General features: G+C 32.7%; 3 protein-coding genes across 3 annotated transcripts; 1 reads left to right on the forward strand and 2 right to left on the reverse strand.

The window, feature by feature from the left end:
• The first annotated feature begins 48,480 nt into the window (after nucleotides 1–48,480).
• LOC127724315 (proteasome subunit alpha type-1-like) lies at nucleotides 48,481–88,023 on the forward strand. The gene is made up of 11 exons (XM_052231247.1): nucleotides 48,481–48,551; nucleotides 50,891–50,935; nucleotides 54,514–54,615; nucleotides 68,116–68,219; nucleotides 68,853–68,941; nucleotides 69,681–69,751; nucleotides 70,313–70,442; nucleotides 75,548–75,627; nucleotides 77,938–78,009; nucleotides 79,771–79,833; nucleotides 87,743–88,023. Exons 1-11 carry the CDS (start codon nucleotides 48,549–48,551, stop codon nucleotides 87,842–87,844), a joined length of 861 nt encoding a protein of 286 aa, XP_052087207.1. The 5' UTR covers nucleotides 48,481–48,548; the 3' UTR covers nucleotides 87,845–88,023.
• Nucleotides 88,024–96,680: 8,657 nt separating this feature from the next.
• LOC127724314 (uncharacterized) lies at nucleotides 96,681–99,721 on the reverse strand. Its single transcript, XM_052231246.1, has 2 exons — nucleotides 99,089–99,721; nucleotides 96,681–97,932 (listed from the first exon to the last, which is right to left on the reverse strand). The coding sequence occupies exons 1-2, from the start codon at nucleotides 99,657–99,659 to the stop codon at nucleotides 97,523–97,525; spliced, it is 981 nt and encodes a 326-aa protein (XP_052087206.1). The 5' UTR covers nucleotides 99,660–99,721; the 3' UTR covers nucleotides 96,681–97,522.
• A 20,246-nt stretch (nucleotides 99,722–119,967) lies between these two features.
• On the reverse strand, nucleotides 119,968–125,935 carry LOC127724313 (uncharacterized). Its single transcript, XM_052231244.1, has 2 exons — nucleotides 125,331–125,935; nucleotides 119,968–121,485 (listed from the first exon to the last, which is right to left on the reverse strand). Exons 1-2 carry the CDS (start codon nucleotides 125,899–125,901, stop codon nucleotides 121,076–121,078), a joined length of 981 nt encoding a protein of 326 aa, XP_052087204.1. The 5' UTR covers nucleotides 125,902–125,935; the 3' UTR covers nucleotides 119,968–121,075.
• Between the last annotated feature and the right edge of the window lie 18,244 nt (nucleotides 125,936–144,179).

The following is a 144,179-nucleotide window of genomic DNA, read 5'->3' on the forward strand; positions in this document are numbered from 1 at the left end:
TGTTTGTAAACTAAAAAAATCTTTGTTAATTGTGAATCTGTATATATCTGTGTTGAGGAGACCCACACGTAGCCTGTGGCTGTTGGGAATCCTCTTTAAATAAATAAAGAACTAAACTAAATTAATTTGGAATAATCAAAATAATAACTATAAACTACTTTCTAAAACACGTTTTACATGTGTAAGTTATGTTCGTTAACGTGTCAAAATTGTGTTGATTTCATATTATAATTATTTCTTGCATGATTTCGAAATTAGTTATTATTATTTAAGTAATCTATTTCGATCATTACAACAGAAGATTTTTTTTCTTGAAAGGATGAGAGAGAGCTGAGATTTCATATTGAGTAAGAAAAGAGCACTCTTCTCGTCTTTTTTTTTATCAACAACTTAAAATTTTTGTTTCTAGAAATGCGTCCTAAAAAAGTAAACTAAAAAAGTATTGAAAAATAAATATTCACTATTCTGTTGCCGATATAAAAAAAACACCAATGTCTTTAATCATTTAATTTAAACGACTAGAATAATTGTCATATAATTATAGTAAATTGTACTGACACTTGTGTTCTTTGAATATTTTATTAGCGTATCTTTTATTTGACCCTTTCTTAGTACTTTCAACTTTGGTAAACTTTCTCATACTTGTGTATGACGATTTTTGCGAAAAAATATATATAGCACGCCTTGTATTTACTTCACGAAAAGCGTAGCTTTGAGTGGATTACTTATGTAAATGAGTAAGGCGTGGCTATATATGATTTGTAACATTAATGGGCTTTGATTTGATTTGATTTGATTTGGTCTATGAGACATGTCAAAAGTTAATTGATGGTCAATAAAACTAAATTGTCTTTTTCAATATGTCACTCAAATAGTGGCGAGAGTGTCTCATTTACAGAAAATTAACACATACAACAGATGTCAGTAGGATTTGTATTTCAGATACTGGTACATTTAAATGTACAGTTGCCGTAAAATTCCAACCCGAGTGCCATTTGTGTGTTACCGAATAGTTTTTTCCCCCGTAAATTCTTGAGGAGGGGAGGGGGTAGATGCAAAATTTTATTCGATATGTTTATCTGCCTTCGAATCTGAATGGGACGTATATTTTCGAAGGAGCTCTAACGTTGTGATACGAAGGAAACATTTTTCAATACCAATTACGTATACGAAGGTAATAATATTCTTCCAATCTTAACAACTGGAAAAAGATCGGTTAATTGAGTGGTTGTTGATTGCGTGTAAGGTCCAGGGACTAATATTTGAGGCATGCTCAAGTCACGGAGATAGACCTTTATGAAATGGAGAAAACATTCATGTGACGAATATTTGTTTGAATTTTAATTCCGACACTATAAAAACAGGTATCCAACCAAAATGACTGTAGGAAAAGTTTTGGTCATTTTTATTACATTTTATTTCAATTCTTTCTTTATATACTACTCCAAGGAGGCGGTGCAATAACAACTTCCGAGATGGAAGTCAACGGCGGGATTGAAGAGTGCAATAACTAAAAAATCATTCAGTTAACGCACTCTTTTAAAAATAACAGAAGTTAGCTCACTCAAATATCAAAGGAAAAATTACCATCCATGTTATAATATAGGAATGGAATAGATAATGAATTCTTACTACCAAAATAACTTACAATATTAAATTCTATAAAAGAATGCGAAGAATCGATACCGATTATTTAATACAAAAATGTGTTGATCACCGTTATGGCATATATTTATATGTAAACTTGCTCAGTCGAATTTATAATTTTATACTTAAAGTGGTCGTGCTCGCGAGGTTTGAAATTCAGGTAATCATTTTCGCGAAACAGGTTTAATTTATATTTATCTTCATCATCAATACATGCGGTCAATTTTGTATGTTAAAATAGCTCTTATTCTATCATGTTTTCTAAAAGCCTACCCCCAAAAATGCCAACCTATTTATTTTTTACTGTTATTATATCAATATAACAGGCGAACATTAGATACAAGATAAATGTGCTTTATATTTAGCTTCTTTCTGTCTGTGCAATTTCAGGGGAAATAAATCTTAGTTATAAACCGTTCGTGCAACGGTTACTTGCAACGGTTGGCTGCAAGGATAATCGAGTACACACAATATCGTTCGTTTGTTGTGAATAGGGAACATATCCACATGTTTACCAAGTTGTAGCTAAAAAGCCTCCAAATACTTTTGGTAATGACTCATAAAACATACATTGACATTAAGGGAATATAATATGAATTATTTAAAAAAGTTCAATGACGACTCCCAGTTCGTACTACGGTTGGTACGGTAGCAAATCGGGAAACCTCTAATATGACTGTTTTGCCGAGTGTGAATTCGCATTGCTAGTAAACATGTCTCGGTATTTATACATCCAACATTCATGTATTTAGTTATGATGTTTTTTTTTTTGTAAGTCTGGTTGGATATTGTGTTATGTCTAATCGTTTGTGGTTTGAATTCTATTTTCATTTTCTATATGTATGTTCAAGTTAAGATTATTATTCAAATACTGCATTTATAAGAAAAAATTTACGCACCTAATTAAATGGGCATTTAAAAAGTCGGAATGCGAATACATATGTTCAAACTCTTTTAGGTCATTTTTTAGTAGCAACAAACAAAAGAACTTTGTCAATTCAACATGCTTTGATACTATATCTGCCCTTGAATTTTTACTTGATAACATTTTTGTTCGCTTTGGAGATTCCGTATATCATCAAGTTATCGGAATTCCAATGGGGACTAACTGTACACCACCTATTGCGGACCTGTTTTTTGTATTGTTATGAGTTACACTTTATGACTAAAATCAGCAAAGACCCATCGAAACAACATCTGATACAAAAATTTAACAATACTTTTAGATATTTGGATGATATATTGGCTCTCAATAATGACGACTTCCGTGTGTATACTAAAGAAATTTATCCTGTTAAACTTACTTTAAATAAAGCTAATACTAACAATGACCACTGTCCTTTCCTCGATCTTGATATCTATATCATTAACTGGAAGTTTAATACAAAAATTTATGATAAAAGAAATGATTTTTCATTTGCTATCGGCAATTATCCATTTTTAGATGGTGACGTTCCCTTGTCACCATCTTATGGTGTTTATATATCTCAACTTGTACGATTCGCTCGTGTATGTAACAACGTATTAGATTTTAGCGAGAGAAATTTATATATTACTGAAAAATTAGTACACCAGGGTTTTCGATATCATAAACTAGTCAAAACATTTACTAAATTTTATCATCGGTATAAGGACATCATTCGTAAATATAACTCAACATGCAGACATCTTATACGTTCGGGTATTTCACATCCAATCTTTTATGGTAATATTCTTTAAAAAGCACAAAAATGTCAGTATTCACCTCAAAAGCTAACAAAACCTTTAAACAGACTTATTAAGAAGGGATTGTGCCTGATATTCATATGATGAAGACATAATCTTTCAATCAGTTTAATTGAGGTCTGGAGCTGGCATGTCAGTAACTGCTAGTAGTCTGTTGTTATTTATGTATTATTGTCATTTTGTTTATTTTCTTTTGTTTCCTATTCTGACATCGGACTCGGACTTCTCTTAAACTGAGTTTTACTGTGCGTACAGTTGTGCGTTTGTTTTTCTACATTGGCTAGAGGTATAGGGGGAGGGTTGAGATCTCAAAAAACATGTTTAACCCCGCCGCATTTTTGCGCCTGTCCCAAGTCAGGAGCCTCTGGCCTTTTTAAGACTTGTATCATTTTTAATTTTAGTTTCTTGTGTATAATTTGGAGTTTAGTATGACGTCCATTATCACTGAACTAGTATATATATTTGTTAAGGGGCCAGCTGAAGGACGCCTCCGGGTGCGGGAGTTTCTCGCTGCATTGAAGACCAATTGGTGGCCTTCGGCTGTTGTCTGCTCTATGGTCGGGTTGTTGTCTCTATGACACATTCCCTATTTCCATTCTCAATTTTATCATTTATATGAGTTTTAGTTTAAAACAACTATATGCACAGGATTTATTTGTTTTTAGACAGTTTTTATTAAGGGAGGAAATCCGACATGGTTAGAAAATTCAAATAATTACACCATTACTAACAAAATTCTATACTAATATTCTTGTAATGGTTAGAAAATACATAAAATAACACCATTACAAACTTAATCCCAATTTTATATTCTATTTTAAGAAATTTATATGTGACGTCACTTTTTGTGGCATTAATACTTTCGTGTGACGCACAGTTCATAATTCTATTGGGGTGTACTGGTGTACTGTCGTAAATTAATGGAAGGTGTCTGTTGTTATTCTGTGGTTTACATGTTGTAATGTACTATTATATTATGTTATTGGGGACGATTTGAATTGTGCAGTGGAATAAACGTTCATATATCCATAACATATAACTAACTCGAATGTTTGCTTATAACACCGTTTTAATTGAATATTTACAATATTTACAATCATTTTGTATTACAATTTCACAACATTGTTTTCGATGTTAACTTATCGCATGATAAAGACGAACTGTTTACCGCTGCCACATTAGACATAAAAATTCAAACTAATTGAACCTGATTCCCAGAGATTATCAAAACAAAGTAATTAAATCACTACAGCTGCATTGCAGGCGACTATTTTTGGAACTCTAAATGACTGGACTGACCCACTGAATGTGTCATAAAATTTAGGAATCCCGTTAAGATTAACGATTAACTTTCTACACTGTAATAAACTCTTTGGAAAATACTATTATTTTTAACTAAATTTAGCAGACGAAAATGTAACTTTATTTCAACATAATTGTATTGAAAATTAACGATTAAAATAAACTTGCAAAAATATAAGTGCAACTAATAAAAACGATTTCTACTCTATTAAAAAATTATAACTACAATACAGTCATACTAAAAAACCTAAAACTATTGTCTTCAATCCATATTATTTATTTCTCTGTCCTGAGTGTTCTTGCGTTTATTTGTACTGTATTCTTGTCACGTAATGTTGTCATTTTAACGGTATTCGGCTAGCAAAAAAAAAAACAGTTTCCTATATTGTCCTATACCAAGTCAGGAATATGACAGTTGTTATCAAATAGTCCGTTTATATGTATGTTGGAGTTTGTTTTTGTAGCAGTTAAGTGTTTCTGTTGTTCCGTTGTTCTACTCTTTAAAGTTGATGCGTTTCCCTCGGTTTTGGTTTGTGATCCGGATTTTTTTTTTTCGCTTAATCGATTTATGACTATTGGAGAGCGGTATACTACTGTTGACTTTATTTATACGGTAGCATTAATTTATATGGGATAGATTAGTTGAATGAATGTTCATATGAAACAGTGTCAGTAGTGGTATGATAGAAGTCATAAATAGCTGTTTTTGGAGATATTGCTTTTGTTTTAATTGTTTCATTAACTATAAATATGGTATCAATAAGTTTGTGTGTGAAAGAGAGTTTGTGTGGTGTATGAGTGCGTGATTGGAGTAGTAATGGTGAATGAAACCTATAGTGGAAAGCTAATTTGCAATAAGAGTTAGCGGTCTCCGTTGATTTCATATTTGTACGTTATAACAATAAAGCAACGGTCATGACAAAACTTTTATTTTTACTGCCATATTTAAATCATCGAATATCGATTTAATTTCGATACTGACTGGTATTTAAGATTAAGGAAGGAGAGATAGTTTGAATATTACTAGTAATATGTTAAAATTGAAGTTGTCATATTAAGTAAGTTTATATAAAAAAAAGGTATTTGTATTGTTTCATATATATGTAAAAGTACCAAACTGAATTCAACCTGTGGAAAAAATGTTTATTTTTTGTTTCGCAGGGGTGTTTTATGTAGTAAAGTTGAATCCGGTTAGAGGTCGGGCTATTTCAGGTTATAAGGGTGTAAGGTCGGACCCCTATACTGTTTTTGATTAAGTTGATTTGAGATGATTTGAGGAAGAAGATGTGTAATTTTTGTTAGAATTGACTTGTCTTGTTAGTCCCCGTCCAAGGCAAGATCATATCACATGTACATTGTTTCATCCCCCAAAAAATTAAGATTAACAGCCTCTTTATTCTATTATTTCATGAGTTGAACATTTAGAGTACATGTATTAATACTACAGCTTGAAGCAGTTATATAATTATATCTTTAGGTAGAAAACGTCTCTGCGCTTATATAAATTGTACACTGTCATCATTCCATTTTTCATCAACTACTATTCTTTTAACACTAATTGAAAACGAGCATTAGCTGTCAAATTCATGTTCACCAATTTGACTCAATCTCTCATATAATATTTGATTTAAAACATACTAATACGTATATTCAAATTTCGAAAAGTCTAAAATAAACAATTAACAAAGCATGGACTCGATGATATGTATCAACATTTCTTGCGTATTTTTGTTCAGACGTCATCTAATTAACCATCGAAATGACCTCCGGAGCCTGCCTTCGGTCATATCAATCGATATAAACATAAATATGAAATTAAATAGATAGCGACTACGTGCAATTGGATTTTTCTAGGTCTGTTTGATAACATATTGTAGATTAAAAGTATTAATTAAAATAGATCTAAAATAATTATTAGATTTTTACGATAGTTAAACACGAATCACTACTGACGACTTGATGATTAACCTTAACATACAGTTGATCATTGGTCTGAAGCTGCACTACTGCAGATATTGGAACATCTGTATATGTAGCTGAACCTGATGCTGATCTTGAAATTTGGGCATTATTCTTATACACGTAAAAAGCCGAGCTTTGAGTGTTTGTTCTTATATATGCAGATATATAATATAAACCGGGAATCTCGCATACAAATTTTCCATTAGACTTGAACGCAGCAATGTTATTTATTCCTTCTATCGTATATACTGTTGAGAACTTGACTGCACCATGATAGTTTCCACCTGAGTTATCACAAGCTGTAATTGCCACTGAAAATGAAAAAAAATGTTAAAAACAAAATGCTTTTAAAGATTAAATCAATTTCATTTCAAGAACAAAATTATTGCGGTAGCAAATGGCAGTCTTTTTCTTATTTGGGATAAATCAACTAAATGTGATTTTAACTGAAAATCTGAAGAAATACATATTACAGTTTTTATCTTAATTATATAACGAGATATTTACTTTTAAACAACATTTTCTTATAGTGATACGATTTGCAATATCTAATAATTATCATGTAAAATTGATAATTCTATGTTATATACTTCCGTTTATACATATGTAACCATTTATATAGTACATTTGTCTTTGGTAAAGAATAATAAATCATTGATTTATTGTTATTTGAAATAACTTGAAATCATCAAATATGGACAATATAATTTTATGAAAGACTTTTGATCTAATTATATTTTTTTAATTCACATACGAATTGTCTTCGCTAAAAAATCTCATTAAACAGAATATCATGAGAACGTCTTAGCGAGAACATAATAAATATTCAGCAAAAAGACTATCAATAACTCCTTACTTCTCTTTTTACGGATGTTCTGTTTGAAAGTATTTGTTTTAAACATTAACTAAAAAATCCGTTTTACGACATCGATCTTAAAAATCATTGTATGTAAAAATATTCAAGTTTCATTTGGTAATGAATAATGCATGAACATAACCTGCAGAAATTCGAAAAACACTACGACATGTATAGATCACCCATTGGTGGCCTTCGGCTGTTGTCTGCTCTATGGTCGGGTTGTTGTCTCTTTGACACATTCCCCATTTCCATTCTCAATTTTATCATATTGACAAATAATTACACAGTTCACCAGTGACGTAAAATAGGGTGTTAAATGATATTTCAGAAATTAGCTGATAGTATTTGTCCCTATTCAATATGTTCATTTTTCAACGTATATGTGTTCCACAAAACAAGAGTTTCTCTGGAAACTTTCTTTTTTATAAACAATGCAATAATAATTGTGCAAATAAATAGTGTCTCTAAGCCATCTTTTCCACCAAAAACAAATACTATTTTTGTCTTCCAATGGAATAACTATTCAAGAATAATTATTTCATTTGGATTCATTTTTGTCAAATAACTTTTGTATTACATGAAATAATGTTACCAATTAATCTATATTACAACAACAGCTGAACATCTTGATGACTTCGACCTTTTCAATTGAAAGTTATTGTTAGACTTGGAGTACAACTGGCAATACGTACAATTGTTTAGCCACCCATGTTCTAAAGTTTTTCATATACAAATAAGTTTTTATATAAAATTATATATATAAGTGAAATATAGAGCAACAATTGGAATTACTATCCAAATATAATGACCAGGCGACATAAAAACACACATTGAGGACAATTAAGAGGTACATTGTAGACAATCAGGTGTCAACATGCCAAAATACGAAATTGTCTAGTATTCAACATTTTAAGACTTAATCGATTCAGACGCGAAAAGTTATAAAAGATTAGAAAATACGAAAGAACTGTCATTTCTTATAAAAGCAGAAGGAGAAAAGAAAATAAGTCAGCCAATCCATCACGGAGGGCTTTCGTATAACGCCAACTAGACCCAAAACGTTCCAACCTTATGACTTATCTATTTTTTTTTTTAATTGTAACAACTGAAATAAAAAAAGCAAAAACTTAAATGCTCGGAGATTTTCATGACTAAATGATCCACTGATCATAATATAACGTAGTTTAAGTGTTCAAAGATTTTGTTCTCAAGGTGACTGATAAATATTTTCACGAAACAACATTTGAACAAGGAAAACATTTCATAACACTTTCCTTAAATTGATACGTATTTCTCTCTCTTTACTTAAGTGTATGCAAAATTTACGACTGAACGAGAAGCGTAACGACAATATAATTGACCTGTCTCTGCATTGAACTCATCCTTGATATCTTAGAGTAGTTATCATGTTTCGTTTTCCGTTTTAAAACATGGTGTGTCGGTACGACATATATATATTTACACGGAACCCTCACAAATACTACTTTTAAGAAAACCTCTACAAAAAAAGGTCAATAGTTTAATAATATGTTCATTGTGAACGTTAGATAGATTGATGAAAAAAATAAACAAATGGAGATTTTCGTACATCTTTCGATTTTTTCAACACGTTAAAATGATAGTAATACAGTCGTTCGCTGTTTTGACCTGAACATTTTCTGCTACAACTTATTGAGGAGATTTTTTTCAACCACTGGGTCGATGTCCATCCTGGTGGAGGTTTTCTCCCTGAGGATTTCACCAGCCAAGTAGTCAGCACTTCTGTGTTGACATGAGATATCATTGGAATGGTCATATCAATAAATTAACTGTTTATAAAACTTTGAATGTTTCGAAATACAAAGGATTTTCTACCCCAGGAATACATTACATTAGCTTACTAGTATTACCTATGGGGTTATTAGGACATGAATGCTCTTCAACTTCATACTTTATTTGTTCTTCTTAAATTTTTAATTCGGGCGTCACTGATGAGTCTTTTGAAGACGAAACGCCCTTCTGGTGTCCAAAAGTTTAATCCAGGTATCTATGATGAGGCTATTTATTCATAGATTACAGAAAAAACACGACAATATGTATGCTTAACATAACTGTTTGATTCATCATTCATATACACTATTTAATGCATCTGTAAAGTCTAGTTCCTTATTATTTCATATTTATTCTGGCAAACAGAAAATAAACCATTCAGAACAATATGTTCTACGTCCATTACAAATGCATTACATTATGCATCGCCTATGTGAATAGTCCGTGGTTATACATAGACATGATAGAGAAACAAGTTGTCGTACTCAAATATACACTCTTTAATTTAATTGTTAATTTTAAATCTATTTTTTTTATATTTTATTAACTCAAGTGCTATACTTGTATAGTACCAACAACTTGCAATCGTTTCCCTTGGTGATTAAAAAAAATCACGTTTTAATCTATTTTAAAAATGAGAATTACCTTTTTTGCTATTGGTTGAAACTCTGCCTTCCAGCGAATTAATTTTTGATACGAATTCACCGAAAGCAGTTTTCTGCTTAGCTTCACTGTCATGGAATCGAGTAATCAGTTCACCATAATTTTTACCTATCGTTGCATTTAGTCTCTTATTAAAACTAAACTGATTGGCTAATTGTTTTCCCATTTGATTCACATTATTGTCCGTTACACGAGTCACATTATACAAAGCAAGAAAGTCCTGGCTCCGAGCGTTCTGGTTGTTCGTCAGCAAATTAGTTTTTTGTTCAAGTGATTGAATTTTACTTTGCACAACATGCAAATCTAACGTTTGGTTAACACTTTTCAACTGCTTTAGTTTGGCCAGTTCTTTTATGACTTCCGCTGTTGTGTTTTTCAATAAATCTAATTGATCTTTTTGACGGACATAGCTGGTTTGTAGCAATCGATGCCTTTCCTGAAGTATGGTTAAGTTCAATTCCAAATCCCGATTGTTCTGCTCTAATTGTGCAAGTTCTATCGTATCGTTGGCTTTGCTAGATTCTTTTAGTCTGTCATCCATTACAGATAGCTTTTGTTGTAACTGAGTTGTCAGAAGTTGCAAGGTTTGTTCATTTTCACGCTGAAACTGAAATATTTCATTTCTCAATTCTTTCTTTTCCGCTAAATACATATCCATTGATATGTATTGATTTGTTATGCCGGGCCTTGATGTCTGACCCGGATTGAGTAGAAATCCTTCAACATTCATTGCAAACATTAAGGACGACAAAATTAAAATTAATGAATTTTTGCTTATAGACATGGTATACAATGCAGACGTTTTCCGTTTTGCGTCGGTTATTGCCTGAGTGATCAAGAACTAAAAGATAAATCCCTTTAAATAGGTTAATTATTAAGAAAAGCTGTCAATCTTTCTTTAAGATAAAAAGATGACACAACTAGTTTTCTTCACAGTGTTTTCTTATCTAATACCCCCACTGCAGTCCTCATTCCTCAATTTCTGTTTGAATAACCAGCATGTGTTTAAACGAATCTTTAATAACATTGTGAGATTGTAACATTGCTAAGACATACAATATGCTAGCCTAAATGCAATTCTAAACAGAAACTGATAAATGTGAATTTCGGTACACCACAATATAATGTATCATTTCTATCACAATGCAAACACCCATTCAGTTTGGAAGAATTAAATTTATGTCACCTATAAATGTTTTAGTCGAGATAATCATGAGAAAAATTAGCTATCACTTTATTTATATCAAAACTTGTTATATTCAGGGGAGGGTTCAGGATTTGATATTTAGGTCGCAAGTCGCGAGTCGGTGGCCGCATTTAAAAAAAAATAACTTATTGCACACATTTCAATATATCATATTCAATATCATACATCATCTTAATCAGAAAAACATTTAGTCCATATACTAATATTCTATCTTATTCTAATCTACCATTCAGCAAATACATTTAAATTGATAGAAAGCTTATACAGAATACAAAGGAAACTCAAAGTATAAAGTGTTCGTACGGACTATTGTCCGACAGAGGACGAAAATTGACACAGTCGAAATTATAGTTCGCACATGGCTGGTGGTGGTCGCTCAAGATCAATAAGAAGGATCAGTACAATACCGAATTAAGTTGTTGAACTACATAACCCCTGATATGATGTTGAGAGAATATTATTCTCGTAATATTATATTTTACAAAAAAATGCTATATATAAATATTGATTTATACCTTTTCCTTTTGTCACTTTAATGAGCATTCATCAAGTTTGAACAATTTTTGAAATCACCTGCGTGTTTGGAAACTTTCTGAATTGTATTTTTTTTAAACCATGTGAAAGGTTCCCTTTCATGCACGGATATTCGTTAACAATTGTAAATAATCCCAATTAATTGACAGGATAGAAGAAATATATCAGAAAACCGTGAAAAATTGGACAAGGAAGGACAAAAGGTATATGCAAAAAAATGGTTCAGATATATGTGCGCATGAAACGTTTCTAATGTTTTATTAATCAGGTACGCTACATATCAAAAGTTGAAAATACCACAGTTACATATATATATATATATATATATATATATATATATATATATATATATATATATATAATATGTCATACCATAGAATGTAAGCACATTTACCAAATTTACAAAAAGTAGCCAAGTTCGGCTAAAACCAAATTTGCTAAGATAAGTACAAATAACAAAATTTATAAAATCTTACAGACATAATGTAACTTTTAATCACGCTATAGTGCTGGTGCATCTGCTACTGGGTTGGCGATGTTTTTGTCTAGCAATCAGCATGAAAAATGAAACAATGAACACAACGATAAGCCAAACGATATTTGTCCCTAACTGTTGATAGATCCTTGTCGTATATAATAAATGTTCACAACTTGTTTAGACTCAGAATAATGTAGAACTGAACATCGTTATGGGCACTTGTTAAATGTTGAAGACTATGTTTACATCTAGATAGCTTCTGGGTTTACTTACTGTCTTATGTCGTAAATAAAACATCTCTTTACTTCAAAACATCTAACACATGATTGACAAATGTAAAAAAAGGATGGGCTGATGATGAATAATATACTGTCAAGTAAAGCATTTGCGTTAAAATCTCCGGTAAACTCACTCATGGTATATATTAGGCCTTATTGTGTGCCACACTCCCAGCTGCATTTACTATCTTATGCAGCTACTGTGTTTTATTTGCAGTCAAAATTCATTTACTGTATACATTTTTACTTTGAATGGTCACTGACACCTGGAATGTAACTTTGGTAATTTGTTTCCGTAGAAATTGTTCTATGACACCATGAAGGTATGCAGGTTCTCGAAATTTCTACGTTATTAGCTTCAAACAAAAAAAAATGTTTTTTTTTATGGAAACAATGAACAATTGTTATTAGTAGTGCCAGCAGATAACCATACTTTGTCCTTAGATATGGATATTATTTGTACTCGGATCCAGGCAGATAAGAAACGTTCGGTGAAACTCATATTTTACCTATTTCTGAGTTTTGTACAATTAATTGTACATTTCGAAACGCTTTCCGCTGAAGTAGTATCATAAAACGATAAACTGATAGTAAGTTACACGAGAAAGAGTATGACCTAGCAAATATGAAATATTAATTCAATCATACTTTCTTCTCCACATGCAACACCGGTCTTTCTTAGAGTACATCAAACCAGTAACTTTCAATATCCGAGAACTTGTAAATCCCGTGTGAGAAATAAAAAGCAAATCTACTGGAAAAAATATGTGAATATTTATTAATTCTACAATAAGTAATTTATTGTACAAATAGTAGGTTAACAAAAAAGGTTAGCTTTGTTTAATGGTTTAAATAAAGTTTCATGCAATCTTGCTTCCTTTTTGGGCGAACAGTATTGTATATTACATATAAAAATAAGATGTGGTCGGATTGCTTAACAGACGAAATGACATATAAGTTAACAACTAAAATTCACCATACGGCCTTCAACAATAAACAAAACCAATACCTAATCTTTGGACAATTATTTTTCATAATCATATCATCGTACTGCATAATGCGTTCAATATTTAGAAAGAGAATGAAATAAGCTTTCTTATGATATATCGCATGTTAGCATTACATTTTTAGTATTACAACCGAAACATGTTTTAGAATAGGTAAAGCACGTTTTTTCGTAGAAACACCTGTATGGTGCGACGTCTCATACAAATATCAGGCTGTGAGGATTTGAATGTTGTAAGAAGCCCGAAAATTAACATCAGAACACGATTCCTAATTTAATATTTTACGTTGTCTTAAATCCAAACTTTATCTTCTTTTGCTAATTCCATAACAATTGTGTTCACTCCGATTCCGTTAAATTTTGTGCAACCTGCATACATTTTCACCCACTGTTCTCTGTTTTTTACCAGTTGGGCTTCACACATTTTGTCTGGGTAAGGGACAAGGCTTATGCTGAACATGCAACAACCTACCAATGCAGCACGGAAACGGCCAGAACTGCAATTAAAGCTGTTGCATATATTTGTCCTCACGCTATCAAATTTTAAAGAAGCGTTGTGGCCAACACATTGAGGTTTTGTCAAGATGGCGAACATTCTTACGTTGGTGTTCCTTTAAAAATCTAGTTATATCATTTGGCAATGTAATTTTCCATAATGAACAAATAAAATACAATTTATCTCAGATGGTTTAATACATAATGTTTCCCTTTATTCTTGTGAAAATTAAAAATATTGACCTTAAGAATAATTGGGTTGTGACTTTATAAAATAGGACTTTTTACTAGTCAGCACCTGTCTCTCAAAATTATTTCACAGAAAAGATTTCATTTGAATGAGTCCATTTTGACCTACATTATTGTAAATATTTGTTTGGATATAATCGAAAACTTTGTTTATCAATAATACCGGCTGTTAGTCTTATATGTTGCACTTTTCTTCAGTTGAAGAAAATATAACATAACATTGGTAAAGACGGAGAAAATAGACAAAAACATAATTTCATTCAAATTAATGGTAATGAATTCCTTTTTCATTACACAAAAAACTACAAAACTAATTGATGTTTATACTTATGAATCTTAGGTCTTACACAGCTACATTTGCATAGGTACTATTTCTGTACCAAAAATCTATAGAACTGGAAATCTACTTTTAATATTCAGTACTATTTTGTTACTTTATAATTATTGTGATATTTAGGTACCTGTATTGTACAGTACTTGATATGTTCTTTAAATTTAATACTACAAAATTTTGGTTACACCGTTACATTTTCAGCATTTTGAAAGTTTGTCTATTTCAAATCTCTTAAAGTTATGATTTTCAAACATGGAATATTGTTATCACTGTTGGTATTACTTCTGTACTAAAAATTTCAAGTACAAATCAAGTACTGTAAAATACAGGTACCTAAATATTACCAGAATTTTAAAGTAGTAATAGTAATAGTACTTAAGTGCCAGTCTTTGTAAGAATCAGGCAATTTAGAAAAATTTCAAAACATGGCAGAAAAAAACCAACCGACCAATCTATCCTGTTTTGGAGTAACCCTCATCCTGAGTTAGAAATGGTAGGTCTTTTGTTTCTGCTGTTCTGGTAATTCGAGAAATCTCTAGATAACTTTTGGTTAGAATGATAGAAAATTACAGAGTTATCTCCCTTGAATTGTTAATTTCTAGTGTATTTCAACCAAATAATATCTTGAGTTACCAGAACAGGAAGAGGAAACGAATGTTATATTCGTGCACCATGATACAATTTGAACATAAATTAATGTCAACTTGAGTGGGTTTTTTTATCATGTTTTCACCACTGCCTGATTCTTAGGCAGATTGTCACTTAATATTAAAAGTTAATTTCCAGTACTACAGATTTTTTGTACAGAAATAGTACCTATGCAAAAGTAGCAGTGTAGTATGATATACTTCACGTAAGTACAGTTTTTACTTTCAACTTACCTTAAAACGTTTCGATTAACTCAAACACACCACGCCCAGTCTGTGTTCTGATGTGTTTATGCTTTGTATCAATATGATGATTTAAGCCCTTTTCAAGAGAGTGTTTTACGACAAATTGAACATTGCAAAGGCCATATTGGTGACAAAGATATCACTTAACCACTATAAAGATACGAATATGTGGTATGAGTGCCAACGAGACAACTCCCCCCCCCCCCCCCCCCCCCGGGACAAAAAGACGTAGATGCTAAAGACAATAGGTCACCGTACGGTCTTGACGATAAACAAAACCCATAACGCATAAAAAGATATAGAGGCATAGACATAACAGATGTAAAACAATTCAAACGAGAAATATAATGGTCTGCTTTAAGTACAAAACAATAAACGAAAAACAAAAACGATAAACTTAAACAAACGACAACCAAGTCGATATGAAGTTTTGAAAACCGTCTTATCGATAAATTTTGATAACAAACACTATGTTTTAGTCTTATTTAACCATTTACTTGAATGCAGCAAACACAAGGTATAGAATATTATATTAATAAGAGATATGAACTAATGTCACATTTTCAAATTTTTATATTTATGGCAAGTTTATCAAAAAAAGCTAACAAGTTAAGCTAATACAAATACAGTAACACCATATAAATTCAGTGTGTCAGAAGTGGTTTCTGAATTTTACCCTTATTAAGAAAGCTCAAATACAAATATTTAAAAGACAGGATTGCACTAATACGACGAATAGATACCTAAACTCAAAAACAAAATTCAGCTAAGGTTAACTTTGCCTGAGGGAGATGAAACCTTAAATTTCTCAGTAATTGCTAAATTTATGAACGGGGATTGTCCTTTCAAATATATGTCTTTTAAGCTAAGTGGACTTATTGATAAGTGAAACATAGAAAGGATAACAGGTAATACCTATATATAATACAGTACAAAAGAAAAACTTCCGTCAACAGCCAAATTTGTCAAGACTTTATACGTACCAAAGGAAAGACAAACAACGTAAAACACATGGTCTTAATATAATTAATTGGTGTAAGCAAGACATAATGATTTTTATTGTTTTTTTATTCATTGAAATCTGAACTGTAAGCCTGTAATGTTTCTGATATTGCTGTTTGAAATTTATATGTTGCCTTATGGACGATGGTCTGTATGAGAGGCTATCATCGAGAAGATGATTTTATATTTGTAGTCAATAAACAAGAATCAGATTAAAAAAAAATGTTTGACTAAAACATACACTTATTTACCTTTGTTATTATTTAAACAGAGCAGTTTATTTCTATAGTTTGTTTTTATTTTTAACTGTTCCCAGGTTAGTTGAGTAACTTACCACGGAAATCATGCGGACTCAATTAGCAGCCATTACAGCATCTTGCCAGGAGTTACACAAATGCGGATGCAAGAAAACTTGTTTTGGTAGATGCAAGTGTTATAAAGCTGGTTTGACCTGTACAGTATTGTGTTCCTATAGCTGTTAAAACGAAATACATCGGAAAATATGGTAGAATGATACATTAATCGACCTTCCTGTACTATAAATCTTAAATATTTTACCCAAATATCAAACAGACATTTTTATAGCATTTTTATCTCCATTATTTCACTCGATTGCATGAACTTTTAACACCCTAACCGGAAGTGGAGATATATTTTTACAATTCCTGTTTGTCATATTCTTTTGGACATTTTGTTGTATTTCAAATTTTTGTCATCACCTATATCACAGTAAAAAAAGCATGGATCTGTTTTCAATCTCCACTATTTAGCAAAATTATGTCAATTTTAAATTCAAAAATATGTTGGCTACCTCTTTTATATGCTAAAGGACACCATAAAGAACGTATGTGCTAAATCATATCCTTGTATTACCATTTGCATGATTTTGTCAAATTTCGATACTAGGCCGCCCCACTATTATATATGCTAACATATACGTTATTTGGTATCTGTTGCAATATTGTCGTAGTGGCAATCATACCATATCGACTTTTCTATACAGGTATATTTGATGAGTTTAAAAACAACCAATTTGATTCGATAAGCCAACTTCTGAAGCAAAAAAAAAAAAGCCGTATCGGTGTTCTAATCAAATAGGCATACAACCGTTTGTATACTTAAATAAATAGATTAATTCAAATTTTACGGACTCGTATAACAGAAATAAAGAATAGGTAAACGGATCTGTTCATTACGTGTTCGTCCGTCTCGTTTAAGTGAAGGTAATAAAGTAAAGATTTGTTGTCAGGACGCACCTCTCTCATAAAAAAGAACGCAAATGGAAGGATGTATACACTTTTACAAATATTTCGCTTAAATACATAACAAAGAAGAAGTACTACAGTTTGGGAATATTGAAGCTTCATGTAAATATCGCTTGACTCAAAAATGATTCTGCAATACTCTTTGTTGATTTTTAAATCTATCGTGTACTTGCATCGATAATAATATAATTACCTTTATTTCTACAGACAAATTGGTTTTCTGAAATATACACATATAAGTTAATAAAATCATTTGAACAATGAACAATGAGTTATCAGTGGAAATCAACACTTTAAATTTTAAGTTCCGCGAAACATATACCTTAAAGTTATTATGTTTTGTTTATTTTGTTTAATATATCACCAGGAAGTACATACATAATCGGACCTCCCCGAATTCTATCGTCTTAAATACATCACCGCTTCTTAAGAAAACATATAATATATGAGTTATTGTCATTTTGTGTAGCTAAAATTAATTAAAAAAGATCTCAATGAGATTGTTAATTAACAGATTATCAACATAACTTCCGTAAATAAATATGTTTTAAGAAATATTAAGATTAAAGTATAGATTTTCCTTTAATAACAAGTGCAGAAATGTATTACTCTTTCACATAGAAGGCTTCATTTACATTTTGGAATACTACTGGCATTCCAAATATGGTTTGTAATTTCAACTCTTTACTCAAAATGAATAGAAAGAAATGATAAAGAGTAAAAAACCCAAAATTGATAAGCCAATAATGTATAAACACACGAAAGCATTAGAAACTATACAGCCAAAAAGGACCTGCAAGAAATCCCTATTTTATCAATGGTCTGAAAGAGTTGGAAGCTGAGTTTCTTAATAATCAATTATTCGAATTATTTTCTTAGACTAATTATTACGTATTTCACTTAGATACGTTGAATCAGGGAATTTAATTATTGCAAGAGTTCACTACCTTCGAAAAATGTACGTCTCGGTATACATATGTTTTAAGAATCAGATTTACTTATATTCAAATTATATGTAAAAATATGGTCGATTTTCTGTTTGCCCTGTAAATGTACTTAAATGTTTAGATTAAAACTTTATAGGGAAATATGCAAAATTCATAAATGTAAAAAAATGGCGTTTATCAATGTTGGCATAAACATTTTATTAAACCATATTGTTTTTGTCTTGCTGCTCATTTCAACGAAACCATATGTACAAAGAAAATCAAAGTGTATAAATGTGTTCATGGTAATTTTCTATTTCTATTTGAAAGGTATGCCTCCTGGCAACACATCGTTATTGTATATCTTCACGTTGATAACGTCTGTAACTTACACTAGATAGTCCAACAGATAACAGGACAAGTGTACACCTTATTTAATCTTGTTATACGAATAACTTAATTTTAATAAGTTGAATCTTTAGTCAGAAATTCACGTCCAGTGACAAATATTTTATGCATACTCAGGGAAAAAAAAGGGCAATAGTACTAGTATACCGCTGTTCAAAAGTCATTAATCGATTTAACTGAAACAGATCCGGGTCACAAACCAAAACTGAGGGAAACACATCAACTATAAGAGTAAAACAACGGAACAACAGAAACACTGAACAAAAACAAACGCCAACATACATAGAAACGGAATATTTGATAACAACTGACATATTTCTGACTTGGTACAGGACATTTTACGAAAAAAGGTGGGTTGAACCTGGTTTTATGGCTACCCAAACTTCCCGCCTATATGGCAATGTTGAGCATACCGCTTAAATGACAACATTACGTGACAGAAATACACGTTAATGATTAATATTAACTGTACTTTATGCAAAAAAGGATTGACATGTTTAAAGTGTGGGGGATTTAAACGACACTTGACTTAAGGAAAGTTGGAAAGGGAAAGAAAGTTTTTTTTACTTATGGCTATGAATGGACACTATAACAAGCTTTTGTAAGTTCTTTTTAACATATAGAGGTCATGAAATCCCTCATATAGGAGGGATCAGATTCAGCGTTTCTATTCCGAACGGATGGGACTGAAAATACAAAAAAAAAACATTCAAAATCGACGTCACGTTTCAGTGGTAATAAACTTTTTGAGCTTCAATATTGACATAATGTCATATCGAATTAAAGCACTAGCTTTTACGCACACGCTAGTCACATGCGTTGTTCAGAACATTATATGTTTATTCCATAAACAAAAATTCCCACAGTTATTGATAGCAATCTAAAACGTTATCTTAATATAAAATAATACAATTCAACACTGTAATATCACTGAATATACTACATAAAATACATCGACGTTAGAAAAGCACCGGAAGACACATTTTACGATACATAAAAAACAAAAACAAAAATACATTGAGTCGTTAAACTATTGATAAATCAATTGTAGTTTGTCTCACAAAATATCAGACAGAGCATTGAATTCTTGTTTTTCCCCACCATATGTTATGACTGTATCATTGTATTGTCTGTTGATGTAGGATTTATGCATGACACCGTGGTAGCTTCACTCCTGTTTTACGAAACCATGCGTCGTTTGTTGATGTTTTTCTTGTTTATTACTTCCTTTATCTCAGAGTAGTCGGTTGTGATGGTATTGTACCATATTGATGGTATTTCCCTTTATATGCATTGTTTATCAGTTAGTCTATTAATTATATTTCATGTCCCGCTTTGGATAGTATATACTTTTTATACTTTTTGGATTGATAACTAATTTTAAAGTAAGCTCACATAACCTCAACATCGAAAAGGGAATTTGTATATGTTTGTGTAAGCTCTTCAGTTTAAAAAAAATCGATTTTCAAGCATTTTGGCCTCGAGCATCACCGAAGAGACATTTATTGTCGAATGCGCATCTGGTGCAATAAAGTGGAAACTGTTAATGTTATTTGCATAAAAAGAAATATTTAAAGTACAATTGCTAAAATTGTTTGCTTTATTAGTATTTTTTTTAAAAGCAAAAATAACATTATTCAGTACGAGAGTATCATCAGCTCAGTAGTCAGTCGTTCGATACTGACATGATAAATCATAAATAACACCCCTTTCGAAAATTGTCCGTTTATCAATTTTGAAATTATAAAGAAACTAAGAAAATCTCTCGGGCAAAGTTGACCGTAGATGGAACTGACTATTTTTAAATTCCATTTGATCAAAAAGCTCTTTAACGGTTTCTGTTCTTATACATTGATGTTCATATATTCAGCTTTCAGTGTTTCTTGATGAGGGTAAATGCAGAAAAGCGCTTCGATCATATGTATTTTTTTAGGGTATAGTTTTTATATTTAGTCAATTAAACTCTGTAAACTCTCGTAGATTATCTTTTTCAACCAGGTGAACACCTTTGTTAAGTAACTCATCATGATCGCTTTTGTCAAGAATTTTTGATATAGAATAATATCCTACCAATTGAATATATGATAAACACATTGTCGTGGGTACCAACATAGACCATTTAAATAAAACAATCGTAAGACTGTCGCACGACTGTCGTACGACAGTCTCACGACTGTCGCAAGACACTCGTGATACAGTCGCACGATTGTCTCACGAATACCAAATTTCGTACGATGCTCGCACAACATTCATTGTCTGTCGTACGACAGTGGTACGTTCGTCGTGCAACATATTTTCGTTTTATTTAGAAGGATACAATTCGGCGGGAATGAATGTTTGGAAAAACATACCGTCTGCCGTTTAAAGAGGATGGCTATTCCACCAGAACGATTACGCTTGGCCCTGCTAAATAGGCACCTTGCGGGACTCCAACAAGAGCAAAATATGGTCCTGTTAGCGTTGATTCGAGCCCGTGAACAGTATAGGAACCAGCAAAACGCCCGACGTTGGTGGGTTAGGCCATGGATCGAACGGCGCCTGATGTTTGGGCAGTATAGGTCACTGATGCAAGAGTTGGAGCGGGAATCTGACGGTGATTTCGTTGGATTCGTACGGATGGAGCCTGACAAATTTCAAGAGCTTTTGCTGAGAGTCGCCCCTTGAATCACCAAGGGTCGACTGCGAGGTTGCCGCACCCCTCTTGAGCATGGACTGAAGCTGGCCATAGCCCTGCGCTATATGGCCACAGGGAACAGTTACCGCAGCCTAGCCTCCTTCCGGGTCTCCCACAACACCATCTCAGGGTTCGTTCCGGAGGTTTCGCAGGCCATCGTTGATGAATATCTTGGCGAGACGATGCAGACCCCAAGCACACCAGATGGATGGCGCCAAGTGGCAGACAGATTTCGAGCGCGGTGGAATTATCACTATTGCTATGGAGCCATCGATGGCAAACATGTGGCTATCCAGGCTCTTGTGTATAATTTGGAGTTTAGTATAACGTCCATTATCACTGAACTAGTATACATATTTGTTTAGGGGCCAGCTGAAGGACGCCTCCGGGTGCGGGACTTTCTCGCTGCATTGAAGACCCATTGGTGGCCTTTGGCTGTTGTCTGCTCTATGGTCGGGTTGTTGTCTCTTTGACACATTCCCCATTTCCATTCTCAATTTTACCAAAGAACACCGGAACCAAGCACTACAACTACAAGGATTACTTTTCTATAGTCCTGCTTGAAGTGGTCGACGGCAACTACATGTTTTTGTGGGCAGACGTTGGCGCAGAGGGATCCGCATCGGATGCCTGCATTTTCAACAACGGCCCACTTAGAGGTGACCTTGAAGAGAAACGACTGGGCTTCCCCGACCCTGAACCTCTTCCTGGTGATGATCACAATATCCCATACTTTCTGGTTGGGAACGACGCGTTTCCGTTGCGGCCCTGGCTGATGAAGCCGTACGGGGGAAGGGTGCTCGACCATGACGAGCGTATATCTAACTACAGAACCTCAAGGGCCCGCCGAGACGATGAAAACGCATGTGGAATCCTGGCTCACCGTTGGCGTGTTCTACTCACCACCATTCAATTGTTACCAAGACGTGCACAGAATGTCACATGTGGATGCATAGTGTTGCATAACCTTATGCGTGATCGCTATCCCGGCCTCCACGCGGCTGACCTTGACCAGGATGATGGGCATGGAAATATCATTCCGGGTGCCTGGCGTCAAAACGCCATGCACGGCACGAGGTTAACCAGGTGGTCTGGCCTTAAGTGACAAAAGAAGGGAAACAGATTCGTGTTTATTTGAAAAACTTTTATAACAGTGAGCAAGGAAGACTTCCATGGCAGGATGCTATAATCTGAACACTTAACTATGAAATGTTAACTGTACTTGTCAACTTTGAACTTATGACCGTATTTGATTGTATATTAAATATTACATGTTTGCAATACATTAAATGTTTTGATTTCTTTAGAAACAGTCTTATGTCTTTGATATGAAGAATTATGATCAACAATGCCTATTGATAATGATTCATATAGACTGTGGTGCCTACAATAACTGTCACAAAAAGGGACCATTTAATATAACTGTTTTAAACGCAAGAGTAGACAACCGAATCGCTAGTCAAACAGAAGGACAACAGAGCAACTAAAGTCAAACCCGGAAACAATAAAGAGACAAAAACACAAACAATAGACACTCAATACTGAAAACAAAAACAAAAATCATAAAAACGAACCCCTACATGACTGGATTGGCCTCAGGAGTTCCGGACGGGTGAACAGATTCTGCTACTTGTAAGACACCCGCTTTTCAAGTTCCACATCTATTGGCAATTTTTCGGAAAACTATAGCAGATAAATTTGATATCCATTGTATCAATGCGATTTCTGTGCAAATAGCAGTAACAACAGCCACTACCAGGACACCAGGCGAACTATATCTAGGCTCTTGGGAGGCTTGCTATAATATATGTTCAAAATTTTTTTTCACAATTTTAATGAAACTTTTATTATAAGAAACAATTTCATGTATTATTATTAGGGATGTCAACTCGGTGAACAATTGATAATCGAGTACTCGTTGGTTTTATCGAGCGATACTCAAGTACTCGCTCGGTAATATATTTACAACACGGAAACACAAAAATACGTATTTTACTTTCTGTGGTTTGTTGTTCAACGGACGAAAACCATCTACATAAGTATCTATTTCAAGGAATTACACACCATAATTAATAGCTCATTACCTACAAGTACTAATTAAGTAAAAAATAATAATCTAATCAATATAATTTAATGAACACCTATTTAAAAAATTATAACAAGGAACAACCATATCAAACATTAGTATTTTGTAATCGTTAAGAAAACACATTTAATGTTTAGAAAGGCGTAAGGATTAGAAGTTTAACACCACTATTATTGGGGACAGTCGGTTTTGCAACTTTGTAACTAACAGTCTTGCAGACAAAAATATTTGCTCTGACGGTACCGATGTGACGGAATGGCTAAGACATGTTTAGTTTAATGTGTTAGCCTAGGTAAAGCCTAGAAGCCAGAAGAAAAATAGCGCGTAAAACGCTCTTTCATAAATCCATCCATGAAAAGGTTGCTGTACCTATGTCAGCACACATTTTAAAACCAAGAAGAACTTCGAGACTCCATCAACCGAATACTAAAAGATACGTACAAATCAGGCCAAACAAAGATATTTACAAGTACAGCTTTTTTTCCTCGGTCCATTAGAGACTGGAATAAACTACCAGACGAACTACTAGAGATTGAGAGCAGTGAGGAATTCAAGACCAAACTCACCAAGCTTCTCTGTAGTGGCTAACCAACACGAACAAAAGATAGAAGATATTTAAACCAGCACCTGTACATAAATTTTGAGCACAATTTAGAACTATTGTTTATTAAATGTTATATATATAAATTTGTTGTCATGTTGTAAGACGTCAAACTAAATTTTATACTTAAGTGATGGGTCAAAGAACCTTTTTCGAGTGACGACATAGCTTTGCAGCTATGTCGTAGATGTAGATGTGTAGATGTAGCCCACCTATTTTCGGACGCATTTTAAATGAAAATTTAGCACATGCATTCGAAACAAAATGTATTTTATTTACTAGACTAAGTATGATTAATCAGTGATGCCTATTTAATTTTCCGCAAGAAATTCTCAAGAAGATCAATTTTATATAGAGTAGACAGCAATATTCTAACAGGAAACCGATTAGTCGAGTATCGTTTTGATATTCGATACTCTGTACTACCGATCGATACTCGAATACTCGAGTACTCGTTGACATCCCTAATTATTATTAATATACTAATATAAGGGAACTCATACTAGATTTAAGTCTTATTCACACATAGAAATGCATTCAAATTTATTATAGCTCACACTTCCAGTTCCGCCGGAGTGAAAACTATTGTCTGACTATGTACCAACACTGATATGCTATGAGACACTGTCTTCTATTCAATATCACCCTGTCTATTCATCGGGCTATCCTGTGAGTATGGAGAGTCTACCATGGTGTAAATAAGGAAACTGATGTTGAGCGAGGAATCTCTTGATGAGGTCACGCTGCTGGGGTTTGCGCCAAGACTGGATACTGTTGATGGCGTGCTGTTATGCTGATGTTGAGCTGCCTGGTCTCGCGGTATCGTATGCTCGAACACAGTGGGAATGTTTGATTCTTGTTGCGAGGTGGACGTGAAACGCGGGGTGCCCTGACTCATCTGCAACACATAACATTGTGAATTAGTATGTAATAAAATTTATACAAAAACATCCAGACCATACGAGTATTGGAACCATAAGCGCGTGGTCCGACCAAATAAGTATACCAAAATTGTCATGATCACATACTTATGGTCCAAATGTTCTTATGGTCCGGGACATTTATATATATATATAAATAGACAAGTCTAAATTGAAAACATATACATACTTACGTTATACCTGAGACTTATAAATTTGAGGCATTTAACTTAAAATAATATTTTAATTATTGAAGTAATTGAATAAAAAATATAGCTCACTATGGACGACTGCAGCAGTGGATGGCCTGGGGCCATATTTGTGTAGAACGGCCAGCTGTTGTCGTGCTGTGGGTACTGCTGCTTATACTGACGCTGAGGTTGTGCCATCTGCAGCTGATGCATGGAAGACTGTGACTGGATCTGGTCGGGGTCCTCTCCCCTTTCTGGCATTCCTAAATAGCGGTTCATGAGTGCTAACGAGTCCATTTGAAATCGCTGAAAGAGATTGAACGGAAGTCTCCGAGCACTGATTGCGAGGGACTCACCCCATATGGCTGCATGATCCCTCTGCTGTGCCAAAGCAGCGAGGGAGTCTTGCATCTGTAAAACAGAGTGTGTAATTGTATAATATTCAATACATCACAATAACATTATTAGTGTCAATAGAACGTGTTAATTTGTTCACAACCACTATAGAAATACATTCTCAGAAAAATAATCAAATTGTTTAAATTTATTTATGATTAGTGTATAATACAAACAATGACATAGACTACTTTGTGCTGATATAAATCTTTACACTACCTCTTTGTGCATGTTGGCCGTTTCTGGTGCTGTTTTCCTGAGGTACTCTGACAGCGCGGAATCCAGCGTTGACTTGGCAACCTTGCTGCTGCTAGCTCGAACCTTCGTGAAAGAACAAGGTGCCTTGCCCTTCCCACAAACCATTGTCTGGATATCCGGACTGTCTCTGTGAGAACTCTGCGGCACGGCAGAGGCAGACACTGCTGAGGACACTATTGAAGCCCCGTCGTCATCGTCATCCAGGACTTCTATCTCCTCTTCTTCGTCATCTTCTCCTTCTTGTACTGTTGACACACCCTGTAACAAAGACAAGGACCAATATATTGAATGGAGCATGGAATAGAATAAGAAATGAACAGAAAGGACATTTTTTATTTTGTTTTACATATAACGGAATCGAGAGAAAATGACGAGGTAGTAATGCACTCACTTTTAGTCATTCATTCTTGTAAATACTCACCCTGCCCATGATGACACCGATGGTCTTGTTCCTCACATAGGGATTCAGGAATGCCATGTGTTTCCAGATCCATGCAGCCCTGTACTTCAAGACTTGAGGGGCATTGCCGCTCTTCTGAAACTCTCTCTTTATACGTCCGTAGGAGGACCGCATGCTTTTGTACCACTTACCTATCCTGATCCCTGCAACAAAACGAAAACATATCAAAACGCATTTCACACACTGGAATAACATTTGATTTATTAAATGGTACTCACATTAACAGGTCAAATGATTTCACAGATAAAATATATATGAAATGTACACTTACCAATCAAACCAATTGTCGCCCCAAAATCTGCGAACATCCTGTCTTTCTTTGCCTTGTTTTTAATTTCTTTAGTTGTCTGGTTGTACAGCATCTCATTGTCCTCCACCCAGACCGCGATCTTTAACTCCTGTTCCTCAGAAATATCTTCCGGTAGGGCGATGTTGATAACGGTACCACCTTCGTTGTCAGGGGTCTTGTTCTTGGATTTCGCCTGGGTAACCACAGGTTTCTTCGCTCTTTTGGGGACAGCACCAATGTCATTGTCCGTAGACTCCTCCCCGTCCCCCGTCACAGTGACGACATTATCAGCAGGGTCGTCTCCAGCAGTTTCCGAATCGTCATATGTTTCAGCTTGTGGTAGGGGGTCCTCCGTCTAGTCAACATCATCCACGTTTACTGCTACCACCTTTCTTTTGTTAATTTTTCTTTTCGGGGGCATCCTGGTTTAATTCGCTGAACAATTATAATATAAACTAATACGAAAAACATCGTTTACTTGGACCGAACTTATAATGACACTGAACAATATTGAAAGCAAATGGCAAATGGCACGCAATAAATCGGGCCTTCTTTATATACTAGTAGTTCGGAGTCAAACGCGCGAGTGACCCATGACTGTTGTGCGACAGTCGTACGACAGTCGTATGACAGTGGCACGACAGTCGTACGACAGTGGCACGACAGTGACACGACAATAACACGCGCATCCCATGACATGAAAACCTGAAAAATAGCCCCAAACAACTCACGATTGTCGCACGACTGTCGCACGACTGTCGCACGACTGTAGCACGACCGACTTGCGACAAACCCACGACAGTACAATTACAATTCTTTTTTTTTCCTGCCGTGTACCCATCGTGGAACCATCGTGGACATGTCGTAGCTGATGTGACCACTCGAAATATTTTTTTTACATTTTGCACGACAGTGCCACGACAACTATTTTATAGATCTTCCAAGACAAAAAATCGTACGATCTGTTGTGACCGGGGCTTAAAGGTATTGCATTAAAATGTTCTTCGTTGACTTATGGTTTAAACTACGTGACTCATTATAAGACATTTGATTGATAGAACGCAATAACTCATCAAATCAAAATCAATAGATTTCTATGTTTCCTCCAAGTAACTAAGACTTCTGAAATAGTACACAGCATTAAACGACATAATTGTTATGCAATTTTGAAATTGTAGCACACAAGGAAATGTATATGTTTTATGTATTGGTTTATGGGGGTTCCAGTTGTGTTTTTTGAAGAAATACACGCATCGTGTAATTTGGTTACTGTTTAGTCCGTTTGCTTTTTTTGTTGTCCAAAATTGGAATTCAATGCGACTGTCATACAATTTTTTAAAATCAGGTTTAATCCATCATTTACTACATAAGGAAATGTCTGTACCAAGTCAGGAATATGACAGTTGCTTTCCATTCGTTAGATATGTTAAAGCTTTTGATTTTGTCATTTTACAAAGGACTTTCCGTTTGGAATTTCACTTGGAGTCCGGATTTATTCTGTTTTTTTTTACTTTGTGGTATTTTGAAACGGTTATTGAATGATTTATGACACGTCATTTTACGGATTTAAGTATATTTTAGGGTGTTTTTATTCCCGAATCCGGTTCCGATTTGATTGGAATTGAACGATCCATAGAAAATCTTTTGTGTGATATTTCTGGTATGGAAACATACACTGCACTAGAACACACCCGCGAAATCGTGGGTATTTAGAGCGTGGTTGAAAGTATGTAAACTAGCTGTTGTAGGATAAATTTTTGTAAAATATTTTATGAGTGGATAATTTCAGGAAAAGTCATAGGTACTTTGGGACAGGACAATGTTTTTGTTTGCCCTCCCCTTTTTTTCCAAAGTCCGTTATTTTTTGTTTTCTGTTAATTTCAATGATTTTCGCTTTTTTCTGTATACTATAATATTAACATACATATACTATAAATAACGTGTATTTGCTATTTACTATCAAATCTAAGTTAAATTACGATTCCACGGCGGTCACTGATATATTATATAAAGAGTCTCTATATAATATAAACTTCGAATTGATAGTAAATAGCAAGTACACTTTATTTATAAGGGGACGAAGTCCCCTATTACAGTAGAAAAATCAATAAAAAAAAAAAAAAAAAAAAAAAAAAATCGGGAAAATTTCCCGAAATTTTCATTGTACTAATGAACTCAAAATCGTTAACTTTTTTATTTTCAGACTTTTTTATTTTCCCGCATTTGCGCAGAAATCTACTTCCTTTTTCCGGTCTCGTTTGCATGAGTCTTTGAGTAAAATATATATTTATCAGTCTAGTAAAATATAGGAAGGAACGCAATACCAATTCCATTTTTAATAATTCCTTGAATGGCTTGATATGAAAAAACGTTACCTGATAGCGTTTCTTTGTTTACATTGAATATGACGTCATAACATAAATAACGTCACAACTAAAATTCCGAACAACAGAACCGAAATCGGAAACGTAAGGGTATTTCCGTTTCTTTTTTGAACAGATTTTGAAGTTAAAATATGTTTGAATTAAAAAAAATTAATTCATACAGACTTCGTCCCCTTTCACAGGTAACGCCTGCCTCATATTAGTATATGTATGATCATAATATACAGAAAAACGCGAAAATAATTTTCTGTCCCCAAGTACTTTAATTATGTGTAATTTAAAACAGACCTAAACGGAAGTCTTGTCTATGACTTAAAAGTCCGTCCGATGACGGAAACAATATTCGGACGCCTTTATTTTCGTTTTCCTCCCAAACTAACCCAAACTGAATAATCATAAGCGAGGATGACAAATGTGACTATGCATGATACCTATAGGACACAGATGCATGATGGTTAATTTATTGTGGATGGAAGAGAAGCGACACACAAAATGAGGTCTTCTCATTTAATAGACTAGTATAGATTCGGTTAGCCAATCAAAATGTAGTAAAAATCACTCTATGCATAATTTCAAAGCAAAAAGGAAAAAAAAACGTAGAGGAGAGGGTATAAATACAGAGAGATCCGCAACCATACTACATATTCTTATTTTTATTCCAATAATAAAAATATCCAGTACTTTGTTTTTGAGCTAGTTGAATACGATCTGAGGTAAGTTAAAAGTTAAAACTGTGTAAAGAATAGTAATTTGATTTAATATTTAAACACGAATTTAACAGCATAAATGTGAAGTAATTATGTAGCTTTTTCTTCAACAGATAATTAATTAATGAACATAGATTTAGGGATTGACAACAAAATTAAAGTTTTGTAGGTTGACCTTCGTCTTTGATACTCTTGTGTCATAATTGTCTTCAACTTTTGAAATATGCAACACATAACCATAGCTATTAACTGAAAATATTTGTAGATATTGTTTTCAATTATATTCAAACAAACATTTAAAAGAATCTAGGATGAATAAAATCATCGGAAATTACCGAGACCTAATAGGTAAATATTCAGTGTCTACTTCGCAAATAAAACAGAATGGACTAGAGTTATAAATTCTAAGTGCTGAAATTGTGTATCTTTTAATTTATTGTACAGTTTTCCCTTTATTTGTCTTCCTGATAATTAGGTTGTTTTGTCATATTACCTTGGCGCGACTCGCTATTTATACATCCCGCCATCGAGTTTTTGACTTTGCGTATTTCTGGTGCAGGTGGGTACTGGGTTGAGCATCGGACCCAAGAGGGTTTTACAGTGTTGTTTCCATTTCGTTTACCCTTGTAATTATTTTATTCCTATTTGTACTTTATCTGTCGAGAATGTGTATTCTATATAAGGTTTGTACTAAGAACTACAACAACTTTTTTGTTGGCGTCTTTGTCAAATATATCAGTACGTTTGTTTGAAATTTGTAGTCAGTTATGTTGTTTGTCTGTGATGTATACTTACACAATTTTGGCTGCTGGATTCCAATTATTGTCATCTAAACCTATTATGTCTATTTGTTCACACAATTTTGCCAATGGTGCGGAATTATAAACTACTGTCATACAAGTGGGAGGTTAAACTAACTATAAAATTAGGTTGATCTCGCCATTTTCTTCAGATAATGTCTGTACTAAGTAAGGAATATGACTGTTGTTTTTCACTCTTTCCGTTAGTTGATTATGTTTGATACTGTCAGTGTTTATGGACTGTGCCTTTTTAATGTGCATTGGAGTTCAGTTTTTACTTATCTATTGGCCCTTCAAATTGAAAATGTTACTGTGAAGTGCCTATGAAATAAAACAAGCTTTATCGTACTTTCTTGTTTATTTGACCTGTTGATACTAATTGTATTGCTTTTTTGTTATTTAATGTTATTCAGGGTTATATCTGGTCTATATACCAGCTTTGATAAGTGTTTGGTATAACTATAAATTTTCACTTCGTACTATGAACATCAAAATTATTTATTTTGTAAAAATATTTCCTTTCTCTATTGGTACTGTACACGTATACCTAACAACAAATTTATTTTCATTTACATGTGTTTAAAAGTTATTGCAAATGGCTGATATTTTTGTTCAAGCATATTGTTTTTCTTTAATTGTTTAACATTTCTTACCGATATAACATGTTACTTTTATTATTCTTCCCTTAGTTTATTTATTTTGTATTTACATTGTGTCATAGGTCAAATTTATTTGTTCAGTGTATGTTCAATGGTGTTAATATGTCCTTTGATTGAGTTAAGCTATTTCAGTTGATATTTTATAGTGTGCCTTTCTATGTTGTGATGTTACACTATTGTTTCAGAAAAAGGGTGAAGGTTTGGTACCATTAAAACGTTTAAACCCGCTGCATTTGTTTGCACCTGTCCTAAGTCAGGAATCTGATGTTCAGTAGTTGTCGTTTGTTGATGTGGTTCATAAGTGTTTCTCGTTTCTCGTTTTTTATATAGATTAGACCGTTGGTTTTCCCGTTTGAATGGTTTAACACTAGTAATTTTTTGGGGCACTTTATAGCTTACTGTTCGGTGTGAGCCAAGGCTCCGTGTTGAAGACCGTACTGTGACCTATAATGGTTTACTTTTATAAATTTTGACTTGGATGGAGAGTTGTCTCATTGGCACTCATATAACATCTTCTTATATCTATTTATATTTATTCAAACCAGTAATGAAAGTTTTGAAGAACAACGCTTTTTTCACAGTTATCTTAAATAAATAATATGTTGTATCTATTATATCTTATTTGTTCATTTTGGAAAAAATGCAAATTATATAATAATTCGTTACAGAAATGTGTTCAAACGCAGCATTTTTCGCCATCTTGACAAAAGATTCATCTGTTGGGGACAACGAAATTATTAAATTTGATAGCGTGAAAACAAATATTGGTGACAGCTATAACTGCAAATCAGGCCGTTTTTGTGCTCCGTTCCCAGGTTGTTACGTGTTCAGCGTTAGCATGGTAACTAACCCCGACAAAATGTGTGAGGCCAATTTTGTAAAGAATGGAGAACTGTGGATGAAAATGTATGCAGGTTGCACAAAATTTTATGGAACCGGAGCTTACACGGTGGTGTTGCAATTAGCAAAGGGAGACGAAGTCTGGATTTCAGTCAACGGGAAATATCATTCCAAAGGAGCGGTTTTAGATGGAGCGCTCTTTTGTTCATTTTCAGGCTTCTTACAGAAGTAAAATCATTTAAATACGATATTTGCAAGAGGAAAACAATCCTAAAATAATGTTTGCAGTGATATATTCATATAAACATATTTCAATACTCTGTCTTTTTTAACATTTACTATATTTTTTTTTATCTATATCTGTAATAGAAAATAAAATCACTTGAACTAGGTGCAAGGCTAACATGTATATGTACAAATGTATGACACATATGATATGTGGGGCATGCGTCATTGAGACATAATGTCTACAACAACACACACACAGACATAAATATGTACATTTAGAAAAAAAGTTTTCAACAAAAAAATGTCTAGCAGTTGATAACTACGAGTCAAGTAGTCATTGATTAATTTAAGCAGCGGCGATCAACTATCTGACATCACCAACATCGAATTCCCAGAGTTGGAATTAATAAAAAAAAACTCGTTCTCGCTATGTCTTAAGACGAAGTATTTGATTTGGGCAGGCATATCAACATTTATATAATTAATCAAAACAAAGCAGAAGGTTATATACTAGTCAACCAAAGAAACGATAGACAAGACTAGTTTGAACTCCATATTATCATAAAATATAATAGATAGCGAAAACGGTTAAATTATCCAATGAAAAACATTCATTTACAAAGCAAATGCAAATGCTTTAAAGAATCTGACCAAATTGGATTTTTTTTTAAGTTAGATAGTATCGAGTTATTTGAACACAGGGGTCAAATTTATTTTTGCGGAAAATATTGACAAAAGTCGGTACTTAATTTCGGAGATGAAAATTATGTATTCAAAAATCTGCAAAGGCATTCAATATTTTAAGCAGACTATGTTTAAGGTTTAAAGTTTTAAGTTCTAATATCGATTTTTTGAATTTTTGGGTGAAAATACGATTTTTTATCAATTCCACAAAAAATATATGCCTTAAATTAATGGTTTTGATAAGAAAATAACACTCTGTAAATATTATTATTTACCTTGGTACAGTTTATCCAATTTCATTATATATGGAAAACACATCGCCTTTATTCGTTTCTTTTGATGACTAGTATAGAAGCATACAACAGGAAATAAATTTGTGACAAAAATATTAAAAGTAGTATCTTTTTAACAGGGTTTGTGTGGTAGCATATATAAATTATATGTCGTTTTTTTTTCTAAATAAAATACAGTATCATATAAAAGGATGTTTTAAAATTCTTAATGAAATTCTTTCACCTCTCTTCTTTGGGCTTATTTATTCCAATCAGTTCCATTAAACATTGGAATGAATTGATAAATTATTGCTTGGCGAATATCCAACGACAAATAGTTCATGTATATTCAAGGGCAAATGTTAACATTAATTATTAAAGTTCTACAATTTAGGTCCACCGAATGAAAAGCAGGAAATTTTCAGTACAAACAAATGGGTAGCATTATAAGCATGTCCCGTACCTAGTTGGGAATATGACAGTTGTTATCAAATAATTCGTATCTATGTATGTTGACGTTTGATTTAAATTGTTGCACTTCAGTGTTCTTGCTGTTTTCCTCTTATAATTGATGTCTTTCCCTCGGTTTTAGTTTGTAACCCGGCTTTGTTTTCTCTCAATCGATTTATTACTTTTGAACAGCGGTATACTACTGTTGCCTTCATTATGCCTTTTAGCGGACCAATGCCATACACATAAAGTGTGACATGGGGTTTTAAAATTGCATGTCCCTGCACCCTCAAAATGTGATTTTTTTAAATTTATCCTTCCAACTGTTTTAATTCGAGAACCAACAATAAGTTTTGCATATAAGGATTTATATATAAATAAACTCATCATAGTTACCAGGATTGAAATTTCGTATTTGCGCCAGACGCGCGTTTCGTCTACAAAAGACTCATCAGTGACGCTCGAATCAAGGAAATTTAGCATTTAGGACCAAAAATTCCTAAAAGCTTTGCCAAATACAGCTAAGGTAATCTATTCCTGAGGTAGAAAAGCCTTTAGTATTTCAAAAATTCAAAGTTTTGTAAACAGTTAATTTATATTTATGACCATATCGATGATAAACGCACGACTTACGTAAAAAGTCATAAGTCTGATATCTTTGATGATTGTTTATACTGTCTGTTGACGGAAGGCTAACTAAGTGTATACAACATAACAAATGTGAATAAGATCTGTAAAAAGGTACTAAAGATTTTAAGTCAAACTTCTTCGATTTAGGAGCTCGGGTTGGTAACTGCTTTTGATAATGCTTTTCCATTGGATCCTTCTAACGGAGTAAAACTTTTGTAGTCGGTTTTCTTGTTTGCATAAAATTTCCCTGTCGATTTTCTTGTTTGAATAGCGTCACGGTACCCAAATTGCACCGAGTACCCAAATTGCACCTATTTAGCACAAGAGTGCACACACTGAAATGTCTCGCCTTCTTTACTAACCATTGATTTTATGTTGATAGTCCTAAATATAAAGCTTTACTACAAGTAACACATAAACTTAACATGATCCAAGAAAATGAGGTCAAGGTCAGAGAAACCAAACGAGAAATGCATGTACACCTTACAATCATTCAATAAACCAAACATAGTTGACCTATTGCTTATAGTTTCTAAGAAACAGTCTTAACTAAGAAAACTTAACATTGACCAATAAACCATGAAAATGAGGTCAAGGTCAGATGAACCATGACAGGCAGACATGTACACCTTACAATCAATTTATGCATTAAATATAGTTGACCTATTGCTTATAGTATCTAAGAAACAAACAGACAGACATATACACCTTACAATCCTTCCATACAACAAATATAGTTGATCTATTGCTTATAGTTGAAGAAAAACAGACCAAAACACAAAAACTTAACACTGAGAAATGAACCGCGAAAATGAGGTCAAGGTCAAATAAAACCTACGAGACTGACATGTACATCATAAAATATTTCCATACACCAAATATAGTTGACCTATTGCATATAGTATTAGAAAAAAAGACCAAAACTCAAAAACTTAACTTTGACCACTGAACCATGAAAATGAGGTCAAGGTCAAGTCTGGAACATTGTCGGTGGTTTTCTTTCACCAAATCTTAAGTTTTGTTAATCTTTTATAAGTGTTTACGACCGATGTTCGATAGTTTCTGTTTTTATCAGTAACTTATAAGATTACGGCCGATTAAAAGGAGACGGTCCAATGTTAAAGACGTTATGTATTGGTGTAATTTTTTACTTTTGGTATCATTGGTTGCTGACCAATCGGCCATCTTTGCAAGTTGTCAAACAAACGTGCGATTGGCTCGGTAATTTCATACAACAATTATCGTTTCAAAATGAAAGTACATGTACATATCTATTTGGTCATACATAGCATTTGCCTTATAGATTACCCAAACAAGGACGAACTTGCAATAATTTTTTCACATCTTTCGACGACCACGGGCCCTAGATGTGACTTTGGAGTTCTAGCAACTACACCAGATTCGGTCCCAAAGAAGATATTTCAGTACGCTAAGTAGACGTAATTCTAGTGATTCAATCATTCTGTTGGGACCTGTGTCATATATATATATACGACTTCGATATATTGTTTGGTGTACGTTATATAAGCCAATTATCAACAATTGTGTCAATAGACTATTTATAAATTAGCTAATAATAATTCTAAAACTCAGAAACCAATTAATCAGATTGAATATATCTATTCCATTCAATACAATTTGATTTTTATTTTTAGAATATAAATCAGTTTAATTTTTTTACATAATAAAACTACTTCTAAAATCAAAAGATCTATATAAAATTTATCCTTCCAACTGTTTTAATTCGAGAACCAACAATAAGTTTTGCATATAAGGATTTATATATAAATAAACTCATCATAGTTACCAGGATTGAAATTTCGTATTTGCGCCAGACGCGCGTTTCGTCTACAAAAGACTCATCAGTGACGCTCGAATCAAAGAAATTTAACATTGAGGACCAAAAATTTCTAAAAGATTTGCCAAATACAGCTAAGGTAATCTATTCCTGAGGAAGAAAAGCCTTTAGTATTTCAAAAATTCAAAGTTTTGTAAACAGTTAATTTATATGTATGACCATATCGATGATAAACGCACGACTTACGTAAAAAGTTATAAGTCTGATATCTTTGATGATTTTTTATACTGTCTGTTGACGGAGGCTAACTAAGTGTATACAACATAACAAATGGGGACAAATGTGAATAAGATCTGTAAAAAGGTACTAGAGATTTAAGGTCAAACTTCTTGGATTTAAGTGCTCGGGTTGGTAACTGCTTTTGATAATGCTTTTCCATTGGATCCTTCTAACGGAGTAAAACTGTTGTAGTCGGTTTTCTTGTTTGCATAAAATTTCCCTGTCGATTTTCTTGTTTGAATAGCGTCACGGTACCCAAATTGCACCGAGTACCCAAATTGCACCTATTTAGCACAAGAGTGCACACACTGAAATGTCTCGCCTTCTTTACTAACCATTGATTTTATGTTGATAGTCCTAAATATAAAGCTTTACTACAAGTAACACATAAACTTAACATGATCCAAGAAAATGAGGTCAAGGTCAGAGAAACCAAACGAGAAATACATGTACACCTTACAATCATTCAATAAACCAAACATAGTTGACCTATTGCTTATAGTTTCTAAGAAACAGTCTTAACTAAGAAAACTTAACATTGACCAATGAACCATGACAATGAGGTAAAGGTCAGATGAACCATGACAGGCAGACATGTACACCTTACAATCAATTTATGCATTAAATATAGTTGACCTATTGCTTATAGTATCTAAGAAACAAACAGACAGACATATACACCTTACAATCCTTCCATACAACAAATATAGTTGATCTATTGCTAATAGTTGAAGAAAAACAGACCTAACACAAAAACTTAACACTGAGAAATGAACCGCGAAAATGAGGTCAAGGTCAAATAAAACCTGCGAGACTGACATGTACATCATAAAATATTTCCATACACCAAATATAGTTGACCTATTGCATATAGTATTAGAAAAAAAGACCAAAACTCAAAAACTTAACTTTGACCACTGAACCATGAAAATGAGGTCAAGGTCAGATGACACCTACCAGTTGGACATGTACACCTTACAATTATTCCATATACCAAATATAGTAGACCTACTGCTTATAGTATCTGATATATGGACTTGACCACGAAACTTAACCTTGTTCACTGATCCATGAAATGAGGTCGAGGTCAAATGAAAATTGTCTGACGGGCATGAGGACCTTGCAAGGTACGCACATACTAAATATAGTTATCCTATTACTTATAATAAGAAAGAAATTAACATTACAAAAAATGTTGACTTCTTTTTCAAGTAGTCACTGAACCATGAAAATGAGGTCAAGGACAATGGACATATGACAGACGGAAACTTCGTAACATAAGGCATCTATATACAAAGTATGAAGCATCCAGGTCTTCTAGCTTCTAAAATATAAAGCTTTTAAGAAGTTAGCTAACGCCGCCACCGCCGCCGCCGCCGCCGGATCACTATCCCTATGTCGAGCTTTCTGCGACAAAAGTCGCAGGCTCGACAAAAATAGGAGATGAAATCTTTTCCTATATATAGTGACTAAACAATTTGTATTTCTATGATTTGAAACTATGTAGGTCTTTCAACATTGGTGAATATATTTAGATATACACAAAAAGTTCACAGTATATGTAAACAGATGAAGTGTTCACTGGAATAAGTAAAATGTACGGCAACGTCACCATGCGACGTCCACAAAAAGTCATCTTTTAAAAATTAGCAAATAAAATGTGTTACAAGCATTCATTCCTTAAAAAATGAAAAGCAAGCATGGACTTTTTTTTAGAACAAATTGTTCTAGATATTTAAAGAAACAGAACAAAAAGATCTGATATTCGACTTTTAAGAATGTGAGTTTAAGCATGAATGCAATTTGGGTACTCCTCATCACAGAATCATTGGTCGTTTGGAGGTCTGTTCAAACTCACTTTTTTATGATTCAATATGGATTCAAAATTGAATTGTTGGAACCAAATAGTAAATAATGATATATCTATAAAATAAACACAGAAAGGAAACGTTTTTTTATAGATCATAAATAAACGTACAATGTAAGTGAAAAAAACCAGTCAAAATTGGTGTAATTTGGGTACCCTCACGTTTGGTATCTAAGAGTTCAATGGTCGTAATATTTTTATTCCAATAACACTTTTACAGCCATAGTCATGCAAACGTATAGGTATTAAATTCTCAAATCAATATAGACATATTATGTTTGGGGAAGTTAAATTCCAATGAAAAGTGGTATATGCATGTCAATTGTTTCCTGTGATGTCATTTATAAGCCTTATAAGTAAGGGATGTCCTTTGAATCTTGTTTTCTGGCTAATTAGATTTCTTAATTTTACAATCATTTTTAGGATAAACATAAAACGTATAGCTTGTAGAATATCTTATTTGTTTCCGGATTCGTTTGTACAAGTCGTTCCTTCCGTTACTATTTGTGTTGTTCTAAAATGAAATATAAGTAGTGAAGTACATTCACAACTATATAGTGTAGAAGAGTATGAATCTTAATAGTAGTTTTAGTGTTTTGGATTTGCTTTTAGTGATTGCTAGCATTGTTTTATCCAATAATGTGTTATTATTTTATTTGTGCTTCAGTTTTTGATATGTATAATACCGTTGTCTTTAATTTATGTTTCTTTGTGTGTCTAATGTTAGCCTACTGATCCAGAAAAAAGGAATAGTTGAAATCTCAACACCTTAGTTTGTTTGTTCGTGTGTCTGTCCCAAGTCTGGAACATCGTCGGTGGTTTTCTTTCATCAAATCTTAAGTTTTTTAATCTTTTATAAGTGTTTACGACCGATGTTCGATAATTTCTGTTCTTATCAGTAACTCATAAGATTACGGCCGATTAAAAGGAGACAGTCCAATGTTAAAGACGTTATGTATTGGTGTAATTCTTTACTTTTGGTATCATTGGTTGCTGACCAATCGGCCATCTTTGCAAGTTGTCAAACAAACGTGCGATTGGCTCGGTAATTTCAAACAAAAATTATCGTTTCAAAATGAAAGTGCATGTACATATCTATTTGGTCATACATAGCATTTGCCTTATAAATTACCCAAACAATGACGAACTTGCAATAATTTTTTCACATCTTTTGACGACCACGGGCCCTAGATGTGAACTTGGAGTTCTAGCAACTACACCAGATTCGGTCCCAAAGGAGATCTTTCAGTACGCTAAGTATACGTAATTCTAGCGATTCAATCATTCTGTTGGGACCTGTGTCATATATATAAACGACTTCGATATATTGTTTGGTGTACATACGTTATATAAGCCAATTATCAACAATTGTGTCAATAGACTATTTATAAATTAGCTAATAATAATTTTAAAACTCAGAAACCAATTAATCAGATTGAATATATCTATTTCATTCAATACAATTTGATTTTTATTTTTAGAATATAAATCAGTTTAATTTTATTACATAATAAAACTACTTCTAAAATCAAAAGATCTATATAAAGATAAAAAATGGCATAACATTTATTTAATTTTAATAACAGTAAGACACGAATAGTCAGCATTAACGGTAACTCCGGCATAAACATACAATTTGTCATTCACTTGAGCCTCCACTACAAGGGAAATAGTATTTGTTGCCATATGAGGCGACGCCGCAGACGCTCCAAAAGCAATGATGTCATCATTTTTCTTCAGGTGGTAAGCACAACTGTTACAACTGGTTCTAAGTTCGGCGGAAATGAAATAGAGACCGGAAGTTTCACAAATGAATTTCCCAGTTGACTGAAAGGATGTAACACCAGCGTTTGATATTCCGACTTTCGAGTGAATGTTCGGGAATTTGACGGTTAAATCTTGAAACGTTTGCTCGACTGTGACACAGGCTGTTATTCCAACTGAAAACATAACAAAAAAAAATTCATTCGATATTAATAATTTATTCTAAATTATCATAAGGCATACATCTACGTTTGAATAGTTTTTCTCAGTCTGCTTTTCTTTCTTTCTTATAGTGCTCAAATATATTCCATAAATCTATTATGTTTTTTTCTTCTTTTTTGTGATTGATTGATTGTTGCTGTTAAACCCCATTTTCAGCACTATTAGTTTTATCGTGTCGGTCAGTTTTAATTGGTCGAGGAGGCCTGAAAGCCCAAAGGGAACCACCGAGCTTCGTTGAGAACATTAGCAAGCATAGTCAATTAAGATTTGAGTTGAACGCACCGGCAATACGAAGTGGTCTAAGTTGTTCATCGGCTTATCACTTGTCGAACACCTGGTCATCTCTCTTATTTCAATTTACACGTTACAATAAAATATAGTAGAAAGTACATATGGACGCATTTATAATTTATAACTATATCAATGTATTCTCTTGCTGAATAATATAATTAATATAATTTTATATCAAAGCCTTCTAGATGTCCGATTGTTTGTGAAAATATGAGTAGTAACGTTGCTGTCGCATTAACGTTCAAGCCAAATTATCAATTTCATCACAAATTAGTCTAAGAAATGCTTGTGATACATCATTAATATATAAGTTAGATAGCCATAAAACCAGGTTCGACCCACCATTTTTTTTTCTTAAAATGTCCTGTACCAAGTCAGGAATATGGCAGTTGTTATCATTGCAAATAGTCCGTTCCTATATATGTTGGCGTTTGTTTTTGTTGCAGATCAGTGTTTCTGTCGTTCCAATGTTTTCCTCTTATGGTAGATGTGTTTCCCTCGGCTTTAGTTTGTTACCAGGATTTGATTTAATCGATTGATGACTATTTAACAGCGGCATATACTACTTCTGCCTTAATTAGATATACAGGCGAATAAAATATATTACAATATCAAGAAATGGGTTGTAATTATCTTTTTTCCCTGTTGATTTAAAAAAAATGATTCAAACTGCAATCGTCCAATTTACATTTACCGTTTTAAGCTATGAGCATTTGAGAAGTTAATCATGACGAGAAAAATTACCTTTCCGGCTGTTTCCAGAAATTCTTGTTTGTAGTGCGGTCATCTGAGAAAATACGCTAGTGAAAGTCACATTTTGTTCATTTCTAAAACTGTCAAGTTGGTTGTTGCTCTGTACAATTTTGCCATCAAGATCAGACAACTTCTGTTTCAATTGTCCCGCCAAAACTTGTAACGTCTGTTCATTTTCACGTCTCAGCTGGTCGATTTGTTGTTGAAGAAATTTCTTTTCCGTTATAAAAGTTTCCAGAGAAATGTATTGCTTGTTTCCATTTGGATCCAATGTATGGTCCGGTTCCAGTAGTAATCCATAGACACTTAGTCTGAAAGTGAGACTCAGACAAAAGACCGCTGTGTGATATTCTAAAAACATTATTCTGTATGCCGTCTTTGAAAATAATTTTAATATTGAAATGGTTTCTTATCTCTCAAAATTTGAAATAGAAATCGTTCATTTATTCGAACGTATATTCAATTTTAACGATTTCCAATATATTTATCACTAGCATGACTAGTGTACAAACAAAATATTATTAAAAGGATTACAAAACGATATATGGAATGTGATTATATATATCTAAATTTAACAGAAATCCTCCCAAGTTGTAATCGTAGGGCAAACATATTGATTTTGGAAGAATCGAAGGATTTGAAGTATCAAGACTTGCATTATAGTTAAGACCAGTGTGGTATAATTAAATGTTGAAATCGAATTTACAAAGTTTTCGCTATCAGTAGTACATGTATTATCAAACTTATAAAACTGAGTGTTGAGAATTTGAATACATGTACTTGCAAAAATCGTACTTCTGTTATTTTTGGGACCGATTTTTTTTAAAGTGGGGCGAGTTTGCGAAAAAGTGAAGCGATTTTGTGTGGGGCAACTTGGCAAAAAAATGTGGCGATTTGACAATTGTGAGTGGTCTTGCTTCCACTAAAATCTAAAACCAGAGTCTCTAATGATAAATTTATAACTAATTTGATCCTGGACTATACTGTATTTATTTTTAGTTGTCACATTCACGGATTCTCTTGCTATAAGTGGTAAAACAAAAGAAATAATATTTAAATGCAACTATCAATATATTATGTAATAAACAAAATCTGGCGAAACACCTATTTAAAAAAAAACTAATTTAAAACTGGTTTCTTCATAATAAAATTTGCTATTTTCATTTTTGATTTTTGATGAGTAAACACTTTTGGCTATATACAGCATGTACAAAAAATGTTTAATTTTCTTTTTATTTCACTTAAAATACATTATATGTCTCTGCTAAAATGCAGAAAAAACTAGCTACTCATCGTCATCGAAATTTCTCCTGAGGAGAAGGGACGACACGAGGGTGCTTATTTTTGTGATTTTTTTTTTTGTCACCTCCCGCTGTTTTTGCCGCTATATCTCCATCCCCACTTCTTATCTCCTAGATACTCCATCCCCACTTTGTTCAAACACTATTTTCAACATCCAAAAATATTGCCATCGCCCGCTTTATACGTTCGTTTCAAAATATTTGAACGAGTTAAATTAAATAGCAATAGAATGTCCTTATGCACACTCGGATTACATTCTCAGATTGTACGTAAATCCAACAGATCGTATTCTGAATATTGGTTTTGGATTATAAAGAACATCAAGAATTTGCAAGAAACAATTGTTTTTATACTTTTTCTTTTGCATTTAGTCTTGCAGCTAAATAAAATGTCATTTTCACAAAACGTTGTTTAAATTTTCTGAAGTCATTTTTTCTCCTCAAATGATTGCATTTTGCTCCTTCTAATGTATTTACATTGTACATCCTTGTTGGCATCAAGCCACTTAAAAATTACTGTCTAATTATTTCTAACTAAATAAAAGTGGTTACCTCTGTAAAGATATGTATTATAAACAGACGAGCCCAAGACTTTGAAAATATTTTGTTCATTGTTCTGTATTTCATCGGTTAAAAAGTTTTCTGCAATTTACATTACGATACCGTGAGTATAGTTTTGTTAAACGGCCTCCTTGAATTTTATGAAATTTTTCCAGATCCTTTTTGAATGATTACGAGATTTTTTTACAATAACTTCTTTATTTTCCAATGGATTTTCTTCAAATTAGAATTTTATTAAAGGTAAGTTTCCACATTTTATTAGAAATAAAATGTTTTAAATAAAAAAAACAAAAAGCCAAAACTCGGACCTGAACGGAGAATTAAAAACCCGAATTTACCTGAAATTCCACCTATTTATATTTTTTCAAACTTCATTTTCTTTTTTATCAAAGAATTTCCTTGAAATCAAGATTTGTTATAGTAAAAATTGAATATTTTATCAAAACGGAAAAAAGAAAATTAATGACAAACATTATTTTGGTGACAAGACTTGGACCTGAACGGATAATTGAAAGACATGAATAAACCTGAAAATACATTCTTGAAGGCCGTACGGTGACCTATATTTGTTAACTTCTATGTCATTTTGGTCTCTTGTGGAGAGCTGTCTCGTTTGGATTAAACCACACCTTATTTTTGATTCAGTCAAGCTGGATCTATCTGATCACTCCGGATTTTGAGATGGTGCAAAATTCTAAGTTGAAGACATATCATGATATTAATTGTGTGCTATTATGACTTTATACACCATGTTTTAAAATCATCAACTGCAACTAAATTTATCAAGCCAGGGGCCTGTAACTCAGTGGTTGTCGTTTGTTGCTGTATATCATATATTTGTTTTTCGTTCATTTGTACATAAAACATAAATCAGGCCGTTTGAATTGTTTTACATTTGTCATTTCGGGGTCTTTGATAGCTGACTATGTGGTATGGGTTTTGCTCATTGTTGAAGACCGTATGGTGACCTATAGATTTTAACTTCTATGTCATTTGGTCTCTTGCATGTGAGAGTTGTCTCAGTGGCAATCATACCATATCTTCTTATTGTTATATTTATATTGTCTGTTTGTGACAAAACTCAGACATGAAAGAAAAAAAATGAAAAGACCTGAATAGACCTGGATAATTAAACATAGCTTATAAAACATTTGCATTATCATTCAAGAAGAGCCAAAATAGACTTGCGATAAAAATATTTAATTTTAATGAATTAGCTTAAAATGAGCGGTTGTAAAAGTTTATATTAAAATTTATAATTGAGCAATGTTTAGGTCTTACTCTTAAAATATGTTTACAAACATTTAAGTGAATTTGTTCTAAAATTTTCAAGTTTTCGTATCCCCAAATCTCACAGCCATATACAAGAATAGGCTCTACCATGGCATCAAAAAGTTTAAGCTGTAAATCTAATGGGATGACTTGATTTCTAATACTTTTGTACAAGCTGTATAATGCTTTTTGTGCTTGCTTAACAATTTTTTTCTTCGCTTCTGTAAAAGTACCATTACATTTGAATATGAGCCCCAGCTATGAGAAGGTATCGACTAATTCTATATTTTTGCCTTGAAATTCAAATTCAAATTTCCGTCGCACTTTGCCTTTGCTAAATACCATACTTTCTGTTGTTGTAACATTTACTTCCAGTTTCCATAATTCGCAGTAATTCTGAAAACTATTTAGTATATTTTGCATACTTTCAGCTGAATCCGCCAAAATGACGGTATCATCAGCGTACAGTATGGCAAAAAGTTTCATAATTGAATCTAACTCATTTTGACATTTTTCTTTAACTGTCTCAAGGGACATCCACCTAAATCAATAAAGAATGTTCTATGTCATTTAAAAAAATGGAAAAGAGAAGGGGAGATAGATTTTCACCCTGTCTAACACCACTGAGTAAAACAGGGAAAATATTCTGACTGTTGGTTGTCGTATTTAACACATGATTTAATATTATTATACATATTAAAAATAACAGTAAAAATTTTCCCTTTTATACCACTGTTCTGTAGTTTTTTCCACAATCCACTTCTCCATACAGTGTCGAAGGCCTTGCGGAAATCATCAAATGTACAAAATAGTTTTTTTTTCCAAAAGACTTACTAGTATACAGTGATATTAAGGCATGCAATACGAATAAATTATCGGTTGTAGAGTGACCTTTTCGAAATCCAGCTTGGTTGTATGAAATTAAGGAAATTTCATTTGCAAAAAAGGTTAACCTAGAATTACTTATTGATGTAAAGACTTTTCCTAGACAGCTTATTAAAGTTATTGCTCTGAAGTTAACAGGATCCATGGTATCTCCTTTGTTTTTAAAAACTGGTCTTATTATACCAATTAATAGTCCAGTGCTCTGGTATTATTTCGGTGTTAAACAATGTTTTAAAATTTTAGCTAATCCAGGTGATTTGTTATTCTTTAATTTTTTGATTGCATCAATTATTTCAGCTTCCGTAATCGCTTCGTTTAAGATTGAATCGTACAAAGCATCATCACAAATCGAGTTAAAATCAATATCAATAGCATCATCAGCTGCATCGGGTTCATATTGATTCAATTTTTTAAAATATTCGTAAAATGTGTCAATAGGAATCTGACTGGAGGGTTCTGTTTAGTTTGACCGGAATATTTTTTAAGAGTCATCCAAAAGGCTTTTGTGTCAGATTTCGAGTGGGATCTTAGCTCAACAGCACATTTTTCTTGATACTTACTAAAATTTTGGTTTAGTGTTTTCTTAATTATAATCTTTAGCAGAAGTGCTTAAAAGTTGTTTGATCTCTACAGATTTATTATGCTTATATGTATTTTTAACCCGACGAAAAGCATTTCGTTTTTCTTTGCACTCTTTATCAAACCAAGGTTTTGCATTTAATTTAGGTGACCTATTAGACCTGATATTTTTTGTACCAATAAAAACGTTAGTGGCACTATTTACTAAGAATTTACAAAAAATTAAGGTTATTAATAAGACTATTTATCTGATCGGCATTAACCTGTGTGTTTTCATTCATTTCATTCAACATACATCTCTGGAGGGAATTGCTCGTTGATACCGAAGTTTGTATTCTTAAGTCGATATGCTTGTTTCAGAACATGTTCCAATTCCTTTCTAGAAACAAATCTGGCAACTATATCGGGCGTGCTTCATTTCTACCATGTCTGCCGAATCTGTGTACAAGCGTAACCATGTATTCTATTCCTAGTTCCCTATAATAAAAGTTTGTAGATTTGCCTCCCAGTCATCAGATTGATGATAAGTTAGACCGTTGAATACCAAGTTAAATACATGGTTTATGTGCAAATGATACTTTTATTTTCAATACATAAATATAACAGTTTAAAACCTGTTTTATAGATGTTTATATAAATACAATTTAAAGAAGTTAATTAAAATTGAGAATGGAAATGAGGAATGTGTCAAAGAGACAACAACTCGACCATAGAACAGACAACAGCAGAAGGTCACCAACAGGTCTTCAATGCAGCGAGAAATTCCCGCACCCGGAGGCGTCCTTCAGCTGGCCCCTAAACAAATATATATACTAGTTCAGTGATAATGAACGCCATACTAAACTCCAAATTGTACACAAGAAACTAAAATTAAAAATAATACAAGACTGACAAAGGCTAGAGGCTCCTGACTTGGGACAGGCGCAAAAATGCGGCGGGGTTAGACATGTTTATGAGATCTCAACCCTCCCCCTATACCTCTAGCCAATGTAGAAAAGTAAACGCATAACAATACGCACATTAAAATTCAGTTCAAGAGAAGTCCGAGTCTGATGTCAGAAGATGTAACCAAAGAAAATAAACAAAATGACAATAATACATAAATAACAACAGACTACTAGCAGTTAACTGACATGCCAGCTCCAGACTTCAATTAAACTGATTGAAAGATTATGTCTTCATCATATGAATGTCAGGCACAATCCTTCCCGTTAGGGGTTTAGTATCATACCATCATAACATATATGAGAAGAACATAACCCGTGTCATGCCAACATTAGTTTGAATAATTTTCCACGGACAATCCTGTTTTCCCTTCAGGTCCAGGTTTCAACATGAACATGGTTATTATTATTCAAAAAATTTCCTGTATATAAATGTAATCAGTCTTTCTCTTTAATATAATTTAATTTAGAATAAAATCAATGGAAAAATAAAAAAAGTTATGTCTGTTCAAATACATCTACTCCGGCGTATTTATCAGGTCCATTCAGGTCTTTTTATTTCCCCGTTAATGTCCGATTTTTAGAACTAAACAAATATTCTTTATAAAATTCTTTATCATTTCAATAAAATATTATACATTTTTATTACAAATTTCAAATTTCAAGAAGATTGATTGAAAACTAAAACAGTTATAGAACTTGAATGAATTTGACCGCAGATTTTCTGGTCAATTCAGGTAATTTGATTTCTCGTTCAGGTCCGAGTTTTGACACCTCAAAAATATTTTTCAAAATTTCTTTTTAAATATTATTAATATATTGAATTTTTCGTTTCACAAAATCTAAAATTGAAAGAAATCCATTTAAAAATAAAACAGTTATTGAAGTTTGAATAAGTCTGATCGTAGAATTTCAGGTCCGTTCAGGTCTTTTCATTTCTCCGTTCAGGTCCGAATTTTGGCATCAACAATTTGTTTTTTATTTAAAACATTTTAACATTTAATATCATGTGGATCTTTACCTTTAATAAAATTCTAACTTGAAGAAAATCCTTTGAAAAATAAAAAAAGTAATTGTAATTTGAATAAATCTAGTAGTATATCTTCAGGTCTATTCAGGTCTTTTCAGGTTCCACATTCAGGTCTTTAGTGTAACCCTTGGACACCCCCATGAGGGGCCTCAATAATCTATTATATATACGTATTTTTAATTCTTGCTGCTTATCTTTGAACAAATTGTGAGTTTTCGAAATTATGATATATTTTTATCAATATCCGTCAATGAGCCAAGGATTTGTATATTTGTATACAAATCCTTTCAGGAATGAACGAAAAATTTTATAACTCTTGAAATTATGGCGGGAATTTGAATTACCTCTCATGGAAATATGCTCTCCTATGTTGAAGGAAGTTTATTTGACCAGAAAATTTCACACTGTCATACCGGTAGAAATCTTGAAAAATGGTAAATTTTGAGCGAAACTTTCTACGTTTAATCCTATTAATATTAAGTTATCACATAAGGGAATGTAAGCCCTGTACACGCATTAGTGCATCTGTTCAGATTAAGAAGCACGTAAAGCTACAACAATGGTACAATGTTGTATGGTTTGATCTTTTTGTTTGTCATGTGCATATTTTTTTATGACATGATTGTCGAATTATACTCAGTCATAGTAGAAGTAGTGGTATTTACTCTTTTTAAAAATGAAAACAACCGTGTTATTCACCTTGTTTTTTCTTTTTGATTTTTCTGTATCAGAAATCAGTTATTCATGTTTTCAATTGCCTTTCTTTCTCAGGCTGTTGTTTTCTATCCATGGCGAATTAATGAAATAAAAGTCCATATTTTTTTATATTTTCTTGAAGCTTATATTTCAAACTTTCCAATGAACCAAATTTTGCTTACCAGACATTCATTTTGAAGAAGATATTTAACTTTATATTTTGATTTTGAGCTGATTTCAACAAAATTTCTAACTTAATAGGCTACTGTCCTGGCAGATTTTTTTACCTTTAAAAGACAAAATAAATATTGAATTATAGATTTTTGGAATGATTATTCCTTAAAATTTATCATCGCACAAAAATATTATGCCAGACAGTTGTTTTGGAGAAATTATTTCAATTATAAGTAAATTTTTCTCGGCAATTTCAGCCATTTTTTTCTTAAAATTTAACTGTCCTGGCAGATTTTTTTTAACTTATTAATTTTTTATTTTAATTTTTTTTACAAATAATGCAAGTATATACCCTGTTCTTTATTCTACAATTTAAATTTTAACAATATGTTAATTAAAACAAAAGTTACAGATGAAAACGTATCGAAAATAACTGTCCTGGTTTTATCTGTCCTGTTAATAGACCTTCCCCGAATAATCTTCAATAATTGAAGGATTGTTAGAAAAAGAAGAAGAAGAAGATCTTCTATCACTATATCGTAATATATAGCATGTATAGGGAAAGAAGTTCAGGGGTTCAAATTAGCGGTGGTCCGAGGTCTGCGACCTTCCACTATTGCAATCAGACTTTCGTTTTGGTTACTTGCTCACCCGACAGACCTTCAATTTGAAAGAAAATAAAAATTAACTTTACCAACCTTTTTAACCAAAATTTCCAAACGAATTCAATATTTATTTTCATATTTATTATTCATGACATCAATGTTCATTTTGCAGTCAGGGGTACTACTTAAACAAGTGATTTCATTATCACCTATTTCAGTGATTTGATAAATTCAGTTGTCACCTATTTAAGTGATTTTGGTGTTTCCTTTGATCTTCAAATGCTAATTTCATTGATTTTCCATATTTTGACAAACTTTTCTATAATTTTCCTACATAGAACTAATTATCACTTTCTTTTGTATATCAATTTTACCAGTGGGCTTGGACAGTAAGTTAGCACGTTTAGTGAGCTAAAGCTTTTAAAAGTACCCTTGGGAATTTTTCTATAATAAAATATTCATTAACTACTCTTACTATCAGACAAAGGTCAACAATATTAGGTAACCTGATTGGTTTTCTTTAGAGCTATACTGATCTACTTCAAGGTTATGTCCTGATCTACAAATTATTCCAGTTTTTGCATATTTTAGATAAACTGTAAAAACTGACGGGCTAATCAAGCAAAAGACAATGTCTGCATGTACATGGTTGTTTTTTCAATGGAATTCTTGTCTTTTTACCAATAAAAAAGGCAAGCATGTGGGAAAAATATCAAGAAAATGTTATAAACACTTGTTGAAGTGATTACATTTTAACTTCTCAAATGACTTGTTTTAGTGATTTTAAAAAGTCTGTGTCTATTTTTGTGAAAATTTTTAATATTTCACAGCCAAAATCACTTGAAGAAGTGATTCTGAAATCACTTGTTTAAGTAGTACCCCTGACTGTTTTGTTCAACCGCTAGCTTTATACCGAAAATCTCCAACAAGTAATGTGTAAGTCCGAGTAAAATCGTATCTGACTGACAAACCTCAAAAACAACATTGAAAAACAATGGATGCCATAAACTGGAAATGAAGACAATTACAATACTGGATCAGATTCTGGGGGCAGATAAGGGTAATTCCTGGTTTGCCGATCATATACAATAAGAAAATAATAATTCCAGGCAGGTGACAAAATACATCTTTGATGATGAAATATAAACACTACTATTGAAAACCAAAAGATATACGGAAAAAGAAAAAACAGGAATTATTTTATACAGAAACTCAAAATTACTTTTAGTTCACAAATGTTCATGTCAAAATCATTTTGATTATTAGCATGATTAGTAATGTATTTCTTTTCTTTGTAGTTTCGTAATCAGTATGACAATGATGTTACAGTCTGGAGTCCACAGGTAATATTTTTAGGCCAACCTTAAAAATTCTGTGTTTGATATTGCTTACCCATGACTTATATATGGGTTTGATAGGTACATAGGAATTTTTCTTTAGCGAACAACATACATGACATAAGTTACATGTTTTAGACAAGAAAACAACGGTTAAACATTTTAAACATGTTAAAGCAGGAAAAAATCTAAAAAAAATAATTGAAACATTTTGTGAAATGATTTGTGCCATAATTTTTTTTAGGGTAAGCTGCTTTTTAGGTGGGTAGGAAGACAGTATCAAACAATTTGAATTTTAATGTTAGCCTAAGTATCTATCTGACACTGATATACATGTACAGTAAATATAAACCAGTGTTCCCGCCTGCCCTAAATAGAAGGTGCCCTTACCCCCGCCCTTCTGCCCTCTAAAGTAAAAGAATGCACCCCTCTGCCTTTTCAAAAAAGATCAAATTTCCAAATTTTATGCCTACCGGCGTTTCCGGTAAAATTGTTACCTGATTGTGTAACACTAATTAACTGACATTGGGATTAAGTTAAATACCTAATACTTTGGCAGTTTTATCACCTTTGTTAATGATTGTTTACTGCTAATTAGTGGATTTAAGATAATTGAACAAATACTAGATATTTAATACAGAATGAAATGTCCACATGTTGTCCATTTGTAATGTTTATGTACAGCATGTACACCTGAAAAAATTTATTTCAGTAGGCATAACATAAAAAATAAAATCTTAAACAATTTTAAAGGCATACATAGTTTTGACTTAAATTGGTAAAAAATATTTTGTTTCATAAGCATGAGTATGAATTTAAGAAGAATCAGAGAAATTTGTACTTTGAACATAACAAGATTCACTTCCTGTTTTACTTCTTGTATTTTATAATCCTCCTGACATAAGAGCACTCAACAAATTTATTTTTAACAATGATGGAGAAAAAAGTAACTGTTTATACCTTCTGCAATATATTATTGCATCAATATAATATGATCATCTCCTGTCTCACCTGTTATATTTATAAAACTCCTTACTGAGGAGCACTTTGGTGTGCACTTAAAATTACTTTTTGTGACAATTCAAATGATAATCATGATAATAAATAACTCTCAATAACATATATACTATATGTTTGAACAAGTAATTAAATATAGATAATTTAATTACATTAAACATTCAATTTTGCATGTATAACTCCATCTTTCAAAACTGCTTGTTTATTTTGGTATAAGTTATAAAACATTGAAATTTCTGAAGACTATTTTCCTTACCAAATGTACAAGTTTGTTTAGATTAACATCAAAATGATATGCTTTGCTTCATGGTATGATAATTTGATAAAAAAACCCTTACTGGAACCAACATCAAGAACACATAAATTTTTGAATATGGTTTAAATACAACTAATGTTCTCCAGCTTAGCCTAGCAATATTCAAGGTAATTTATACACTGTCAAACATTGCCCTTAAAATCTGGGTTATAACGCTAAAGTGCCCTTTCAGACAACTAGCACCCTTATGCCCTGAGATTCAAGCTGGAACACTGTAAACTATGGCTGATACAGTTTAAAATCCCCATGATCACTGAGGGTGGTTTTGAGTGATTCCAAGCAAATAAACTCTAATTTTCAAGTCTTTTGTTGCTATTTATACTGAATAGGCAGCTCTATGTACAATATGAATCACTTAAAATCACAAGCATTCGTGCTGACGAATCACCAGCAAGAGATTTACAAAATCAGAACAATGTTCCTACATATACTAGTAATATTAATTGGCATTCAATAAGCAAAATTTATACAACACTGTTACAACAGGGCTCATGCTAGCAGACGTCTGGGGCGATAAAGTCACTTTCCTGTCCCTCACTTAGCTTTGCCCAAAGGTCAAAAGCGATATGATTTACTGTATAGTTTTAAGCTATGGTAGACCCAATTTTGATATGTTTGACAAAGTGTTAAACAATGCAAAAGAGACAACAAACAGTTATGGTAGAAAACAATCAAAACAACCTTTGTACATGTTACAGACCTCTGGCTTGGGACAAGAACATAAAGAGACTGAGTGTCATGGCAAGGTTGAACTTTTTTTTTTTGTAAATATAAATAAGAAGATGTGGTATGAGTGCCAATGAGACAACTATCCATCCAAGTCACAATGTGTAAAAAGTTACAAATATAGGTCAAAGTACGACCTTCAACAAGAGCCTTGGCTCACACTGAGCTACAAAGTGCCCCAAAAAGGCTAATGTAAAACAATTCAAACAGGAAAACCGAAGGTCTAATCTATGTAATAAAACAAGAAACGAGAAACACTTACGAACCACACCAACAAACAACAACCACTGAACAACAGGCATTTTTGTCCAATATACAAGTACTTACAAATTCTGAGGAAAAATTTTGAGAAGGGCAGGTAGAAATAACAAAATCCAACAGAGCTACTTTCATAACTGTGGATTCATTATTGTTCATGTGATACCTATTTTTTCGTGGATTCTGTTGTTAAAGGGGAACTATAAATTGAAATGTCCAAGAAAGTACAAATTTTCTATAGTTTCTATGCTGACTTGACAAAACTGTGAAATCAAATATCCACAAAAAACAATTTTTCCTCAATCCACAAAAATTGGTACCAAAATAAATGAATCCACAGAATTGATAATGTTTATAACAAACATGACAATCATGTATAACAATTTTAGTTAAATGGGAATATAGATTTTCTGTCTGAATATACAGTCAGAGATATAACTCTAAAGGGTTATTACAGAAAATAACTTGCATGTGTTATTACAGACACTTTCATGAGTTGTCTACTCTTTATTCCTTAAATTTTCTAAATCTGCAATAACATATGTTTGTTATTTGTAAAATAAATCAAACATATTTTTATTTATAATGGGCTCTAGGGAACTCTTGAGACTTTGCGCAGAAACTAAATGCATAGCCTTGATAATTAATTTTTTAATTAAATTAATACATTTTTGATTAACCATGGTAAATCAATGAGACAAGGCTTTTAAGGGATAAACTTAGCTGTAATAACATAGCTTAGTTATTAAAGGAATGTAACTTATTATATGAGACACTTGGGAATTACTGGGAAGCTTGCGCAGAACCTCATTACAAGCTCTGGTCATTATTTCTTACAATAAATCAAAATACATTGTAATTAAACATGATGTATGTCTGAGAGAATGCTTTGGAGTGATATAGAGAAGCTGTGATAACACCCTTTAGTTATTACAGGCATATTTTTTCTGTAATAACATACAGGTGTACTATGCAAAATTGGCAAACTATGAACTGTTGTATCTTTCTATAGTTAAGTATACATAAAGACAAAAGTAATATCAAGAGAACTTGTATGCATTTTAACTAAGCTAGTGATGTATATTGTCCCTTTGAAACATGTAACATACATATGTTATCACAGTTCTTTGATTTTTTAGTCCACAATAACAAATGTATGTTATTTTTCTGTAATAACCCTTTAGAGTTATATCCCTGACTGATATATATATACATGTACATGTACATGTAGATATAAAAATGATTTTATGAAAAAATTGTATTTTAGGGCAGAATTCACCAACTTGAATATGCTATGGAAGCAGTGAAACAAGGATCTGCGGCTGTAGGCATCAAATCCAAAACACATGCCATATTGGTAGCATTAAAGGTAGAGTATAAAACACATGCCATATTGGTAGCATTAAGGTAGAGTATTTAACACATGCCTTACTCATAGCACTAAAGTTGGAGTATACATACAAAAGACATGCCATATTGCTAGCGTTAAAGGTAGGTTACATAACACACGCCATATTCCAAGTATTTAAATATTTCAAAAATTTCATAAAGGGGATTCCATCTTCTGGATTAAAAATCATTTTCAAAACTGGTGAGTCTAAAATGCATCAAGATAGACGAATGCTGTAGCAGCTGAGACTACATGTAATTATTTATAGTAAAAGTTTAAAAATTATTTAAATTTGATGTCATTTTCTTGCACTATTTTTTCATGAAGACTGAAATAAAAAATTATTTAGCAATTAAATTTCTTCTTCCCACTGTTAGCCATTGACTTGTCCTTGCTAAAAAATGACAAGTCCATAGAATCTGTACAAACAAATCTGTAAATTCTGAATAGTACTGTCAATGGTTGTGTAGAAAATGCATTACAAAATATAAGCATGATTTACAGTTTAAGGTATTGTTGGAAAAAAAATGCTGCACCTGTAGAAGGATAGTTACTTCATAAAAATCATCTCCTTGTTGAGGCATTAAAATTACTACATGTATATATTACAGCAATATTATTTTAAAATTGTGACAGTAAATTTATTTTGTATAGTTATTCTTCATGTTCATTTTAAAGGAAGTTCAAGTAAATCTGAAAAGCCCTGAACAAACTGATAAATACAATAATATTTAAACATAGCCATGATAGCTAGAGTATGGTACATGTTAAATGATCAGCTAATATTAAAGACTTAATTATATGAACATATACTGTAATCGTGCTTGTATAGTTCGCACTGGTACATTGTCCGCACCCCCTTCTCCCCAAGAAATTTCAGGTAAAAAAACTTTTTGTAACTGTTAAAAACTGTCTAATGAAACTCCTGTAATTTCAAATTGTGTGTGGTTGTTTACTGTATTTTCATGGAAAAACCTGTTTTCCATCATCATGATCATCAAACAGAAGTTGAAACTGCTTGTAAATGATTCTAGAACACTTCATGATTGTTTAAATAAGTCAAAATCACACAAAAACAATTAAGAAACTTGTGTACAATGTTTAAAGCGGAAGTTTGAATAGAACGTGTAAAAGAACATTGAGAGTTGAAATCCGTACTTAATAGATATCACTATAATACTACTTTGAAAGTAAAACAGTTCCATCCTTGTGTAAAACAATGTTTAATATATCTATTACATTAATCATGTTAATGTTTAAAGGGTCTTAAGCTAATACAAAACATATTCGTCAATATGAAACCCAAAAACGGAACGAATGATAACCGATTATGTTTTGTAGTTTATACATTGTAAGTTGGTTTACGGTTGACTTTTATAACTTTTTAGTTCCCTTTCATTCAAGCAGTTTCCAGTTTATTTTAAGAAATGCAGTGAAAAGAAACAAGAAATTTTATGAATTTGTAATGAAGCATTTAGTTTTCATACGGCTGCAAACATTTTTTTGGGTTCGTATAATGCTATGATGTCGTCGTCTGCATCGTCGTCCGAAGACACATTTGGTTTCCGGACATTAACTTTAGTTTAAGTGAATGGATCTCTATGAATTTTTTTAAGAAGGTTCAATACCACAAAAGGAAGGTTGGGATTGATTTTGGGGAAGATGGTCCCAACCGTTTAGGAAACAGGGGCCCAAAATAAGCATTTTTCTAGTTTCAGGATAATAACTTATGTATAAGTATTTCGATTGCTCTGAAATTGTACCACAATGATAAATACCACAAGTAGAAGGTTGGGATTCATTTTGGGGGTTATGGGGCCAACAGTTTAGGAATTAAGGGCCAAAAACAAGCATTTTTGTAGTTTCTGAACAATAACTTGTGTGTAAGTTAGTCACTGTAAGTGTATGGATCTCTCTGACATTGTACGATAATTATAAGGTTCCATATCACAAAGGGAAGGCTGGGATTGAGTTTGGGGGTAATTGCCCAAACATGCAGGAATTAGGGTAAAAAAGGGGCAAAAAACAAGCATTTTTAGCTCACCTGGCCCAAAGGGCCAAGTGAGCTTTTCTCATCACTTGGCGTCCGTCGTCGTTGGCTTTTTACAAAAATCTTTTCCTCTAAAACCACTGGGCCAAATTTAACCAAACTTGGCCACAATCATCATTAGGGTATCTGGTTTAAAAAATGTGTCCGATGACCCCGCCAACCAACCAAGATGGCCGCCATGGCTAAAAATATAACATAGGGGTAAACTGTAGATTTTGGCTTATATCTCTGAAACCAAAGCATTTAGAGTAAATCTGACATGGGGTAAAACTGATTATCAGGTCAAGATCTATCTGCCCTGAAATTTTCAGACAAATCTGACAACCTGTTGTTGGGTTGCTGCCCCTGAATTGGTAATTTTAATGAAATTTTGCAGTTTTTATACGACCGCAAAAAAATTTTGTGGTCGTATATTGGTATGACGTTGGCGTCGTCGTCGTCGTCGTCCGTCGTCGTCCGAATACACATTGGTTTTCGCACTCTAACTTTAGTATAAGTGAATGGATCTTTTTGAAATTTGACCATAAGGTTAAATACCACAAAAGGAAGGTTGGGATTGATTTTGGGGGTTATGGTACCAACAGTTAAGGAATTAGGGGCCAAAAAGGGGCCAAAAATAAGCATTTTTATAGTTTCCAGACAATAACTGTGGAACAGTGTATGAATCTCTCTGAAATTATACTACAAGTTTCCATACCACAAAGGGATGGTTAGGATTTGCTTTGGGGGTTATGGCTCAAACCGTTTAGGAATTAGGGGCAAAAAAGGGGGAAAAACAAGTTGTCCTGGTTAATGGACAAATACTTTAGTACAAAACATAATTTAAAGCAGTGTAAGGGAGATAAATCAAATACATCATTGAAATTATCTCCCTTACACTGCTTTTAAATTATGTATAAAGTAATGGTTAATGAACAATAAAGATAATTTAAAGCAGTGTAAGGGAGGTAATCCAAATACAACGTTTTGGTTGCTTCCCTTACACTGCTTTTAAATTATGTTTAAAGAAATGCATATTTAAGAAGGGAGACCAGTAAAAATATCTGCAAATGTTGCATCTTTTTTTTTTACAAAAAAATCCATATGAAGGTCCAAAGGGTCCAAAATTAAACTTTGTTTGATTTTAGCAAAAATTGAATATATGAGGTTCTTTGATATGCTGAATCTAAACATGTATGTAGATTTTTGATTTTTGGCCCAGTTTTCAAGTTGGTCCAAATTGGGGTCCAAAATTAAACTTTGTTTGATTTCAACAAAAATTGAATATATGGGGTTCTTTGATATGCTGAATCTAACCATGTATTTAGATTTTTTATTTGTGGACCCCGTTATCAAATTGGTTCATATTGAGGTCAAAAGGGTCCAAAATTAAACTTTGTTTGATTTCATCTAAAATTGAATTATTGGGGTTCTTTGATATGCCAAATCTAACCATGTATTTAGATTTTTAATTTTGGGTCCTGTTTTTTAAATTGGTCTACATTAAGGTCCAAAGGGTCCAAAATTAAACTTAGTTTGATTTAACAAAAATTGAATTCTTGGGGTTCTTTGATATGCTGAATCTAAACATGTGTTTAGATTTTTGATTATGGGCCCAGTTTTCAAGTTGGTCCAAGATAGGGTCCAGTATTTAAACTTTGTTTGATTTCAACAAAAATTGAATATATGGGGTTCTTTGATATGCTGAATCTGAACATGTATTTAGATTTTTGATTATGGGCCCAGTTTTCAAGTTGGTCCAAATTGGGGTCCAAAATTAAACTTTGTTTGATTTCAACAAAAATTGAATATATGAGGTTCATTGATATGCTGAATCTAACCATGTATTTAGATTTTTTATTTGTAGGCCCTGCTATCAAATTGGTTCATATTGAGGTCAAAAGGGTCCAAAATTAAACTTTGTTTGATTTCATCAGAAATTGAATTATTGGGGTTCTTTGATATGCCAAATCTAACCGTGTTTTTAGATTTTTAATTTGGGTCCCGTTTTTTAAATTGGTCTTCATTGAGGTCCAAAGGGTCCAAAATTAAACTTAGTTTGATTTTAACAAAAATTGAATTCTTGGGGTTCTTTGATATGCTGAATCTTAACATGTGTTTAGATTTTTTATTATGGGCCAGTTTTCAAGTTGGTCCAAGTTGGGGTCCAAAATTAAACTTTTTTTTAATTTCAACAAAAATTGAATATATGGGGTTCTTTGATATGCTGAATCTAACCATGAATTTAGATTTTTTATTTGTGGGCCCCGCTATCAAATTGGTTCATATTGAGGTCAAAAGGGTCCAAAATTAAACTTTGTTTGATTTCATCAAAAATTGAATTATTGGGGTTCTTTGATATTCCAAATCTAACTGTGTATATAGATTTTTAATTTTAAGTCCCGTTTTTTAAATTGGTCTACATTAAGGTCCAAAGGGTCCAAAATTAAACTTAGTTTGATTTTAGCAAAAATTGAATTCTTGGGGTTCTTTGATATGCTGAATCTAAACATGTGTTTAGATTTTTGATTATGGGCCCAGTTTTCAAGTTTGTCCAAGTTGGGGTCCAAAATTAAACTTTGTTTGATTTTAACAAAAATTGAATATATGGGGTTCTTTGATATGCTGAATCTAACCATGTATTTTGATTTTGGACATTGGACCATAATAGGTAAATTAAAAAAAAATCAAGTTCTTAGACCACATTCTTTCTGTGTCAGAAACCTATGCTGTGTCAAATATTTAATAACAATCCAAATTCAGAGCTGTATCAAGCTTGAATGTTGTGTCCATACTTGCCCCAACTGTTCAGGGTTCGACCTCTGCGGTCGTATCAAGCTGCGCCCCAGCGAAGCATTTTATTGGTTATTATCTTGAATATTATTATAGATAGAGATAAACTGTAAACAGCAATAATGTTTAGCAAAGTAAGATCTACAAATAAATTGTCATGACCAAAATTTTTAGTCGACCCCTTTAGGAGTTATTGCCCTTAATAGTCAATTTTTAACAATTTTTTGTAAATTTATGTAATCTTTTAAATCTTGTACAAAAATCTTCTTCTCTGAAACTTCTAAATTTAACCATACTTGGCCATAATCATTATTAGGGTATCTAGTTTAAAAAATTTGTCCGATGACCCCGCCTTCCAACCATCATGGCTGACTTGGTTAAAAATAGAACATCAGGGTAAAATGCAGTTTTTTGTTTATATCTCAGAAACTAAAGTATTTAGAGCAAATCTGACAGGTGGCAAAAATGTTCATCAGATTTAGATTTATCTGCCCTGAAATTTTCAGACGAATCTGACAACCCCTTGTTGGGTTGCTGCCCCTGAGTTAGTAATTTTACAAAAATTTTGCAGTTTTTATACGACCGCAAAAAAATTTTTGTGGTCGTATATTGGTATGACGTTGGCGTCGTCGTCGTCGTCGTCCGAAGAGGCATTAGTTTTCGCACTCTAACTTTAGTTAAAGTGAATGGATCTCTATGAAATTTTACCATAAGGTTCAATACCACAAAAGGAAGGTGGGGATTGATTTTGGGGGTTATGGTACCAACAGTTAAGGAATTAGGGGCCAAAAAGGGGCCAAAAATAAGCATTTTCTAGTTTCCAGACAATAACTGTGGAACGGTGTATGGATCTCTCTGAAATTATACTACAAGTTTCCATACCACAAAGGGATGGTTAGGATTTGGTTTGGGGGGTTATTGCTCAAACCGTTTAAGAATTAGGGGCAAAAAAGGGGGAAAAACAAGGTTGTCCTCATTAATGGACAAATACTTTAGTACAAAACATAATTTAAAGCAGTGTAAGGGAGATAAATCAAATACATCATTGAAATTATCTCCCTTACACTGCTTTTAAATTATGTATAAAGTAATGGTTAATGAACAATTAAGATAATTTAAAACAGTGTAAGGGAGGTAATCCAAATACAACGTTTTGGTTACTTCCCTTACACTGCTTTTAAATTATGTTAAAAGAAATGCATATTTATAAAGGAAGACCAGTATGGCGCATTAGATTTGTAAAATCTGTGACCACATTTATTTATTTGTTATGCCGAATTTAACCGTGTATTTAGATTTTTAATTTTGGGTCCAGTTTTCAAATTGGTCTACATTAAGGTCCAAAGGGTCCAAAATTAAACTTTGTTTGATTTTAACAAGAATTGAATATATGGGGTTCTTTGATATGCTGAATCTAAACATGTATTTAGATTTTTGATTTTTGGCCCAGTTTTCAAGTTGGTCCAAATTGGGGTCCAAAATTAAACTTTGTTTGATTTCATCAAAAATTGAATTATTGGGGTTCTTTGATATGCCAAATCTCACCATGTATTTAGATTTTTAATTTTGGGTCCTGTTTTTTAAATTGGTCTACATTAAGGTCCAAAGGGTCCAAAATTAAACTTAGTTTGATTTTAACAAAAATTGAATTCTTGGGGTTCTTTGATATGCTGAATCTAAACATGTGTTTAGATTTTTGATTATGGGCCCAGTTTTCAAGTTGGTCCAAGTTGGGGTCCAAAATTAAACTTTGTTTGATTTCAACAAACATTGAATATATGGGGTTCTTTGATATGCTGAATCTAAACATGTATTTAGATTTTAGATTTTTGGCCCAGTTTTCAAGTTGGTCCAAATTGGGGTCCAAAATTAAACTTTGTTTGATTTCAACAAAAATTTAATATATGGGGTTCTTTGATATGCTGAATCTTACCATGTATTTAGATTTTTATTTGTGGGCCCGCTATCAAATTGGTTCATATTGAGGTCAAAAGGGTCCCAAATTAAACTTAGTTTGATTTCATCAAAAATTGAATTATTGGGGTTCTTTGATATGCAAAATCTAACCGTGTTTTTAGATTTTTAATTTTGGGTCCAGATTTTTAAATTGGTTTACATTAAGGTCCAAAGGGTCCAAAATTAAACTTAGTTTGATTTTAACAAAAATTGAATTCTTGGGGTACTTTGATATGCTGAATCTAAACATGTGTTTAGATTTTTATACGACCGCAAAAAAATTTTGTGGTCGTATATTGGTATGACGTTGGCGTCGTCGTCATCGTCCTAAGACACATTGGTTTTCGCACTCTAACTTTAGTTTAAGTGAATGGATCTCTTTGAAATTTTACCATAAGGTTAAATACCACAAAAGGAAGGTTGTGATTGATTTTGGGGGTTATGGTACCAACAGTTAAGGAATTAGGGGCCAAAAATAAGCATTTTCTAGTTTCCAGACAATAACTGTGGAACGGTGTATGGATCTCTCTGAAATTATACTACAAGTTTCCATACCACAAAGGGATGGTTAGGATTTGCTTTGGGGGGTTATGGCTCAAACTGTTTAGGAATTAGGGGCAAAAAAGGGGGAAAAACAAGGTTGTCCTGGTTAATGGACAAATACTTTAGTACAAAACATAATTTAAAGCAGTGTAAGGGAGATAAATCAAATACATCATTGAAATTATCTCCCTTACACTGCTTTTAAATTATGTATAAAGTAATGGTTAATGAACAATAAAGATAATTTAAAACAGTGTAAGGGAGGTAATCCAAATACAATGTTTTGGTTACTTCCCTTACACTGCTTTTAAATTATGTTTAAAGAAATGCATATTTATAAAGGAAGACCAGTAAAAATATCTGCAAATGTTGCATCTTTTTTTTTTTACAAAAAAATCCATATGAAAGATTTGACACTATATTTTTAATTCTATTATAAAATAGATTAAGTTAGCACTATGGTAAATTTAAATGGGTAATTATGGTTGCCAACTCCATTGGAAAGTTGAAATGAGATTATGACCATATCTTGAGGGAAAGAATTTTTTGGGGGATAAAAAGAAATTGTGGGGGGTCAATTTTTTCTCATTTCAGATTTCAGAAATTAAAAAGAATTATTCTTCAAATATTATTTTTTTTTCAAATTTCAAATATTGAAACATTTCAAGAAGTAATCTTTAATTGCACAGTATGGCGCATTAGATTTGTAAAATCTTTGATCACATTTATTTATTTGTTATGCCGAATCTAACAGTGTATTTAGATTTTTAATTTTGGGTCCAGTTTTCAAATTGGTCTACATTAAGGTCCAAAGGGTCCAAAATTAAACTTAGTTTGATTTTAACAAAAATTGAATTTTAGGGTTCTTTGATATGCTGAATCTAAACATGTATTTAGATTTTTGATTTTTGGCCCAGTTTTCAAGTTGGTCCAAATTGGGGTCCAAAATTACACTTTGTTTGATTTCAACAAAAATTGAATATATGGGGTTCTTTGATATGCTGAATCTAACCATGTATTTAGATTTTTTATTTGTGGACCCCGTTATCAAATTGGTTCATATTGAGGTCAAAAGGTCCAAAATTAAACTTTGTTTGATTTCATCTAAAATTGAATTATTGCGGTTCTTTGATATTCCAAATCTAACCGTGTATTTAGATTTTTTATTTTGGGTCCTGTTTTTTAAATTGGTCTACATTAAGGTCCAAAGGGTCCAAAATTAAACTTAGTTTGATTTTAACAAAAAATGAATTCTTGGGGTTCTTTGATATGCTGAATCTAAACATGTGTTTAGATTTTTTATTATGGGCCCAGTTTTCAAGTTGGTCCAAGATAGGGTCCAGTATTTAAACTTTGTTTGATTTTAACAAAAAATGAATATACGGAGGTCTTTGATATGTTGAATCTAAACATGTATTTAAATTTTTGATTATGGGCCCAGTTTTCAAGTTGGTCCAAAATTAAACTTTGTTTGATTTCAACAAAAATTGAATATATGAGGTTCTTTGATATGCTGAATCTAACCATGTATTTAGATTTTTTATTTGTAGGCCCCGCTATCAAATTGGTTCATATTGAGGTCAAAAGGGTCCAAAATTAAACTTTGTTTGATTTCATCAAAAATTGAATTATTGGGGTTCTTTGATATGCCAAATCTAACCATGTTTTTAGATTTTTAATTTGGGTCCCGTTTTTTAAATTGGTCTTCATTGAGGTCCAAAGGGTCCAAAATTAAACTTAGTTTGATTTTAACAAAAATTGAATTCTTGGGGTTCTTTGATATGTTGAATCTAAACATGTGTTTAGATTTTTATACAACCGCAAAAAAATTTTTGTGGTCTCATATTGGTATGACGTTGGCGTCGTCGTCGTCCGGCGTCGTCGGCGTCGTCCGAAGACACATTGGTTTTCGCACTCTTACTTTAGTTTAAGTGAATGGATCTTTATGAAATTTTACCACAAGGTTCAATACCACAAAAGGAAGGTTGGGATTGATTTTGGGGGTTATGGTAATAACAGTAAAGGAATTAGGGGCCAAAAATAAGAATTTTTGTAACTTCCAGACATAACTTGTGTGTTAGTGTATGGATCTCTCTGACATTGTACCACAAGGTTCCATATCACTAAAGGAATGCTGGGATTGATTTTGGGGGTAATTGCCTCCAAATTTTAGGAATTAGGGGCCAAAAAAGGGGCAAAAAACAAGCATTTTTCTAGTTTCATGACAATAACTTGTGTGTAAGTGTATGGATCTTTCTGAAATTGTACTACAAGGTTCCATATCACAAAGGGAAAGCTGGGTTTGAGTTTGGGGGTAATTGCCCTAAACGTTTAGGAATTTGGGGCCAAAAAGGGGCCAAAAAACACATTTTTTTCTAGTTTCCAGACAATAACTTGTGTTCAAGTGTATGGATCTCTCTGAAATTGTACTGCAAGGTACCATACCACAAAGGGAAGGCTGAGATTGAGTTTGGGGGTGATGAATCATAATGGGGGTTCAAAAAATTTTGGGGGGGGATTTATTTTTTTTTCCTTTTTTTTCTTTTTTTCCTTTTTTGTTTCTTTTAAAATTTTCCATTTTAAGTTGGTTATTTCTGATTTATATTTAAAATCAAACAATAATGATATGGTAGGAGATACACACCAAACAGGATGTGTAAATTATTATATAATAAGTATTGTGCAATAGCAAGAAATTTTCAATTGCACAGTATTGCACAATAGCAAGAAATCTTCAATTGCACAGTAATGCGCAATAGCAAGAAATCTTCAATTGCACAGTATTGCGCAATAGCAAGAAATATCCAATAGCACAATATTGCGCAATAGCAAGAAATTGTCAATTGTACAGTATTGCGCAATAGCAAGAAATATTTAATAGCACAGGATTGTGCAAAAGAAGATACTTCCTATAAATTGCTTATTTCTTGACCAATTTCAATGGGGTTTTATTCTTGATTTCATGGGGTTCTTTAATATGCTGAATCTAACCGTGTATTTAGTTTTTGGATTTTGGGCCCCGTTTTTAAATTGGTCCACATTGAGGTCCAAAGGGTCCAAAATTAAACTTTGTTTGATTTCATCAAAAATTGAATTATTGGGGTTCTTTGATATGCCGAATCTAACTGTGTATTTAGATTCTTAAATTTTGGTTCCGTTTTCAAATTGGTCTACATTAAGGTCCAAAGGGTCCAAAATTAAACTTAGTTTGATTTTAACAAAAATTGAATTCTTAGGGTTCTTTGATATGCTGAATCTAAACATGTATTTAGATTTTTGATTATGGGCACAGTTTTCAAGTTGGTCCAAATCGGGGTCCAAAATTAAACTTTGTTTGATTTCAACAAAAATTGAATATATGGGGTTCTTTGATATGCTGAATCTAACCATGTATTTAGATTTTTGATTTTTGGGCCCCGTTATCAACTTTGTCTACATTGAGGTCAAAAGGGTCCAAAATTAAACTTTGTTTGATTTCATCAAAAATTGAATTATTGGGGTTCTTTGATATGCCTAATCTAACCGTGTATTTAGATTCTTAATTTTTGGTTCCGTTTTCAAATTGGTCTACATTAAGGTCCAAAGGGTCCAAAATTAAACTTAGTTTGATTTTAACAAAAATTGAATTCTTAGGGTTCTTTGATATGCTGAATCTAAACATGTATTTAGATTTTTGATTATGGGCACAGTTTTCAAGTTGGTCCAAATCGGGGTCCAAAATTAAACTTTGTTTGATTTCAACAAAAATTGAATATATGGGGTTCTTTGATATGCTGAATCTAACCATGTATTTAGATTTTTGATTTTTGGGCCCCGTTATCAACTTTGTCCACATTGAGGTCAAAAGGGTCCAAAATTAAACTTTGTTTGATTTCATCAAAAATTGAATTCTTGGGGTTCTTTGATATGCTGAATCTAACCATGTATTTAGATTTTGGATATTGGACCATAATAGGTGAATGTCCAATTTAAAATTTTGAAGTTCTTAGACCACATTCAATCTGTGTTAGAAACCTATGCTGTGTCAAATATTTAATCACAATCCAAATCCAAAGCTGTATCAAGCTTGAATGTTGTGTCCATACTTCCCCCAACTGTTCAGGGTTCGACCTCTGCGGTCGTATCAAGCTGCGCCCTGCGGAGCATTTTATTGATTATGGGCCCAGTTTTCAAGTTGGTCCAAGTTGGGGTCCAAAATTAAACTTTTTTTGATTTCAACAAAAATTGAATATATGGGGTTCTTTGATATGCTGAATCTAACCATGAATTTAGATTTTTTATTTGTGGGCCCCGCTATCAAATTGGTTCATATTGAGGTCAAAAGGGTCCAAAATTAAACTTTGTTTGATTTCATCAAAAATTGAATTATTGGGGTTCTTTGATATTCCAAATCTAACCATGTATTTAGATTTTTAATTTTAAGTCCCGTTTTTTAAATTGGTCTACATTAAGGTCCAAAGGGTCCAAAATTAAACTTAGTTTGATTTTAGCAAAAATTTAATTCTTGGGGTTCTTTGAGATGCTGAATCTAAACATGTGTTTAGATTTTTGATTATGGACCCAGTTTTCAAGTTTGTCCAAGTTGGGGTCCAAAATTACACTTTGTTTGATTTTAACAAAAATTGAATATATGGGGTTCTTTGATATGCTGAATCTAACCATGTATTTTGATTTTGGACATTGGACCATAATAGGTAAATTAAAAAAATTCAAGTTCTTAGACCACATTCTTTCTGTGTCAGAAACCTATGCTGTGTCAAATATTTAATAATCCAAATTCAGAGCTGTATCAAGCTTGAATGTTGTGTCCATACTTGCCCCAACTGTTCAGGGTTCGACCTCTGCGGTCGTATCAAGCTGCGCCCCAGCGAAGCATTTTATTGATTATGGGACCAGTTTTCAAGTTGGTCCAAGTTGGGGTCCAAAATTAAACTTTGTTTGATTTCAACAAAAATTGAATATATGGGGTTCTTTGATATGCTGAATCTAACCATGTATTTTGATTTTGGACATTGGACCATAATAGGTAAATTAAAAAAATTGAAGTTCTTAGACCACATTCTTTCTGTGTCAGAAACCTATGCTGTGTCAAATATTTAATCACAATCCAAATTCAGAGCTGTATCAAGCTTGAATGTTGTGTCCATACTTGCCCCAACTGTTCAGGATTCGACCTCTGCGGTCGTATCAAGCTGCGCCCAGCGAAGCATTTTATTTGTTATTATCTTAAATATCATTATAATATCTAATATCTAATACTATTAATTATGATTTTAACCTTATTTTACATGATTTCCAAAGCATCAGTAAATACAGGTGGGCGACACAGGCTCTTGCGAGCCTCTAGTTCTAGTTCCAGACAATTACTTGTGTTTAAGTGTATGGATCTCTCTAAAATTGTACTACAAGGTTCCATACTACAAAGGAAAGACTGGGATTGAGTTTGATGGTTACTGTTCCAAGGGGGGTCAAAAAGTTGGCGGGGGGGTTCCAACTTTTTTAAGTGGTTCATAATTTTTTTTCAAAATTTTTCAAATTTCAAATTTTTGAAAAGTTTCAAGAAGAAATCTTCAATTGCACACTGATCTTACATATCTAATTCGCAATACTCATTAGATTTGTAAGATCTTTGACCGCATTTATTTTGTGTCAGAAACCTATATTATGTCAAAAATTTGATCACAATCCAAATTTAGATAGTATCAAGCTTGAATATTGTGTCCAAATTTGCCCCAACTGTTCAGGGTTCGTCCTCTGCGGTCATATCAGGCTGCGCTCAGATACACATTTTATTAAATTTATCAGTATTAATTTAATATTGAATAAGATTACTTATTAATACATGTAATATGGATTAGGTAAAATTATTAGTTTTGAAAATGATAAGAGCGCCCTCTACAATCTCAATAACAAACATTGCGGAACGTAAACATACAACCTCGCAAAATTGATTTTTTTTCTCTTATTTCTTGCTTATTGTACTCTATTGTCTGCACCCTTGTCTGGCAGGTACAATTTTGGAGAATAAAACTGTGGACTATACAAGCCTTTATTTGGTCAACAAGAAAATGCTCCATTGATAATAGAGATGGTATTGTTGAAAAAAATATACTTTTCACTAGGTACAAATGTATCAGGTATTTCTTATTATATTTCAGCGTGCACCATCAGAGTTGTCTGCCCATCAAAAGAAAATTTTACCAATAGATGATCATGTGGGTGTGGCTATAGCAGGATTGACAGCTGATGCACGATTACTTAGGTATTTCTTAAATTTAGCTATATGAAAATGAGATGTGGTATGATTACCAATGGGACAACTCTCCACCAGAGACCAAATGATGAAGATTGGAACAACTATATGTCACTGTACGATGTTGTATGGCCTTCAACATTGAGCAATTGATGTATATATTTATAAGATATGGACGAAGACCATTTGGTGTAGGACTTCTGGTAGCTGGGTATGATGTATGTATTTATGTGAATAATTTTATTCATTATAATTCTAGAACTAGTCATTTGCTTTATAGTATCAATTCCATATGATATTCTTCTTTGTTTTTTTTCTTTTTTGATAAAAACCCATACCACATAGTAAGCTTTAAAAGGCCCCCAAATGTAAAACTATTCAAACAAGAAAACTTGACAGCCTGATTTATGTACAAAACAATATTAAAATGAAAAGCAAAAAGAACAGGCAGGAAAAATGGAAAAATTAACTTAGCCATGTATCAGGTTTATAATTTTATAAATTCTTTAGTACAGATAGACCTTTTGAAAATCACATTTAAAATGATGACTAAGAATTTGATTTGTTTGTTTAATTTTTGTTTTCTCAGTTGATTATTATTTTGGTTATGATTTTGAATTAATCATACAATTTATATTTCAGTAATTTTATGAGATCAGAATGTCTCAACTCCAGATATGCCTATGATCAACCATTCCCTGTGTCCAGATTAGTAGCCAATGTTGGAAACAGTATCCTTTAATGACCAGACAAATAAGTTGTTACTCACATATTCATACAACATAACCCTGTCAATCAAAAATTTGTATTTCCAAACATTTGAGGTCAACCATCTTGATATTCACATGGTACTGATCATGCCTTACGTGTGGGAGTTCATGGATTCAATTCATAGATGAGTCAAACCATAGACTTTTAAGATAAACATTAGCTGTTCCTCCTCCAAAATTGTGGCATTTAGGAAAAAGCATGATTAGTCAAAACCTGGTCAGCTCAAAGGCAGAATAATGTGGGATAGTAGGATAAAAAGTCTTATTTGGGACTGTTACTTTGTGATCTATTAAAAATGGGAGAAATCCTACACTGCAGAGTGGTCTTGACAAAGTTGTACAGAGCATGGTACACTCGTGTCAATGTACTTCTTTATTGACCTGTATTTGCATGAAATATTTGCTGATAGAATGTCAAGCGAACATTAATCAGTGGATCATATTGAAATCTCTACCATGTTAATTTCATTATGAACTTCTTTCTAATGTGTGGATTGAAAATAAAGTAAAATTTTCATTAAATGGTCATTGAGGCAAATTTAACCAAAATATAAGGAGCCAATTGTTCGTAGAAAAAAAAACAAAAATGTGAATATATATATATATAAGATTCAAACTTGTAATTGAATTCTTCTCACTGGTTAGAAATATTCCATATGGTTGGTAATCTTCTGACGAATTTGCCTTAACTAGCTCTAAGAATCACAAATACCAACTCAAAGATATGGACGAAGACCATTTGGTGTAGGACTTCTGGTAGCCGGATATGATGTATGTATTTATGTGCATAATTTTATTTCTCACAATTCTAGAACTAGTAATTTGCTTTTTAATATCATTTCCATATGATATTTTTCTTTTTTTTCTTTTTTGATAATTGCATATTGTTAATTGTTGAAGTAAGTAAATTCTTTGAGTTAATTGTTAACTGCTGCCTGTCTGGAGCAATAAAATATCAAAAGATAAAATGCTTATGCTTGAATTAAAAAAATTAAGTTATTTTAACAAAATATTCCTTTTATGATGAATGCAGTAGTATAAAAAGTGTTTACAAATTTATTTGTTTCTCAGATCTAAACTTTCATGAATTTTAAAACCATATTTTTATCTTATTTGTAATTTAAACATATATACTTATCTAAATTTTATTCATATTACAATATTTAATAGTATGCTGAAAAAAGTTTCTGGAAACATGTTTTGCATTTTGTTCTTTTGTCTTTTATATTTGCATAATCTATTGAAAAGATCTTTATTTCTGAAGATGTTATTTTTGAATTTCAGCTGATAATTATCATAAATACAATGTTTACAATGAATTTTTGTTTGCAGACTCAAGGACCACATATATACCAGACATGCCCATCAGCCAATTATTACGATTGTAAAGCTATGGCAATTGGTGCAAGATCACAGTCAGCAAGAACATATTTAGAGAAATTCTTGGACCAGTATCTTGATTGTAAGTACACATTTGACTGATTACTACTAAGCATTTCTTATACATGTAGCAGATATTTAGTAATGATTTAAGGTGGTCGGGAGTCTTCCTCCATTTTGGATTTTGAAGTAGCAGATAACGTTGGTCTAGATCTTTGATGAAATGTGCAAATTTTGAGAGTATTATGTAATTCATGTGTAAGACTTTTGATGTGAATATAGAAAATTGTGTGTTTTATCTTAATTACGGCTGTAATTTCTAAAAAACACCTTATTTGTGTTTTTTTTTCAACTTTGCCAAATAAAGGGATATAACTCAGATAAAGTAATTTTTATAATAGAAAGTGTTGTGAATTTACCTATTTTAATCTGTAGCAAGAAAACAAGTTCGGTGACCCCATTTTTTTCTTTTTCTTATCTAAAAGCATGTTATAAGAGCTATCTTCTCACATTTTATCTTAAAATTCTGTCATGTAGTTTTCTTTTTATCACACACAATTTGATTATCCATGCATAATCTATACAAAATCTGACAATTTTACACAACCTGTAGGTTGCACTTTGTAAATACAGCTATTTCTCAAACCACGCTTCTTTTGGGGAGATATAGAATATTCATAGATAACTAATTTTGTTTACATACTGGTTACCAGTTATGATCTCTAGGTTTCATCTCATAGAGACATAACTTGGGAATGTTACCAGTAAATATACATATTCATATTGTCTCTATAGAAATCTGTGGTAATCCTACAGTCAAGGTAGGGATAGTTAAGAAGTTTAGTGTTAGTGTTAACTCTTAGAAGTTCGGGGCATATAAACGTTGAAAATATGCCGCACATATTTTGACCTTTGAAAAAAATTGTAGTGCATATGAACTTTCCATTCTAGGATATGATTTTTTTCAAAACTTCATAGAAAAAGTGGTACAGTTTTAGCCGTAAAAGGAGTTCCTATGGGAAATTGCATTGTCAATATTTACAGAAATGCAACCTGTAGCGTGAAAAAAAGTCCGGTGACCCATACTTTTCATTATATTTTTGAAAAAAGCATGATAAAAACTTCATTATGACAACTTATTAAAAAATTCTATCAATTTTAATTAAGACACCCCAGCGACCTTAAAATCTAATGCCATCATTTTCAAAATTTGAAAAAAAAGTTGTATACTGATAAATTCAGAAATTATTGCATGCATTTATGATTGCAATTTTAAATGATTAATAAAATGCAAGTTTGAATATTAGGATTTCAATAATATCTGCATACAAGTATATGTATATATAATACGGATTACAAATGTGTCGAGGTTTGTGATTGGATGACAACAAAGAGATGTCAGTATATATTCCGAAAACTGCTGGGGTAGGTTTGACGTTTTTATCCCCATTTGGAACCTCAAAAACGTCATAACACCTGTTACTATGTGATGTAGTCAACACTAAGGAATGTCAGAGGCTCACAGAGGGAAAATAATAACGTGCATCAGTCAATAATACATTTTTAATACAAAATCACACAATTTACACTTAAAATACTTAGATTGAATGTTAAAAGTGTTATTATAAATTATTACATACATGATAAAATTATTTTCACAGCAAATTACAAAGTCCTTTACTTATGCAGGGCTCGACAATAACGCTTGTCCGATTGTCCGGTACCAGAGGAAAAAAAGGTCGGACAAGTAAAAGCTATATCAAGCTTGTCCGATGGGACAAGTAAAATTATTCTGCATAAAATAAATTTAACATGTTTAATCCAACGTTGATGAACAAAGTAATTATAAACAAAAAACAAGAAAAGAAGATAAAAACAAGTATTAATTTGACATGTTTACTTGCAATCGATAATTTAAAACTGGTTCTTTGTCAGGTACTTTTTAACAGGTAAAAGGCATACTATTATCGGAAACCAGTCTTACTGATCCGAATCAGCATGCCCTTTGTAGATAGATAACTTTACAAGACAGTTGTCACCAGCTTGGAAATGATTCATTGGCTCCAAGTTTAATAGACAGTTTGGCACCGTAGGAGACATATTTAATAGACATGATAAATAGACAGTTTGGCAAGCAGGAGAAATTTCGGGACCAAGACAAATCAGTACCTCGTTTTCCTACCTTGATTCTGTTGCTTTATAATAAATACCAAACCAGTAATTTTTTAACAAAAATATTTTTTAAATAAAAATGAAGAAATTATTTACCATAAAATTCACAAAATCATATTTGATAATATGTAGAAAAAAAAAACAATACTTGCAATATGGTGACCTATAATGAATTGTTAATTTCTGTGTCATTTGGTCTCTAGCAGAGAGTTGTCTCATTGGCAGTCATACCTCATCTTCTTTTTTTAATTGATTGCATTTGAATAACTTTTTTCAACTTAAAAAACCAGGATACAAATCCAATGAGTGTACATTGACAGGCCTATCAGATGGTGCCTCATGTGCAGAGTCTGATGAGACTTTGGCATTGATGAAAACTAGAACCTTAAAGTCCTGTGACATGACTAGATTCAGTTGTTCTCGACTCATATTTTTGAAAAGTATATCAAAAGATATAAATCTAACTACTGTTATGTTGTTTTAATTCATTTTATTCCTTGAATCAACTTAAAATGCAAAAAAGGGTTATTATTAAGATTTTTTTTGGACAAGTTACAATTTCATTCAGACAAGTAAATTTTGGTATGTACTTGTCCTACTGGACAAGTTGAAAAAAAAGTTATTGTAGAGGCCTGTTATGCCAAACATATCAGGTTGGGTTTTTCAATATATGTGTTGTAAAAAACAAAGCCACACGCACACATACAAACACAAAATAGGAAATCTAAAAACTTTAATAAAAACATTTTCTTAACAGAAAAAATGTTGTCAAGATAAAGAAAGGTACATTTAAATGGATTACTCAAAATGTTAAGAAACAGTCAACATGTAATGAATATACATGCTGCATCATGAATGTTTAACAAATAGGCCTACCTGCACTCGAAAAAACATTAAGACACGGGTAATCTGTAATATAAGTGTAATTCAGGTCTCAGACAAGGTATATATTGTGACATTCCCAGCTTAGGGCTTATATAAACTCCAAGCCGGGAATGTCACAGTATATACCCTGTCTGAGACCTGAATTACATATAATATTATTGCAATACTTACCCAATTGCTGCATTAATAAAAACCTCTCAACAATTTTTGAATTTACAGTATCAAAATTTTAATACTTTCCAATCTTTTTTCATCTAGCTAGTACCTGTGAAGATGATTAATGAAATGTTTGACAGAAATCAAAGTCACTTAATAACTTCCAAATGTTCCAGAGTAACTATTCCTTTACATGTTTTTAAGATACTTGTATTAAAATGAAATTCTCAACCTACCTAGAGTTATTTCCCTTTGTATGATTATTACAGAATAGTACATTTAAATCTATTATCTATACTTTATGTTTCTAAAATGGTTTTCAATAATAGATTACGACTTAAGTTCATAATGGGGACTATCTTAAACATTCGCAATATGTGACTTATCTTGTTAGTGGATTATAAACTTTCCTGCAACTGTTGACCCCAAGGCTTAAATGGGGTAATGAAGAAATAAGGCTGTCAATGGACTTTGATCATCTAGCAATAAAACGTTTTCCATCTTTAGCTGTCTATTTGGCTGTGCAGTATATGTAAAAAGACAGCCATATCCAATCAGACCGGGTTTCCCCTCTTTTTACCACCTCTTTTGCCAAAAGAATATATTTTTTTGACACTTTTAATTTTTTTCGCCAACTGAAGTCGACATAGTTTACATTCAAAATCTTATCCCATCAGTTTGCAACATTGTTGTCTATTATAATTCTACATATCTGTTTTTTATAGTCCCGTTTACGGGACGTATTATGGTATACCGTTGACCGTCTGTCCGTCCGTCTGTCCGTCGTCAACATGTCGGACATTAACTCAAAAACTCTATAACCAATATGCATGAAACTTTGGGGAATTGTTTATATCTTTTGAAGTGAGCTCCCTTTCGTATTTTATAAATTTCAGATTTACCATTTCCGAGTTTTGGGGTTTTATTCATTAAAAAGGGGGGATTTTCCAGTTTTCAGACAATGACTCAAAAACAATTTCACCAATTTGCAAGAAACTTTGGTGAATTGTTTATTGCTATTGACATGAGCCCCCTTTTGATTTTTATAAATTTTAGACTATACGTTTCCGATTTATGGGGTTTTATTCATTACAAAAAGGGGGATTTTCCAGTTTTCAGACAATAACTGAAACTTTGGTAAATTGTTTATATCTATTATTGTAAACTCCCTTTTGATTTTTATAAATTTTAGATTTTAAGTTTCCAAGTTATAAGATTTTATTCATAAAAAAAGGGGTGATTTTCAAGTTTTTGGACAATATCCTTAAAGTGCTTAAACTTTGATGACTGATTTATATCTATTAAAATAACCTCCCTTTAGTTTTTTTATAAATTTCTGATATATCATTGAGAAGTTATTGAACTTTATTGAAAAAGCCACGGGCATATCATGCGCTCATGGCGCAGCTGTTTATTGATCTACCTAGCTTGTAATAAATAGACACTCAAAATTTCTTTTGCCAATAATATATTTTAATCACCCTATTTTTTATTTTTTCGCACAAAGCAAAAATGGTGACGGCAAGCAGAAACCCTGCATTCAAAATTAAACATTAAATGTGATGCTTGTGTAAGTGAGTGTCACCATCTCTGTGCATGAAAGATACTTTCAACAACCTTCTGAGCTAAAGAATGGCAATAAAATCAGCCTGCATAGTTAGCCACTAGTCTGATGCCCCGGACTATAGTGAAATTTTATTCAGACTTGTAAATTTTTAAAAAAGTTTGTTTCGCCCAATTGGAAAATGTCTGAATATTTGTTTTTTCGAACTATATAGAACTAGTAGTAAAATCATTGTGTTTTTGCTAAAGTGTCTATTTTTCAGTATTTCAGTGGCCTCTTCATACATCTGTTATTTTCAGTTTTGAACTGAGAAAGGAAACATTTATTGTACTTTTGGACTTTAATGCCCACACCTTTAATTGCTTTAGCAATTTGAATTAACAAGATTGGAAGTTATTCTTTTTTTTCAGGCACATTAGAAGAATTGGTAAAACATGGTTTAAGGGCATTACGTGATACACTGCCACAAGAAGTAGAGTTGACTACAAAGGTAAATCGTTTATCCATATTAGGCCAACTAAAATTAATTAGGAGATTTTCATCCAGATTTTTGAAAATCTACTAATTAATTTTAGTTGGCCTAATATGAAAATCTATCAAAAAATGGGGCGGGTGGGAGGATTTTATTTTTTAAATTTTATGTCATATGAAACCCTCTTGTGACGAGTTCATATATGCAAGTGTAATAATAAGCTCATATCATGTATATACATGTTTAAGGAATCGCACATAATTTTTCAAATTCTTAAATAAATATCTCTGATTGGCAACCACTGTTCTACAGATAATCATGATAATTGCCCCTTTAGAAACCTATTAATAGTAAACAGCAAAAACGTGGAGAAATGCTTTCTTCATATGGACTACCTACACCAAATTAATTTTGCTTTCTAATGGATGGTTTGTAGTCCCAAAAATAGGATGCAAATGCATTAATTGGTATGCAACATGAGTATTATGAGTACAGAATAAAATGAAAACTTAAACAGTGTTGAAAATAATAGGGTTGGTGCTTATGCAAGATGCAAATATAATTTCAATGTAAAACATGAATTTAACAAAAAAGAAGTTGTTTAATGACTCAATTGAGGGTACCAGGACAGAGGGTGTTTGCTGTTTGTCAACAAAAGACACAAGGTATTGGTAAATCTAAGGGTTTGCTATAATAAAATGTGTATGTTTGTCGACTTTTTTTTACTCAATATATTGTCATAAATCTAACAAGTTGTGCTTGTGTCAATTTCTTTAATCCAGTCATGTTTATTGTACCAATGTGTTCCACGATTCTTGTGCTTTGGATATGTCATTCACAGTCCAAATTTCCTGACACAAAGTTATTGTATAAATAAAAAAGTCCACGGTTTTTCTAATCATAGAAATTTGTGACATATTGTGATTTACGTTCTTGGACTCTGTGTATTAATCGTTACCCTAATATTTCATGCCCTTCTCGTAATCAACCTCTATTCTCGGTAGATGATGTTGTCATCATAGTGCAGTAGAATATGTCGATTAGCTGAGATTACTCGAAAATACAAAAAACCAAAATTTGAAACAGGAAGATTTGAATATAACGAAATTATCAACAGCTAACGGGAATGAACAAAATCTGGAAATCATATTTTTTTCTAAAATAAAAAAAATCCAGAAATCGTAATTTTTTTCTAAAATAAGAAAAATCAGGGCGGGACGATTTCAGAGGGGTGGGCAGGATGAAAATCTATCAATTAATTTTAATTGGCCTTCTTGATAATTTAACTAGATTATATTTACGTCCATAATTATAAAAATTGATTGATAATGTACCATATAGGATGAGAATAAACATAAGGAGCCAATAGATCAAAGGTCAAAACAGATATTCATGGACTTAGATTTGGTCTTTTGTATTTTATTTTCAACCATTTGTTATATAAGAAGTAGGAAACCTCTTTTTATTTCGAGGTCAAAAGTAAAGGTCACACAGGGTTCTCACTAGGAATGTTTAGTTTTTGTTGGTTGGTCATTTTCTCAGATATTTTAAGCAATAGGACAAGTATATTTGGTGAATGGAATGATTGTAAGGTGTACATCTCTGTGTGGATAGGTTCATATTACTATTTACCTTGACCTCATTTTATTGGTTCATTGGTCAATTTTAAAGATTTTGTCGTTTGATCTGTTTCTATGGGTACTGTAAAAGGATAGGACCCCTATATTTGGTGTAAAGAATTACTCTTAGGTGTACATGTCTATCTGGTTTCATTCATCTGACAGTGACTTCATTTTCATGGATCATTGATAATGTTAAATTTATGTGATACTTGTAGTAAAACAATCATATTACCAATATCATTAAACTAAATCATGTGAACATTTTTAATTGAAGTTTCATCACATATCTTCACTAAATATTATTTAACTTACAACATGAATTTAATCATAAGTAAAACAGGCGAAACATTTTGACATGTGCACTCTTGATCAACTTATAACATAAGATATACAGCCTTCTCTAAAAAATCCCTAATAATAGTATCAGACCAAATATCTGTTTCTTCTACTACAATTCCATAAAGATGGCAATCTGTCTTATTACCATGATTACCCATGGTGCTTCTGAAGTGTGTATGTCATGTGAATTTTGTCCCATTTGCTTCCAAATCAGATATTACCGATTTTTGTCGCCATGTGTTTTTGGGTTGCTGTTTAAATGGCATTTAACCCATATTCTTCTTTTTATAAAGTTTAACAATAAATTATTAGGTGTCATTGATATACTCTTAGTTAAGTTAAACTAATCCCACTGTTTTATTTTCAGAACTGTTCACTAGGTGTCGTAGGTAAAGACACAGATTTCACAATATTTGATGATGACAGAGTAGCTCCTTATGTATCCTTTGCTGATAATCAAGAGAATATACGCAACTTCTGTAGAAACAATAAACCACTATTTCAGCGAAACTTGATATTTTCCCTTCGTTCAATTTTTTCTTATCTTTAAACTTTAGAATTTTAAATTTTTGGTTTCGATTTGATTTGACTTTGTTCAGTTTTTTAGGGTAAAGATATAGTGATTGCATTCATGCAATCATAACCATTATGTAGTTTGCTTGATAGATTTCAATTTTCCAGACTTTATTTCTACTTTTGAGATAAACAAAACATATTGCATTGAGCACAACATTCTATACATCCTGTCCATGATGATTTCAAGAAATTTATCAGTGAAATATATAATAAGATATTTTCAAGTTACAAAATGATTTGTATGTGTATAACCATACTAATCAGGCAAATTATAAATTGTGCATGGTTTCTGTTCTAAAAATATTAAAGATGTCATTGTTTAGGTAATATTTTAGATTGGAGTTATCTCCCTTAGTTCATAATTGTAGTTGAACCAATTCAAAGTATTTCTTTCAATGCTATATACGTAGCAATTTATTATTTTTAGTTTCTACTGCAAAATGAATGCAATCTTTACCCTTTGGTGTCCACAAGCAAACTCCTGATTGTTAACCGAATAAATTGCATGTTTTAAGACATCGTGCAAGTTGTTTATATTGGGAAATGTTTAAATATATTTTTTTGGTATGAGGTTCTCTTTTGATCATAATGGTCATGTATAGGATTATCTACAATACTTTGACTGTTCGGATGACCTTATGCTGATTAAATCAAGTCTGATTTTAGATATTGTAAATTTAGAAATTAGAGCGAGCATTTATGATTTTTTCTGAATGGATAAAAGTGCGAGATTAATTATTGCGATTTCAGGTAAATCTGCATACGTATATATGCATTAGATATCAGAATGCGAGTTCTTATTTTTGCGATACTCAACCAGAGAACATCAATTGTCCAGAAAGTTTTAGCTTGGTAGAGGCACATAAATTTTTGGGGTGTAACAAGTTTTATGTGCACACAAAATTCCCCATCGTCTATCTAAGCCATATATATTGTAGAAACTTGAACACAATACAAAAAACTTGCGCAGTGCAGCTACCAACAAAATGACCTCTAACTGTACATGTGTTAATCCAATCATAGTCCTCTGTTCAACAATTAACCATATCATATGAAGTAAACTAGTTATGTTTTGTGATTAAACACATACATGCACACACAATGATATTTGTATTTCAAAATTTCTGGGACAATGATTTGCTTCACAACTTGTTCTTTCATGTTAACCGATAATTTGTTCAATATAAAATAGAATTAGTTTTGGGCTTTTCCAAAATTGATCATGGTAGGGGGACTGAAATTTATTAATTATGGATGGTTGCATTTTCCTTAAAAAAATTATTATGGGTGGTTGGGGTCTTAGAAAAGTGCCTCCATGTGTTTAATTCTGGAACCACTCTTAGTTGAGAAAGATTTTTTTATTGTGGAAATGAGCACGCAATGTGGCCAATTTATTTAAAAATGCAACAAAATGAGAGACTTACTTAATAATTAACAAAATGATTAATAGATTCTCTTTTTTGCCACAACTAAAAAGTTCAAATAAACTCTAATAAAGAAATAATGAATTTTATTTTGTGTTAGCTTATTATATAAACATATTAGTATATGGGGATGAACATCTACAATAATACCTCAATAGTTCTTTTTCTAAAATCCAAGTTTGTCCTTAACCAATGAAAAGCTCCAATTGATTGAAGGAGAAGAAAGAACAAATGCCAGACCACCAGCAGAGGGAGCAGGAGAGGTAAGTTGTTAATTATCTCCCCTTGTCTAACACTAATGTAAAAGAAATCCATAGAGATTGCAGAAAACAATAAATTTCTCCATAGGTGACAACTGTAGCCTTTTTCCGGAATCAGACATTAGAAAGTTGGTCTTTAGAACTAAACCTTGCTGGAAATATAGGTTCCTGTTGCTTTTTTTAAGTTAATTTGTTCTTATTTCCCTTGCGTATCAGTTCTACACTTAAAACATGTATCTCAGCATAGAAAAGATGTGTCGGTTCTGTTAGGGCTAAGGAAAATATATTATTTTGAGTGCAAGAAGTGTCAAGTAATAAAAAATACCGACTGCACCCATCGATCAATCAAGATAAGACATACTCTTAATTTTGAATATTATGTTATCGTCATAAAATGGTTGCGCACATAATATTTTATGGTCGATTGTAACCTAGAGGCTATTCTTGGTTTAATCAATTTAGTTAACAGCATCATCATGGTTGTTTGATATTTTGATGCTTTAATAAAAGATGGGCATATTGTATTTCCTAAACTCATGAGACTTAAATCAAGTCATCACAACAATAACGGTAGCAATTTTAATAAACCATATGCAGATCTCAACAGTGATGCTAGAGGCTTAAATACTAGCAAATCCAAAACCATATACCAACGTTGAAAAGCTAAACCTGGAAAAGAAATATATTATCATTAGGTGGTAATTCCAAGGTTCTCATCTATAAAATAATATTAAAAGCACCCTTAGAAACCTTTCTTTCAAGGGGATTGGTACACTAAAATTCAGGTGGCTCAGCTGCTGTGGACTGTTGTCAATGGTAGTAGATATTGTTAGGATGAGAATGTCATATACATGTTCTCAGCATGTAGAATGGCCTATTTGTTTAAGTTTGAAAAATGAGTACCCAGTGTTCCTTTATCTGTGATTCAGCTTTTGAAAATGTACATGGAAAATGGACTTCAGCAATCAAAAAGCAATCAACTAGAAGGCCCATCAAAACAGACATATGATTTTCACAATGAATTAAAATACATAGCTCTATTCAGTTTAATGGTAACAGGTTATAGGTTGTAAAGATTTAGAATTTTTTCTGCAATCTGTAAAGCTATTATTATATGCCACGCTATGAAGAAGCAGGGGGGAATATGGGTTATGACCCATCCATAAGTCCATGAGTAAATCATTTTCCTTTCCAAAACTTAATAGTTGATTGTAACCAAAATAAAACTTATGGTCACATATAATGAGAGGAAGATTCGTATAGATTTTGAGGTCACTATGTCCAAGGTCAAGGTCATAATCATTAAAAATCAACTGAAATTTGTGCAGAAAAATGGTTTCCTGATGCTTAATCAAATACCACATATGGAATTCAAACTATTCTTGGATTTGTGGTCACATATAATGAGAGGATGATCCCTATTGATTTGTAGGTCTCTGTGTCCACGGTGAATCCAAAATATCTCAAAATAGATTAAAATTATTTGAATCTGGAATAATTTTGAATTCTGGAAAATTACTTAGAAATTTATGATGAAAACTAACCCAATTAAATAGGGTTAGCCATGTCATTTCACTTTCACTAATATTTCAATATGAACTACTGTAAATTCAGAAATTATTGTGTGCATTTATTATTGCGATTTTTCAATAATGGACAAAAATGCGAGTTTAATTATTGCAACTTTTGCGATTTCGAAAAAATCTGCAATAATTTCTGAATTTACAGTAACTAACCCCCTTTAGCCAGTCATGCACGGCTAACCCTTCTTAATCGTGTTAATTTGGTAAGTTTTCATCATACATTTCTTATCAATTTTCCAGAATTCAAAATTATTCCTGATTCAAATAATTCCTTGTTTATAGTACATATGGGATAGCAACCACACTCTAAGATATTATATATGACCAAAAAAATACTTTGTGCAGAAAAGTGGTTCTGGATGCTAAATCAAATACTTCATATGGGATTTAAACCTTTCTTAAATATAGGGTTACATATAATGAGAGGAAGATCCCTATTACTTTTGATGTCACTAATCAAATGTCAAGGACTGAGCTACTAAAAGTATACTGAAATTTATGCAGTCAAAGTAGTTTCCAGATAATGATTCAAATAGTACATATGGGATTGCAACCATTCTTAGATATATGATCACATATAATAAAAGGAAGATCCCCATTGATTCAAAGGTCACTGTCCAAGGTCAAGTACCAAGTTTAAGATTTACATGACCTTGTCTCAAGTCTAAACCCCATCTAGTCATTTTGGAATCAAAGGTGTAGGTAAATACATGCTTGATTTTTCACTTTAGATTTTGTTTCGGGTAACTTTTTGATGCAGTTATTTTAATAAGGTTACCCAAGGATTATGTTATCATCAATGCTTTCTTGAAATGATTATGAAATACAGTTAAAAAGTGCTGATAGACCCACTGCATAAACTACAGGTGCAAATTCAGAAATTTAGAAGGTAGCTATATATAGTTGAGGAGGCTGCATTTTGAATAGAGGGAATCCAGTCTAATTTTAGGAATTTTTACATGATAAAAAATCAAAACTGTCATGACTGTTAAAGGAAAGAATTTGCTAAAGACTTATTAATATTCATTTTTAGTGTTTCCCCTATCACACAAAAAGGGCATGGTAACTTTATTGAAAAAGGGCATCTAGAGCGCGCAAAAATTTATAAAAAGGGCACCTACAGTGTATGGAAAATTAACAAAGGGGCACCTACAGTATGCTGAAAACAAGAAAGGCAATAAATTGTCATATTGCATTGGTAGAGTATGGACTGGCAGTTGTTGATGGAATCAGAACTCAAGATAGCAAGTGTATTGTTTCAAAATAATATTGTATATGCATCTTTAAATAAAGATGAAAATCAACATTATTTCGGGTAAAAGCAAGGGACCAAGGATATATGTATCTTACTAGCTATAGATCTTTGTCAGACTTTTAAGGTTAAAGGCATAAATTTACTAGGCAGTAATTACATGATTTGACTGATGTGGCACTTAAATATGAAGATTAGGATATAAGATCTGAAAATCTAGTTCAAAATTTCACTTCAATTAGTTTCAGGGGACAGTCCTGTTCAACAAAAGTTGGGCCCCTTTTTTTTAAACCAGGATTCACAGTATAAATGAACTTGTAGAACTTTGTAAGACTATTACACTGCATAATCATTATCCTTATAAAACGTTTAGATCGGTTTTTAGAATTCATTTCTATAAAGTTGGAACCAAGGATTTGTACAAATTCTTATTGGAACGATTCTAATAACTGTAAATTGTAAATTAATCGAGAATTGATCACCTTTTCTTTCGATTTACAAATGAAATGTAAATGGGAAGTGACAAGTAGATAATAAATTCAGAATGAATCCGGATTCATCTACGGATTGGTTCGTTTTTAAAAAAAAAGGCAGTAAATTATCATTTATTGTATTTGATTTGCTTATTAAGAACTATATTTGTCTCTCTCATTTATTTTAAACTAAATTTATTTCGTATTTTACGTTTTAGTGTCTACAAATTCACAGGAATACTTTCACGCACGCGCAGTATATAGTAAACAGTACAGGAAGCACCTGTTTGACTCGTGAAAACTTTTCTGAATGTTTTGAATAAAGTTCTATCTTTTTAATCGAAATTGAACGTTTTAAACCAAAGATCACGAAAATACGAGCATTTGACGAAACTGTGACAAACGAACTGCAAATTGTGATAGTTTTAAAAATATTGAAATTAAAAAGCGAACTGTACGGGGGAAAACATTTATGTTCAAATGATGAAACTACGACAAACCAACTGCAAATTGTGATCTTGGCCTTGAGAAATATTGAAATTAAAATGCTGACTGACTGATTTTACTGGGGAAAATTATTATGGTGGTCAATTAGGAGGTTTATTAATAATTAACGGATTAGTGACCCATCCGATGGCGATAAGCGGATTAACAGTAATCACATCTTTATATCACCTGTTGTAAATGTTAATTAGCTGAGGGTCATAAACTTGTCAGAAACATGAAGACAGGAAGAAAGGGCATTTTTGAGACAATGGTGTCATCCAAAGAAGTGAAAAAAGGGCATGGCGTCATTTATTAAGACAAAAAAAGGGCATGGCGTCATTTAAAAAGGGCATGGCGTCTATCCATGCTAAACATGCTTGGGGGAAACACTAATTTTTCGATCTATGAGTTTGACTGTTCCTCTGGTATCTTTCGTCCCTCTTTTATAACCACTGGGTCGATGTCTCTGCTGGTGGACATTTTGTCCCCGAGGACATCATCGGCCCAGTAGCAAAATTGCATGAATTTACAAAGATCTAACAGGATACTGGCTCGGACTTTGCCCAGTATAAAAAGGTCCGAAACAGACGTCACCATGGACACGGTGTCGTCTGATAAGGCAGGTGTCCCCTCATCACCAGACATGACAAATATCCCAAACATGACTCATTCGGATCATCATACTAGTGACAATAGCAATAGTACACATACACAGCCATGTTCAGTTCTCCTTAAAGACATTTTGGATTTTGATGACTCTGAACAACACTGTCTCATTTCGAAATGTGGAACTAATGGCTGCAAAATTTTAATAACAGACGCTCAATTCACTAGCAATTTAACTAAAAAGTCTTACTTTACTAGAAGTTACAATGATCTGAATTGTAAATCTATAAATGTTGTCTACGGATTAGAGTGTAACCTTTGTGGATTGGTTTACGTCGGTGAAACGAAAGGAAGGCTAAACAAATGTATGTGCGGCCATAGATCAGATATCAACCTCAATGCATACGACATTCTGTACCAGCATTTTAATCAGCCTGATCATTCCATCGTTTCTATGACAGTTCGTATTATCGAAAAAATATACCACAAGACTAACAATCCTCAACTTGCAACGCCTCTCCGTAGACAAAAAGAGGACTACTGGATTCGAAAATTGGGAACTGCAACACCATATGGTTGCAATGACAAAAATGATGGTATAGGTATTCTATCAAGTCCTTCCTGTGGCTCGGTGAATGTGATGAATATTTTCAACTCTACTCCTCGACGTAGACGCAGTCATGGTCATCGTCATTATACATCACCTAATTTGCATGATGTCTCTATTAATGACTTGCTGCCATTTATACAAAAGCCATTAGGTATTCATCACATTCGCACGAAACTGTATTCATTACCCCTTTCAAAACTTCATTCTCTGTTCAATTTATGTTTGGAAACCACTGTTACAAACCCTCATTCAAACCAATACAAACTTACAGCTATCATTTCGGATATTGCAAGTCACAGACTTTTCAAACCAGTTCGCATTGGAAAAGATGAAAAAGAGAAAAGATCATTTCTTAAACTTTCTTTTGCCAACAAAGGTCTCGATGGCATCAACTTAGGCAATATCCTTCATCATAAATTAGTTCAGACGAAAATACCTCCTTATTTTTAAGATCAGTCTGTACCAATAATTTCTTATACCTATACCAAACCAATTGCAACTAAAATTTTCAATTACAAACACGTTTTGTAGGATCTCAACATTGACGACTTCAAGTCTAAACCTCCTGATTGCACCTGTGCTAGTTCCCAATTCACATATAATCCGGCTGGCCACGTTATTACCGGAGACCTCAACATTGTCAATAACACTTCCCTGCGAAATTTGTTATCCAAAGGTCCGAAATATCGTGAGCCTAAATCCATCAATTGGAAATACAACTTCAAAATACTGATGGATTCAGTCCAGGATTATGCCAGGCAATGGGCAAAACGCGAGAAAGAAGACGTAGATACTCTTTCCGAATGGATTAAGGCTGTGAGGTCGTTGATACAAATCCGAATTAAGAAACTAAATGGGCATATCAATACCCACGCTACATCAATTTTTAAAGACCCAAATGTTGCAAAACACTTGATCTACCTCCATGACAAATATGTTGTTGTCCCCGCAGATAAAGCCCCAAACAACATCGTTCTTGTGTGTAAATATCATTACATAAACTGCTTGATAAATGAATTAGGTATTGACAATTCACTTGGAAACTCAACATATACCCTCACGACACTTACCAAAGAGGAAATCCTGGATAATCATAGGTCTGTTCTATGTTCCTTTGGAATTTCAACCAAAGATGAAGAACTGGATCTTCCATCACTGTATTGGATACCTAAACTACATAAGTGTCCTTACAAACAACGGTATATTGCTGGGTCTTCCAAGTGCTCCACGAAACCTCTTTCTAAATTATTAACATCTATTTTATCAGCAATCAAAGCCGGGCTCCAAAGTTATTGTGAAACTGCCTATTCTAGAGGTGGCGTGAATCAGGTGTGGATACTAAAAATTCCAAAGATCTTTTAGAGTACATACAATCTAAGACTCTCTCATCTTGCAATAGTATTAAAACATTTGACTTTTCTACACTTTACACAAGTATTCCCCATTCCAAACTAAAAGACAAATTGAAAGAGTTGGTATTACTTTGTTTCATTAAAAAGAATGGCGAACGTAAATACAAGTATCTTGTCTTGGGGAGGGATAAATCCTACTTTGTAAAGAATCACTCTGATTCAAACAAAAAATTCTCTGAAACTGACATTATCAAGATGCTTGATTTCTTGATTGACAACATATTTGTTACGTTTGGAGGACGTGTTTTTCAACAGACTGTTGGAATTCCAACGGGAACCAATTGTGCCCATCTTCTTGCCGACTTGTTTCTTTATTATTATGAAGCAGACTTCATACAGGAACTTCTTAGGAAGAAAGATAAAAAGTCCTTTAACTCTACGTTCTGCTATATAGATGATGTTCTCTCGCTAAATAATACAAAATTTGGTGACTATATATATATATAGCTATGTTGAACGAATCTATCCCATCGATCTAGAGATAAAGGATACTACAGATACAGTTAAGTCTGCCTCATATCTTGACTTACATCTAGAAATTGACAATGAGGGTCGGTTGAAAACAAAACTTTACGACAAAAGAGATGATTTCAGCTTCCCAATTGTGAACTTTCCATTTCTATGTAGCAACATTCCAGCAGCGCCTGCATACGGAGTATATATCTCCCAATTGATACGATATTCCCGGGCTTGTGTTTCCTATCATGATTTCCTTGATAGAGGATTGCTGCTCACAAGGAAGCTATTAAACCAAGAGTTCCAAATGGTGAAGTTGAAATCATCCCTTCGAAAGTTTTATGGACGCCATCACGAGTTGGTTGACAGTTATGGAATAACCGTTTCACAGATGATATCGGATATGTTCCTTATGTCGTAACTACAATACCTTCCCTTTTCTCAAATGTGACTTACCGAATTAGACTATTTACCGGATTTGTAATTATAATAACATAAGCAACACGACGGGTGCCACATGTGGAGCAGGATCTGCTTACCCTTCTGGAGCACCTGAGATCACCCACAGTTTTTGGTGGGGTTCGTGTTGCTTAGTCTTTAGTTTTCTATGTTGTGTCATCTGTACTATTATTTGTCTGTTTGTCTTTTTATTTTTGGCCATGGCGTTGTCAGTTTGTTTTCGATTTATGAGTTTGACTGTTCCTCTGGTATCTTTCGTCCCTCTTTTGCACTTTTAATAAGCATCATCAGTCCATTTGTTAGAACATATTATTTTTAATCAATGAAATTGCTGTTTGATATTTGTTATGATACAATTACAGATAGGAAACACATTGATTTAATTTTACAATGTTCTTTCAGTGTCATGAGTGTTGACTGCAATTATAAACATGATAAAGGTACAGTGATAGATGATATTGCAATTTATAATCAACAATGATGTTTGGAAAAAGTTTTTTAATTCAATTGAGACACAAACCCAATAATTAAGGATATTGTAATTAGTAATCAATTTGATTTTGTATTTTTCATAGGCTGCCATGGAAACTGAAGGTGAAGGTGAGGCCCGTGGTGAAGGTGAAGGTCAAGATCCACAACCTGCAGAACCTCAAGCTGATGAGAGAATGGATCAATAACTCTGATCTGACATTAACATTAAATCTCAAATCATCCATTCATCTTTACGCTGAAATATGCTCTAATGATTTCATCATCAAAACTAGTGCTACCTTGACATTACAGTTATTCTGCACATGTAATGCACAATTACTGCACATGTACTTATAACTGTTAATAAATCAGTTTTATTTACATTTACTTTTTGTCTCATTTTGGTTTCCATCAGGAGCTGTACAAGGGCCTAACTGTGTAAAGGTTTAAGGTACAGATCCTTTTATTGTTGTTAACATTGGAACTTTCAGAACTTTTAGAGATTTTTTTCAGAAATATCAACCATGTTTGAATGGCGATTAAAAAAAAAAACAAACAATTTAATGTTTATGTACATGAAAAGATTATAAAATTGAACTTCCATGATATTATGTTTGAAATGTAATGACATTTTATATACATGATATATATTCAGTTTTGTTTAAACATAATATTTAAAAAAAAAATAGTTTCCAATCCTCATCTGATAAATTAATTTCATTGATTTAAGGAAGGAGTAAATGTGGCTAATATTAGTTTGCTTGGGTAATAGGTCATCTATATCTGGTCTAAAATTGTGTTGTAAAGTTCAAGTATATTTATTATATAGAAGGATTGAAAGGTTAACATGTCAGTTTAACAAGGATCATCTGTCCTGGACTTAATCTTCATAGTTCTTCAATCAATTTTAAGTTTTCGTGATGAAATAAGGTTATTGTCTTGCCTTGACTGTGTCAAACAGCAAGCTTATGTATGCCGTTTCCCTCAGCTGTGACAGTGTCAACAATTTGTTAAAGTTTGTGATTAGGTCAGGTTAAAGGGAACCACTTATGATAAGTCAATGATATTTGGTATGCATTTGTATAAGCATTGGCTTATCTTATTTCCATGAATATTGTTTGGCCCCGCCCCCTCAGTCCGGGTCTATTGAGACATATCTCTGTGTCAACAGTTTATTGTAAGTAATAGGTCAATTATATTATGAGTATAGAATGATTTTAAGGTGTCCAGACAGTTTGTTTTTCCTTGATTTTAGCACATCTAGTGTGAATGGGCCATGTTAACTAGTGCTATCTCTTGAAGTTTCTCATTATTGTCTTCTTTTGATGTAAACTTGTTTTTAAGTCTTTTCGCCACTGGACCAATTGAGTTTTTGTGGGTTTTTGCCTTTTTCTTGAAAACTATAATTATAGTTATAAACTCTATAGAGCAAAAACATTACCAGGATAAAATCTACAAATATTTCAACATGATCATTGTTAGTTTACTTCTAATTGGAATAATGGGCACTAAATTATAATTTTATTTTTTTTATGATTTTGCAAATTATTTTGAAAACTATATACTGAGTACCCATAGAAATGCAAACCCTAAATGTAATTTCCATTTACCAGTAATGAAAAATCAAGCTGACAAATCTTATTTGGAAGTTGATCAATCTTTCTAAGATTTTAAGGACTTCTTAGCATATGACTTCAAAGCATTTTAAGCAAATATCAGGGCTCTTGGTCATAAAAGTTTACAACGTACTCGGAGTACAATATTTGTGCTTGAAACTCCAAATCAAGTATTTTGATAGGTTGAATTCTGAGTATAAGTACAATAATCATAAATTTTTATTTTGACTGCAAAGCCAGAGCTGTTATATTTTTTGAATTTCCATCAGAATGAACCCTATTCCTATTGCAAAGTTTATTAAAAAGTACTGTAAATTCAGAAATTATTGCGTGCATTTATTATTGCGATTTTGTCACTTTAGGCTAAAATGCGATTTTAATTTTTGTGATTTTGTGAAAAATCCTGTTTAATTCATATAAAAAATTTCAAAATGCGAGTTTAAATTATTGCGATTATAACCCTGTCGCATTTTTCACAATAATAAAAACATCGCAATAATTTCTGAATTTACAGTAATGTAGATTAACAATTTTCCTTTGAATTTGGCTTAATGTTATATCACATTTGGATAAAAATTTATGAGTTTTGAATTTGATCCCCATAGATATAGTGGCAAGTTTCAGAAAGGAAAAAAGTTGATCTGAGACCAAACTTTTAAAGTGGCATGTAGCCAAATGCTTGAAAAATCATTAAAAGAAAATTTTGAATTGTTACTCAAAAAGGAACAAAAGGGGGCTTCAAATATGAAATGTTGCATTTCTATGGCCACCCAGTTTATAAAAGATAGAGACAAATTATGCTTGACAAAAAACATTCATGACTCCTTTATGGAGTTATTTCCTGTTAATCACAATATTTATGCATTTTTACTTTTTGGATATTTTCTTCAAAACTAAAACTATAATATATAGATAGAGAGAAAACAGCAAAATAGCAAGCTAAATTAGTACAGATAAGCAAACCTAAAATATTGCAATAAAGGTTAAAATTTCATGTGTTTGCCAGGTGAGTGATTCAAGCTCTTATGAGCCTTTAGTTTCATGTCCAGTCATGGTTATAACATACTATTCTTAAATTCCTGGTTGATGTATTAAGAAATTATAGAGACAGGCAAAGTTGACCTTAGATGAATTTGGTTGTTCTTTTTAGGTCCCTTTTAGTTGTATAGCTCTTAACTTTTCCATGTATTTATTACTCACTGGCTTTTAATTGTTAAGGTTGAGCAATCTTGATGAAAGTAAATACAGTAAAGAGCTTTGAATGCACCAAATTCATCAAGTGGTCTTTTTTGGAAAATGCAAATAGTACAAACTCACAATTCGAACATCTCTCATCACACGAATAAAAATAAGAATCAAGGAAAGTGTGTTTGTCATGAATTATGGTGTGTAGACTTCTTTAAGAGATTGGTTGATTTTGTTTTAAATTCTGGACCATTGTTTATGAATGTCTTTTATTTGTTAACCTCAGTTAAGGCTCATTGTTGGACATTAAGTTTTTTGTGTCAATGTGATATAAATATCAGAAATTCTCTTCGTAATTAAAAGCTCATTTAGATTGTATGCGTAGAATGATTGTAAAGTGAACATGTAGGCATAACACGAACTCTTACCTTGACCTAAATATCAACCTTCATTGGTCAATGTCCAGCCTTTGCAGTTAATTTGGTTTCGTTGTTACTATAAGAAGGGAGATGTTAATATATAATTTGAAGGCCTAATATCTAAACTACTCTTGGTTCTGCTAAAATATGTTGCCCAGTTCCACTGTTCCGATTTCGCAAAAGCAAAAAACGGTTGATCACAAGGGTTAATTGATTTATTTATACCATGTAAGGATATAGTTGCACAATTGACTAATTATACCAGGTTGGCAAAAATGTATTTCTGGTCAGACAATTGACAGAGTGCATGTCCATAAAATGGTACATATTCGAGGTAATTTTGAAACTCATGATTATATTTGGTTTGTAGCAGTAGAATGCCTATATACATTACGAATTTGCTTTAGTTCAGTTGAATGCAATAATAAAGAAGAATAGAGAAGTAAATCAGAAGTAACTTTGAAATGGTTTGCGTCGTATTTACATCAATAGAATATCTCGTCTACATCTGAATATTTGGCTAATAGATTATCAACCTATGTTTTTAGTGACTGGGAAAAGACTTTTGCCTACATCCTGTCTTTTTGAACTACCCGTATGTGCAGCATTTTAATGTATCGATATCGTTGTCATACATGCAGATTGTTGCGGTTGACTGTTTTAACGCCAAAATAATAACACAGAAGAGGCAAGCACCTGCCTTGTTAATAGCCTGGCAAGACTGAGACTACTACAGGTACGCTTATGTTTACATCATTACTATGTCCTCTTCCAGTTGATCATAAAGAAAACTGTTTGAGTCGAGAAGTTTACATTCTAGATAAGTCTAGCTCAAGTCTTGGAATAACGCCAGTGTCTTTACGCGATCCCTCTTTGTAGACAACTGTTACGCAAGAAAAGTACCGTAGTTACGTTTTTCTATACTTTCCTCTCTGATGTTTGGCTTTATTATAAAAATGTGGCATACATATGTTATTATAGGGCACTTATTTTTACCTGAAGGTACGTCAAAACGAAACACTTTGTAACCGTATATGAGGAATATTTTTTGAAATTGATATTTAATGGTGGCCATCTTGGAAAAACAGCCAAATTGAAATTTCAAGGTGGGTCTATTACTAATATTGTTCGAAACACCCAGCACTACTCCATGCTAAATTTGACCGGAAATCTGAATGAACATTTTTGATTTTGATTTTGTATGGCGGCCATCTTAGAAAAAGCCGCCATATTGAAATTACAAGGTGGGTCTATAGCTAATATTGTTTTAGATAACCAGCACTACTACCATGCCACATTTGACTTTGAATGAGTGAAATTAGTTGATTTTGATATTTGATGGCGGCCATCTAGGAAAAAGCCGCCATATTGAAATTTCAAGGTTGGTCCATAGCATGTATTGTTCTAAACACTCAGCACAACTACCTTGTCAAATTTGGTGCTTTTATCATCAAACCCACAATTTTGTCACCGATCTGCAGGATTGATGAAATAAACTTTGAAATAACTATACGAACATTTCCGAATGTGAAAACAATATATAAGAGGGTCTGGATGGGGATCCGTTATTCAGTGATCAATGCACATAAGTAATTTAATCAACAAATCCCTGGAATTTTAAAAAAAGATAAAGATTTCTTCATCGCCAAGGGATGGCACCCGGAGCAAATTCTGATTTTTTCTTCATTTTTATAAATTTTACTGATAAATACACTAAGTCTTTTGGGATTAAATATTTCTGAAACAATTCTAGACTGACAGCAGCAGTCATTGACAGGACATAGGGTTCCATTTCCCTTAAATGAAAATAACATTTTATAAATTGTGTGCGTCCGAAGCTCTTTTAACGGATTTACTTTACTAACTAGTAATGATCCGAACCAAAAATTTTGAAAGACTTGGTACAAGTACAAAAGGTCCGTGTAACACTTATCAATTCAAAATTTCAAAAAGTTTTCAAATTTTAGTTTTTTTGATTTTTTATCAAAGTTCTAAAATATCAAAATTTCAATTTTTTATTTTTTTTTAAATTTTTAAAATTTCACCAAATAATTAAAATTTTAAAATTATAAACTTCGTTTTAAAATTTAATAGTTTAGATATTTAAGCAAACTTTTAAAATACTAAACTGAACGTACAGTTTTGATCATTTCGGTTTTTGAAAGTTTGAATTTTTTGATGTTTGATTAAAATATAGGAAAGGCGGAAAGGACTAAAATGTGGATACCTGTTACAAGTGCGAAACGGAATAAGAATGGAAGGAAACGAAATGAAATTTACCAAAACAAATCAAAACGAAAACAATATTTTCTGAAAAAACTAATTATAAAACAAGAGGCTAACTTGTGACCTACCGAATAACTTATTACCGGGTTTGTAATAACATGAGCAACACGACGGGTGCCACATGTGGAGCGGGATCTGCTTACCCTTCCGGAGCACCTGCGACCACCCCCAGTTTTTGGTGGGGTTCGTGTTGCTCAGTCTTTAGTTTTCTGTATTGTATTTTGTGTACTATTGTTTGTCTATTTGTCTTTCTTTTTTAGCCATGGCGTTGTCTGTTTATTTTCGACATATGAGTTTGAATATCCCTCTGTTATCTTTCGTCTCTCTTTTGTTTGATCTACAGGGTGAAAAGAGAAATATGTTTCTTTAAGTCAAAAAAATAATTAGTAAGACCTGGTTTTGACACACTTTGATTCTCTAACTAAATGAACAATACACAGAAATTACTTGTCGACTTTGTGATTACTGCTATTTTAAGACAGCGAATAAAAGGAAACAGGATATTCGATTTTTCAAATAAGGGATAGTTCCGTTTTGTTATTTGCAATTTTGTAAGTTATCGTGCGACAATCAACTTTGAGCAAAATACAAGTACGCAGCTACGTCCAGTTAGAATGGAGTGTGTAGAGAGAGTGCCACACTCTCTGCACGTTACGAACCGTAACAACAACTCTTTGAGTGGTTCGTTGATTACAAAGTTTCTGTCCCTATCCAATAAACCCTCATTTTCCAGTGGCGATCTAAATTTTCCGACCTTCATCCTGAACGGACTCTATAACAGGACCTACCTATTGTATTTATTGTTAATTTGTTATCGTCCTGAACATGCATGAAATATTTGACACTGGCAACCAACAATCAATCATTTAAAATAGGCAGTTTATATATAAATTATAAAAAAAATCCAGGTTTCAACTCCCTCGGGCAAAGTTTCCCTGAGATGAATTTTTGCTTATTTTAATGTCCCTTTTGGCCATACACCTCTTCAATTGTTTCGGTTCTTATATTTTCTTGGCTTCCAAATATTCAGCTTTGAGCGTTCCGGATGTAGGTAAATAAAGAAAAGCGCTTCGGACGTATGCAGTCAAGTGTTGTTTAATTTTTATTGGATATTCCATTCACTTCAAATGTTATTGTCAACGGGAAATAGTACATTGGCGGATTAAGGTTTTTGTTACTGTAATCTAATTTATTGCGGGGAGTTCTCTTTTAGCAGAAAATTTGTTTTTATATTATTTTCAAAAGTTGAAGTGACCAATTTAAATGGTAAATTATTTTGGTTGATTTTTGTCATATATACTTTTCCTTTGTTGATTTAGCATTATGTTGGTCTTTGGTTGTCTTATTTTATTATGTCATGTCAATAAATACAATAGTTAGGTCCTGTAATAAAATCCGTTCAGGATGAAAGTCAACAAATATAGATCGCCACTGGAAAATGAGGGTATATTGGATATGGACAGAAACTTTGCAATCAACGAACCACTCAAAAAGTTGTTGTTACGGTTCGTAACGTGCAGAGAGCGTGGCACTCTCTCTTCACGCATCATTCTGACTAGACGTGGCTGCGTACTTGTATTTTGCTCAAAATTGATTGTCGCACGATAACTTACAAAATTGCAAATAACAAATACGGAACTATCCCTTATTTCAAAAATCGAATATCCTGTTTCCTTTTATTCGCTTTTTAAAAATAGCAGTAATCACAAAGTCGACAAGTAATTTCTGCATATTGTTCATTTAGTTAGAGAAAAATAGTGTGTCAAAATCAGGTCTTACTAAATATTTTTTAGACTTAAAGAAACATATTTCTCTTTTTCACCCTGTAGATCAAACAAAAGAGGGGCGAATAGACAAACAATAGTACACAAAACACAACATAGAAAACTAACGACTGAGCAACACGAATCCCTCCAAAAACAGGGGGTGATCTCAGGTGCTCCGGAAGGGTAAGCTGATCCTGCTCTACATGTGTCACCCTTCGTGTTGCTCATGTTATTACAAACCCGGTAATAAGTAATTCGGTAGGTCACAAGTTAGCCTCTTGTTTTATAATTTTTATCATATTTAGTTTCTCAGAAAATAATGTTTCGTTTTGATTTGTTTTGGTAAATATCATTTCGTCTCCTTCCATTCTTATTCCGTTTCGCACTTGTAACAGGTATCAACTTTTTAGTCCTTTCCCCCTTTCCTATATTTTATTCCAAAATCAAAAAATTCAAACTTTTAAAAAGCGAAATGATCAAAATTGTACGTTCAGTTTAGAATTTTTAAAGTTTGCTTAAATATCTAAACTATTAAAATTTGAAACGAAGTTTATAATTTTAGAATTTTAATACTTTGGTGAAATTTTCAAAATTCGAAAAAAAAAAATTAAAAAATTTGGAATTTTGATGTTTTAAAACTTTGATCAAAAATAAAAAAAAAACTAAAATTTTAAAACTTTTTGAAATTTTGAATTGATAAGTGTTACAAGGACTAAAACACATACATAATATGCATAAAATGCTAAATTAGGCACATTCATTTAACTTTTAAAGCCCATAGAAACAGATGTAAACAATTCAAATTTACCAATTTGTCCTTTTTTACCTTCTTTAACAAAGAGTTCCATTTCTTTTGTTTAATTTCAACTCGGTTTCCGCCTGTGTTTTGTTATAAATTAGGCGGTTAGTTTTCTCAATTGAATTGTTTCATATAGGGGCCTTTTATAGCCGACTATACGATATGGGTTTTTCTCATTGTGCTATAATTGCTTACATCCTTTTCATTTAAGCTTTCGTGGATAGTTGTCTCATTGGCAATCATACCACATCTCATTATTTTTATATTAAACGTACCAAAAAGAATAACCAAATATTTCTGCATTGTCTGAGGTAGTTTAAATTTAATTTAGTAATGATTTGTAAAATCATCAACGGATAATTTTTAATTTTTGTTTCTTCTAAAATGGTGTATGACCGAAAGTAATTTATTATGAATATCATATATTAATAAACTATATATTTACATGTGTTTCATTAATTGACCTTTAAAGTACACTGTAGTTATTTATTGTTCCGTGTTTGCTATATTTATATATAAATCAGTACAAACTGGAATTGAGTAGAATCATCCTAGTACAATATCTACTAGTACAAAAAATGTAGAATTGAATTCGAATTCTGAAAAATAATAATTAAAATCCAGTGCAACTGGAATTCCAATATCTACTATCTACTTATTTCTATACGGTTTATATATATATGAATAAAAACGAAGTGGGCACAATAGTGGATGTCATATTTATTTTCGTTCAGTTCTCTTTTGATTTTTTTTTTGATTTTTGTTATCAAGAGGCCTCTTGTTACTTACTTTACGGTAGTAATTGCATTGGTAATTTATAGCACATCTTTTACTTTTATTAAAAGAAAGACTACGATATTTTATATACTTGAATGGCTAAGTTTTACTTTAAAAGAAATGAACGTAAAGTTTTTTTAAAAAGATAATCTTAATATTATCAAAAATTTAATAAATGTACCAATAATGAATTATTGACTTCCCAGACAATAATTCGCCGATATTATTCCGTATGCAGTGACCTTAACTACGATACCTCTCGTTATAACTTCAGCAAATCCACAGCGCAAGTGCGAGGGGAAAACCGTGATGAAAGAATGTAAGCACACGTGCCCTTGAAGGTAAATATAAATAACAGATTCTTAAAGAACAAATTTAATACAGCAAATCATTTAACAACTGTTAAGGAATAGTTTAATGAACAAATAGGAACGCATAGAAAATATAAGAACACATGTCATGGCTCTTTAAATTCACTTCTCTGTCACGCTTTCCACGTCCTTTGTTTTTATTGATTATCAATGGCACGATCCTGTAAACCTCGACAACAAACTCGAAAGTTAACTAGCTTGTGATTAACAACCACTGAATGAAACATTATCTGTCGATACTATGTTATAGATGTTTAATAGATATAGTTGTCGTTTGTTGATGTGGTTCATAAGTGTTTCTCGTTTCTCGTTTTTTATATAGATTAGACCGTTGGTTTTCCCGTTTGAATGGTTTTACACTAGTAATTTTTGGAGCCCTTTATAGCTTACTGTTCGGTGTGAGCCAAGGCTCCGTGTTGAAGACCGTACTTTGATCTACAATGGTTTACTTTTTTAAATTTTGACTTGGATGGAGAGTTGTCTCATTGGCACTCATACCACATCTTCTTATATCTATAAAAACGTGCATGCAAAACTTAGTTTAGTATATATGCATGCATTGGTTCAATAATTTCGATAACATTAAAATTTTGAGGAACTCGTTTCATATGACTTTAAATAAGAAGCTGCAAAAGAAACGAGATTTGCGCCATTCCATTCTTAGTCTATGTGATCCTATATCCAGAATATGTTATGAACTTGTGATGGTTACTATAGATTGTATAAGTTCCAGAACTCTCAATATGTACCTTGTCTCCCTTCTGAAGATTAAGTACAACATCAAATATTCCTGTCTTATAGCCATCGCCACTAAGATAACTTCTTGTTATCTCCAAATTGTTGTGATAAAGGTCCAATCCAAGACTTGTTCCACTATATGACATAACAACTGCAGTCATATGATAAAGACCTGGATGTGGAGCCTTGAATACCCCAGTACTTGGTTCATATCCATTCCCTACATTTGTCCATACTCCATCAAATATCACTTTTTCACCGGATGACAATGTCTGTGGACTTGGCCGGTAAGCTGAGAAAGCAACTGTCTCTCTTTTCGCCATCATTTCTTTAAACTCTGAAAAAGTGAAATTGAAGTTGTTTTTATTGTTTGACACGAAGAACAAATATGAAGACAGACAATTAAACGAATTCTTGGTAGGTGTATTTAACAAAAAAGTGCACACATAATACGGACGGTACTGTTTCATTCTTACATGTGCTATAAGTATAGTATAAAGAACAGATCATGACTAATGATGTTAGTAATGACTTATCAATACTTGTACTTTTTTTGATAAATGTTTTTCTTTTTTTTTCTTATTATGTTTTTTGTAGGAATTTTTTTTTTTCTTGATCTTTTCTTGCTTATGATTCTCCATGATTAATGTTGTCATAAGATTTCTGGTTAATTTGTTCATTTACTGAATTGACACTACGACTACGGAGGTGGTCAGCAGTTTCAAATCAATTAATGTTAAATATACAATATTAAACATGTCGGGTTAAAGGAAAACAAGGTACATTATACGATATTTGTAACGTTAGTTACAAAATAAACAATATTCACATCTTGAAATAAAACCAATTTCTGCTTACACTCCTTAAGAACAATGTCAGTTCAATTAAAAAAACTTACTTTTTTATTTTGATTTATACCATCTGTAAGTTAAAAGTTTGCTCGAAATGTTTGTGACTGGACGTTAGGCCGCCAACACATATATGAACGAAAACAGACATACTCATTGGCGTAGGAGCAGGGGAGGGGGATAGGGGGTAATTGCTGTCCTCCCAACACATTTTTTTTTTGGCAAACAAATATTATTGAAAATTTAAAACGAAAATGAAAGAGGACACTGACTAAATATTTGACTATTAAAATATACAAAAAATGCATGTCACTTTCAGAAGTTTGTATGTTAATTTCTGAAAAGGGGAAAATTGAAAGATTTATTTCTGCTTCTTGTGATGTTGTACGACTTTGATCTTAATGAAACATCCTGAATATGCATATCATTTTCAGATCGAGACTAATTAGGACCGATGGGGAGGTATAAATGCGCAAGACTTTCATGCCGAATGGTTAATTTCAAATTACATTCGTTTGAGCAAACCAACTGTTTTGCCTTAAAATATAGAACGTATGGACATGTCTTTATTTATTGTTTAAATCTTGATAACGCAAAATAAGGAATCAAACTGAAATTTTATTAATTATCTGGAATGATCCCTACCTGTCTCATGCTGTAAAATCAATTCCTGTAATGTCTTATTGGAGTGAATTTTGAAGTTCTCCACAATCACATCATATGATATCTTAACACGTTTCTGTTCTTCGTGTAAATCACGCTGCATTGATTCTATTTTTCGTTCCCGTTCCTTTTCAGTTTCATTGATTTCTTGACTATTCAAGGACAAAGAATCCAACAAAGTGTTCATCTTTTCTCCATATAATTTTGTTTCGTTGTTAGATTGCATTTTAAAGTTGTCAACAATTTCCTGGTAAGAATCATTAATTCTCGTTTGAAATTGAAGTTGTTTATCGAGCATCGTTTCTGTTAAAGTTTCCGTTGCTTTTTCAATTTTGTTCATTATTTCCAATTTCGATGACATTGAACTTTGCATCATTTTCATCTTTTCCTCGAATAGTTCCATTTTATGTTCAAACCGTACAAGTTTTTCCAGAACGTTTTCTTCAAAATGAAATTTTGAACATGTCAGCAGTGATTCGGACTGCGAACCAACAGAACTTGTCAATGTCGTAATAACTGATAAACTTAAAGAAAACAGTCGAAAGACAAACATGTTGGCTGCTCCTTGCAATTGATATGATCACAATGGAGAAAGTCATTATCATATATACATGATACAGAAAAGATTTGAGTCACGCTTTGTTATACTGATAATAACATTCCTGTCATTTGTTATTATTTAAAAGCAGCCGCTTATAATTTGTTTATTTCGTTGTATAGATTGTTAACTTGGGGAAACTGACAGAAAGGTTGGTATACCGTGTACATGTTTTCATGCATACTGTTCGAATTTGTGTGGAAACTATTCTACAAGTATATAAGATATGCAAACTTCCATAATGGTTTCTGCTTAAACAAGATACAATGAAACTAAAGTCAAATGAAATTTTCATATTTCGATTCCCTTTGCATCAATTAAAATTCGCCTACAGCCGTTGAACTGATGGCATTTGGTCACTTGATAATTTTTATTGTAGCAAAAACCCTTTACCTTTAACACTTTTTCTTGGAACTGATATATGCTGAAGGTATATATAAAAACTGGTATAGGTGTTAAAATGAAGATTTGGAATGGAAATAAAATAGATAACAAAACATATAAAATCTACAGCAGAAAAAAGCCTAGGATTTAGAAAGGTACATTGTTGCAATCAATAGGTATACCGGTTGTTTATCAAATAAATTATTATAGAAAATAAAGTGTTTAATAACTAAAGGAAATATGATTTAAGGTTCACATACAAAATTTAGCCGTTTTGTCACAAAACGTCATTAATGTCATGCTGGTGTTCTGAAGTCTTTTTATAGTATCATGAATATGTTTTGTTTACAGGTTAATTCTTATAGAAATGTGAAATATATAAGTTATTATAAAAGCTAATAGATATAAGAAGATGTGGTATGAGTGTCAATGAGACAACTCTCCATCCAAGTAACAAATTGTAAAAGAAACCATTATAGGTCAAAGTACAGCCTTCAACACGGAGCATTGGCTTACACCGAGCAGCAACATATAAAGGGCCCCAAAAGTATATATACCATCACATAACACGGTTCTAATACAAAAATGTGAAAAATGAAACTACAAAATATTTTACTACTCTGGAAAATTTACAGTAAAGAAATCATCGCTAAATGATATACATATAAGTAGAAAAAAGAGAAAGCTGAGTATAAAAGATTGCCAGGAAATGCAATGAAAACGAAATACAACATAAACATGTATTGTCAAAATAAATAGTCAATTCACTATTTGATAAGTATTGAAGAAGAAAACTCCTGTGTAATGTGTTAATGTATGCATTCATTAATGATAACCAAAGGAAAATGTCGAGTTAAGTAACTATTTTTGGAAAGTTCTGAAAATGAATAGTTATTTAAAGAATATTAATGTGCATGCCTCTCACTTTAAATCGCATATTAAGTAAAAACATAAAAATGTTTCCGAAAAACAAAATCCCGTAAATATATGCATCGCATTAATTAACCAAATAGCAATAAAACATTGAACGCTTGAAACGTTCCTTGGATTAACGTCAAAATCATCAAGACTCATCTGAATTGGAACGTCACGTTGGTAGAAATATATAAGCTTCATCTTATATTTTTTTCAAATCTTGAAATAATAGGCTTGATAATGTCTTTTTTCATTTTATCACAATTGTTTTGTTTTTAATCTGTATGTTACAGATTCTGAAAAAATCAACATATTATAATAGTAGCACACAAAAGGACTTAACTAGTAATTCTTGAATATGAAGTACCACAGTAAAAGCTTACCTGCAATATCTGATCAGTTTTAACAAAACGTAAGTAGAAGTGTTCGGAGTAAACATTTGATAACGTCAAGCCCTTACTGGTTTTGTCTGAAAAATATTAAGAAATTAAGAAGCTATTATGATTTTGTAACAACTTATCTAATAGAATCAATGAAGCTGTTTTATGGTTAAATTGATGCAAAGAATGGCAGCCCCTGTAGATTGGTATGCTACTGTAAAACATGGAATGCTGGTAAAGTTAATAAAAAGGATATATTTCAAACAGATCTTACAACAGATAACTAAGTCCAAGGTCATATACGAAAGACGGAACTAAAACTTTATTTTCTCAATATAGATACACAATCTCCTGAACAATTAGATTCTTTCAAATTCCACCAATCTCCTGAACAATTAGATTCTTTCAAATTCCACCAAGTCGTGACAGATGAAACTATTGAGAACTTTAAAACAAGGTGAAACCTATCTACAACGAATAATGTGTAATTTGGAAACCAAAAGGATTTTTCTTCAAAATTTTCATAAATATTATGATAATTGAAGTTGATTTCCATGTACAAAAGTGAGAAGATTTTAAAGGGGAAACAAGACGGATAGCAAATACTTCAACAGAAAAATGACGAAAATACATTCACAAGTCCACATAGAAACACCTAGAAATATTGAGATAGCAAAACATGATTAACATCAAAATTTGACAAGTAGACCCACGACGATAAGTTACATTAACCTTTTCACATTGAATACATGTCTAATAAAAGAGAAAACAAGTTGCTTTCTTTAAAAAAAGAAAAGCAATTCGTGAACCCGAGACCTCTGACAGGTCCCAAAAACATTGTTGCTGAATTTTAGTGCTTTTGATTTGAAATATTTGACTTTGAATGAGGAAATGATCTTTTAAAAACATCTTTATTAAAATAGGTAATTGTGTGTAGATGATTGCACAAGTCAATAAAAAGTACTGTTGGAGTTTAGTTGTAAATAGAAAAGTGTATACAGCTTATATTCCATTTGAATTTACCTTTTTAAGGCTTCCCTTATTGTATTTATTACTTGGCAGTGTACATAATTGTTTCTTCATGTTTGATATACAAAGTCTTAGTCCTTTCGTTATTTCCAGTTTCTGCAAACTTAAACTGGATATTGCAAAGTAAAATTGTACTGACTAATCGCAATATAAATGCTGTATAATCTAGATGCCTTTATTTCATTTTCATTTCTCCATGTTTTGTTTCCTTGACAACTTCATTTTTTTATACTTTATACTCATTATTGAAACTGTCTGCGACAACCATTCATAATATGACATTTAAGGTTAATAAAAAAAGGTCTTCAAATGATCAAGTATTAATAAACATCATGGACATATTACACTTTCATGATCACAGTTACGTACGTGAAAAAGACTGGTCGCCTTTTTATCTGTGTTTCAATATGTTGATTATATAAACGGTTTCGTATAAAGTAAAACAATGTATACAATGTTCATAATTGCACCAAACTGAAAAGATTTAGATGTTATAAACTTACCTGGTAAAAAAAATTGAAATCTAATAAACTTGTACATTCCTGTAATAAATCTTTTTACAAATATTCAAAATATACTATCAATAAACAAAAACTTCAAGTATTTACTGATTGAAATTTCTTACAAAATCAACCAGAGACCAATACATATATAAATATATTTCCTAAAATGTTCATCTGAAGATACCAACCCTTGTTGGTAAATATTCCGTATCAACTTCACAAATAATACATGATGGTCTTGAAGTATAGATTCTAGGTACTGATTAATTATCATCTTAATTATGTGTTATACTTTTCTTTTCTTTTTGTCTTGTATATTTTTAAACATTACTGTTTAGTTCTTTTTTGCTAATATACTTTTGGCGTGGCTCGGTATTTTTACATATCCCGCCATTGTGTTATTTTACTTTGGACTTGTCTTTTATCTTTGCTTAATATGTACTTTTTCTATAGTGTGTCGATATGCCATTTTGTTTTTCTTTGTTGAAATAGTTGTTTGTTTTTATAGTGATAAGATTATAATACAATGTTGATTGCTGTTCCCCAAATTTTGACATTTTTACCTATTATGTCTGTTTGTTTTTTGCTCACACATTGTTTTCAATATAATGGAATTCTATGCGACTGTCATACCAGTGAGTTGTTTAGCTAGCTATACAACAGGTTTAATCCACCATTTTCTACATAACGAAATGCCTGTACCAAGTCAGGACTATGACAGTTGTTTTCCATTCGTTTGAGCTTTTGGCTTTGCAATTTGATAAAGGACTTTCTGTTTTGAATATTCCTTTGAGTTCGGAATTTTTGTTATTTTACTTTTCACATTCCAGTGGCACAAAAATGATTCTTCTAGTGATAGTCTCAAAGGTGAACAACTTCTATGTCAACAGAAAAAATATGTTATATACTTTAAGAGTTTTTCCTACAGAAATGTCATGATCCTTTTTATAGACTTTTGATATTTTAGGTATTAAAAACTGATGATGCAAAAATGGAACTCTTTTTCTTCAACTACAACTGTATTTATATTTTTAAATGGCCTTATAGTCCAGATGTGAATACAGACACACACAAAAACTAGACACTGTTGCGATGAAGTACTTGATACTACCTACTGTACAACTATCATTTGTTTGGTTTGTTTGTTTGTTCGTTTGTTTGTTTTGTTCTATTTTCTTACTGTCATTGGTTGTTTGTTTTATGTTTTTTTGTGTTTTGTGTTTTTTGTTGCTTTTCTTTATGCAATTGTATATGTGTTACCTCAGGAAACCGCACCGAACACCCGACTCGAACATGGTTATGTACTCAACCGTACAAAGAAACCGTCCTAGCTGACTATGAGTATTGTCGATAACATTTATGGTCATATTATCTCTGTAAAAGTTTATGGGCTACTAATGTGAATAGTGTTTACGTTAATCAATTATGATTGAAATTTTTAAAATTTTTCCTTTATGTTGGTATTCTTTCCTTTTTGTTGGTAATCTGTCCTTTATGTTGGTTTTTCCACTGTTTGTTTGACTTTTTGATCTGTTTTCCGATTTTTGTCTTTTCACCCTGACTGGTTTCTTTCAAAAGAAAGAACGCATTCTCATTTAGAAAATGTTTTCATGTTATCATTATTGTTTTATTTATTATTTGTTTAACTAGTTGTTTTTGGTCTACATAAGGAGACGAAATATACATTAATACAGGCTAAATTATAAAAGGTAATATATGTTATTACGCATGTCGCCAATACTGAATCACGAACTATGGAGCTGATGGCACCCACGGTTAGAGCACAAGGCTAGAAAATAATGAAAATAATTAATGAATTTGTCTATTCAAAAGCATTTTCTGGAATTAATCATCAATACTAATCACTTGAAACCCAAACCTTTGAACGCAAATAACCTGTTAAAACTTTAATACTCGAGAAATTGCATGACCAAAAAGGGCCATAACACGAAAAGATAAATCAACCTTAGGTCAACATTGCCTGATATAGTTAAAGCATTCGTCCTTAGGTCAACATTACCTGATAGAGTTGGAGCATTCGTCCTTAGATGAAACACTGCCTGAAAGTGTTGGAGCATTCGTCCGTAGGTCAACACTGCCTGATAGAAATGGAGCATTTGTCCTTAGGTCAACATAGTCTGATAGAGTTAGAGCATTCGTCCTCAGGTAAACATAGTTTGATAGAGTTGGAGCATTCGTCCTTAGGTAAACATTGCCTGATATAGTTGTAGCATTCGTCCTTAAGTCAACATAGTCTGATAGTGTTGAAGCATTCGTCCTTAGGTAAACATTGCCTGATATAGTTGTAGCATTCGTCCTAAGGTCAACATAGTCTGATAGAGTTGGAGCATTCGTCCTTAGGTAAACATTGCCTGATATAGTTGTAGCATTCGTCCTTAAGTCAACATAGTCTGATAGTGTTGAAGCATTCGTCTTTAGGTCAACACTGCCTGATAGAGTAGGAGCATTCGTCCTAAAATCAACATAGTCTGATAGAGTTGAAGCATTCGTCCTTAGGTCAACATGGTCTGATAGAGTTGGAGCATTCGTCCTTAGATGAAACATTGCCTGATAGAGTTGAAGCATTCGTCCTTAGGTCAACATAGTCTGATACAGTTGAAGCATTCGTTCTTAGGTCAACATTGCCTGATAGAGTTGAAGCATTCGTCCTTAGGTCAACATATTCTAATAGAGTTGAAGCATTCGTTCTTAGGTCAACATTGCCTGATAGAGTTGAAGCATTCGTCCTTTGGTCAACATAGTCTGATAGAGTTGAAGCATTCGTCCTTAGGTCAACATAGTCTGATAAAGTTGAAGCATTTGTCCTTATGTCAACAATGCCTGATAGAGTTGGAGCATTCGTCCTTAGGTCAACATAGTCAACATAGTCTATAGAGTTGAAGCATTCGTTCTTAGGTCAACATGGTCTGATAGAGTTGTAGCCTTCGTCCTTAGGTCAACATAGTCTGATAGAGTTGGAGCATTCGTCCTTAGGTCAACATTGCCTGATAGAGTTGAAGCATTCGTCCTTAGGTCAACATAGTCTGATAGAGTTGTAGCCTTTGTCCTTAGGTCAACATAGTCTGATAGAGTTGGAGCATTCGTTCTTAAGTCAACATCACCTGATAGAGTTGAAGCATTCGTTCTTAGGTCAACATAGTCTGATATAGTTGACGCATTCGTCCTTAGGTCAACATAGTCTGATAGAGTTGGAGCATTCGTTCTTAGGTCAACATTGCCTGATAGAGTTGAAGCATTTGTCCTTAGGTCAACATTGCCTGATAGAGTTGTAGCAATCGTCCTTAGGTCAACACTGCCTGATAGAGTTTGAGCATTTGTCCTTAGGTCAACATAGTCTGATAGAGTTAGAGCATTCGTCCTTGGGTAAACATAGTTTGATAGAGTTGGAGCATTCGTCTTTAGGTCAACATTGCCTGATATAGTTGTAGCCTTCGTCCTTAGGTCAACATAGTCTGATAGAGTTGGAGCATTCGTCCTTAGGTCAACATAGTCTGATAGAGTTGAAGCATTCGTTCTTAGGTCAACATTGCCTGATAGAGTTGAAGCATTCGTCCTTAGGTCAACATATTCTAATAGAGTTGAAGCATTCGTTCTTAGGTCAACATTGCCTGATAGAGTTGAAGCATTCGTCCTTTGGTCAACATAGTCTGATAGAGTTGAAGCATTCGTCCTTAGGTCAACACAGTCTGATAAAGTTGAAGCATTTGTCCTTATGTCAACATTGCCTGAAAGAGTTGGAGCATTCGTCCTTAGGTCAACATAGTCTATAGAGTTGAAGCATTCGTCCTTAGGTCAACATAGTCTGATAGAGTTTTAGCCTTCGTCCTTAGGTCAACATAGTCTGATTGAGTTGGAGCATTCGTCCTTAGGTCAACATTGCCTGATAGAGTTGAAGCATTCGTTCTTAGGTCAACATAGTCTGATAGAGTTGTAGCCTTTGTCCTTAGGTCAACATAGTCTGATAGAGTTGGAGCATTCGTTCTTAGGTCAACATCACCTGATAGAGTTGAAGCATTCGTCCTTAGGTCAACATAGTCTGATAGAGTTGACGCATTCGTCCTTAGGTCAACATAGTCTGATAGAGTTGTAGCCTTCGTCCTTAGGTCAACATAGTCTGATAGAGTTGGAGCATTCGTTTTAGGTCAACATTGCCTGATAGAGTTGAAGCATTCGTGCTTAGGTCAACATTGCCTGATAGAGTTGTAGCAATCGTCCTTAGGTCAACACTGCCCGATAGAGTTGGAGCATTTGTCCTTAGGTCAACATAGTCTGATAGAGTTAGAGCATTTGTCCTTAGGTAAACATAGTTTGATAGAGTTGGAGCATTCGTCTTTAGGTCAACATTGCCTGATATAGTTGTAGCATTCGTCCTTAGGTCAACATAGTCTGATAGTGTTGAAGCATTCGTCCTTAGGTCAACACTGCCTGATAGAGTTGGAGCATTCGTCCTTAGGTCAACATAGTCAACATAGTCTATAGAGTTGAAGCATTCGTTCTTAGGTCAACATGGTCTGATAGAGTTGTAGCCTTCGTCCTTAGGTCAACATAGTCTGATAGAGTTGGAGCATTCGTCCTTAGGTCAACATTGCCTGATAGAGTTGAAGCATTCGTCCTTAGGTCAACATAGTCTGATAGAGTTGTAGCCTTTGTCCTTAGGTCAACATAGTCTGATAGAGTTGGAGCATTCGTTCTTAAGTCAACATCACCTGATAGAGTTGAAGCATTCGTTCTTAGGTCAACATAGTCTGATAGAGTTGACGCATTCGTCCTTAGGTCAACATAGTCTGATAGAGTTGGAGCATTCGTTCTTAGGTCAACATTGCCTGATAGAGTTGAAGCATTTGTCCTTAGGTCAACATTGCCTGATAGAGTTGTAGCAATCGTCCTTAGGTCAACATAGTCTGATAGAGTTGTAGCCTTCGTCCTTAGGTCAACATAGTCTGATAGAGTTGGAGCATTCGTCCTTAGGTCAACATAGTCTGATAGAGTTGAAGCATTCGTTCTTAGGTCAACATTGCCTGATAGAGTTGAAGCATTCGTCCTTAGGTCAATTTATTCTGATAGAGTTGAAGCCTTCGTCCTTAGGTCAACATAGTCTGATAGAGTTGAAGCATTCGTTCTTAGGTCAACATTGCCTGATAGAGTTGAAGCATTCGTCCTTAGGTCAACATATTCTAATAGAGTTGAAGCATTCGTTCTTATGTCAACATTGCCTGATAGAGTTGAAGCATTCGTCCTTTGGTCAACATAGTCTGATAGAGTTGAAGCATTCGTCCTTAGGTCAACACAGTCTGATAAAGTTGAAGCATTTGTCCTTATGTCAACATTGCCTGAAAGAGTTGGAGCATTCGTCCTTAGGTCAACATAGTCTATAGAGTTGAAGCATTCGTCCTTAGGTCAACATAGTCTGATAGAGTTTTAGCCTTCGTCCTTAGGTCAACATAGTCTGATTGAGTTGGAGCATTCGTCCTTAGGTCAACATTGCCTGATAGAGTTGAAGCATTCGTCCTTAGGTCAACATAGTCTGATAGAGTTGTAGCCTTTGTCCTTAGGTCAACATAGTCTGATAGAGTTGGAGCATTCGTTCTTAGGTCAACATCACCTGATAGAGTTGAAGCATTCGTCCTTAGGTCAACATAGTCTGATAGAGTTGACGCATTCGTCCTTAGGTCAACATAGTCTGATAGAGTTGTAGCCTTCGTCCTTAGGTCAACATAGTCTGATAGAGTTGGAGCATTCGTTTTAGGTCAACATTGCCTGATAGAGTTGAAGCATTCGTGCTTAGGTCAACATTGCCTGATAGAGTTGTAGCAATCGTCCTTAGGTCAACACTGCCCGATAGAGTTGGAGCATTTGTCCTTAGGTCAACATAGTCTGATAGAGTTAGAGCATTCGTCCTTAGGTAAACATAGTTTGATAGAGTTGGAGCATTCGTCTTTAGGTCAACATTGCCTAATATAGTTGTAGCATTCGTCCTTAGGTCAACATAGTCTGATAGTGTTGAAGCATTCGTCCTTAGGTCAACACTGCCTGATAGAGTTGAAGCATTTGTCGTTAGGTCAACAGTCTGATAGAGTTGGAGCATTCGTCCTAAGGTCAACATAGTCTGATAGAGTTGAAGCATTCGTCCTTAGGTCAACATGGTCTGATAGAGTTGGCGCATTCGTCCTTAGATGAAACATTGCCTGATAGAATCGAAGTATTCGTCCTTAGGTCAACACAGTCTGATAGAGTTGAAGCATTCGTCCTTAGGTCAACATAGTCTGAAAGCGTTGGAGCATTCGTTCTTAGGTCAACATAGTCTGATAGAGTTGAAGCATTCGTCCTTAGGTCAACATTGCCGGATAGTGTTGAAGCATTCGTCCTTAGGTCAACATAGTCTGATGGAGTTGACGCATTCGTCCTTAGGTCAACATAGTCTGATAGAGTTGTAGCCTTCGTCCTTAGGTCAACACAGTCTGATAGAGTTGAAGCATTCGTTCTTAGGTCAACATTGCCAGATAGAGTTGAAGCATTCGTCCTTTGGTCAACATAGTCTGATAGAGTTGTAGCCTTCGTCCTTAGGTCAACATAGTCTGATAGAGTTGGAGCATTCGTCCTTAGGTCAACATAGTCTGATAGAGTTGAAGCATTCGTTCTTAGGTCAACATTGCCTGATAGAGTTGAAGCATTCGTCCTTAGGTCAATTTATTCTGATAGAGTTGAAGCCTTCGTCCTTAGGTCAACATAGTCTGATAGAGTTGGAGCATTCGTCCTTAGGTCAACATTGCCTGATAGAGTTGAAGCATTCGCCCTTAGGTCAATATAGTCTGATAGAGTTGTAGCCTTCGTCCTTAGGTCAACATAGTCTGATAGAGTTGGAGCATTCTTTCTTAGGTCAACATTGCCTGATAGAGTTGAAGCAATCGTCCTTAGGTCAACATAGTCTGATAGAGTTGACGCATTCGTCGTTAGGTCAACATAGTCTGATAGAGTTGTAGCCTTCGTCCTTAGGTAAATATAGTCTGATAGAGTTGGAGCATTCGTTCTTAGGTCAACATTGCCTGATAGAGTTGAAGCATTCGTCCTTAGGTCAACATTGCCTTATAGAGTTGTAGCCATCGTCCTTAGGTCAACACTGCCCGATAGAGTTGGAGCATTTGTCCTTAGGTCAACATAGTCTGATAGAGTTAGAGCATTCGTCCTTAGGTAAACATAGTTTGATAGAGTTGGAGCATTCGTCTCTAGGTCAACATTGCCTGATATAGTTGTAGCATTCGTCCTTAAGTCAACATAGTCTGATAGTGTTGAAGCATTCGTCCTTAGGTCAACACTGCCTGATAGTGTTGAAGCATTTGTCGTTAGGTCAACAGTCTGATAGAGTTGGAGCATTCGTCCTAAGGTCAACATAGTCTGATAGAGTTGAAGCATTCGTCCTTAGGTCAACATGGTCTGATAGAGTTGGCGCATTCGTCCTTAGATGAAACATTGCCTGATAGAATCGAAGTATTCGTCCTTAGGTCAACACAGTCTGATAGAGTTGAAGCATTCGTCCTTATGTCAACATAGTCTGAAAGAGTTGAAGCATTCGTCCTTTGGTCAACATAGTCTGATAGAGTTGAAGCATTCGTCCTTAGGTCAACATAGTGTGATAAAGTTGAAGCATTTGTTCTTATGTCAACATTGTCTGATAGAGTTGAAGCATTCGTCCTTAGGTGAACATTGCCTGATAGAGTTGAAGCATTCGTCCTTAGGTCAACATAGTCTGATAGAGTTGTAGCCTTCGTCCTTAGGTCAACATTGCCTGATAGAGTTGAAGCATTTGTCCTTAGGTCAACATAGTCTGAAAGAGTTGACGCATTCGTCCTTAGGTCAACATAGTCTGATAGAGTTGTAGCCTTCGTCCTTAGGTCAACATAGTCTGATAGAGTTGGAGCATTCGTTCTTAGGTCAACATAGTCTGATAGAGTTGGAGCATTCGTCCTTAGGTCAACATTGCCTGATAGAGTTGAAGCATTCGTCCTTAGGTCAACATAGTCTGATAGAGTTGACGCATTCGTCCTTAGGTCAACATAGTCTGATAGAGTTGTAGCCTTCGTCCTTAGGTCAACATAGTCTGATAGAGTTGGAGCATTCGTTCTTAGGTCAACATTGCCTGATAGAGTTGAAGCATTCGTCCTTAGGTCAACATTGCCTGATAGAGTTGTAGCAATCGTCTCTTAATAATTTCTAAATTTATCAAGTTGACAGAGAATGTAATAAACGTACTATGTTTCAAATCATTTTAGTACCAAATCGCTGTTTATTGGGTTGATAATAGTCCACCAGAAAAGGCATCGATCGAGAGCAAGAAAATGAAAATAACTTTTTATCAAATTGGTGCGTCCAGAGTGTTTTTTTTCTAGATTTACATTCATAAGAACGCACAAACGTCAAAATGTATACGCATAGGTAACAAATGAAGGATGCATAAATACGTGTCTGCATAATTTAAGAAATCTATGAAGTACTTTATAGGTTTCTGTGCTAGTAGCCATAGAAAGGAACCCGTCATGTTAAATGCTTTTCCGATTTCAACATCTTTGATTACAGACAAAATTATTTGAGCCGTAAACAATATTATTAACAAACTTGGTTTGATAATGCCCGATTGGGTGACGAAAGTCTTTATCTATTTTAACAAAAAACAGAAATGGATCAATATTTTGGTTCCATACAATTTCTATTGAACCATATGTCAAAAACATCGTTAAACTTAGCATCAAAATGCTTTTGGAAGGCATAAAGATCCGGATTGATTTCAATATCGGATGGGCAATATGGTCAAAGGCTAAAGTTACTGTGTCTATCAATATTTTTAGATTATATCAGTGTAAGAAATAAACTCATCATAGATACCAGGATTGGAATTTTGTATTTTGAAAACGATTTCATAGTTCGGAAGGTATCGGCAAAACAACGTTTCGTCAGTGAATCCATACAGACGGCAATTATGTTATGCATCTAAGTGTGTAGAATTATTGTAAGGTGTACTTGTACGTCAGCTAGTGATCACTGCCATTAATATGTCCTTTACTGAATTATAAGCCAAGGGTTTATTTGTCAACAATAAGTTTTTTTTGTGATTGAGCCCGTTTCTCACTTTGTTCAAGTAATAGATAGAGTATATTTGATGTACTAGTATACAATGATTGTCAGGTGAACATGTCCGTCTAATTCAGATTCAATAAGTAATACCGTTAGTTCATTTTTTTTCGTATCGATTGATTATAAGGTAAACATGTCTAGCTGACTACATTTTCATGGGTTATAGATAAAGTCACCTTTTGTAATTTTATATACACTGTGGTAGTTTTATATAAAATACATTCAAACTTGAATTCATTCATGATCATTTAAGCAGGCAGATCATTTCAATATATGTTCTCGTGTTTTACAGAAAATCGAATAATAAAATATTATGTATTGCTTTGTTTTATGCTTTTATTTTTACATTTACTATAATAGTTGTCTTTTATATGAATGCTGATATTGTAAAAGTAATACTTTAACCAAAGGTACATGGCTACATAATTTCCGTAGAAAAAAAGATATGTCAGTGCTAACATATCTGCATTCAAATATCATTGACCTAAGTGGCATCCCTTAAACTGGCATAATCACAACCTTTAACATCTAAACTATGCAAAAGTTTCGAAATCAATAGACTTGAGTTGCGAAATACTAATAACTACTATGAACTGCAGGAAAATGTAAGAGATTGGTTTTTATAAAATTATTCTCCAATATGTGGAATCAATCAACATGTCAATCAATTAGTCGACAAAAATAGTATGATGATACTAGTATTGCATATCTCATTTTTCAGATATTTGTTTCTAATTATATTGTTTCTAACTATAAAAACTATTTTTCAGTCGTTTTCTTCTTAAGATATACGTATAGCTAAGAACAGAAAACTTGACATGCACTAAGTTTTGTATCCAATCTTTTGAACACAACTCCACATGATTTTCAACGTCGAATGCTGAATTTTGAGCAATGCTTATCAACTCTTTCGGGAAGAATCGATAGTTTTTTTTTCAAAAATTTCTTGACTTCCCTGAATTATCACATGGTTCGTTCAGTATGTTGTAGATTTGACAATATGGTCAAAGTAAGATTCAAAGACATTTTTCCTGTTTGACCAAATTGTTTTTTACTCGTTCCGTTGGTTGATAACGTTTGATTTTGTCAGTTTTTATGGAATTTCCCCCTTTTTGAATTTACCATGGATTTGTTTTTATTTTATTATACGTTTTTTTTTCATAGCTTACAAATGGAAACACATGTATAGTTCTAACCTGAAATTATGGTTATGAATTTGAATAATATATTTATCTACTACAAACATTAAACAGATTGTTGCAACACATAAACATTCCAATAACAGTTTCAACAATAAGCATATGATAAATAGAAGCAGACACATGAAGAAGAGTTACGTAATACTATATCCAGAAAAGGTTAAGTATGCATTACGGTTACTGAAGATTGTACCAGAACTACCAGATGTAATATATACTTCGTCTCTCTGTTGTAGACTAAATACAACATCAAATGTCCCAGTCTTACGACCGTCACCAGTTATCCAACTTCCTGATATCGGCACCTTATTGCGATAAAGCTGCATGAATAAATTCTCTCCCAGACACTGACATAATTACAGCAGTAATGTGATAAAGACCTGCACGAGGAGCTGTAAATATTCCTGTACTTGGTTGATATCCATTTCCTTCATTGGTCCATACTCCACCAAATATCACTATTTCCTTATATGAAAATGTTTGTGAACTTGACCGGTAAGCTGCAAAAAGCAACGGTCTCTCTTTTCGCCATCATTCCTTTAAACTCTGAAAAGGTGAAATTAAAGTTGTTTTAAATATTTAACATGAAGAACATATATAAGAACAATCAATAATACGGTGTTAAAAAAAGTTAATACATAAAATGGACGGTACTGATATCAGTTTTACGTGTGATACAAATGTAGATATAAGGAACAGATCATGACTAATCATATTATTAAAGACTAATTAATACTTTTACTTATTTTGATACACTTTATCCTTTTTTTTCCTTTTTTTTTTTTTTTTTTTTTAAAGTTTTCTTGCAAATGATTCAAGATAAATAATGTTGTTATAATTAAGATATTTGGTTAATCTATTCATGTACTGAATTGACACTTCGACCATAGAGTGAGAAAAATTAATCAGATATCCAGGGAGCAATTGGGTGATTTGGAATGTACAGCAGTTTCTGTTCAATCAATGTTCAATTTACAATATATGTTAAACATGTTGTGTTAAATGAAAAGAAGGTACATTTTACGATTGATTTCTGTGTCGTTATTACCAATGTGTTTTCAACTGATTGAGAGGAGCTTTCGTTTCAATTTGCATAAAAACAGTCTATTCGAAGATGTGTGTGATAGGATGATTGCCGTTATAATTATTATTACTGATTTCTAATCACCTATCAGTGTCACCAAACAGATATACAAAAGAACTGAGTGTTCGATATGGGACAAATAAAATAGTTTATTTATAGCATTTATATGTGCTAAATCAGAGTATTTGAAGTATCGGCTATTGTATTATTCTGTCTCAAACCTTTCTGATTGTGAGATTTATTTTAATCGTAAATTTATAAAATATATATTTAAAAAAAAAATATCCAACCCTACTTTTCCTTCCTTAAATATGATCATTACTATTTGCAACTTATTCTTGTGATTCCACCCCCACCCCCCACCCCCCTAAAAAAAGCGTTCGGAATGTAAGGAAGAAAAAACTATTTTAAAGCGTTATAGAATACCGCCATATGCATACTATCATGTTTGTAAACTCCGCTTTACAAGAAAAAAAACCGGCTGTGTCTTACTATTTATTTGGCGGATACAAATAAAGTGTTTACATATTTTAACCGGATCAATGACCATAACTGGATACCTCTTGATGAGTTTATCCCAAAACACCTTTCTATATATGGACTGGTCTATGATGAGCGAACGGACTAAACCCCGCCCAGTCAAGTGAAATAAATCAAGTAATAATTACAACAGAAACAAGTTTCACAAGTTGAACTATAACCACTTTCTGCTTACGATGTCAGTTCAATTAAGAACACTTATTTTTTCCCAGAAGTAAGCTAAATGTTGTTCCAAATATTTGTGACTGGACATATATATTTAAGAAAACATATAAGTAGGATCCGGGGGAGGGAGTAACAGGGTAATTATTCCCCCTACAAACACACTTTTTAACAAAATTATATTTATTGAAAATTTAAAACGAGAATGAATGAGGTCACTGGATAAATATTTGACAATTAAACTATATGGAAACACATTTGTTTTTTTTTTTTTGGCATGTCACTTACAGAAGTTTGTATCTGATAAGTATAGATTATAAGGTTTTCTACACATTGATATCGTAAAATATCAGCCGCGAGCCACAATGCGAACCTTTTTATCGAGTGAGCGCAGCGAACGAGCTAAAAAGCTCCACATTGTGTCGAGCGGCTGATATTTTACGATATCTATAAGAAGAAAACCCGATTATCTGTTTATCGTTCTATAACTGGTCTTTTCTCCCTCCCTAAGACAGTTTAACATTTGACGAGAGCAAGCTTGATAACGTCTCCTCAGACATTGTGACGTCGCTGATAACTTCTCCTCAGACATTGTGACGTCGCTGATAATGCCTGCTCTCGTCTCAAAGACGTGATACGACAATTACGGATCGACTGAGCAGGGTAATATAGGCGTAGGGAAGGACGATAATTTCTGATTAAAGACTATTGAAGGATTTATTTATGCTTCTTATGATTTTGTATGACTTCGATTTTGATGAAATATCATGAATATGCATATGATTATCAGATCGAGACTCTTTAGGACCGACGAAGAGGTACCAATGCACAAGAAATTCATGACGAAATATTGATTGCAGATGACATTCTTTTGAGCAAGCCAACTGTTTTGTCTATATATAGAAATATTTTTTTTTTATTTTTTCATTTCACGAAAAATGAGGAATCAAATAAAAAGAACTCTCTTAAATGCACCCTATCTTTTTCTTGTTGTAAAATTAATTCCGGCAATTCAATTTCTTATTAGATTGAACTTTGAAGTTCTCAACAATAACGTCATATGAAGTATTAAACCGTTTCTGCTCTTCGTGTAAATCACGCTGCATGGATTCTATTTTTCTCTCCCGTTCCTTTTCAGCTTCACTGAATTCTTGACTTTTCAAGGACAAGGAATTCAACAAAGAGTTCATTTTTTCTCCATATAATTTTGTTTCGTTGGTAGATTGCGTTTTAAAGTTATCAATAATTTCCTGGTAATGATCATTAATTCTCGTTTGAATCTGAAGTTGTTTATCGAGCATCGTTTCTGTTAAAGTTTCTGTTTCTTTCTCAATTTCGTCCATTTTTTCTAATTTCAATGACATTGAACTTTTCATCACTTTCATCTTTTCCTCGAATAGTTCCATTTTATGTTCCAAAACTTTTTCTCCGAAATGAAATTTTGAACAGGTCAGCAATGATTCGGACTCCGAACCAACCGAACTTGTCAATGTCGTAATAACTGATAAACTGAAAGAAAACAGTCGAAAGAAAAACATGTTGGCTGCTCCTTGCAATGTGTAGGACCACAATGAAAAATGTCACTGTTATATGTAAATGATACGGAAAAGATTTTAATTACGCTTTGTTATGATGATACTAACTTTCCTGTCATTTGTTATTTTTTTTAGATCAATTTCTGATAATTTGTTTATTTCCTTGTATATATTGTTAACTGCATGTTACTGATTAAAGGTTGGCATACATGTACCATTTGGAAACTTGTCTAAAAATAGCACACCTTTTTTTACAATGGTTTATGATTAAACCAGATACAATGAAACTAAAGTCAAATGAAATTATTCTAATCTCGATTTTCTTGTCATTAATTGAAATTCACCTGCAGACGTTTCAGATTCATTATTTGCCTGTGCACAAAGGGCATGCATTTGGTCATTTAATATAAAAAAAGAAGATGTGGTATGATTGCCAATGAGACAACTATCCATCAAAGTTCAAATGAAGTGGATGTTAGCAATTGAATGCACTCATACGGCCTTCCACAATGAGAATAAAGAGCTGCGCCTTGAGTGCATCATACGCCCGTCTTTATTCAACGACTAAAGTTCCATAACTCCTCAATGTCATATCAGAAATGTATATCGACAGAGAGCTCTCGTCAATAGATATAAAAAATTCACCAGAGTTTCATGCAAACTGATTAAAGCTTTTTTGAGTTATAGTCCGACATGTTGACGGACGGACGAACAAACGGACGGACATATATGAGGGATATTTGTTGATATTGATATTTGATGGTGGCCATCTTTGAAAAACAGCCAAATTGAAATTTCAAGGTGGGTCTATTACTAATATTGTTCGAAACACCAAGCATTACTCCATGCTAAATTTGACCTTATCTGAATGAACATTTTTTGATTTTGATTTTGTATGGCGGCCATCTTAGAAAAAGCAGCCATATTGAAATTTCAAGGTGGGTCTATAGCTAATATTGTTTTAGATAACCAGCCAATACCATGCCAAATTTGACCTTCAATGAGTGAAATTAATTGATTTTGATATTTGATGGCGACCATCTAGGAAAAAGCCGCCATATTGAAATTTCAACGTTGGTCCATAGCATGTATTGTTCTAAACACCCAGCACAACTACCTTGTCAACTTTGGTGCTTTTATCATTAAACCCACAATTTTGTCACCGATCTGCAGGACTAATAAAATAAACTTTGAAATAACATAACGAACATTTCCGCATGTGAAAACAATATATAAGAGGGTCTGGATGGGGATTCTTCAATCAGTGATCAATGCAACAAAGAAATCCAACCAATAGGTCCCTCATGGAATTTAAAAAAATAATAAAGATTTCTGCATCGCCAAGTCTTTTAGGAGTAAATATTTCTAAAACAATTTAAGACTGACAGCAGCAGTCATTGACAGGACATAGGGTTCCATTTCCCTTAAATGAAAATAACATTTTATTAACTGTGTGCGTCCGAAGCGCTTTTTACGGATCTACTTTCACTTGTAATGGCCCAACCCAAAAATATTCAAACCATTGCACATGTCTAAGAACTTGAATACGGGATGGAGGGTTATATGATCTATAAAGAAATAAAACTAATAAAAGAAAACAAATCTATCAGCATCGTCTGAGGGGGTTGAAACTTTATTTTCCGAACAATTTCTATAATGTTGCATTAATTTCGGATTTTAGCCTATTATATATTGTTTCGTGTTTGTTATAAACATAAACTCTAGTCACCAGGAAATAATCAAATACAAGATGTGTCATCATCCGGCCATATTTCCTCTTTTTTTTAATCAAAACCCGTAAGGGTCAGGTTGAAGTTTTCTTTTTTTTAAATCGTTATCATGACTTAGTATAACGTTATAACGACTGAGCTATTTGTTATCACAAATAAACTAACTCGTCATAACGATTAAGCAACTCGTTATAACGACAAATTTAAATAGATTTTACGACTAAGCTTACTCGTTATCATGATAAAGTTTAACTGTCATACTGACTAAGTATTTCATTATAACGACGGAGTAACTCGTTATAACGACTACACTTACTCGTTATAATGACATATTTTATTTTTTGCCGATTAGTACTTTTCTATATTTTGTTTTTATCAACGTGTGTTTTGCTAGATATCATTTTTTATTGGTAAATCTCAATTATGACGTCAAATGTTCTTGCTCAGCTCTGAAAATCCTATTGTTACGTCGAATAAAGAACATATTTTTAATCAATTTAAAAATAAGATAAAGTTTGTCGAAATATCGGCAAAAAATTATTAGAGAACCAAATTCTATCGCCAAATATCGTGCTATTGATATGTTTCCACTCGACAGTTTAATTTCAACATTTAAAAAGCTCGGCAATCCTAATGTTTTAAATTTTAAAATTAAACTGCCTTAAGTGGAGCAATATCGTATCACATTCGATGCATTGAAAGAATCTATATTTAATTAACTCATTATAACGACTAGGCTAACTCGTTATCATGATTTAACTACCAGTGAGTCGTGTTAAAGTGTAACCTTGATTCGTTATAACGCGTAGACTAAGCTGTTAAAACGAGTTAGCTAAGTAGTAATACATGTGTAACGAGTAAATTTAGTAGTTTTAACGAGTTTCGAAATATTAATAACGACTTAGAATTGAACTACACTCTGTCTGTAACCGGGTTCGTACCCTTTCATGTAACCACGTCAATAAAGTAGTTTTATCCGGTATATGTATATTTATAGTTTTTCGTTAATGACTTTGCAGAGGGTCATAAATAGACCAAATATAAAAATATAAAAAATAATTTTGAAATGACTGTATATATATATGATACATGACATATATTTTTTATTTGTAATCTGCTTTGAATTAACTGCCAGAACGTTTAGATCGGTACTTTGAGTCTTTAGTCTTTTTGTTATTTGATTTTGTGTTTTGTTTTAGTCTTGGTGAGTCCAGTCCCTTTCAAATGTGTTTTAACAATTGTTCCAACGAATGATTGTGCTGTCACAGCACTGTCCCAGGTTAGTGCATGACTGTGCTCTAGCAAAGATGACAGCCCCGCAACATTCGATATGTGACTGTCCCAAGTAAAAAACAATCTGTAACTCAGTATATTTTGTTGGTTGCTGTCAGTCATATTTTTCTCCGTCTTTTGTTTTGTACATAAAGCAGGCCATTGGTTTTTTGTTTGAATTGTTTTACATTTTGTAGCTTTGTTGGCCTTTTGTAGTTTTCTACATGCTATGGGTTTCACACTTTGTTAAAAGTCGTACTGTGAAAAATAGTTTTTTTACATTTACACCATTTGGTCTATGTTGGGATAGTTGTCTCATTGGTAGTCTTTCCACATCTTCTAATTTCTATACAGTATATATATTTGAATTATAACGATGTTGGCACAAAAGTTGATTTTTATTTATTCAGGGCGTTTTCTATTTAAAATTTTCTCATTTTTGTCATCACGCGAAAGTATCTTATAACTTACTATACGGTATGTGTTTTGATTATTGTTGAAGACCTTCTTAAGCCTTGTTTGTTTGGCCTATAGTGAATAGTTATCTCATTCATAATGTTTATTATCGCTATTATTTGTATTTTTCCTTTGATCTTTTTATGTGATAATTTTCATTCTCACTCGACTCACTTGAGAATGAAAATTATCGCTAGTTTCTAAGGTCCTTAGCAACAGCGTATTGATCCATATCCACGCACTAGAGCGTCGACCAATCAGAAATGTTTAGCCGGAACTATAAAAAAAAACGTTATCGGATGACTGCGCTGAAATGTCGACAAAAAAAGTATTTTTCTCGTTTCAATTTTACCGTGAATTTCACTTATAAATCAACTTGAAGTTAGTAAAAGTAATCAAATCATGTTTCTTACAAATAAAAAATGTCAATTTTTACATAAATCTGCTACAAATGATTGTCTCTCTGTCTGCATGTATTGTTACACTAAAATAGAGCTTTCAAAACGGTGAAAATGGTGATTGCAATCTTTGAACACCATGAACAAATGCCATTTTTCAAATGAATGAAAGTCGTTGTGTGACTAAATATATATCAAATCAGCCTGCTCGAAAAAAATAGTACCAAAAAGGAAAATGCATTCTTATCGTATTAGATATATTTTTTGCTGTAATTTGTACTAAATAATATTCGAAAATACACATAATAGCGATAAATAAATTATTTATGTTTTTTTTTCAAACTCAATGCATTTTCTGATTCTCATCTCATCTCAAGGCTATCGCCCTTCGATGAGATGAGAATGAGAAAATGCATCTCGTTTAAAAAAACCAGAAATAATCTATAACTACATCTTCATCTTTTATACAAAGAAAGGCTTCCGGTCATATCAGTTCGATCATCGTTATAATACTAATTGTTTAAAGAATGCAACAGATTTACACACTGGGTTACATTGCATGTATTTAACATTGTTCTAGGAAAGTAAAAGTTTGAAATGTATTCAAGCTAAATTAAAAGTCTTAGACATTCTTAGTCTATGTGATCCTATATCCAGAAAATGTAATGTATCTATTAACGTCACTATAGATTGTTTGACTTGTATGACTCTCAAGATATACTTTGTCTCCTTTCTGTAGATTAAATACAACATCAAATGTTCCTGTCTTATAACCATCGCCATTAAGATAACTTGTTGCTATCCGCAATCCGTTGTGACAAAGGTACAATATCAGAATTTGTCCATTATCTGACATAACAACGTCAGTCAAATGATAAAGACCCGGATGTGGAGCTTTGAATATCCCGGTACTTGGTTCATATCCATTCCCTACATTGGTCCATACTCCATCAAACTTTACTATATCACCTGCTGACAACCTTTGTGAACTTGACCGGTAAGCTGAGAAAGCAACAGTCTCTCTTTTCTCAATCATTTCTTTAAAATCTGAATATTAAATGAAATATATAGTTGTTTTAATTGTGTTATACGAAAAACAATCAATAAGACAGCAAATAAAATGAAATGTTTAGGTTCCTTTTTTTTTATATAGTGCATAACATAAACCGTGTAATAGATATAATATGCATAGCATGACTAAAATATTCTGATTGAACTACTCATATGTTTTGGTTTTTTGGTTTTCTTGTGATTTTCGTTTGTTTGTTGCGTTTTTTTTTCTTTTTCTAACGATTCTCCTTGTCTTTTAGATAGAAAATAGCTTGACAAAAATATATCGAAAAATATAACAGTCAACAAATTGATATGCAGAAAACAAAACAGTTCAGCAATACATCCCAACAGAAAAGTCGATGCTGACGTGATTTTGAATACACAGCAGATCCTGCTCAATTAATGTTCAAAAATGTATTATCAAATCTTTACAAAATTGAAAAAAAAAATATCTGGTTCAAAGAAGACAATGTACATTTTACGTTTTTTGTAACGTTACATAAAAATGAACGATATTCAAATGTTGACCTATAACCAATTTTTGCTTATAAACATCACAAACAATGTTGGGTTTAATTAAAAAAACTTAAGTAACTACTAATTTTGATTTATACCTTTGTACCATTATTAGGTAAATTATTAGTTTGTCCGAAATATTTGAGACTGGACGTAATCAACTACATATTTTTTTTTTAAATTTTGGCAAACAGATTCTATTGAAAGTGAAAATGAAAGAGAACACCAACTAACGAGAAAGAGGCACAAGGAGATACCCTCTCAACACTTTTTGGCAAACAAATTTTATTGTAGATGAAAATGAAAGAGAACACCGACTAACTTTTAGACTATAAAACAACAGAAAATATTTTTCTTTTTTGGTTTTTTACTTTCAGAGGTTTGCCGCCCTCCCACACACACACACTTTCCGTCTACTGCTTCGCCACTTTACCTTGAACCATATTATCATTAGAAAAGAGTTTGATTCACCGTCAAGTAGTTATTTCACTTTGATTTAAAATTTTGAAAATTGATTTAACTTAGTGTAATTATAGATATCAATGTAGAGACTTGGTATCTTCTTTGGCTTATCAATCCTAAGAACGAAGTGGGGTTTCAGTACCTTCAAATTATTAGGTATCACTTTCTGTGTTGATTTAGATAGAATGTTAAATCTAAACTATGCTCCTCGAATACAAGAAATAGAAAAAACATTACAAAAATGGTCAAAACAGTCACTTACCCCGTTTGGTAAAATAACAATTATAAAGTCACTAATTATATCAAAATTAAATCATCTGTTCCTGTCCATCCCAGGTCCAGATGATAAAATGATACGTCAACTTAATAGTAAAATTTATTCATTCATTTGGAATGATAAGCCTGACAAGATAAAGCGAGATCTTCTATGCCAAGAATACTTTAGAGGGGGCCTAAAAATGATTAATTTGAGACATTTTATACAAGGGTTAAAACTTACTTGGGTTAGAAGATTATTTAAGTCAAAATCCAAATGGATCCAATTATTTACCTCCACCAAAATATAAATTTTACAGAGTTGGCTTATTTTGGAAAAAACAAATTTTGGGATGAAGTTTTTCATGCCTGGAAAATTATGTCAAAACTCAGATATCCATTTCATTTTGAGGAAGTCATTTCGACATCTATGTGGCATAACGAACATATTAAAATTGATAACGTCAGCGTTTACTATAAAAATTGGTCACATCATGGGGTATGGACTGTAAATGACCTGTTAGATGAACATGGAAATATATTAACATATGAAAATTTTGAAATTATGTATAATTTCAAACCCATGTTTCTACAGTTTTATGGGCTTATATTAGCACTAAAAAAATGGCTACAAGCCATTAGAATCAACACCGAAAGAGAGAAAAAACATCAGGCTATTATACCTTTTAACATTAGTATTTTCTTTAAGTCCGAAAAGGGCTCAAAGGACATGTATACTATTTTAAATCAAGGAACTTTACCTATAGATTTTGTAGCAGAAAAAAAATGGGAAGGTATTCTTAATAAAGTTGTAGAAAATTGGAAAAAAATACACTTGTGTGTTACCAAGGTTTCAAAAAACACTAGGTTATTATGGTTTCAATATAGAATTATTCATTATATCTTAGGGACTAATGCTCTACTCTTTAAAATGAAACTTGTTAACTGTAATTTGTGTACATTTTGCAAGGAAGAGCCTGAAACTATAGAACATTTACTTTGGGGACGTCATATTGTAGCCGACATTTGGCACAATCTAAATTCTTGGATTTTCGATATAGTTCATATAGAAATTCCACTAAATTTGAATATTGTCATTTTTTGCCCCTATGAAAATTATAAATTATATTTTATTAAAAATAAAGTTATCTTACTGACAAAGTATTTCATTTACAGATGTAAGATGCAAGATATAAAACCTCATATTAAAGGTCTGCAAAATTACATAAAAGAAAACTTGATTTTAGAGAAACATATTTCTTCTAAATATTTAAGTATGGAAGAACACAACTTGTCCTGGAACCCCTGGGCTAAGGTCATTAATTAAATTTAAATTAGGTTAATGTATATACATATGTGTATATGAGTATTTAAAAGTACTTGTATACTGTTATACCATATGCATGCTCATATATTTCTTGCACTACTATTACTATTATTACTATATTAATGAAAATGTTATTACTATACTTCATCCATAGATTTCATAGTGTTAGTCCATAGAATGCTTATCATGCTTATTTATTTCACTTGCTTGATTATTGTGCCACAAGATAAATATATGATGATACCTGTAAATTCATGAAGAAAAAAAATAAATTATAAAAAAAAAAGATCGAAGTTAAGACATGTTTAAATACTGATAATATACAAGATAATGAAGTGTGTGTCCGAGCGATAACGTCTCTTTGTTCATTACGTCGGGCATATTTATCCCGAACAGGAGGGATTGTGCATGATTTTCATATGAACAACACATAATCTTTCGATCAGTTTAATTGAGGTCTGGCATGTCAGTAACTACTAGTAGTCCTTTGTTTATTTATGATAAACATTGTCATTTTGCTTAGTTTCTTCTTTTACCCGTTCTAACATCGGCTTTGGACATTTTTGGAACTAGGTTTTATTTCATTGGCTAGAGGTATTAAGGGGGGTGGTGTCAAACAAAACATGTTTAACCCCGCCGCATTTTTGCACCTGTCCCAAGTCAGTAACATCTAGCCTTTGTAAGTCTTGTGTGATTATTTTCTAATTTTGGTTCATTTACTAGTATATGTTTTTAAGTTTAGTGTGGCGCCCATTTCGCTAAATTAGTAGACATTATTGGTTAGGGGCCAGCTGAAACCCGTCTTCGGTGCTGTATTTTCTCGCTACGTTGAAGACAAATCGGTGGCTTGTGCTGTTTTCTACTCTTTGGTTGGGTTGGTGTCTCTTTGATACATTCCCCGTTTCCGTTCTCATTTCTATTTGCTCATCAATAACAAATGTAACTCAGCACCACTTGAAGGTAAAACCCTCATAAAATGTTGTAAGTTTTACATGTTATTTAAGAAGAAGAAAACGAAGTATTTGAAATCTGAAAGACAATTTAGTGATTTAATAATTGTATTAATTGGTACCTAAAAGGATTGATTTATGCATGTTGCATGTGCGTATCATATATCCACTCTGAAGAAATTTTAATTTTAAATGACATTATTTTGAACAGACGATTGGTTTGCATAAACATATAGAAAAATTCGGTAAATAAATGATTATTAATCCATCAATGATTTTAAAATAATGGAAGCAAAGTAAAAACTAAATGTATCTGAAATGAACCCTACCTTCCTCTTGAAGAAGAATTAATTCTCGCAATGTCTGATTAGATTGAACTTTGAAGTTTTCCACAATCACATCATAAGACTTATTAAACCGTTTCTGTTCTTCGTGCGAATCAAGCTTCATGGATTCCATTTTTCTCTCCCGTTCTTTTTCAGCTTTACTGAATTCTTGACTTTTCAACGACAACGATTCCAACAAAGAGTCCATCTTTTCTCCATACAATTTTGTTTTGTTGTTTGATTGCGTTTTAAAGTCGTCAACAATTTCTTGGTTAGACTCATTAATTCTCGTTTGAATCTGAAGTTGTTTATCTAGCATCGTTTCTGTTAAAGTTTCTGTTTCTTTCTCAATTTCGTCCATTCTTTCTAATTTTGATGAAACTGAACTTTCCATCAATTTCATTTTTTCCTCGAATAATTCCATTTTAAGTTCCAACCGTACAAGTTTTTCAAGAACTCTTTCTTCAAAATGAAATTTTGAACAGGTCAGCAATGATTCGGACTCCGAACCAATCGAACTTGTCAATGTCGTTATAATTGATAAACTTAAAGAAAACATTCGAAAGACAAACATTTTGGCTGCTCCTTGCAATGTGTAGGACCAAAATGAAAAATGTTATATATAAATGATACGGAAAAGATTTTGATCACGCTTTGTTATGATGATACTAACTTTCCTGTCATTTGTTTAATTTTTTTTAAATCACTTCCTGCTTATTTGGTTATTTCCTTGTATATATTGTTAACTGCATGTAACTGATTAAAGGTTGGTATACATGTACCATTTGGAAACTATTCTAAAAATAATAGTTAAGCACACCTTTTATTTACAATGGTTTATGATTAAACCAGATACAATGAGACTAAAGTCAAATGAAATGTTTCTAAATTTGATTTTCTTGTCATTAATTGAAATTCACCTGCAGACGTTTCATATTCATTATTTGTCTGTGCACATAGGGCATGCATTTGATCATTTAATATAAAAACAGAAGATGTGGTATGATTGCCAATGAGACAACTATTCATCAAAAGTCAAATGAAGTGGATGTTAACAATTAAATGCACTCATACGAATTTCAACAATGAGAATAAAGAACTGCGCCATGAGCGCATGATACGCCGGTCGTTTTTTTCAACGAATAAAGTTCCATAACTCCTCAATGTCATATCAGAAATGTATAAAACAATCGACAGAGAGCTCTCGTCAATAGATATAAACAATTCACCAAAGTTTCATGCAAACTTATTAAAGCGTTTTTGAGCTATAGTCCGACATGTTGACTGACGGACAGACAGACGGACGGACGAACAGACGGACGGGCAGACGGACAACGGTACACCATATTACGTCCCGTAAACGGGCGTATAAAACCCATACCGTATAGTTGCCTTTAAAGGCCCCGTGATACTGTTGAGACGATTATAGTACCGCGGGAATTAAACATGTACTTATGCGCGCTAGCGCTGTCTATATGTAAACGTCATGGTGTCTATGTGTAAACGTCATTGTAGTCCAGCATTAATTGTTCATTTGTTTAGACTTCTTTTTTCACTTCATAAACACAACGCATTCTACAATATACGATCACGAAATTGGTACCGAGACCAGGATAAAAGATGGATTCGACGAAAATCAAGTCTATTCGAGCTGGAAATAGAGCCGCCGTCACGAAATTCTTCGAGAAACTAGATGAGTTGAACACTGATTCGGAGATAGATATTGGTATTGCAGATCAAATTATTGACGCTATAGTGAAAAACAAAGTGTAATTCTTAAACTGGATGAACAGATCTTGGAAAATACATCGGAAGAAGATATAGAAGTTGAAATCACAGATGCAGATGAGTATAATTTAGAAAATGAAACACATTTACGCCGTTATAAGAAGTTAGCACAAAAAACTACACGACAGAATTATCTCATGAAAGCATCCCAAGCACACGCCCTGTCATGAACATGCATGAATTCAATCCCGAAACCCGTCCTGTAATGAACACAGAATCCATCCCAAGATTTTCATCACAAACTAGTTCACTGTCAAGTTAACCCTACCTACGTTTTCTGGGGACACACTTGAGTAGCAATACTTTTGGAAGACGTTTGAAACCACCATTCACAACAATCAAACTCTAACTGATGTACAGAAATTTACTTACCTACATTCACGTCTTGATGCCGACACTATGAATATCATAAATGGTTTGAACTTATGCTTGGTAAGCTCTCTATTACCGTAAAAAGTAACAAAACAAGAGAAAACCGAAACGATGACTGGACACTTGGAAATCTTTTACAGGCCATTCAAAGAGAAATATCTATTCAAGAAGCCAGTTCTAATGGGACGGAAAAAAATTTGATCAGTACCGCAAGTTTTCATGCAGGAATAAGTATGAGAAATAACTGAAATAAGCCAAAAACTGACATATATTTCCAAAAGGTGCATCTATTGCAACGATCAACATTTCCCTGCAAATTGTAAAAATTACACTGATAGAAAATCAAAAATGGAGATAGTAAAGAAGAGACATCTATATTTCAATTGTTTGGATAACTATAAGATATCAGAGTGTGGATCGAAAAACACCTGTCGTAAATGTAACCGTAAGCACCACAGAAGTTTGTGCAAAGAATCATCCGATCAGCAATCACAGAGTCAGCATACTAGTAATAGAGAAAATAGCACGCCGATTATGCATTCAGCTGCTATTCAACAAAATTGGACCGTCTTCTTTAAAACCGCAATAGCTCCCATATGGTCACAGAGTCAGTTCGCCGACGCTAACATACTTTTTGACGAACGAGCTCAACGATCCTTTATAGCACAGGAATTAGCTGAGAAGTTGAAAGTCAAGCCACACGGAAAGGAAACCATCAACATATCCACCTTTGGAAATTCGGACAAGAATGATCGCCACATGAACAAGGCCACAGTATACTTAGAGGCAGACTCAGGAGAGAAAATACCTTTACAGGTATTGATTGTACCTACCATAGCAGCACCGATCCAGAATAATCGCAGGTACATTTCACAGAAACTCCAGTATTTGAAGGGACTTAAACTAGCCCACCCTTTGTCAGAGTATAAAACTTTTGACATTTCATTACTCATTGGAGCAGACCACTACTGGGATGTAATTGAGAACGTTTTAGTTCGAGGCGACGGGCCGACAGCGATGAGCTCATAAATATGATATTTGTTGTCTGGACCACTTACTTCATGTGCAAGACAACAACACAATTTACACATGATGCATGTATTTACAAGTCATAAAGTAGAGGATCATAATATTATAAGGTTTGGGAAATTAGAGTACCTTGGAATAAAAGTTAAGGAGAAACCGGACGAAGAACCACAGCGCATTCACAACATTCCGCATCACCCCGTCACGACAGGTTCTACAACTACTCAGATTAGAAATGTTTATGACAGCAGTTATAAAGAAAATACAAAGAGTCCTAGTTTAAATAACTGTCTACACTCATATCCACAAACTTCAAATGAACACAAGGACCTCCAGGACATTAGAAAAATACTACAACATTTTCGGACGAGATAAAAGAAGGAGCACAATTTCAAACGCAACTTGATTCAGTGATAATTTTATATGTGACTCATGGAATTTAAAGTTTCAGATACATTGCTCATTGAGACTGTAATTGCATAAACTCGCGGCCCACAGTATGTTGAGGATAATTAGAGACGATTATAGTACCGCGGGAATTATACATGTACTTATACGCGTTAGCGCTGTCTATATGTAAACGTCATGGTATCTATGTGTAAACTTCATTGTATTCCAGCATTAAATCGTTCATTTGTATAGACGTCTTTTTCCACTTCATAAACACAACGCATTCTATAATATACGATCACGAAAATACACTTATTTTTTTATTTTTCCTCAACTTTCATTTAAAAGCAAGAAACTTTAAAAAATATGAAACAAAAAGAGAATGTTGTAATATCTTACACTTAGAGCTTACATTTTAACGAAAGTTACGAACGAACGGAAAGGAAGCATGTAAAACATTCCCCCGATAACGCTGGGAGTCTTAGGTTTTTCTGGTAACACGTCATTATTTTCTAAATCAAATGTATCTTCAAAATTTACGCATCGGAAATAAAAAAACACATTTGATATTTGAATAGGAAAAAATAACTTTAAAATACACTAACGCCCGATACGTTGTTTATGTTCAAACTCATGTGGGCGGGACTTGTTTATTAAGCACGCATTTTGTTTCAAATGTTTAAACATATTAATATAGTGATGCAATTCTTGAAGTATGATACTCTAAATTTATTGATATCTTTATTCAATAATGACTTTGCCATCATGAACTTGTCGACGTGGAACATCAAAGTTTGTCAGAAAACAAATGCTACAATGAATGGAAGAATTGATAAAAAAAATCTGGGAAGTGGAAAATATAGATTTTATGATGAGGTCTTTACCATTAAGTCAATGGTTCAAATAGGAAAAAATTATAATGCGACATTTGCAATAGCATAAAACAAATGTGAAACGAAATAAAAACTCAACCGCCCTCTCCAAGAAAGTTAAATGGTCTTTTTCTTAGTATTCCGCCAAATCGTCGCTGGACTTCCAAAATATTATGAAATACATATTTTTCAACAACAAAAAACTCACAAACAGGCTTTGAAACTTTGGTTAAAATGTTTGCTTCCAAAATATCATATATATATGTGAACATTTTTGTCAATGGCTGTGAAATAAAACTTGGACATAACTGATAAACACATAAACTAAACTTATTTTCACAGAAATAAAGAAATATACAAGTTTTTGATTCCCAAAGCCATTATAAAACAAATTTCAAGTTTACACACACAACATTTTGAAAGGAAAATAAAAAAACAAACGAGACTGACAATTTTGTCCCATGTCTTATTTCAAATGTTTTGATTGGTATTTTCTTTTGGAATATAAAAGATTTCCACCCGCGAAGCCGATGTGTTTGGAAATGTAGTTTAAGCATAACGAGTCATAAACCACATTATTGAAGCCGAGTAATGAAATGATTTTTATGTAAAAATAAGTAGATGTGGTATGATTGCCAATAAGTCAATTATCCAACAAATAAATAGATAGAAGCAAGTATAGGTCACCGTACGGCCCTGACATGAATAACGTGAATCAATTCTAATAAGAAAAACTTACGGCCTAATTCATAACAAATCAATATACGAAAAACAAATACGACAGACATGAACCAACCTGTCTGTTTACATGGTCTGTTTTCAGGGTCTTATTTCAACTATTGATATCTTCAGATAATGCTAGATGCACACACAATTAGCTTTCACGAGAGATCAGCCAAACAACAAATAAATGATAATCATCAATTCAGATAGATTTAAAAATTAACGTTATATTGTATGAGTCCTGTTTAGCAAGTTTTAAATAATTCAAAACAAAAAGATAAACAAGCAACAAGTTATACTGAGAAAAAAAATTAAAACTTAAGTGTTGCAGAAGGTTAAACAGTCTCTTTCATTGACTTCGTTGTTCATACAATAGAAAAACTCCACGTGACGTTTAAATTTTGAAAACATTCGATTCGTTGAGCCAATCAAAATTTTGTAGAAAATCATAACCAAAAAAAAAAACCGTAGTGTTATGAGTATAAGTACAGATATTCACCATCAAACCACAAGTTGTTGCTTTAAATTACAACGAAACAATATCCTGTACATTTTAAGTTAATCGAAAACGTTCTGAGGTAAGTTAAAAGCTATTATTATGATAACGCTAAGTATATACTTTAAAGAATTCAGATTAATTATGTTGTGTAATGCCTAGTAAATGCAAAGTATTGTTATTTTTAAATGTGCAACACAAAACTATCAGCTGGAAATAATAATTAACAATATTTGTAATCATATCGAAAGAATCATTAACAGTTATGTAGATCATTACTAATGAAATCTGTAATTTTAATTGTTTAGGTGCATTCTAAAAGGTCAAATATTTAAAAACCAGAAATACATTTAGACTTTTATCTTAAACGAAAAACATTTTTTCTACAACAAATAAAAGTATTTTATTTTATTCATTCTTATGAACACTACAGTGTAAGTTATTTGCGCATTATAAAAAAAAACTATATTGTTATATTTTATTACAGATATGTGCACCAACGTAGCATTTTTCGCTGTCTTGACAAAAGCTCAATCTCTCGATGATAACGCTATTATAAAATTTGATGTAGTGAGGACAAATATTGGTGAAGGCTATAATTGGGATTCAGGTCGTTTCCGAGCTCCATTGTCGGGTTGTTACGTGTTCAATGTTAGCCTGGTTACTAACCCTGATAAAATGTGCGAGGTTCAACTAGTAAAGAACGGAGAACAGTGGATGAAAATATATGCAGGTTGCACAAAAGTTTTTGGAAGTGGCGCTAACGCGGTTGTTATGCAGTTAGCAAAGGATGACGAAGTCTGGATTCAAGCCCACGGGAAATATTATTCCGAAGGAGTCGTTTTAGATGGAGCGCTCTTTTGTTCATTTTCTGGTTTCTTACAAAAGTAAAACAATATGAACCTTACATGTGTACAAGGAACAAAATCCTTATATAATCGCCGCAGTACATATTTGAAGCTGTAATTATTTAAACAATTATAATGTGTATTTAATAATTATATCTGTCATAGAAAAGTGTCTTTGGATTAATGTATTAAACTTAAATTAGAGGTCAACAATAGTTATGGAAGTTAACAAAATGTCAAGCACTGAATTGTTTGAGGTAGATCATATATATATAAATCTTGGAAAGAATTTTCTTATACTTTGTCAAAATGAAGATTTTACTATGCTTTTTTCAAAAATACAATAAAAAGTATGGGTCACCGTGCTATTTTCCAAGCTATGAGTCGTTGAAAATTGCCTTAATTTGGTTAGATTGTTCATGAAAAAAACACATTTGTGTGCATAAAAAAAAATCTATGAGATAGAATTTTGAAATAAATTGTGAGGAGATGTTTTATAACATGTTTTAAGAAAATAAAAATAAAAAATGATGTCACCGAACTTGTTTTCTTGCTACAAGTAAAAATTAAAAATTTCCCTATCAGTCCATTATATATTTTTTACTAAAAGAGTTATCTCCCCTTAAATGGCTTATTTAAGAAAAAATTATTCTTAAAACACAAAATTTGATATTTGTTTAAATATTTTGAGTTATATAATAAATCACAAAGTTTTCTTTATATAAATAAACAGTCTAAGCAATAAATTGCAAATCTGACTCCAAATTTGCAAATTTGGGAAAATAACTAGACCGATTTTGTACTGGGATTGTAAGATGGCGGTATATCATGAATCTACCTTAAGTACATTACTGTATGACTAAGGACTTGATTCTTCACTTAGGCTTGAGGCATACACATTTACCTAAAAAAATATGTTTTAAACAGATGGTTGTAGAAGTATACAACGAAAATAATCTTTACAAAAGTACAAAAAGTCAATATTTATTTAAGTTCTGGTGTTGAAACATGTGTATATTATTTCTCGCGTTTTTCTAAATAAAATATATAATTATACATAATGATGTTTATATTTCTTCGTATTACATTTGCATATAGAATAAACATATTTTCGAACTCTCCGGTATTGAACAGCTAGCAGCTGCTATTCAGACTGTACCAGATCATGAATATGGCAGTTGTATTCCGTTCGTTTGATATATTTGAGCTTTTGGTTTGGCCGTTTTAAATTTTCCTTGGAGTTCGGTACTTTTGTCTTTAACTTTCACCATTATTCTTTGAAATGAGTTTTATATTCAAGGCTATTTAAATAAAATTAGAGAGTAACTGATAATTTATTGGTGACTTAACTTCCCGTGCATATTCAATAAAAATAATAAAAAAACTAAATAATAAATAAAAAGTAGGTTCTGCAAATTTGGTCACCGTTAATGAGAGCTGCATATTTTCACTTGAAAAAAAGTAATATTATAAATGAAGAAGGTAGCAATTATGCCTTTAAAGACCGACACCGAATACTTACAATGTGTTACATAGATTTAAAAGCTGCAGAGAACTTCCCATATTCACACAAGACCACAAAGCTAAGACAATCTTTCTAACAACGATAAAGACATTATGATTACTTTCGTAGGTTGGAACTAGGTTCTTGTTTTCCGTCTTTCTCCAGCGGCCCTGATCAAATTCCATTTTTGAATTGTGAGTCCAGCGCGATTTGTTCTATTGGCCACTCAAAGAATACTCAACACAGTTTTCTAAGAAGGAGAAACTGGTTCATATTCGGTCTTAGTAAGTAGGATACATTTTAGTGTGTCCAGAATGAATATTCAAAAAGAATATGCCACATGTCGTTTATGGAATTTACACAAGGGTTTACTCAAACAATTAATAAATTATGTTATCTTGCTAAATTAAAATTAAATGGAACAGTTTTCAATACCATTAAAAAAAATTCCAAACTGAATCATATTGAAAATACACATGATTGGTTCTTCTTCAGATACTTCAGTCAACAGTGTAGTTATGAACTTCTTACAAAGATATAAGCCATTAATGCCTGGAATTTTACTATCGTGCAAGTGCAAAGCCACTTTTATCCCTGTCTTTTCTGGTGATGAGATAAATTAATAACCGGCTGTTTACTGTCTTTTTTTTTTTTCAGAACAGTAAAAAGCTGGGTATGGCATCTAGACTACTGCCCCCTACTAAGACATTTATCGAAAGAAAACAATTTTTTTTTATTTATCAATGGTATAGCATACAAAAATACATTCTTAAAAAGGCAAATATTGCGTAATATTATTGCTATTTTTTACCAGTATCAATTAGTTATAATTCATAATAACACAAAGAAACAATGTGTCAAAGCAAGGACTTTATAATTCACGAAGTATAAAAAGTGAGGTATGTAGAAACTTAAATTATTAACAATATTTTCACTAATAGAGTTCCAATGTCTTCAAAAGAGTGGTCAAAGATATTAAAGAGATAATCAAAATCATAAATTGAAAACAAACTGAAAATGACATGGACAAAATTAGAAACTACAAAAAACTACGAAAAGACAAACAACACTACAAAACACATCAACGAAATACTGGTCAACATGAACACAACAAATAACCGTTTATGATACAGTGTATCAGGTGCACCTGATGAATAAGTATGTCAACATGTAACATCCGACGTGCTGCTCTTTTGAGCACAAAGCTAGGGATAAGTTCTGAAGGTCAATTTCGATGAAAAGAGGACGGGATTGTGGTGACGACAATGGGAACATATATGTTGTCGTATGTAAAACAGATATTCAGAAACGGTCAACCACCTCGTGATTATGTCAGTTGAAATTTTCAAATTGATGAATTCAAATTCACCACTTGTAACTCTAGATTTAAAAGGTTCATTGTAAGCAGTAACCCTCCATGAAGACGATCGTGATAGGACATGGAAGCCCTAGAATATCATTTCAACTTGGAGGTATATATGTGAAATGTGAAGCGATGCTGGAATGATTCTTCAGAGAAGCTGAAATCAGCTCTTTAGTAGATTTCAAGATAATAGTCAAGATATAAGGCCGACTTAACTGTATCTGTTGTATCCGTTACTATAAAGCTTGATGGAATGGATGCGTTCAACATAGTTCCCAAACTTTTAATTTTTTAGTGAGAGGCTTTATATTTATAACAGAAAGTAAAGCTTCTTTTTATTATTCATTGGAAGATTATTTACGAGGTCAGTCTCATATGATTAAAGAAATAAGACTGCAAGAAAGAAGGAACAGTTAGTTCCAATTTGAATGCTGATTGTTTGTTACACGTCCTCAAACGTAACAAATATATTCTTATTCAAGAAATCAAGCATATTGATAATGTCAGTTTCAGAGAATGTTTTGTTTAAATCAGAGTTTTTTCCCAATGTATTATGTACCGTGTTTAGACAAGATACTTATATTTACGTTGACCATCTTTTTTTTATGAAAAAAAGCAGGGCTGATTGGTTGTGAAAAAGGAACGCGGGTGTAAATGGGTAGAAAAGTCAAATATTTCAATACTATTGCAAGATGAAAGAGGCTTAGAGTGTATGTACTGTACAAATCTTTTTAAAAACCCAGCAATGATTTCTTAGTTTGGTGTTAATAATTTGTATTTCATGGAGCACTTGGAAGACCGTTGTTTGCAAGAATATTAATGCAATCTAGGACGATCTAGTTTTAGAATACTTATGTGCTGGCAGACAAAGCAGCCAATAATGTTGTGGTGGTGTGACGCATATACTACACGGTAGTTTTCCAGAACGAAATTACTAATTCTTCTACATGCAGGTCCATACGCTCCACACATAGTCACGCATATCACTGCCACTACCAATTTGCAAGCTTGAAGCCTCTTCCGAACATTTGAAAGTCCCTACTATGTACTGGTTACCTAAATTGAACAAAAAAAAAAACCAACATTTAAATTCCGTTTCATCTCCGCTTCTAGTAAGTGTTCTACTACTAATCTACCAGTGCTTCAAACTACCTCCCTTATTACTATCAAAGAACTTGTTATTAACTTTTGTAATAAAGCTTATGAAAATAATGGTATTAATTATTTCTTGAGAGTTAAAATTTTTTTAGAGGTTTTAGATAAAATACATTCTTTTGATGGTCCTTTTAATTCTGTTGACAGTTATGATTTTTCTACTCTCTACACTACACAACCACACAATCTCATCAAGAAAAAGTTATCATATGTAATTAAGTGGTCTTTTGAAAAATCTCATTGTAAATTTATTTGCTGTAACTCGTTTAAAGCCTTTTTCTGTAAGGAAAGTATGCTAGATACACTTACTGAAATGTGAAGATATGATTGAAGTTTTAAATGTTCTCCTGGACAACATATATATGAACGTTTCGGCGATAAAGTGTACCAACAAGTAGTAGGTATTCATATGGGCACTAACTGCACCCCTTTTATAGCAAATTTATTCCTGTATTGCTATGAATATCAGTTAATGACCAAATTCAGTAAATACACGTCATTGTTACATTTAGTTGATACATTCCACAATACCTACCGTTATCTTGATGATATTTTTTCGTTAAATAATCCTGAGTTCTCTTAATATACTACCGAAATTTACATAAAGGAACTTACTTTAACTAAATCTAAAATAAACAACAGTAGTTGTCCTTTTCTAGATTTAGACATTTCAATTTCTAAAGGGAAACTCCATACTAAAATTTACGACAAAAGAGACGATTTTTCATTCCCTGTTGTTAATTTTCCTGTTTTAGACGACGATGTACCTTTGGCTCCATCATACGGTGTTTATATATCCCAACTCGTTCGTTATGTCCGTGTGTGTAGTGATGTCATAGATTTTAACGTACGTTATCAATGCATCACTGGTAAATTATTAAGTCAGGAATTTCGTTACCATAAATTACTTAAAACTTTCACTAAATTCTTTCATAGATACAAAGATTTAATTAGTAAATTTGGCTGTACCTTATTAACTTATCAACAATGATATTTCACATCCTAAATTTTACGGTCATATTGTACTAAAAGCTAGTAAACTCATCGAACATGTTTAATCAAACTTATTAGTAAAGGTTATCTTACCAATGTTGTAATTAGATCTTTGAAATAGTTTATATTGGCACAAATATCGATTTTGTCATCAGCAAAGTAAAACTTAAATACATTTTTATTCTTTTCAAACGGGATGTATAAAGACACATCCACGTTCATTTGTGTCTATTAAGAGGTTAACTCCTAACTATCCTACTGCCAATCGATACATTTATATTTTGGCATTGCACAAGTCATGTCTTCTTTGACTGTCCATGACGTTAAAATACTAAATCCCTGGGATGTGTTTTAGTTGATTTTAGTCTCTGATGCATGATTTTTTTATTATCAATTGTTTTGGCTTTTAACTAGCTGTCAGTAAATTCAAGTACTCTCAAATCGTACTTTCTTGTTGATTTAACCTATTGATACTATTTGTAATGCTTTTTTTATTATTTAATGTTTATTTATTCAGGATTATATTTCGTCTATATACCAGCTTTAAGTGTTCGGTATGACTATACATTTTCACTTCTACGTACTATGAACAACAAAATTATTTATTTTGTAAAAAATATTTCCTTCTTCAATTTAAACGGTATACCTTACAACAAACTTATTTTCTTTTACCTGTGTATATTTTTGTATTTGACGGCTTTTTGTTCAAGGTTATTGTTGTTTTTGTAACTGTGTAATATCTCACAGCGGTATACTACTGTTACCTTTATTTTATTTTTTTTTCAAATTTATTTGTTCAGTGTATGTTCACTTGTGTTTATATGTCTTTTGATTGAGTTAAGCATTTCAATTGATATTGTATAGTGTGTCTTTCTATGCTGTCATGTTATACTATTGATCAAGATAGGGGTATATGTTGGTACCTATTAAAACGTCTAAACCCGGTGCATTCGTTTGCACATGTCCTAAGTCAGGAATCGGATGTTCAATAGTTGTCGTTTGTTGATGTGGTTCATTTGTGTTTCTCGTTTCTCGTTTTTTATATAGATTAGACCGTTGGTTTTCCCGTTTGAACGGTTTTACACTAGTCATTTTTGGGGCCCCTTTTAGCTTGCTATTCGGTCTGAGCCAAGGCTCCGTGTTGAAGAACGTATTTTGATCTATAATGGTTTACTTTAACAAATTGTGACTTGGATGGAGAGTTGTCTCATTGGCACTCATACGACATCTTCATATATACATATGTAACACTCCCAAACGTGTCCATCCCCCCAAACGTGTCTATTGCCCCAAAACGTGTCCTTAAAAGTTGATATCGCCCAAACGTGTCCGATTTCATAACCCCCAAACGTGTCCGATAATTGTTATTCGCCAAAACGTGTCCACTTTAAAACACCTAATCGTCTCAAAACTTTTAGCGCTATTATGTTCTCAGTGACGTCAATAACGTTTACGGCAATTTCATGATAGGGGACACGATTGAAGATGTCGGGTATCGGTTGGATCCTAAATAAGATAAGAACCGCATTCAAAAGACATAAATCCTGAAGTATTTTGGGCACAATTACCAGAAATTAAAAAAGGAACACAGTTGAAAGAAGTAAATTATTTTGTACTAATAAACTGCGGTAATGCCTTACTATATTAATCATGTATGAGGATATTGCTCGGCCGGCTTCCTGCAGAAGTGTTTTCCATTTTTTTTCAACAGTTCTGTTTCTTTAAAAGCTCTTGAAATTATAAACTGGTATTCGGGTGTTTGGAAAAGGTTTTTTTTAATTCAATTGAGACAGAAACCCATCAATTAAGGATATTGCAATAAGTAATCAATTGATTGTATTTTTCACAGGCTGCCAGGGAAACTGAAGGTGAAGGTGAGGCTCGTGGTTAAGGTGAAGGTCAGTTTCCATAACCTGCTGAACCTCAAGCGGATGAGAGAATGGATCAATAACTCTGATCTGACATACGCATTAAATCTCAAATCATTCATTCATCTTCACGTTGAAATGTGCTCTAATAAATTGATCACCAAAATAAGTGCTACCTTGACATTACAGTTTTTCTGCACATGTAATGCACATTTACTGCACATGTAATGCACATTTACTGCACATGTACTTCTATCTGTTAATAAATCAGTGTTATTTACATTTATTCTTTGTTTCGTTTTGGTTTCCATCAGGAACTGTACACGGCAAGTGTTTTAACTGTGTAAAGGTTTGATGTACAGATCCTTTTAATGTTGTTTATATTGGAACTTTCAGAGCTTTTAGAGATTTTTTCAGAAATATCAACCTTGTTTGAATGGTGATTAAAAAAACAAACATTTTAATGTTTATGTACATGAAAAGGTTATAAAATTGAACTTCCATGATACTATGTTTGAAATGTAATGACATTTTATATACATAATATATATTCAGTTTTGTTTTATTAAACATAATATTAAAAAAAAATATTTTCCAATCCTCATGTGATAAATTAATTTCATTGATATAAGAAAGCAGTAAATGAGGCTAATAGATGCTTTATTATCTAGCAGTAGTTCCTTTGGTTGTAGGTCAACTATATCTGGTCTAAAATTTGTTGTGTTGTAAAGTTCAAGTATATTTATTGTATAGAAGGATTGAAAGGTTAACATGTCAGTTTAACAAGGATCATCTGTCCTTGACCTAATCTTCATAGTTCTTCAATCAATTTTTAAGTTTTCTTGATGAAGTAAGGTTATTGTCTCACCTAGACTGAGTCAAATAGCAAGCTTAGGTATGCTACTTCCAGTGTCTGCTACAGTGTCAACAATTTGTTTAAATTTGTGATTGGGTCAGTTTATGGTGGAACTACTTATGATAAGTCAAAGATATTTGGTATGCAGTTGTATAAGCATTGGTACATTTCATTTCCATGGAGATTATTTGGCCCTACCCCCTCAGTCATGGTCTATTAAGACATGTCGTCTCTGTGTCAACAGTTAATCAGTTATTGTAAGTAATAGGTCAACTATATTTTGTATATAGAATGATTTAAGGTGTCCAGACAGTTTGTTTTTCTTTGGTGTTAGCACACCAAGTGCAATGTGCCATATGAACTATTGCTATCTCTTGATGTTTCTCATTATTGTCTTCTTTTATTGTCAGCTTTTTATTAGCTCACCTGGCCCTATGGGCCAAGTGTCAGAGCTTTTCTCATCACTTGCAGTGGCGTAGCACCAGTTGTAAGCATGTGCTTACAAATAATTTTATAAAACATTTTTTGTCAAGAAGACATTTACTATAATCGTTCACCTTATGGGGGGCTGCCTGGTCAAAATTTTCAGACGACTCCTTATTGAAGTTATTGCCTTTTAATGACGATTTTTACCAATATTTTACGGTTTTGCCTAATACCTGAAAAACTATAATAGATGGAAAGAATCTTAAATAAGCAAAACTAATCATCAAGACAAGATCTTCAAATAAGTTGACATGGTTGAAATCATTTGACGACCCCTACATAGAGTTATTACCCTTTAATGACGATTTAACAATTTTTTTTGTTATTTTGCCTTATATCTGAAAAAATATAATAGATAGATAGAAACTAAATTAGCAAAAATGATCAGCAAGCAAATATCTACAAATATGTCTACTGACCGTAATTATTAGTTCTTTCCTTATTGAAGTTATTGTTCTATTAGTGTCTTGCCTATTATCTTGAAAACTATTATAGATAGAAAACCACTTTAGATAGCAAAAATGATCAACTAGACAAGAGATTGTTTTCATGAATTCTATTCTTGTCCACAATGTTGGAGGGTGTCCATTGTTGAAGATGCAAATAGACCTAAGTAAGCAAGATGTAAATAGACCTAAGTAAGCAACACAGGCTCTTTGAAGCTTCTAGTTAAGTCATCTCGCCACTGGAACAATTTGATTTTTTTTTTACTTTTTGCCTTTTTTTTTAAAACTATAATAGTTACGGTATAAACTCTATAAAGCAAAAAAATCACCTGAACAAAATTTACAAATAATTCCAGATGATCATTGTCATCTGACTTCTAATAGGAGTAATTGTTTGTATATGACTACAAAGCATTTCCAGCAAATATAAGGGCTCTCTGTCATAAAACTTTACTCAGTACTCGGAGTACAATATGTGTGATTGAATCCCTAAATCCAGTATTTTGATTGGTTGAATTCTGAGTCTGAGTATAAGGTAGTCGACATTTTTATGACAGCAAGGGCAGATCTGTTCTATTTTTTTTTTTTATTTCCATCACAATGAACCCTATAGCAAAGGTTATCAAAAAGTTATGTAGATTAACAATTATCCTTTGCATTTGGTCAACTGTTATATCACATTCGGATAAAAATTTATGAGTTTTGAATTTGATCCCCATAGTTATAATGTCCAGATTCTGAACTGAAAAAAAGGTCGATCTGAGACCAAACTGTTTAATTAGCATGTAGCCAAATGCTTGAAAAAATCATTGAAAGAACATTTTGAATTGTTATTCAAAAAGGAACCAAAAGGGGCTTCGAATATGAAATAATGCATTTCTATGGCCACTAAGTATATAAAAGATATAGAGACAAATTATGCTTGACAAAAATCATTTTTGCACTCTTCATTGGAGTTATTTCCCGTAAATTAGAATATTTATGCGTTTTTACTTTTTGGATATTTTCTTCAAAACTATAATAAATAGAGAGTAAACAGCAAAATTAATAGCTAAATAAGTACAGATTAGCAAACCTTAATATTGCAATAGAGGTTACAATAAATATTGAAATATCATATGTTTGCCAGGTGAATGATTCAAGCTCTTAGGAGATTTATTGTCAAGTCATGGTATCATAAAATTGGAAATTCAAATAATTTTTTGAACATTGTACGACATGATTTATAACATACAATTTTAAATTCCTAGTTGATGAATTAAGAAATTATAGAGAACCTCCCATAGGCAAAGTTGACCTTAGATAAATTTGGTTGTTCTTTTCAGGTCCCTTTTAGTTGTATAGCTCTTAACTTTTCCATGTATTTACACCTCACTGGCTTTTAATTGTTAAGGTTCAGCATTCTTGAAGGTTAAATACAGTGAAGAGCTTTGGAAGCACCAAATTTATCAAGTGGTTTTTTTTGGAAAATGCAAATAGTACAAACTAACAAATATGTAAATGCACGAATCGAACATCTCTCATCACATGAATAGAAATAATTATCAATGAAACTGTGTTTGTCATGAATTATGGTGTGTAGACTTCTTTGGGGGATTAGCACAGGCACTTGTCTCTGAAACATGTTTTCCCCCTATATACCTTAATATAATATATTAAGGTATATAGGATTTTTTTTTCTGAGACAAGTGAGTGTGGAGATTGGTAGTATATGTATTGTTTTCTTTTCATTCTGGACTATTGTTTATGGATTTCTTTTAATTGTTAATCTCATTTAAGGCTAATTGTTGGACATTAAGTTTTTCGTGATATAAATATCAGTTTCTCAATCGTAATTAAACGCTCATGTATATTGTATGCATAGAATGATTGTAAAGTGAACATGTAATCTTAACAGGAACTCTTACTTTGACCTAAATATCAAGCTTCATTGGTCAATGTCCAGTCTTTGTAGTAAATTTGGTTTCTTTGTTACTATAAGAAGAGAGATGTTACTATACAATATGAAGACCTAATGACAAAACTACTCTTTGTTCTGCTAAAAATATGTTTGCCCAGTTCCACTGTTTCGATTTCGCAAAAGCAAAAAAACGATTGATCACAAGTGATAATTGATTTATTTATACCATGTAAGGACACGCCAATTTAATTCCTTGTTCGACGAACCCGCCCGCACATATTTTTTCTAAACGGAAAAGAAATGTTTTTAAATGTTCCCGCTTCCCGCATCCAGAAAAGTAATCCTGTCTATTTCCCGCGCCGGTATTTTTGTAAACAGCGATCGCCAGATATTATATTACATCAGTACGGAGCAAATTTTTATTTTTCCTTCATTTTTATGGCAGGACATAAGGTTCCATTTCCCTTAAATGAAAATAACATTTTATAAATTGTGTGCGTCCGAAGCGCTTTTAACTGGGACTATTATACTAGTATAATAGTCCCAGCTTTTAACGGATTTACTTTCACTTTTAATGGTCCGAACCAAAAACTTTAAAAGACATAGTTCATGTATAAGAACGTCAATACGTTAGGGGCTAAATGAACTTTTTTTCAAACTTGTTTTGTTATAAATTAGGTCGTTAGTTTTCTCAATTGAATTGTTTCATATCGGGGCATTTTATAGCCGACTATACGGTATGGGTTTTTCTCGTTGTTGAAGACCGTACGTTTGCCTATAACTTCTTATATCCACTTCATTTGAGCTTTGGTGGATAGTTGTCTCATTGGCAATCATACCACATTTCATTATTTTATATTAACGGACCAAAAAGAATAACCAAATCTTTCAGCGTTGTCTGAGGGAGTTTGAATTTTATTTTCGTAATAATTTCTAAAATTATCAACGGATAATTTTTAAAGTGTTTTTTTTTTTTCTAAAATGGTGTATGTCCGAAAGTTAAATGTGTTTAATTAATTGCGGCTTTAAGATAGTCATTTATTGTACCGTGTTTGTTATATATATTACAGTACAAAATAAAATTGAGTAGAATCCTCCTAATACTAATCGGCATTCCGATATCTACTTGTAGGCTTGAATTGGAATTCTGAAAAAATACTAATTAAAATCCAGTACAAATACGAATTCCAATTTCTACTATCTTCGTATTTCTTTACAGTTTATACATTTGAATAATAACGAAGTGGGCTTGATGTTATATTCGTTTTCGTATATTTAGGGCGTTGGTTTTCTCTTTTGGTGTTTTTTTTTTCAGTTTTGTCAGCACGAGGCCTCTTATATTTACTATACGGTAAGTGTTTGATCATTGTCGAAGACGGTACTTTGGCCTTGTTTTTTGGTCTATGGTGAAAAGTAAATGCATTGGTAATTTATAGCACATATTCTACTTTTATATATATAAAAAAAGACTACGATGATTGTTATAACACTATTTGTTGGAAAGTATGCAACACAAACAATTCGTATAAAAGTTTAGAATGCGTTAAAGTTAAATAAAAAGCTACAATAGAAACGATATTTGCGCCATTCTATTCTAGTTTATGTGATCCTATATCCAGAAAATGTAACGTATTAAGTACTGTCGCTATATATTGTTTGGCTTCTATCACTCTGAATATGTACTCTGTCTCCCTTCTGTAGATTAAGTACAACATCAATTGTTCCTGTCTTGTGTCCATCGCCAGTAAGGTAACTTCTTGTTATCT

The sequence above is a fragment of the Mytilus californianus genome, unplaced genomic scaffold (assembly GCF_021869535.1).
Source record: "Mytilus californianus isolate M0D057914Y unplaced genomic scaffold, xbMytCali1.0.p SCAF_14, whole genome shotgun sequence".
NCBI classification, from domain to species: Eukaryota; Metazoa; Mollusca; class Bivalvia; order Mytilida; family Mytilidae; genus Mytilus; species Mytilus californianus.

Coding starts and splice junctions, on each gene's coding strand:
- LOC127724315 (XM_052231247.1), top strand. Junction 68,942..69,680: donor AGTAGCCAATGTTGGAAACA/GTATCCTTTAAT, acceptor ACTAGCTCTAAG/AATCACAAATACCAACTCAA. Junction 78,010..79,770: donor ATGACAGAGTAGCTCCTTAT/GTATCCTTTGCT, acceptor ACCAATGAAAAG/CTCCAATTGATTGAAGGAGA.
- LOC127724314 (XM_052231246.1), bottom strand. CDS start 99,659: ATGTTTGTCTTTCGACTGTTTTCTTTAAGTTTATCAGTTATTACGACA. Junction 97,933..99,088: donor GATTTTACAGCATGAGACAG/GTAGGGATCATT, acceptor TCACTTTTTCAG/AGTTTAAAGAAATGATGGCG.
- LOC127724313 (XM_052231244.1), bottom strand. CDS start 125,901: ATGTTTGTCTTTCGAATGTTTTCTTTAAGTTTATCAATTATAACGACA. Junction 121,486..125,330: donor AATTCTTCTTCAAGAGGAAG/GTAGGGTTCATT, acceptor TTTAATATTCAG/ATTTTAAAGAAATGATTGAG.